General features: G+C 46.5%; 3 protein-coding genes across 3 annotated transcripts; all 3 read right to left on the bottom strand.

Moving 5' to 3' along the window:
* Window positions 1-18,258: 18,258 nt before the first annotated feature.
* On the bottom strand, window positions 18,259-26,898 carry LOC142717122 (lymphocyte antigen 6E-like). Its single transcript, XM_075848728.1, has 3 exons — window positions 26,669-26,898; window positions 22,335-22,454; window positions 18,259-18,479 (listed from the first exon to the last, which is right to left on the bottom strand). The coding sequence occupies exons 1-3, from the start codon at window positions 26,718-26,720 to the stop codon at window positions 18,271-18,273; spliced, it is 381 nt and encodes a 126-aa protein (XP_075704843.1). The 5' UTR covers window positions 26,721-26,898; the 3' UTR covers window positions 18,259-18,270.
* A 16,819-nt stretch (window positions 26,899-43,717) lies between these two features.
* LOC142717125 (lymphocyte antigen 6E-like) lies at window positions 43,718-64,473 on the bottom strand. The gene is made up of 3 exons (XM_075848730.1): window positions 64,284-64,473; window positions 51,631-51,750; window positions 43,718-43,985 (listed from the first exon to the last, which is right to left on the bottom strand). Exons 1-3 carry the CDS (start codon window positions 64,471-64,473, stop codon window positions 43,777-43,779), a joined length of 519 nt encoding a protein of 172 aa, XP_075704845.1. The 3' UTR covers window positions 43,718-43,776.
* A 12,402-nt stretch (window positions 64,474-76,875) lies between these two features.
* On the bottom strand, window positions 76,876-105,914 carry LOC142717123 (lymphocyte antigen 6E-like). The gene is made up of 3 exons (XM_075848729.1): window positions 105,807-105,914; window positions 104,782-104,901; window positions 76,876-77,132 (listed from the first exon to the last, which is right to left on the bottom strand). The coding sequence occupies exons 1-3, from the start codon at window positions 105,856-105,858 to the stop codon at window positions 76,924-76,926; spliced, it is 381 nt and encodes a 126-aa protein (XP_075704844.1). The 5' UTR covers window positions 105,859-105,914; the 3' UTR covers window positions 76,876-76,923.
* Window positions 105,915-107,499: the final 1,585 nt, after the last annotated feature.

Genomic DNA, 107,499 nt, shown 5'->3' with positions numbered 1-107,499 from the left:
ATCACCTGTATATACAGGCATAAACCCAGCCTGATCACCACACCTGACATGTTCACATTCATCACCTGTATATACAGCATAGACCCAGCACTGATTCACTACACCTGGACATGTCACATCATCACCCTGTATATACCAGTATAGACCCAGCGAGTGCGTATCACCTGTATATACAGCATAGACCCAGCACTGATCACCACACCTGACATGTCACATCATCACCTGTATATACAGCATAGACCCAGCACTGATCACTACACCTGACATGTCACATCATCACCTGTATATACAGTATAGACCCAGCACTGATCACAACACCTGACATGTCACATCATCACCTGTATATACAGCATAGACCCAGCACTGATCACACACCTGACATGTCACATCATTACCTGTATATACAGTATAAACCCAGCACTGATCACTACACCTGACATGTCACATCATCACCTGTATATACAGCATAGACCCAGCACTGATCACCTACACCTGACATGTCACATCATCACCTGTATATACAGTATAGACCCAGCACTGATCACCACACCTGACATGTCACATCATTACCTGTATATACAGTATAGACCCAGCACTGATCACTACACCTGACATGTCACATCATCACCTGTATATACAGCATAGACCCAGCACTGATCACCACACCTGACATGTCACATCATCACCTGTATATACAGCATAGACCCAGCACTGATCACCACACCTGACATGTCACATCATCACCTGTATATACAGCATAGACCCAGCACTGATCACCACACCTGACATGTCACATCATCACCTGTATATACAGCATAGACCCAGCACTGATCACCTCACCTGACATGTCACATCATCACCTGTATATACAGCATAGACCCAGCACTGATCACTACACCTGACATGTCACATCATCACCTGTATATACAGCATAGACCCAGCACTGATCACCTCACCAGACATGTCACATCATCACCTGTATATACAGCATAGACCCAGCACTGATCACCACACCTGACATGTCACATCATCATCTGTATATACAGCATAGACCCAGCACTGATCACCACACCTGACATGTCACATCATCACCTGTATATACAGCATAGACCCAGCACTGATCACCACACCTGACATGTCACATCATCACCTGTATATACAGCATAGACTCAGCACTGATCACTACACCTGACATGTCACATCATCACCTGTATATACAGCATAGACCCAGCACTGATCACCACACCTGACATGTCACATCATCACCTGTATATACAGCATAGACCCAACACTGATCACCACACCTGACATGTCACATCATCTGTATATACAGTATAGACCCAGCACTGATCACCACACCTGACATGTCACATCATCACCTGTATATACAGCATAGACCCAGCACTGATCACCACACCTGACATGTCACATCATCACCCGTATATACAGCATAGACCCAGCACTGATCACTACACCTGACATGTCACATCATCACCTGTATATACAGCATAGACCCAGCACTGATCACTACACCTGACATGTCACATCATCACCTGTATATACAGTATAGACCCAGCACTGATCACCACACCTGACATGTCACATCATCACCCGTATATACAGCATAGACCCAGCACTGATCACTACACCTGACATGTCACATCATCACCTGTATATACAGCATAGACCCAGCACTGATCACTACACCTGACATGTCACATCATCACCTGTATATACAGCATAGACCCAGCACTGATCACTACACCTGACATGTCACATCATCACCTGTATATACAGTATAGACCCAGCACTGATCACCACACATGACATGTCACATCATCACCTGTATATACAGTATAGACCCAGCACTGATCACTACACCTGACATGTCACATCATCACCTGTATATACAGTATAGACCCAGCACTGATCACTACACCTGACATGTCACATCATCACCTGTATATACAGTATAGACCCAGCACTGATCACTACACCTGACATGTCACATCATCACCTGTATATACAGCATAGACCCAGCACTGATCACCACACCTGACATGTCACATCATCACCCGTATATACAGCATAGACCCAGCACTGATCACCACACCTGACATGTCACATCATCACCCGTATATACAGCATAGACCCAGCACTGATCACCACACCTGACATGTCACATCATCACCCGTATATACAGCATAGACCCAGCACTGATCACCACACCTGACATGTCACATCATCACCCGTATATACAGCATAGACCCAGCACTGATCACCACACCTGACATGTCACATCATCACCTGTATATACAGCATAGATCCAGCACTGATCACCACACCTGACATGTCACATCATCACCTGTATATACAGTATAGACCCAGCACTGATCACTACACCTGACATGTCACATCATCACCTGTATATACAGCATAGACCCAGCACTGATCACCACACCTGACATGTCACATCATCACCTGTATATACAGCATAGACCCAGCACTGATCACTACACCTGACATGTCACATCATCACCTGTATATACAGCATAGACCCAGCACTGATCACTACACCTGACATGTCACATCATCACCTGTATATACAGTATAGACCCAGCACTGATCACTACACCAGACATGTCACATCATCACCTGTATATACAGCATAGACCCAGCACTGATCACTACACCTGACATGTCACATCATCACCTGTATATACAGTATAGACCCAGCACTGATCACCACACCTGACATGTCACATCATCACCTGTATATACAGCATAGACCCAGCACTGATCACCACACCTGACATGTCACATCATCACCTGTATATACAGCATAGACCCAGCACTGATCACCACACCTCACATGTCACATCATCACCCGTATATACAGCATAGACCCAGCACTGATCACCACACCTGACATGTCACATCATCACCTGTATATACAGCATAGACCCAGCACTGATCACCTCACCTGACATGTCACATCATCACCTGTATATACAGCATAGACCCAGCACTGATCACCACACCTGACATGTCACATCATCACCTGTATATACAGTATAGACCCAGCACTGATCACCGCACCTGACATGTCACATCATCACCTGTATATACAGCATAGACCCAGCACTGATCACTACACCAGACATGTCACATCATCACCTGTATATACAGCATAGACCCAGCACTGATCACTACACCTGACATGTCACATCATCACCTGTATATACAGTATAGACCCAGCACTGATCACCACACCTGACATGTCACATCATCACCTGTATATACAGCATAGACCCAGCACTGATCACCACACCTGACATGTCACATCATCACCTGTATATACAGCATAGACCCAGCACTGATCACCACACCTGACATGTCACATCATCACCTGTATATACAGCATAGACCCAGCACTGATCACCACACCTGACATGTCACATCATCACCTGTATATACAGCATAGACCCAGCACTGATCACCGCACCTTGACAGTTTTGCAGCCATTATATTGAAGTGAGATTTGTCTTGGAGAGTCGCCATTGTTTCAGTTTTCGCAGCATAAGTGACACGACCTGCGCCTTTATTTACCCGACAAACACGATCACATCCTCACCCGCTGTTTCTCTGTTATCTGCCATTTCCTGCAAACAACCGCAGCGACCACAACTTATCATGTAACTGATATATACCTGCCGGTAACAGTAATACCTGTGTATGCTGTTTACTGAGGCTGGGAACTGAGCGCTCACAGATACAGCAGATAATCACAGGGTTAATATCATCCCATGCCGTTCATCTGGGAGCCCTTAGATTTCCGTTTGAGGAATAGAATGTCAGAAGTGCAGTATAGACTGACACATAAGCAAAGCATTAAAGTAAGGAAGCAAGTGGATTGTATGCCATTATGGAAAGCTGTACTGACGGATATTCAGGTGAGCAGCCATCCTCACGCATCGGTTTGGCCCCATGCATACGACCGGAATTTTTATCTGCAATTACAGATCTGTAATTGCGGATCAGAACACGGATACATTAATCTATATGGTTCACGGACACATTCCCGTATATTTATAGGAAGGTGTCCGGGCTGTAGAAATGACCCGCAAAAAATCGGACATGTCCTATTTTTTGAATTTGCGGACCGTGCTCCCAAACTTTATAATGGGCAGTGGCGTAACTACCACGGTAGCAGCCGTAGCGGCTGCTATGGGGCCCGTGGCTTGAGGGGGCCCGTGCCGCCAGCCGACACGCCCCCCAATATGCCTGGTGGCGCCGCTAGCAGCCGTTACTACAGCAGTATTGCCGTTACTATGGGGCCAGCACCGCCGAGTCTCCAAAAAGTATAGGCCGGGCGACACTGGCCCTCTCATGCCCGTAGGCGTCGCTAGCACCGGAGGGGGCCCCGGTGCTAGCGACAGCCAAATACATGCATTAGCGCTGAATGGCTGGAACATGCCCGACCATTCAGTGCCTTACAATGACGCTGATTGGCTGGCGGCGTGATGATGTAATCGCGCCGCTTCCGTGCTTGAAAGGCGCTGATTGACGGGGCAAGTCATTCTGCCCCGCCAATTAGCGTCATTGAACGATGCGTCGTTCAGCTCCTGCAGACCCGCACAGAAGAGAGCAGATCTGCATCGCCAGCCAACAGCGTGGGTTTTTGTTTTTTTTCTCATAAAACTGTGAGTGGCATTATCTATAGTGGGAGCTCTATCTACAGGGGAGGGGTGGGTTGTCTATATGTGGGCCACTATATACAGCGGGGTCTATATGTGTGGTTGTGGGGCACTATATACAGGGGGGTCTATATGTGGGGATGTGGGGCACTATATACAGCGGGGTCTATATGTGGGGCACTATATACAGGGGGGTCTATATGTGTGGATGTGGGGCACTATATACAGGGGGGTCTATATGTGGGGATGTGGGGCACTATATACAGCGGGGTCTATATGTGTGGATGTGGGGCACTATATACAGCGGGTCTATATGTGGGGATGTGGGGCACTATATACAGCGGGGTCTATATGTGGGGATGTGGGGCACTATATACAGGGGGGGTCTATATGTGGGGATGTGGGGCACTATATACAGCGGGGTCTATATGTGGGGCACTATATACAGGGGGGTCTATATGTGTGGATGTGGGGCACTATATACAGGGGGGTCTATATGTGGGGATGTGGGGCACTATATACAGCGGGTCTATATGTGGGGATGTGGGGCACTATATACAGCGGGGTCTATATGTGGGGATGTGGGGCACTATATACAGGGGGGTCTATATGTGGGGATGTGGGGCACTATATACAGCGGGGTCTATATGTGGGGATGTGGGGCACTATACACAGGGGGGTCTATATGTGGGGATGTGGGGCACTGTATACAGGGGGGTCTATATGTGGGGATGTGGGGCACTATATACAGCGGGGTCTATATGTGTGGATGTGGGGCACTATATACAGCGGGGTCTATATGTGGGGCACTATATACAGCGGGGTCTATATGTGGGGATGTGGGGCACTATATACAGGGGGGTCTATATGTGGGGATGTGGGGCACTATATACAGCGGAGTCTATATGTGGGGATGTGGGGCACTATACACAGGGGGGTCTATATGTGGGGATGTGGGGCACTGTATACAGGGGGGTCTATATGTGGGGATGTGGGGCACTATATACAGCGGGGTCTATATGTGGGGATGTGGGGCACTATATACAGGGGGGTCAATATGTGGGGATGTGGGGCACTATATACAGCGGGGTCTATATGTGGGGATGTGGGGCACTATACACAGGGGGGTCTATATGTGGGGATGTGGGGCACTATATACAGCGGGGTCTATATGTGGGGATGTGGGGCACTATATACAGGGGGGTCTATATTTGGGCCACTATTTACAAGTGTGGTCTATATGTGGGCCACTATATACAGGGGGGGGTCTATATGTGGGGATGTGGGCCGCTATATACAGGGGGGTCTATATGTGGGCCACTGTCTACAGGGGGGTCTTTATGTGTGTATGTGGGGCACTATATACAGGGGGGTCTATATGTTGTGCACTATATACAGCGGGGTTTATATGTGGGGATGTGGGGCACTATATACAGGGGGGTCTATATGTTGTGCACTATATACAGCGGGGTCTATATGTGGGGATGTGGGGCACTATATACAGCAGGGTCTATATGTGGGGATGTGGGGCACTATATACAGGGGGGTCTATATGTGGGCCACTATATACAGGGGGGTCTATATGTGGGGATGTGGGGCACTATATACAGCGGGGTCTATATGTGGGGATGTGGGGCACTATATACAGCGGGGTCTATATGTGGGGATGTGGGGCACTATATACAGTGGGGTCTATATTTGGGCCACTATTTACAAGTGTGGTCTATATGTGGGCCACTATATACAGGGGGGTCTATATGTGGGGATGTGGGCCGCTATATACAGGGGGGTCTATATGTGGGCCACTGTCTACAGGGGGGTCTTTATGTGGGGATGTGGGGCACTATCTACAGGGGGGTCTATATGCGGGGTACCTTATACAGGGGGAGCTATATGTGAGACTATACAGGGTGGGCTATATGTAGAGCACTATCTATAGGGGAGCTATTTTTAAGGCACTTTCTATAGGGGTGGGCTATATGTGGAACACTATATACAGGGGGAGCTATATGTGAGACTATCTACAGAGGTGGGCTATACGTGGAGCAATGTCTATAGGGGAAGCTATATGTAGGGCAGCACGGTGGCTCAGTGGTTAGCACTATTGCCTTGCAAGCTCTGGAGTGCATATGTGGGACACTATCTACAGGTGCTTCTATGTAGGTCACTATCTACAGAGGCTCTATGGGTGTCATTATCTACAGGGGGCACGGTGTGTGTGTGTGTGTGTGTGTGTGTGTGTGTGACAGTGTATGGTACGATTATTATCAGGGTCAGTGTATGGTGCTATTATAATTAGAGGTGCAGTGTATGGCGCTTTATTATATTTAGAGGTGTTGAGAATTTTAACTTTGTTTATTGGTGCAGAAATGTTTTAAATGTGAGAAGCTGAAGACATCTGAGCGGAAAACTGCAGAAATGGGTCGCGGCCGTTAGAAAGCCATCATAGAGGTCTGGACCGGAGGGAGAAGAAAAGAACTAGAATCTGAGACGTCACCGGTGAGTCACTTAATGTAAATGTTTATTCTGCCACAAATCAGTAATGTAGTTACTGTATGATCTGCAGCGAGATGATGGGTGGTATGATATTTTTTTTGGGTGAAACAGACACTCCCAGCATTGTTCAGGCCATACTGGGAGCTGTAGTTTTACGCCGTACACGCCTATACGGCAGGGGTTGCCCTAAATTGAGCTGTATTGGTTCTGGTGCTGTATTTATGTACTGAGCTTGGTTCTGGAGCTGTATATACGTATGAGATTGGTTTTGGTGCTGTATATACAGTATGTACTGAGCTTGGTTCTGTTACTGTATTTATGTACTGAGCTTGGTTCTGGTACTGTATATATGTCAGACCTTTGTTCTGATGTTGTATATATGTACTGAGCTTTGTTCTGATGTATATATGTACTGAGCTTTGTTCTGGTGCTGTATATATGTACTGATCTTGGTTGTGGTGCTGTATATATGTACTTAGCTTTGTTCTAGTGCTGTATTTATGTACTGAGCTTGGTTGTGGTACTGTATATATGTCAGAGCTTAGTTATAGTGCTGTATATATGTCAGAGCTTAGTTATAGTGCTGTATATATGTCAGAGCTTAGTTATAGTATTATATATATGTCAGAGCTTAGTTATAGTGCTGTATATATGTCAGAGCTTAGTTATAGTGCTGTATATATGTCAGAGCTTGGTTATAGTACTGTATATATGTCAGAGGTTAGTTATAGTATTGTATATATGTCAGAGCTTGGTTATAGTGCGGTATATATGTCAGAGCTTAGTTATAGTGCTGTATATATGTCAGAGCTTGGTTATAGTACTGTATATATGTCAGAGGTTAGTTATAGTACTGTATATATGTCAGAGCTTAGTTATAGTACTGTATATATGTCAGAGCTTAGTTATAGTGCTGTATATATGTCAGAGCTTAGTTATAGTGCTGTATATATGTCAGAGCTTAGTTATAGTGCTGTATATATGTCAGAGCTTAGTTATAGTGCTGTATATATGTCAGAGCTTAGTTATAGTGCTGTATATATGTCAGAGCTTAGTTATAGTGCTGTATATATGTCAGAGCTTAGTTATAGTACTGTATATATGTCAGAGGTTAGTTATAGTACTGTATATATGTCAGAGCTTAGTTATAGTGCTGTATATATGTCAGAGCTTAGTTATAGTGCTGTATATATGTCAGAGGTTAGTTATAGTGCTGTATATATGTCAGAGCTTAGTTATAGTGCTGTATATATGTCAGAGCTTAGTTATAGTGCTGTATATATGTCAGAGCTTAGTTATAGTGCTGTATATATGTCAGAGCTTAGTTATAGTGCTGTATATATGTCAGAGCTTAGTTATAGTGCTGTATATATGTCAGAGCTTAGTTATAGTGCTGTATATATGTCAGAGCTTAGTTATAGTGCTGTATATATGTCAGAGCTTAGTTATAGTGCTGTATATATGTCAGAGCTTAGTTATAGTGCTGTATATATGTCAGAGCTTAGTTATAGTACTGTATATATGTCAGAGCTTAGTTATAGTGCTGTATATATGTCAGAGGTTAGTTATAGTGCTGTATATATGTCAGAGCTTAGTTATAGTGCTGTATATATGTCAGAGCTTAGTTATAGTACTGTATATATGTCAGAGCTTAGTTATAGTGCTGTATATATGTCAGAGCTTAGTTATAGTGCTGTATATATGTCAGAGCTTAGTTATAGTGCTGTATATATGTCAGAGTTAGTTATAGTGCTGTATATATGTCAGAGGTAAGTTATAGTGCTGTATATATGTCAGAGCTTAGTTATAGTGCTGTATATATGTCAGAGCTTAGTTATAGTACTGTATATATGTCAGAGCTTAGTTATAGTGCTGTATATATGTCAGAGCTTAGTTATAGTACTGTATATATGTCAGAGCTTAGTTATAGTACTGTATATATGTCAGAGCTTAGTTATAGTGCTGTATATATGTCAGAGCTTAGTTATAGTGCTGTATATATGTCAGAGCTTAGTTATAGTGCTGTATATATGTCAGAGGTTAGTTATAGTGCTGTATATATGTCAGAGGTTAGTTATAGTACTGTATATATGTCAGAGCTTAGTTATAGTACTGTATATATGTCAGAGCTTAGTTATAGTGCTGTATATATGTCAGAGCTTAGTTATAGTGCTGTATATATGTCAGAGCTTAGTTATAGTGCTGTATATATGTCAGAGCTTAGTTATAGTGCTGTATATATGTCAGAGGTTAGTTATAGTGCTGTATATATGTCAGAGCTTAGTTATAGTGCTGTATATATGTCAGAGCTTAGTTATAGTGCTGTATATATGTCAGAGGTTAGTTATAGTGCTGTATATATGTCAGAGGTTAGTTATAGTGCTGTATATATGTCAGAGCTTAGTTATAGTGCTGTATATATGTCAGAGCTTAGTTATGGTGCTGTATATATGTCAGAGCTTAGTTATAGTGCTGTATATATGTCAGAGCTTAGTTATAGTGCTGTATATATGTCAGAGCTTAGTTATAGTGCTGTATATATGTCAGAGGTTAGTTATAGTACTGTATATATGTCAGAGCTTAGTTATAGTGCTGTATATATGTCAGAGCTTAGTTATAGTGCTGTATATATGTCAGAGCTTAGTTATAGTACTGTATATATGTCAGAGCTTAGTTATAGTGCTGTATATATGTCAGAGCTTAGTTATAGTGCTGTATATATGTCAGAGCTTAGTTATAGTGCTGTATATATGTCAGAGCTTAGTTATAGTGATGTATATATGTCAGAGCTTAGTTATAGTGCTGTATATATGTCAGAGCTTAGTTATAGTACTGTATATATGTCAGAGGTTAGTTATAGTGCTGTATATATGTCAGAGCTTAGTTATAGTGCTGTATATATGTCAGAGCTTAGTTATAGTGCTGTATATATGTCAGAGCTTAGTTATAGTGCTGTATATATGTCAGAGCTTAGTTATAGTGCTGTATATATGTCAGAGCTTAGTTATAGTGCTGTATATATGTCAGAGCTTGGTTATAGTGCTGTATATATGTCAGAGCTTAGTTATAGTGCTGTATATATGTCAGAGCTTAGTTATAGTGCTGTATATATGTCAGAGCTTAGTTATAGTGCTGTATATATGTCAGAGCTTAGTTATAGTGCTGTATATATGTCAGAGCTTAGTTATAGTGCTGTATATATGTCAGAGCTTAGTTATAGTGCTGTATATATGTCAGAGCTTAGTTATAGTGCTGTATATATGTCAGAGCTTAGTTATAGTGCTGTATATATGTCAGAGCTTAGTTATAGTACTGTATATATGTCAGAGCTTAGTTATAGTGCTGTATATATGTCAGAGCTTAGTTATAGTGCTGTATATATGTCAGAGCTTAGTTATAGTGCTGTATATATGTCAGAGCTTAGTTATAGTGCTGTATATATGTCAGAGCTTAGTTATAGTGCTGTATATATGTCAGAGCTTAGTTATAGTGCTGTATATATGTCAGAGCTTAGTTATAGTGCTGTATATATGTCAGAGCTTAGTTATAGTGCTGTATATATGTCAGAGCTTAGTTATAGTGCTGTATATATGTCAGAGCTTAGTTATAGTGCTGTATATATGTCAGAGCTTAGTTATAGTGCTGTATATATGTCAGAGCTTAGTTATAGTGCTGTATATATGTCAGAGCTTAGTTATAGTGCTGTATATATGTCAGAGCTTAGTTATAGTGCTGTATATATGTCAGAGCTTAGTTATAGTGCTGTATATATGTCAGAGCTTAGTTATAGTGCTGTATATATGTCAGAGCTTAGTTATAGTACTGTATATATGTCAGAGCTTAGTTATAGTACTGTATATATGTCAGAGCTTGGTTCTGGAGCTGTAATTATATAGGATATATTTATAATAACAAAATTGCAGGGCAGATGAAATTTTATATTTAATAGGAATCTGTCAGATAGTTTTAACCCCTTGAACCGCCTCCATGCGGTAATACATGACCTGAAAATATTTCCAAACATTCCCTGTATGTTTTTTTCAGATGCAGCAAAATCCTTAAAATCCTCTTTTAAAACGACGCACACTTTATGCTAATTACTCATTAGAGGGTCATGGGGCGGTGCCGCTATCCTGAAGAGTCACATAGTCCGGCCTCCAACCCCACTCTTCCATGTTTGGGTGACATCTCCCTGGCTGATACAACTTTCTCGGATGCGTCATTGCCTTGTGGCACTACACACAAGGGGGGGGGGCTGTGTGGCACTATACACAAGGGGGGGGCTGTGTGGCACTATACACAAGGGGGGGGGCTGTGTGGCACTATACACAAGGGGGGGGGGGCTGTGTGGCACTATACAAAAAGGGGGGCTGTGTGGCAGTATACACAAGGGAGGGGGGCTGTGTGGCAGTATACACAAGGGAGGGGGGCTGTATGGCACATTCTACAGGGGGCAGTATTTATAAGGGGGGCTGCTTGTGGCACCCGGGGGGGGGGGGGGCCCTGGTTAAGAGATTGCTATGGGGCCCAGTCTTTCCTAGTTACGCCCCTGATAATGGGGGTGACTGTCCACGGCCGTCCGTGCCTGTACTTACCGGCGGTGTGCCGGGGGCCTTATACGGTTACATGAATTTTACATTATATATATTTCGGGACGGTTCACGGGAGCTGGACTTTTTTTAAGTATGATGGTTTTTTTAACAATTTATATCCATAAATGCCAGTGAAATTTATGCAGAACCCCACAAGCGGACCCCGTAGATGCAGCGGAGATGGTCACATTTTGGGGCCTTGTATTGAACATGAAATTATGGAAGAAGTCGAGCATTACATTCTGCTGGAGTCCGGACATATTGTATGTCTGTGACGGTCGGGACGTTACGTGTTTTCCATCTGAAGGCTACAGCTGATGTGGCAGATATTAAAATATGACATATTACAATTTGGAATTATTTGGGAATAACATCAATCCCAAGCCGTAGTCACCCAAGTTCCGTAGGATGATATTTTGAGTTGTAATCGCTAACTGATTGCCAAAAGGTTAATAATAAAGGACATTCCCAAAATATGTGAAGTACGGATCCCAAAGGGTTACAACCTCTCCAACATTGGGGCGATGCATCACTATATATTCTGGAAAGTTTATATGGAGTGAGATTCCATCTATAGAATATTCTATAATATAATTCTTGATGATTAGTGTAAATTGGCCGTTCAGATCTCTCGGCCATTTCGATTTATGTGTTTGATTTTCAAATGTAAGTGATTGGGAACCAGTCTGATAACACGCGGTGATTCCTTTAATTGGTTATTTAAGTACGTAGAAGCCGGCACAGGTAGGGAGAGTCATGGCTTTGGAATTTCTCTTATAATCGTTCTTATTTGTCGAAATTTGTAGAATTTAGTTTTATCTCGTTTGTATCGGAATGATAAGTCAGAGAAGCAACAGCGATTATTCTCCGCACATAGATCATCTATATGTGTTAACCCTGCGTTTATCCGGCTGTTTATGTCTAGATCTGGAAGAAAGTCATTCAAGATTAGGAATGGGATTCTCTCTATTTTGGTGGCAAGATTTAGTAAAATTGTTCCAAATTTGTAAAGTAGCGCGTACTGTAATTGTGGAGCCGTGTTCCGGCCTATATTTCATGGCTTTTGTGTACAGTATATTTTTGAAGTTATCTACTCCTAGGGCAGCTTTGGGAGCCGCCATTCTCTGAGTTGGTCTAGTATGGCAGCATGGTGATATAACTTCAGATTCGGAACTGTAAAGGATCTGCCTGACACAGCTTCTGTGTCGATGCCCGTGGTTACTCACTCTACACCTGCTCCTAAGTCTGGTCGAGTGACCCCTTCTTCCACCAATCAGTCGGGGAGGCTGAGGAGTGGGAGAGCCTATCACAGCCTGGCCAGACGGAGCTAGCTCCCGCCCTCTGTCTATTTATACCTTCACTTCCTGCTCCTCCTTTGCCTGTGATTCTTTCAGTCTGTTTCCTGGCTCTACTGCTGCTGCTTACTACTTGTCTTCTGCTTCATATTGACCCTGGCTTGACTGACTATTCTCCTGCTCTGCGTTTGGTACCTTGTACACTCCTGGTTTGACTCGGCTCGTTCACTATTCTTGTTGCTCACGGGGTTGCCGTGGGCAACAGCCCCATTTCCCTTATCTTCTGTGTACCCTTGTCTGTTTGTCTGTCGTGCACTTAGTGAGCGTAGGGACCATCGCCCAGTTGTACCCCGTCGCTTAGGACGGGCCGTTGCAAGTAGGCAGGGACTGAGTGGCGGGTAGATTAGGGCTCACCTGTCTGTCTCCCTACCCCGCCATTACAGGAACACTAAAACCTCCATCAGATTTATGTTGTGACATCGTTTTTAAAGCTATCCTTTTTTGTCCGACCAGATAAAGTTAGACATTTGTTTATGTGGTTGGTTTATTATATGGAGGGGGATAAGAATGGGAATTGTTCGTAATTTATATAGTATAACAGGTAAGGTCGTCATTTTATATAACGCAATTCTACCACGCCAGGAGGGTTCAGATTTACTCATATGATCGAAATCTTTCTGAATTTGAACAATTAGAGGCTTAAAGTTCTTATCAATCAAGGCCTTGATTGACGAGGTTAGTTCTATACCGAGATATGGGATCGATTGATCGTGCCATTTACATGGAGAGGAATGGGTTATAATGTCCTTCATTTGCGGTTGTAAGTTTAACCCTAGAAGTGATGATTTATTATCATTGACCTTGTAGTAAGAGATGGAGATAAAGATCTTGATTGTTTCTGATACAGTTTGGAGGGAAGATCATGGATTTCTCAGGGCTATTATAATGTCATCGGCAAATAAGCCAATTTTATGAGAAGAATTATTGATTTGTGCACCTTGTATTTGAGTGTGTGATCTTATGAGTTCTATTACGGATACAAATGTTAAAGGGGAAAGAGGCCATCCTTGGCTTGTGCCATTGGATATGTCAAATATCCCTCGCTGAGGGGTTAGGGTATAGTGCTTTGATTGCTTGTAAGATCAGGCCATGAAACCCAAACCTTTCTAGAGTCTGAAAAGTAGATGTCCAGTTTATTCTATCAAACGCCTTCTCTGCATCTAAAGATAAGAGCAGGGAGGGCGATCAATTCCCCTCCACCCGATCTATTATGTCAATACATCGTCTTGTAGCATCAGATGCTTGTCTCTTTTTAAGGGCATGTTCAGACGTGGCGGAGTTTTTCCGCTGCAAATGTTGGTGCAGATTTGGGGCAATTACGCAACGAATCTGCACCACCATTTGCATATTTGATAGGTAATTCAGACGTTGCAGATATCACAGCGGACGCGCCACAGAATTCAGTTTTTGCATTGCACAGACCGAAATCCGCAGTGAAATTCTGCTTCTTCTCCACAACAGACCGTGCATGCTGGGAGGGAAAATTACGCACCGCAGCCTATGGTCCGCAGCCTATGGTCCGCAGCCTATGGTCCGCAGCCTATGGTCCGCAGCCTATAGTCCGCAGCGGAGTTTTCCGCAACGTCTGCACTAACTTGCCTAAAAATTTATTGAAACAAATGTAAAAAACGGCCGCTGGAGAATTCCCCTGCAATTCCGCCACGTATGAACCTGCCTTAATGAAGCCCACTTGGTCCGGGTTTATCAGACCAGCCAGTATAGTTTCCAATCTACGTGATAGAGTTTTTGCATAGAGTTCAATGTCTCCATTTAGCAGAGATGGGTCTATAATTGGTGATTAAAGTCGGCTCTTTATTAGGTTTCGGGACGGTTGTAATTGGAGCTAGAAGCAGTTCTTTAGGAGATGATCCTGACGGCATTGCTTCATTAAACAAGGTTTCCATGCGAGGGGAAAGTTTGTCTTTGAAGGTCGTATCGTATCCATTTGTACGGCCATCTGGGCCTGGGGCGTTAGATCTTTTGAGTGTTGTGACAGCGCTGAGAATTTCTAGGTTTGTGATTGGTTGTTTAGGTTATTCAGTTGATCGTTGGATAAAGTAGGAAGATTGACTTTGTCAAGAAATTGTTGAATATTTTCAGTAGTTGGTTGTGAAATTGTAGGGTCGGATGTTAAGTTATATAACGATGAGTAATAATCCAAAATCATCTGCTATTTATTAAGGATTAAGAATTTTGTTAGATGTGATCGGTGAGATCAATGGGCAATTTTAGTTTTCATCTGTTTATTTGAACTCTTTTGGCCATGAAGGCGTTGGCTTTATTGTTTAGGCCGTGGTATTTCATGTTATGTTCATGTTTGTATAGTAGTAATGATCTGAGTTTGTCTCTTTATTTTTGGTGGGTAAGAAATGATGGGTTACTTTTTTGTTGCGTTTCTAGACTTCTCAGTTCTGTGGAAATGTCATCCAATTGTTTTTTCCTTTTTTTACTGTGGAATGCTGATATTTTAATAAAAATACCCGGTAGTTACGCCTTATGAGCGTTCCAGAGAGTAAATGCACTGATTTCAGGTGTGGCATTGAGTGCGAAGAAGTCCTTGATCTCTTTCTGAATGAGTTTCTGGGTTTCTGTATGGGCTAGTAGAAAGTTGTTGAGTCTCCAAACATTCTCTATTTGTGGAATATGAGGTTCATTCATTTTTATAACTAAAGGTGAATGATCAGACCGAGTAACGTCACCTATCTTGACCTCAGCGTGTAACGTCCTAGGTCGCTGACCACGAACTCCTTCCACCCAGTTAATGCCCTTCTCTCAAGAGATGTCTGCACATACGGACGTCCTGCTCCACAGTGACCACCAGGGTGCGCTCACGAGCTCAGTCCAGACTTGAGAAGCCAGGGCGCACGCATGTTGGTAGTTGAGCTGATTGCTTCAGAGCACCCTGGGCTATACGAAGGTTCCAGCCCCATCCTCCCACACCGGAGCTTTGTTGTGTATTCCTTGTACCTGTTCCTGTTCCTTGCATTCCATACCTTCCTGGTCGAGGACTGAGCTGTGCCAAAGTCGTGTCGTGCTGCATCCACGTCTGACCTGCTTCACCTTGCCTGACGTCTGCCTGCTGCTGTCTGAGCTGCCACAGGTACCTATACGAACTATAGACTCTCACCTGCGCCCTGTTGGCCAGCTGCCTTACCGCCAAGGTGGTACGGCCCAGTGGGTCCACAGACCCCTCGTGACCTCAGGGCATAGCTGTAGAGAATTTTTATCTGTGAGACAATAGTCTATTCTTGTGTATGTTCTATGTGGAGAAGAATAATACGTGTCGTCCTTTTCGTTGGCATGAAGACATCGCCAAGTATCAGAAAGGATCTGCCAGACACAGCTTCTGTGTCGACGCCCGTGGTTAGTCAGTCTGCACCTGCTCCTAAGTCTGATAGAGTGACTCCTTCTTCTACCACTCAGGTTGGGAGGCTGAGGAGTGGGAGAACCTATCACAGCCTGGCTAGACGGAGCTAGCGCCCGCCCTCTGTCTATTTATACCTTCATTTCCTGCTCCTCCTTTGCCTGTGATTCTGCTTGTTTCCTGGCTCTGCTGCTGCTGCTTGTACTATTTGTCCTCTGCTTCATTTTGACCCTGGCTTTACTGACTACTCTCTTGCTCTGCGTTTGGTACCTCGTACACTCCTGATTTGACTCGGCTCGTTCACTACTCTTATAGCTCACGGTGTTGCCGTGGGCATCTGCCCCTTTTCCCTTAGCTTCTTTGTACCCTTGTCTGTCTGTCTGTCGTGCACATAGTGAGAGTAGGGACCGTCGCCCAGTTGTACGCCGTCGCCTAGGACGGGCCATTGCAAGTAGGCAGGGACTGAGTGGCGGGTAGATTAGGGCTCACCTGTCTGTCTCCCCACCCCGTCATTACATTGTTACTATGTAACATGACAATAATGTTGAGGACGGTCTCTCGTGCTTCGCTGTTGTATGCATTAATGGATCTGAAATTAGATTAAATCGCCGCATAGCATGAAACTGCCTTTTTGTATTTTTTTTTATTTTCCTAAGTACTTTATTAAGACAATTGATTTGCTTGCTGTTCGGAGCATATGCATTGCGAATCGTGTATATTCGGTTATTTCGTTTGCATACCGGCACAAGGAACCTCTCTTTTGGGTCAAATACATATAATTCTTCAAATATTAAAGTATGTTTAAAATCAATGAATACTCCTGCCTTTTTCTGTAAGGTTTGGGCATGGTATATATGTGGGAAATTAATATTCTGATTGATGAGTCGGCATCGGATTTGACCAATAGGATTCCATGTTGTATTGAGATGTGATGTTTGATTGATAGTTGGATGGAATCATCTACATTGATTTCAATGGGGAAAACCCACAACGGAAAATCAATGAAAACGCAGTATAAATTGACATGGAATTAAATTCCGCACCGCAGGTCAATTTATTAACGTTTTTTTTTCCGCATCGCGGGCAGGAGATTCTTTAAATCTCATCCATTTTGCTGCTACTGTAAATGCTGCGGAATTTACGCACAGAATTCCGTTGCGAATATTCTGCAGCGTTTACGCTACGTGGGAACCCGGCCTGAATGCGGTTTTAAATACGTTGAGGGGTGCAGTTTTCAAAATGGGGTGATTTGAGGGGTTTCTAATATATATAGGCCACTTAAAGCCACTTCAAAACGGAATTGGTGCCTATAAAAAGAGGTTTTGTAAATTTTGAAATGGAAAAATTGCTACTGAACTAATTAAATTAAAAAACCCTGAGACCTACACAAAGGAGACATAAAGTAAACCGTATATATTTACTCATTTGTGTTGTATTGTAAATTATTTCAAAAGAAAAGGATTTCAAACTGCAAATTTTTTCACATTTTCTTGAAATGTCTTATTTCTTTTTTTCATAATTGAAGAGTAAATGTATCGAAGAGATTTCCTACCAAATTTATGTACAATGTGTCACGTTGAAACAATCTCAGAATCACTTGGATAAGATATTACCACTTAAAGTGACACATCAAGATTAAAAAATTGGGGCTTCGTCCTGAAGTCTGAATTAGACGGCGTCCTTAATGGGTTAACAGAAGAGTAAAGAATCGTCCGACACTGGAGTTATAATCCCTTTATTTCTATGTTCTTCGCTGGCGTCACATGTTACAGCATTAAGCCCTTCAGGATTGTCAGGATGGATCCCAGTGCCAGGATGATGGCGGCATAGCTGGACTTGATGCTGGCGCCGCCGCTGGTGTTACACAGATCGCTGCTGCAGCAGGAGACGGAGGAGGAGGCCACTGAGAAGCTGGTGCTGGTCGCAGTGCAGGAGATCGCACACATCTTAGTGATGGAGACGACTGAGAAACCAACTACAGCGGAGAAAACCGAAATATCACCAAAAGGAAGCCCCTAATAATACACAGACTAATGTCATTTTACAAATGCGAGTAAAAGGGGTGGGGCTTTGACAACCGGTCAGTCACTACCATGCACAATATCATTATATATATATACATACAGTACTGTGCAAAAGTTTTAGGCAGCTGTGAATGCTGCACAGTGAGAATGTTTCCAAAAATAGAAGTGTTAATAGTTTTTTTTTTTTTTTAAATCAATTAATAAAATAGAAAGTGAATGAACAGAAGAGAAATCTAAATCACATTAATATTTAGTGTGACCCCCCTTTGCCTTCAGTACAGCATCCATTCTTCTAGGTACTTGCACAGTTTTTGCAGGAACTCGGCCGGGAGGTTGTTCCACATCTTGGAGAACTAATCACAGATCTTCTGTGGATGTCGCTGCCTCACATCCTCTTCATGTGATCCCAGACATAAAGATCAGGGCTCTGGGGGCCACATCATCACTTCCAGGGCTCCGTGTTCTTCTTTACACTGTAGATAGTTCTTAATGACATTTGTTGGATGTTGGGGGTCGTTGTACTGCTGTAGAATACATTTGGAGCCAATCAGACGCCTCCCTGATGGTATCACATGATGGATAAGTATCTGTCTGTATTTCTCAGCATTGAGGGCACCAATAATCCAGACCAAATCCCCAACTCCATTTGCTGAAATGCAGCCCCCAAACTTGCCAGGACCCTCCACCATCTTCACTGCTGCCTGCAGACCCTCATTATTGTCCCACTCTCCAGGACCACCCACCATGATTCACTGCTGCCTGCAGACCCTCATTATTGTACCACTCTCCAGGACCCTCCACCATCTTCACTGCTGCCTGCAGACCCTCATTATTGTACCGCTCTCCAGGACCCTCCACCATCTTCACTGCTGCCTGCAGACCCTCATTATTGTACCACTCTCCAGGACCCTCCACCATCTTCACTGCTGCCTGCAGACCCTCATTATTGTACCGCTCTCCAGGACCCTCCACCATCTTCACTGCTGCCTGCAGACCCTCATTATTGTACCGCTCTCCAGGACCCTCCACCATCTTCACTGCTGTCTGCGGACCCTCATTATTGTACCGCTCTCCAGGACCCTCCACCATCTTCACTGCTGCCTGCAGACCCTCATTATTGTACCGCTCTCCAGGACCCTCCACCATCTTCACTGCTGTCTGCGGACCCTCATTATTGTACCGCTCTCCAGGACCCTCCACCATCTTCACTGCTGCCTGCAGACCCTCATGATTGTACCGCTCTCCAGGACCCTCCACCATGCTTCACTGCTGCCTGCAGACCCTCATTATTGTCCCACTCTCCAGGACCCTCCACCATCTTCACTGCTGCCTGCAGACCCTCATTATTGTACCACTCTCCAGGACCCTCCACCATGCTTCACTGCTGCCTGCAGACCCTCATTATTGTACCGCTCTCCTGGACCCTCCCCATGCTTCACTGCAGCCTGCAGACCCTCATGATTGTACCGCTCTCCAGGACCCTCCACCATGTTTCACTGCAGCCTGCAGACCCTCATTATTGTACCGCTCTCCAGGACCCTCCACCATACTTCACTGCTGCCTGCAGACCCTCATTATTGTACCGCTCTCCAGGACCCTCCGCCATGCTTCACTGCTGCCTGCAGACGCTCATTATTGTACCGCCCTCCAGGACCCACCACCATCTTCACTGCTGCCTGCAGACCCTCATTATTGTACCGCTCTCCAGGACCCACCACCATCTTCACTGCTGCCTGCAAATCCTCATTATTGTCCCACTCTCCAGGACCCTCCACCATCTTCACTGCTGCCTGCAGACCCTCATTATTGTACCGCTCTCCAGGACCCTCCACCATCTTCACTGCTGTCTGCGGACCCTCATTATTGTACCGCTCTCCAGGACCCTCCACCATCTTCACTGCTGCCTGCAGACCCTCATGATTGTACCGCTCTCCAGGACCCTCCACCATGCTTCACTGCTGCCTGCAGACCCTCATTATTGTCCCACTCTCCAGGACCCTCCACCATCTTCACTGCTGCCTGCAGACCCTCATTATTGTACCGCTCTCCAGGACCCTCCACCATCTTCACTGCTGTCTGCGGACCCTCATTATTGTACCGCTCTCCAGGACCCTCCACCATCTTCACTGCTGCCTGCAGACCCTCATGATTGTACCGCTCTCCAGGACCCTCCACCATGCTTCACTGCTGCCTGCAGACCCTCATTATTGTCCCACTCTCCAGGACCCTCCACCATCTTCACTGCTGCCTGCAGACCCTCATTATTGTACCACTCTCCAGGACCCTCCACCATGCTTCACTGCTGCCTGCAGACCCTCATTATTGTACCGCTCTCCTGGACCCTCCCCATGCTTCACTGCAGCCTGCAGACCCTCATGATTGTACCGCTCTCCAGGACCCTCCACCATACTTCACTGCTGCCTGCAGACCCTCATTATTGTACCGCTCTCCAGGACCCTCCGCCATGCTTCACTGCTGCCTGCAGACGCTCATTATTGTACCGCCCTCCAGGACCCACCACCATCTTCACTGCTGCCTGCAGACCCTCATTATTGTACCGCGCTCCAGGACCCACCACCATCTTCACTGCTGCCTGCAGACCCTCATTATTGTCCCACTCTCCAGGACCCTCCACCATCTTCACTGCTGCCTGCAGACCCTCATTATTGTACCGCTATCCAGGACCCTCCCCATGCTTCACTGCTGACTGCAGACTCTCATTATTGTACCGCTCTCCAGGACCCTCCACCATGCTTCACTGCTGCCTGCAGACCCTCATTATTGTCCCACTCTCCAGGACCCTCCACCATCTTCACTGCTGCCTGCAGACCCTCATTATTGTACCGCTCTCCAGGACCCTCCACCATGCTTCACTGCTGCCTGCAGACCCTCATTATTGTCCCACTCTCCAGGACCCTCCACCATCTTCACTGCTGCCTGCAGACCCTCATTATTGTACCGCTCTCCTGGACCCTCCCAATGCTTCACTGCTGCCTGCAGACCCTCATTATTGTACCACTCTCCAGGACCCTCCACCATGAACAAACTGCCTTCTGTAACACCAAATATTTCACATAGTGACTCCTCTGTCCAGAGCACCTGCTACCATTTTTCTGCACCCCAGTCCCTATATTTTTTGCATAGTTGAATCGTTTGGCCTTGTTTCCACGTGGAAGGTTTGGCTTTTTGGCCGCAATTCTTCCATGAAGGCCACTTCTGGCCAGATTTCTCCGAAAAGTAACGCCGGTCTTTGCCTGGGAGAGACCTTGTTGATGCCGTATAACTACCTTGTGTCTTGTTGCTGTGCTTAGTCTTGCCATGGTGGACCTGTGACATGAAACATTCTTCCACAACCTCAACTTTGTAGCAGAGTTTGGCTGTTCTTCACTCAGGTTTAAGCCTTATACACAGCTGTTTCTGTTACAGATAATGACTGTGTTTCCATCTACATATGAAAATTATCATTATCACCTGTTTGGTAGAATTGGTTACTCATACTCCTGACTATAACCCTACAAAATCCAGGACTGTGTGCAAGTGTACCTAGAAGAATTCATGCTGTTTTGAAGGTAAAGGGTGGTCACATTAAATATTGTTGTGACTTAGATTTCTCTTGTATTTTTGAAAGCATTCTTACTTTGCAGCATTTTTCCATTTTCCACAACTGCCTAAAGCTTTTGCACAGTACTGTGTATATATATATATATATATACATACATGTACAGTCACTGTGGTTCAATGCCCGGCTGTAGCTGTATGAAGGTAACACTGATTCCATGAACAAAAAACCGACATGATGAACTCACCGGCTCCAGCTGATGTCACCGTCGTCTTACAATAGGTTTCACCGCTAGTGCAGTTTTCCGCTGTCATGCAGTTGGCGTTGTTAGATTGTATGTAACAAGTGTAGCATTTCAGAGAGAAAGCTGCGAGCACAAGGGGAGAGTGAACAGATTACACTGAGCTGTGTATCTAATCCTATCATGTGTGATACTGTCTGCTGAGCTGTGTATCTAATCCTATCATGTGTGATACTGTCTGCTGAGCTGCTGTATCTAATCCTAACATGTGTGATATTGTCTGCTGAGCTGTGTATCTAATCCTATCATGTGTGATACTGTCTGCTGAGCTGTGTATCTAATCCTATCATGTGTGATACTGTCTGCTGAGCTGTGTATCTAAGGGTATGTTCACACGGCGGGGGTCCGTAACGGCTGAAATTACGGGGATGTTTCAGCCTGAAAACATCCCCGTAATTTCAGCCGTACCGGCATGTGCAGGCGCTTGAACGCCGCGTCAATTACGGCCGTAATTAGCGCTGCTATTCATTGGAGTCAATGAATAACGGCTCTAATTACGGCCAAAGAAGTGACAGGTCACTTCTTTGACGCGGGCGTCTATTTACGCGCCGTTATTTGACAGCGGCGCGTAAATTTACGCCTCGTGTGAACAGACAAACGTCTGCCCATTGCTTTCAATGGGCAGATGTTTGTCAGCGCTATTGAGGCGCTATTTTCGGACGTAATTCGGGGCAAAAACGCCCGAATTACGTCCGTAAATAGTGCGTGTGAACATACCCTGCGCCTATCATGTGTGATACTGTCTGCTGAGCCCTGTATCTAATCCTATCATGTGTGATACTGTCGGCTGAGCTGTGTATCTAAGCCTATCATGTGTGATACTGTCTACTGAGCTGTGTATCTAAGCCTATTATGTGTGATACTGTCTCCTGAGCAGTGTATCTAAGCCTATTATGTGTGATACTGTCTGCTGAGCCCTGTATCTAATCCTATCATGTGTGATACTGTCTGCTGAGCCCTGTATCTAATCCTATCACGTGTGATACTGTCTGCTGAGCTGTGTATCTAAGCCTATCATGTGTGATACTGTCTCCTGAGCAGTGTATCTAAGCCTATTATGTGTGATACTGTCTGCTGAGCCCTGTATCTAATCCTATCATGTGTGATACTGTCTGCTGAGCCCTGTATCTAATCCTATCACGTGTGATACTGTCTGCTGAGCTGTGTATCTAATCCTATCACGTGTGATACTGTCTGCTGAGCTGTGTATCTAATCCTATCATGTGTGATACTGTCTGCTGAGCTGTGTATCTAATCCTATCATGTGTGATACTGTCTGCTGAGCCTCTGTATCTAATCCGATCATGTATGATACTCTCTGCTGAGCGATGTATCTAATCCTATCATGTGTGATACAGTCTGCTGAGCAGTGTATCTAATCCTATCATGTGTGATACTGTCTGCTGAGCTGTGTATCTAAGCCTATCATGTGTGATACTGTCTACTGAGCTGTGTATCTAATCCTATCATGTGTGATACTGTCTGCTGAGCTGTGAATCTAATCCTATCATGTGTGATACTGTCTGCTGAGCTGTGTATCTAAGCCTATCATGTGTGATACTGTCTGCTGAAGTGTGTATCTAAGCCTATCATGTGTGATACTGTCTGCTGAGCCTCTGTATCTAATACGATCATGTATGATACTCTCTGCTGAGCGATGTATCTAATCCTATCATGTGTGATACTGTCTGCTGAGCTGTGTATCTAAGCCTATCATGTGTGATACTGTCTGCTGAGCCCTGTATCTAATCCTATCATGTGTGGTACTGTCTGCTGAGCTGTGTATCTAATCCTATCATGTGTGATACTGTCTGCTGAGCTGTGTATCTAAGCCTATCATGTGTGATACTGTCTACTGAGCTGTGTATCTAATCCTATCATGTGTGATATTGTCTGCTGAGCTGTGTATCTAATCCTATCATGTGTGATACTGTCTGCTGAGCTGTGTATCTAATCCTATCATGTGTGATACTGTCTGCTGAGCGATGTATCTAATCCTATCATGTGTGATACTGTCTGCTGAGCCTCTGTATCTAATCCTATCATGTGTGATACTGTCTGCTGAGCTGTGTATCTAAGCCTATCATGTGTGATACTGTCTGCTGAGCCCTGTATCTAATCCTATCATGTGTGGTACTGTCTGCTGAGCTGTGTATCTAATCCTATCATGTGTGATACTGTCTGCTGAGCTGTGAATCTAATCCTATCATGTGTGATACTGTCTGCTGAGCTGTGTATCTAAGCCTATCATGTGTGATACTGTCTGCTGAAGTGTGTATCTAAGCCTATCATGTGTGATACTGTCTGCTGAGCTCTGTATCTAATCCTATCATGTGTGATACTGTCTGCTGAGCCCTGTATCGAATCCTATCATGTGTGGTACTGTCTGCTGAGCTGTGTATCTAGTCCTATCATGTGTGATACTGTCTGCTGAGCTGTGTATCTAATCCTATCATGTGTGATACTGTCTACTGAGCTGTGTATCTAATCCTATCATGTGTGATATTGTCTGCTGAGCTGTGTATCTAATCCTATCATGTGTGATACTGTCTGCTGAGCTGTGTATCTAATCCTATCATGTGTGATACTGTCTGCTGAGCGATGTATCTAATCCTATCATGTGTGATACTGTCTGCTGAGCCTCTGTATCTAATACGATCATGTATGATACTCTCTGCTGAGCGATGTATCTAATCCTATCATGTGTGATACTGTCTGCTGAGCTGTGTATCTAAGCCTATCATGTGTGATACTGTCTGCTGAGCCCTGTATCTAATCCTATCATGTGTGGTACTGTCTGCTGAGCTGTGTATCTAATCCTATCATGTGTGATACTGTCTGCTGAGCTGTGTATCTAAGCCTATCATGTGTGATACTGTCTACTGAGCTGTGTATCTAAGCCTATTATGTGTGATACTGTCTGCTGAGCCCTGTATCTAATCCTATCATGTGTGATACTGTCTGCTGAGCCCTGTATCTAATCCTATCACGTGTGATACTGTCTGCTGAGCTGTGTATCTAATCCTATCATGTGTGATACTGTCTGCTGAGCTGTGTATCTAATCCTATCACGTGTGATACTGTCTGCTGAAGTGTGTATCTAAGCCTATCATGTGTGATACTGTCTGCTGAGCCCTGTATCTAATCCTATCACGTGTGATACTGTCTGCTGAGCTGTGTATCTAATCCTATCATGTGTGATACTGTCTGCTGAGCCTCTGTATCTAATCCGATCATGTATGATACTCTCTGCTGAGCGATGTATCTAATCCTATCATGTGTGATACTGTCTGCTGAGCAGTGTATCTAATCCTATCATGTGTGATACTGTCTGCTGAGCTGTGTATCTAATCCTATCATGTGTGATACTGTCTGCTGAGCAGTGTATCTAATCCTATCATGTGTGATACTGTCTGCTGAGCTGTGAATCTAATCCTATCATGTGTGATACTGTCTGCTGAGCTGTGCATCTAAGCCTATCATGTGTGATACTGTATGCTGAAGTGTGTATCTAAACCTATCATGTGTGATACTGTCTGCTGAGCCCTGTATCTAATCCTATCATGTGTGGTATTGTCTGCAGAGCTGTGTATCTAATCCTATCATGTGTGATACTGTCTGCTGAGCTGTGTATCTAAGCCTATCATGTGTGATACTGTCTACTGAGCTGTGTATCTAATCCTATCATGTGTGATACTGTCTGCTGAGCTGTGTATCTAAGCCTATCATGTGTGATACTGTCTGCTGAGCTATGTATCTAATCCTATCATGTGTGATACTGTCTGCTGAGCTGTGTATCTAAGCCTATCATGTGTGATACTGTCTGCTGAGCTGTGTATCTAAGCCTATCATGTGTGATACTGTCTGCTGAGCTGTGTATCTAATCCTATCATGTGTGATACTGTCTACTGAGCTGTGTATCTAAGCCTATTATGTGTGATACTGTCTACTGAGCTGTGTATCTAAGCCTATTATGTGTGATACTGTCTGCTGAGCCCTGTATCTAATCCTATCACGTGTGATACTGTCTGCTGAGCTGTGTATCTAATCCTATCATGTGTGATACTGTCTGCTGAGCTGTGTATCTAATCCTATCATGTGTGATACTGTCTGCTGAGCTGTGTATCTAATCCTATCATGTGTGATACTGTCTGCTGAGCTGTGTATCTAATCCTATCATGTGTGATACAATCTCAGTCTACTCCTCACAGCACTACACCCCCCATCATTGCAGTACAGAGTGTGTATTATATATATATCAGTAGCGGTGTCCGTCTTACCTGTCCCCGCACAGAGGGCGATCATCAGGAGGATCCTCGTGTACGCTGCCATTGTGAGTTGTGATTGGACGGCTCGTTCTCTATACTTATATACAGGTCTTTGTGTGTTTATAAAGATGTTTCCATGAATACCTCCATTTTCCTCCTCCCTCTAAAGCAACGATGTAAATATAAAAACTGGCAAGAAGCACAACACACGAGCGTCGTCTGACAACCTTTACCTGTGCGGACAATAGATTCAATATTCCCATTATGTGACTGCTGCACCTCATGACACGCAAGACCCCAATATATCATTACATGGAGGAAAGTAAAGCACTGTCAAAACTGTATGTGACACCCCCAAATAACAGGACTGCTTGTGACACCCCCAAATTACAGGACTGTATGTGACACCCCGCAAATAACAGAACTGTATGTGACAACCCCAAATAACAAGACTGTATGTGACCCCCAAAATAACAGGACTGCATGTGACACCCCCAAATTACAGGACTGTATGTGACACCCCCAAATAACAGAACTGTATGTGACACCCCAAAACAACAGGACTGTATGTAACCCCGCAAATAACAGAACTGTATGTGACACCCCCAAATAACAACTGTATGTGACACCCCCAAATAACAGGAATGTATGTGACCCCCAAAATAACAGGACTGCATGTGACACCCCCAAATTACAGAACTGTATGTGACACCCCAAAACAGGACTGTATGTAACCCCGCAAATAACAGGACTGTATGTAACCCCACAAATAACAGAACTGTATGTGACACCCCCAAACAACAGGACTGTATGTGACACCCCCAAACAACAGGACTGTATGTGACACCCCCAAATAACAGGATTGTATTTGACACCCCCAAACAACAGGACTGTATGTGACACCCCCAAATAACAGGACTGTATGTGACACCCCAAAACAACAGGACTGTATGTAACCCCACAAATGACAGCACTGTATGTAACCCCCAATAACAGGATTGTATGTGACACCCCCAAATAATAGTACTGTATGTGACACCCCCAAATAGCAGGACTGTATGTGACACCCCCAAATAGCAGGACTGTATGTGACACCCCCAAATAACAGGACTGTATGTGACGCCTCCAAATAGAACTGAATGTGACACCCCCAAATAACAGGACTTTATATGACACACCAAATAACAGGACTGCATGTGACACCCCCCAAATAACAGGACTATATGACACCCCCAAATAACAGGATTGTATGTGACACCCCCAAATATCAGAACTGTATATGACACCCCAAATAACATCACTGTATGTGATACCCCCAAATAACAGGACTGTGTGACTCCCCCAAAGTAAAAAGTGTATGTGACACCCCCAAATAAAAGGACTGTGTATGACACCCCCTAATAACAGAACTGTATGTGACACCCCCAAATAACAGAACTGCATGTGACACCCCCAAATAACAGAACTGCATGTGACACCCCCAAATAACAGAACTGCATGTGACACCCCCAAATAACAGGACTGTATATGACACCCCAAATAACAGAACTGTAAATGACACCCCTAAACAGGACTGTATGTGACACCCCCAAAGAACAGAACTCTATGTGACACCCCCAAATAACAGGACTGTATGGGACACCCCCAAATAACAGAACACTATATGAAACCCATAAATAACAGAACTGCATGTGACACCCCAAATAACAGGACTGCATGTGACACTCCCAAATAACAGGACTGTATATAAGACCCCCAAAAACCAGAACTGCATGTGACACCCCAAATAACTGAACTGTAAATGACACCCCAAATAACAGAACTGTATGTGACACCCCCAAATAACAGGACTGTATATGACACCCCCAAATAACAGGACTGTATGTGACACCCCCAAATAAAAGAACTGTATGTGACACCCCAAAACAATAGGACTGTATGTAACCCCACAAATAACAGAACTGTATGTAACCCCCAAATAACAGGACTGTATGTGACACCCCCAAATAACAGGACTGTATATGACACCCCCAAAGAACAGAACTGTATGTGACACCCCCAAATAACAGGACTGTATGTGACACCCCCAAATAACAGGACTGTATGTGACACCCCCAAATAACAAGACTGTATGTGACACCCCCAAATAACAGGACTGTATGTGACACCCCCAAATAACAGGACTGTATGTGACACCCCCAAATAACAGGACTGTATGTGACGCCTCCAAACAGAACTGAATGTGACACCCGCAAATAACAGGACTTTATATGACAGACAAAATAACAGGACTGTATGTGACACCCCCAAATAACAGGACTATATGACACCCCCAAATAACAGGATTGTATGTGACTCCCGCAAATATCAGAACTGTATATGACACCCCCAAATAACAGGACTGTATGTGATACCCCCAAATAACAGGACTGTGTGACACCCCCAAAGAAAAAAGTGTATGTGACACCCCCAAATGATAGAATTGTATATGACACCCCCAAATAACAGGACTGTGCATGACACCCCCAAATAACAGAACTGTATGTTACACCCCCAAATAACAGAACGGCATGTGACACCCCCAAATAACAGGACTGTATATGACAACCCAAATAACAGAACTGTATATGACACCCCTAAACAGGACTGTATGTGACACCCCCAAATAACAGGACTATATATGACACCCCCAAAGAACAGAACTGTATGTGACACCCCCAAATAACAGGACTGTATAGGACACCCTCAAATAACAGAACTCTATATGATACCCCTAAATAACAGGACCGTATATAACACCCCAGAATAACAGGACCGTATATATTACCCCAGAATGACAGGACTGTATATAACACCCCAGAATAACAGGACTGTATATAACACCCCAGAATAACAGGACCGTATATAACACCCCAGAATAACAGGATTGTATATAACACCCCAGAATAACAGGACTATATATAACACCCCAGAATAACAGGACTATATATAACACCCCAGAATAACAGGACTGTATATAACACCCCAGAATAACAGGACTATATATAACACCCCAAATAACAGGACTATATATAACACCCCAAATAACAGGACTGTATATAACACCCCAGAATAACAGGACCGTATATAACACCCCAGAATAACAGGACTGTATATAACACCCCAGAATAACAGGACCGTGTATAACACCCCAGAATAACAGGATTGTATATAACACCCCAGAATAACAGGACTATATATAACACCCCAGAATAACAGGACTGTATATAACACCCCAGAATAACAGGACTGTATATAACACGCCAGAATAACAGGACCGTATATAACACCCCAAATAACAGGACTATATATAACACCCCAAATAACAGGACTGTATATAACACCCCAGAATAACAGGACTGTATATAACACCCCAGAATAACAGGACTGTATATAATACCCCAGAATAACAGGACTGTATATAACACCCCAGAATAACAGGACTGTATATAACACCCCAGAATAACAGGACCGTATATAACACCCCAGAATAACAGGACCGTATATAACACCCCAGAATAACAGGACTGTATATAACACCCCAGAATAACAGGACCGTGTATAACACCCCAGAATAACAGGATTGTATATAACACCCCAGAATAACAGGACTATATATAACACCCCAGAATAACAGGACTGTATATAACACCCCAGAATAACAGGACTGTATATAACACGCCAGAATAACAGGACCGTATATAACACCCCAAATAACAGGACTATATATAACACCCCAAATAACAGGACTGTATATAACACCCCAGAATAACAGGACTGTATATAACACCCCAGAATAACAGGACTGTATATAATACCCCAGAATAACAGGACTGTATATAACACCCCAGAATAACAGGACTGTATATAACACCCCAGAATAACAGGACTGTATATAACACCCCAGAATAACAGGACCGTATATAACACCCCAGAATAACAGGACTGTATATAACACCCCAGAATAACAGGACCGTATATAACACCCCAGAATAACAGGACTGTATATAACACCCCAGAATAACAGGACTGTATATAATACCCCAGAATAATAGGACTGTATATAACACCCCAGAATAACAGGACTGTATATAACACCCCAGAATAACAGAGGAATCTGCAATAAAACAAAAAACACTCAGCAGAAGACGAGTCTTCAAAATGTGTGACACTCAGGGTATGTTCACACGGCGGGGGTCCGTAACGGCTGAAATTACGGGGATGTTTCAGCCTGAAAACATCCCCGTAATTTCAGCCGTACCGGCATGTGCAGGCGCTTGAACGCCGCGTCAATTACGGCCGTAATTAGCGCTGCTATTCATTGGAGTCAATGAATAGCGGCTCCAATTACGGCCAAAGAAGTGACAGGTCACTTCTTTGACGCGGGCGTCTATTTACGCGCCGTCATTTGACAGCGGCGCGTAAATATATGCCTCGTGTGAACAGACAAACGTCTGCCCATTGCTTTCAATGGGCAGATGTTTGTCAGCGCTATTGAGGCGCTATTTTCGGGCGTAATTCGGGGCAAAAACGCCCGATTTACGTCCGTAAATAGGCCGTGTGAACATACCCTGAGGGTATGTTCACACGTAGTCAACCAAAACATCTGAAAATCCAGAGCTGTTTTCAAGGGAAAACAGACCCTGCTTTTCAGACGTTTTTTTACCAACTCGCATTTTTCGCGGCGTTTTCGCGGCGTTTTTTACGTCCGTTTTTGGAGCTGTTTTCATTGGAGTCTATGAGAAAACAGCTCCAAAAACGTCCAAAGAAGTGTCCTGCACTTCTTTTTACGAGGCGTAATTTTACGCGTCGTAATTGCCGTACGACGCGTAAAATTACGCGTCGTGTGGACAATACAGCGTTATACCCATAGAAAGTAATGGGCAGATGTTTGATGACGTATTTCAGACGTATTTCCAGACGTAAAACGAGGCATAATACGCCTCGTATACGTCTGAAATTTGGCCGTGTGAACATACCCTAAAAATGAGCAGTAATAAAATAATAAAAAGAACTGATAGTGAAGGACAGACGAGTGGGGGGCTATTGAGGTCAAACCTTAGAGGGGTTTTCCCATAATCAATATGTGTCCCCCATCCACAGTATAGGTGATAAATATCTGATCGGTTGGGGTCTGACAACTGGGACCCCACACTGATCCGGAGAACGAGCTTACCTGGCGGTCCCTGTGCGCCCCATATGAGGGGAGTGGTACTGCGCATGCTCGGTCACCGCGCCATAGATGTTCTATGGGGCTACCGGGGATAGCCGAGCGGTAGCCCCATAAAAGAAGAGAATGGAGCAGTGGCTGAGCATGCGCAGTACCGTTCCTATTCTAGGGGGCGCACAGGGGCGGCCAGGTAACCCCGCTCCCAGGATCAAGCCCCCACCGATCAGATATTTATCACCTACCCCTTGAATAGGGGATAAATATTTATTATTGGATAACGATATTACTGCTTACTGGTGACCATAGAATGGGGGACCTGATCCGGGGTGCGGCCGCTGATGTATTATAGTATATTATCAATTATAATCTGTGCATTATAAGATGCCAGGATCACCGGACATAATTTCTGGTCTCTCTTTTTCATCTATTTTGATGAGATAAATATAAATGTATGTTTTTATACGATCTGATGAGTGCCGTGGTTTTGTTTCTCCCTTCCCCCACCTTTCCCTCTTTTCTTCGTTTCTCGACTATTCGTAAAATCGTGGCGCCGTACTTACTGGGATATATTGAGATCATCTATCTTTCTTTTCCAATATATCTATCTTCTATCTTTCTTTATTTTCCAATATGTCCAAGGTCTCTGCTTCCTGTCAGTGAATGGGAACATTCTTGTTTACATCCAGAGGCTGAAAACCCATCCTGACCGAGGGTATGTGCACACGACCTATTTGCAGGCGTAATTCAGGCGTTTTATGCCTCAAATTACGTCTGAAAAGACGGCTCCAATACGTTGGCAAACATCTGCCTATTGCCTGCAATGGGTCTTACGATGTTCTGTGCAGACGACCTGTCATTTTACGCGTCGCTGTCAGAAGACGGCGCGTAAAATGACGCCCGCTTGAAAGAAGTGCAGGACACTTCTTGGGACGTAATTGGAGCCGTTTTTCATTGACTCAAATGAAGAATAGCTCCAAATTACGTCCGTAAATGACGCCGCGAAAAACGCCAGTACATGCAAAAACGTCTGAAATTCAGGAGCTGTTTTCTCCTGAAAACAGCTCCGTAATTTGAGACGTATTTGGCGTTGTCGTGTGCACATACCCTTAGGCGATGTTCACACGCAGAGTCAAAAACGTCTCATAATACGGAGCTGTTTTCTAGAGAAAACAGCTCCTGATTTTCAGAGTTTTTTGTGCCACTCGCGTTTTTTGCGGCGTTTTCTGAATAGCCCTGTTTAATTTCATAGGTTCGTATGGTGACGTGAAATACGCTCGTGTGTATTAGGTCTTAACGTGTCCAGCGCCGCACTGTGATTTATCACCTGACACCAATTGCGCTCAATAATTACAGATACATTAACGTACAATAGTTAAAATTGACGGTATCCGGTTGTCGGCAGAAATAGCGATTACTGTTACGCGGTCTCATGATCGGCCGCCATGACTAATGTCTGGTGATGGAATGAATATTCACTTCTCGTCACCAGACTTTCCATGAGCTTTGGGTGTGACTGGAGGAGATGGCGTAAGAGCTGGGGCTTTGGTGACCGTGTTTGCTATGGACACCGTCCGTTGTTGTCCTCTGGTTGCAGCACTTTTCAGCTTTGTTTTACTTTCTAAACATGAGAAAACATTTGTCTTGGACAGAAAAGAATAGAGCGTAATAATCACCGGATCACATGACCAGGGCGCCATTATAATTACCCGCCTGCTCCGTGGTATTCAGATGGCGAGTCCCAGTAATTACACAAATAACAAAAGGGGCAAAGGCACCAGACAACGACCTCTTGGGGTGGCTGGGGGGAAATCTGTGCCAAGATGCCCCTCACCCACACAACCTGAATCTTTGCTTTGTGCTAGTCACTATTCCAGCTTCCGAAGGAGCGGTCACCCAGCTTTCCCAGTCTCTGAAGATCAAATCTGCCCAGTCATGCAGCCACACATCCCCTGCTGATATTATTGTATGACCAGGCAGATTTACCATTCAGGGACCTGGGAAAGCTGGGTAACGACCACAGTGGAAGCAGTAATGGTCCTCATGTTGGTTACCCAGCTTTTGCAGAAACTCCATTGTCAGATTGTGATATGGAATCAATGGGAGGCATTTTCAGGCGGTTTTTGAGGAGTTTTCAAAAAACTCAGTGTGAACAGGGCCTTATAGTCCTACTTCTTAAATTTTTTTATTGCCAAATCCTTGGCTGCTGAAAGAAGAGAAATTAGCTTGACACAGTTTTCTATTTGGTAACATTGCTTTGGGATGCTGAATGGCTCCTGTTATGTTTTTATTTCTGGTTTTCAAAGACCGAGATTTATGACTGAGAATAAGTATAAGTCGGGCGATCCACAAATCTACAGCAACAATGGCGCCAGCCAGCAGCGTAGCTATAGGGGTCCCCCCCCCCCGTTGCCACGCAGCGCGCTAGTACAAAGTTAGTATGTGCCGTGATGCCGACACTTCCTGGTTACGGGCATGGTTTGTTTAGACATCAGTCACATGGTACACTCAGTATACCATGTGACCGTGACGTCATGAGAGGGGGCGTTCCAGCCACTGTGGAAGAGCCGATGCGGAAGAGCATGGAAGACTGGAGGTGAGAGGGGCCCGTAATGTATGTGTGTAGTATTGTATTGTGTTGTATTGTGTTGTATTGTATTGTACTGTCTGTTGTATTGTATTGTCTTGTATTGTACTGTCTGTTGTGTTGTATTGTATTGCACTGTCTGTTGTATTGTATTGTATTGTATTGTATTGTATTGTCTGTTGTATTGTCTTGTATTGTACTGTCTGTGGTATTGTATTGTCTTGTATTGTACTGTCTGTTGTATTGTCTTGTATTGCACTGTCTGTTGTATTGTATTGTATTGTATTGTATTGTACTGTCTGTTGTATTGTATTGTATTGTACTGTCTGTTGTATTGTCTTGTATTGTACTGTCTGTTGTATTGTATTGTATTGTACTGTCTGTTGTATTGTATTGTATTGCACTGTCTGTTGTATTGTATTGTATTGTATTGTACTGTCTGTTGTATTGTATTGTATTGTACTGTCTGTTGTATTGTATTGTATTGTATTGTACTGTCTGTGGTTGCGATGGAGAGAGGGGCTTTAAATGACAGGCCACCCTCTCCTCTCTCCACCGCAAACACAAACTGCACGACACAATACATTACAAACTGTGGGTCGCACTCCCCCTGGGGGGTTGTGTGAAGACCTCCGGGGGGTCGCAAACCACTCACCGAGGTCCTGCTTCCAACTGTATTTGCGTCTTCAGGATGTAGATCCAGTTGAATCTAATCCTGTACTGAACCTGAGTTACATCCTGTGTTATACTCCAGAGCTGCACTCACTATTCTGCTGGTGGAGTTACTGTGTACATACATTATATTACTTATCCTGCACTGATCCTGAGTTACATCCTGTATTATACTCCAGAGCTGAACTCACTATTCTGCTGGTGGTGTCACTGTGTACATACATTGCATTACTTATCCTGCACTGATCCTGAGTTACATCCTGTATTATACTCCAGAGCTGCACTCACTATTCTGCTGGTGGAGTCACTGTGTACATACATTACATTACTTATCCTGTACTGATCCTGAGTTACATCCTGTATTATACTCCAGAGCTGCACTCACTATTCTGCTGGTGGAGTCACTGTGTACATACATTACATTACTTATCCTGTACTGATCCTGAGTTACATCCTTTATTATACTCCAGAGCTGCACTCACTATTCTGCTGGAGGAGTCACTGTGTACATACATTACATTACTTATCCTGTGCTGATCCTGAGTTACATCCTGTATTATACTCCAGAGCTGCACTCACTATTCTGCTGGTGGAGTCACTGTGTACATACATTACATAACTTATCCTGTACTGATCCTGAGTTACATCCTGTATTATACTCCAGAGCTGCACTCACTATTCTGCTGGTGGAGTCACTGTGTACATACATTACATTACTCATCCTGTACTGATCCTGAGTTACATCCTGTATTATACTCCAGAGCTGCACTCACTATTCTGCTGGTGGAGTCACTGTGTACATACATTACTTATACTGTACTGATCCTGAGTTACATCCTGTATTATACTCCAGAGCTGTACTCACTATTCTGCTGGTGGAGTCACTGTGTACATACATTACATTACTTATCCTGTACTGATCCTGAGTTACATCCTGTATCTCTTTATTTTATATAAATTTACAAAACATAAACTGAAAAACAAATACATAACTAATTCCATATAACCAAAAAGTCACAACCCAATTCTTATAAACAAATTTTCTTATATACATTTCTGTATATGAGAAGAGAAAACCATACCAGACCCGGCCACATACACCCCACTCTTATATACTTACATCTACACTTCATCCGAAACTAAACAATAACTAGAATATATACAAACATCATATAAACGTAATCAAAAGTACCAACAGAAAATCCCCCGACCCGCGTCAACCAAGGGCCTAAAGAAACAACATAATAATGATAACAAATAAAATAATAATAATAACAAAAACAATCCAAAATATAATAATACTAATCCCAATTTTTTTTTTTTTTTTTTATTTTTTTTTTTTTAATCACACTATACACATCCTGACTTTCCTTAACCTTACCCTTCTTACCTAAACTCCACCACCCCAGCCAGCATCTCGCCTCATGTCCTCTCACGTCCGCATAGTCCAGATGCTGGCCCCCACCACCACACCCAACACCCCAGCCCAGCCCCCCGCCCCATGTCCTCCCATGTCCGCATAGTCCGGGGCTGGGTCAGGCAAACCCCCCCCCCCGACCCCTCCCAACCTATCTATTAACCCCCTTAAGTCTATCCCTATTCTAACAACATTTTTACAATATAATACAATACACATCACCAACTTGTCCAAATACCAAACCATATACAAAATACACCGTACCCGAAAGCACCAAGTTCGGTCGCTTGTAAACCTTTTTCCTGCCATTTCAATCCTAAACAAAACAAAAATCTTCCTGTGCTTACCTAGCCCATCACCAGATAGAGAGAAGGGAAAGCCCCCCCCCAGCACCCCCCAGAGGCCAAGGTACCACGTCCACCGCTGCACCCTCCCTATCGCTTGCCCTATCTCCTTACCCTATTACTAGCCCTTTCTTGACCCTATTGAAAGCTGACCCTCACCTTTCCCTTATTCCGAGCCCTATCGCTATATTTTTTTTTCGGTGCCTCAGCGGAACGCAGACCCCCACCTCCAGTTGAGCACCGGTGACGACCCCCCCCCCTCCCTCATGAAGGCAGACACATTAAGGCACCCTAAAGGAAAAGCCCCTCCAAAGACGAGAGGCTTTGGATGCTCCCAATCTGCCAACCTCCAAAGAATGCACCTTCACCAGGTCACCCATGATATTGCTAACAACCTCATCCACTAGGAGGATTTTCTTCTGGGTAGAAACTAGACATTGTGCATTCCACATAAAGTGCCTGACCACTATACTGACTAGAAACAAGGTGTAATGGTCCCTACCACCGAGGTCTCCGAACACTCCATAGGCCCACCCAGCATAGGAGAGGCTGGTTAGGCCTGGCCAACCAATGGAGGCTCCCACCCTTTTGTATACCTCTGTATTGAAAGAGCAATGAAGCAGGAAATGCTCCATGCTTTCCAGAACTCCGCCGCACTCCTCCCGGGGGCAATCCCGATCATCAGAGCTTCTGCACTTTAGATTGCCCCTCACATACAGTCTCCCATGGAAGCAACGCCAAGCCAGATCCCAAAACTTCTGGGGAATCCTCGCTGAATTTAAAAGTTTTAATCCCACCCCGAGGTCACTACTTGGGCAGTCTTTGAGCGCCAGGGGCTTCTGGAAGTGGGTCATCAGGACCCTCCTGTCAAGAAATTTTCTCGACATGGTCCTGATCTCCCACACCTCCAGACCCCACCGGCGAACAATCTTCAGCGCCAGGGTGGCATAAGCCGGGAGATGTCCGTGAGGTGTACGCAGGTCTTTCACTTGCCCTCCTCTCTCCCATTCCTGGAAGAAAGGCCGAAACCACCCCCTGCAGGAGGATATCCACCAAGGAGCCCTCTCTTGCCAGAGGTTTGCCAGGTTGATCTTAACAAAGGTGTTCACTAGGAACACCACCGGGTTAACCATACCTAACCCGCCTAGTGTCCTTGGTAGGTAAGTAACCTCCCTCTTGATTAGGTTGAGCCTGTTCCCCCATAACAGCTGGAAGAACAGGCTATAGACCCGAGTCCAGAGAGGTTCTGGCAAGATGCACACACTGCCCAGGTAAAGCAACATGGGCACCAGGTAGGCCTTGGCCAAGTGAACCCTTTCCCTCAGGGTTAAGGACCAACCCTTCCATTGGTCGACCTTCTGGGCAACTAGATTCAGCCTATCCTCCCAGTTCTTCTTGGGGTAATCACCCGGGCCAAATTCGACTCCTAAGATCTTAGCAGACCCCTGAGGCTCTGGAAGGGTGTCCGGGAGATCAAAACCAGGATCTCCTCCTCCCAGCCAGAGACTTTTGCACTTATCCCGGTTGATCTTGGACCCAGATGCCAATGAGTAACGCTCCACTTCCGACATCACCCACTCTGCCTCCCCTCTCGAGGAGACAAAAATGGAGACGTCGTCTGCGTACGCAACCACCCTCTGAGTGGCCTCCGGCCCCTCCAGGCCGGCCCCGACTCCCGCCAATGGCCCACGATCGATCCTTTTAAGAAAAGGATCAATTGCGAACGCATATAGCAAAAGGCTCAAGGTACAACCCTGGCGGACACCAGACCCAACCTAAAAGGGGGTTCCAACCCAACCGTTCACCAGCGCAAAAGTCTCAGCCCCAGTGTATAAGGTCTGTAGCCAATTGACAAACCCCCCCGGTAGGCCGTACCTCAGAAGGACCGACCAGAGGTACTCGTGGTCCACCCGGTCAAAAGCCTTGGCCTGGTCCAAGGACAGGATGTACCCCTCCCACCGACCAGAATTTCCCTGCTCCACTGCCTCTCTGACACTGAGGACAGCACTAAATGTGCTGCGGCCTGGAACAGAGCAATGCTGGACCGGCGAAAGGAGCCGGGATGCAAACTTCACCAGCCGATTAAACAGCACCTTTGCGAGAACCTTTCTGTCCGTATTGAGCAGCGCTATGGGACGCCAATTCTCAATACGGGTCGAGTCTTTACCCTTCGATAAAACGATCAAGGCCGACCTCCTCATTGACATTGGCAAAGTACCCGAGGAAAGGCACTCATTAAACACCTCAGTCAAGAGGGGAACTAGGGTTCCTTTAAAAGTCTTATAAAACTCGGATGTTAAGCCATCCGGCCCTGGCGATTTTTTGAGGGCAAGCCCATCAATCGCCAATCCCACTTCCTCTTCCTTGATCGAGTCTATCAAAACACCGAGAGAGGGGTCTACCCCTGGCTCAGGGATGGTTTCAGCCAGGAAAGCCGACATCTCGTCTCGGTTTGGATCTTGCTTCCCCAAGAGGTGCGAGTAGAAGGATCTGACGACCTCCAAGATCCCTGATTTGGATCTCTTCAGAGATCCTGTACTATCAATCAGTCCTGTCACAACCTTACGACTCACTGACATCTTACAGTTCCTGTAGGGGTCGGGCGAGCGGTACCTCCCGAAATCCCTTTCAAGAACTAAAGATGTGTGCCTATCATACTGACACCTCCTGAGCAAAGCTTTCACCACGGAGATCTCCTCCCCACTACCCCCGGTTGAGACCAGATGTTCGAGTTTCCTCCTCAGTTCCTGATATAGGCGGTACCTACTCATGGACCTGAGGCTCGAGAGCCTGCGGAAAAATCCTGCCACCCGGACTTTAAACAACTCCCACCACTCAGACTTAGTACCACTGAGATCCAACAAAGGTACCTGGCTCTGAAGAAAATCCTCAAAGGCCTGTCTTATCTCCGCTTCTTCCAAGAGAGTAGAATTCAGCCTCCATATACCTCTTCCCATCTGGAGGGACTCTGCAATGTTCAAAGAAAAAATTATCATACAGTGATCGGAGAACTCCACCTCAACAACGGACACTGGTGAAGAGATGGCTTCCTCCTTCAAAAAAAACCTGTCTATCCTAGACCTACAACTACCTCTACGATAGGTGAAACCCGAGTGGCCTGGGGTATGCCTGATGTGGATATCCACCAGGCGAGCATCGCTAACTATACTTTTTAATGCTACACTATCATAGGTCAATTTTTTATCTCCGGAACCTCCTCTATCTCGGGGCCTCACGACAGTATTGAAGTCCCCTCCAAAGATAACTTGACGGCCTGAAAAAAGGAAAGGTTTAATCCTCATGAAGAGACTTTTACGGTCCCATTTGCTCTGGGGTCCGTATATATTGATTAATCTTAATTCCTGTCCCCTCATGAGGACATCTAAGATCAAGCACCTCCCCATTTCTAACTCAATCATCCGTCGGCATGTTACCGGTGCGGTGAAAAGGACCGCCACTCCGCTATAGGGCTCAGCCGCAAGAGACCAGTAGGAGGGCCCGCGTCGCCACTCCCTCCTAGATTTAACGACGTCTGCCAAAAGTGACAGCCTGGTCTCCTGCAAAAACAAAATGTCGGCTTCAACTCGGCCAAGAAAATCAAAGGCTGCAAATCTCTCCCTATCTGACTTAATGCTGGCAACGTTAATTGATGCCAGCGTCAACGGAGTGGGTGCCGCCATCATGGATGTTTGAGTTAGACGGCTTTCTTCTTCCCACCCCCCCTCTATCTGATGAGGACCCCCCTTCTTTGCCTCGCTTCTTGCAAACTGAGGAGTCCATACTCACCACCCTATTCCCATCTTCATCCCCAAGTTCCGGGTCAACCTCCCCCTCTGGGGGCAACGGCCCCTGCAGCAGAAGAGGCTCAACGACTCTAGGGTGCCCTACCATGCCCTCCCTCTTAGTATGAGAGCATGGTATCGATCAGTATAGCGCACCAGGGGGGTACAGGATTTACCTTGCTGGGCCAGGGCGGGGCCAGATGTATTTGGCTCTTGGGTTTTGCCCGGTGTCCCTTTTGCTGTAGGCTGAGTCCTCTCTTCCTCTCCCACACTTTCATAGTGGGAGGACTGAGAGTCCCCAGCCCTCTGCTCCCTTTGGATCCTCCTCATCTCCTCGTTCAATTCGGCCTCCCCAGGGGCATCAGCTTCAGGGGTTGGCATCCAGATCCGAATCAGGTCATCCCAGTTTCCTGGAGTACCCTCCGCTCCCTCTCCTTCCTTCGCTTCTCCACCCTTCTCTGGCGAGAAGGGGGACCCTTCTTTGCATTCTTCCCTTGCCCCTGTGCCCCATCGTCCCTTCCCGCACCCTCACCCACGGAGGCCTCCCTCCTTTCATTCTCCGCAGGTTTGGAACAAGCATTGACAACAGAGCGAGGACACCGACTGAACGGGTGACCTAAGTCACCACACAGGTTGCAGTGAATCTGGTCACACGATGCGGCTAGATGACCAATCCCCCCACAATGAGCACACTTCTGCACCTTGCAGCCTGCACTCAAATGTGAGGGGTCGCCACACCGGTGACACAACTTCGGCTGCCCTGGTAGAAGTCAAGGATCCGATCTCTTCCCAGGAAAGCAGACGATGGTATGTGGGACACCGTCTGTCCCAGACGCTTTAGTTTAACCATGAACGTCCAGGCCCCTGACCAGTTGCCAAACTCGTCTAAGTTCTTCCGTGGCATCTCTACTAGCTCTCCGTACCTTCCCAACCAGGTCATGATATCAATACAAGAGAGTGACTCGTTACGGGTAAGAACGATCACTCCCTTGGGACCACTTTGGTGAGAAATTGCTTGTGCAGCAAAGTCTCGCCAGCCAGGCTCGTCCTTCACCAGCTCGTAGTTCCCCCAGAAGACCTCAAGGCCCCCTGGGTGAACAAAGCTGATGTCGAACTTGACCGAGCCACGAGGATGTATCAAGGCAAAGCTGTCACTCGCCTTGAAGCCCATCCCCAGCAGCAGCTCCACCACCCTCTTTCTGGGAGGGCACGCATCATTGCCACGCCACCGTAGACGGACCACATTCCTCCTGGCTACAGCCTGCCCGGCTGTTGGGAGCGACCACATCTCTCTATCCAGAGGAAATGTTATTTTTCCAGTGCTGCCTCGAGTCCGAAAAGGTTGGGAAACTCTGTACTAGGCTTCAGGGTCCCGTCATGGAGCAGCTCAGTTCGTCATGGGAACGGGGCCCAGGTGAGTACAATTTTTGTTTTTGTTTGGGGGCACTGTCTACAAGGGCGAGGTGCGGGGACTGTATGGCACGATCTACAAGGTGGAGGTGCGGGGACTTGATGGCACTGTCTACAGGGGAGAGGTGTGGGACTGTATGGCACTGTCTCCAAGGGGGAGGTGTGGGACTGTATGGCACTGTCTCCAAGGGGGAGGTGGGGGACTGAGTGGCACTGTCTCCAAGGGGGAGGTGGGGGACTGTATGGCACTGTCTACAAGGGGGAGGTGGAGGACTGTATGGCACTGTCTACAAGGGGGAGGTGGAGGACTGTATGGCACTGTCTATAAGGGGGAGGTGGGGGACTGTATGGCACTGTCTATAAGGGGGAGGTGGGGGACTGTATGGCACTGTCTATAAGGGGGAGGTGGGGGGCTGTATGGCACTGTCTACAAGGGGGAGGTGGGAGACTGTATGGCACTGTTTACAAGGGGGAGGTGGGGGACTGTATGGCGCTGTTTACAAAAAGGAAGTGGGGGATTATGGCATTGTCTACAGGGAGGCTGTATGGCAAAATCTTCAGGGGGGCACTATACTGTGTGGGGGCCACTAAGCGGACATTATACTGTGTAAGGGCACTACAGATGGCATAATACTGTGGGCACAATTATTACATATTATTATTCTACTGTATGGAGGCACTAAAGGGGCATTATAATTTTTTTATGGGGCATTTTTTTTTAATGATGGGGTGGGGCACCGAAAGATCATTTCGCACAGGGCGCCATCTATCCTAAGGCCGGCCCTGGATGTGAAATGTGTGTGATGTAACGTGTGTGATGTGTGATATGTGTGATGTGACGTGTGTGATGTGAGATGTGACATGTGTGTGATGTGACATGTGTGTGATGTGTGATGTGACGTGTGTGATGTGTGATGTGACGTGTGTGATGTGTGATGTGACGTGTGTGATGTGTGATGTGACGTGTGTGTTGTGTGATGTGACATGTGTGTGATGTGTGATGTGACATGTGTGTGATGTGACATGTGTGTGATGTGTGATGTTACATTTGTGTGATGTGTGATGTGACATTTGTGTGATGTGACATGTGTGTGATGTGTGATGTTACATTTGTGTGATGTGTGATGTGACATTTGTGTGATGTGACGCGTGCAGTGTGTATCGATGAAAAGTGTGAAGAGCAGACTAGGAGAAGCTTATACATTGAGCAGGTTTTGGAGGGATTGATGAGACCCGCGGCCGCAGTACAGCACTGCTATTACATCGATATTGCTGTACTCTGTAAAATTTGTGTATTAATTATTTGATCAATAAACCTCAGAGGAGTATTTTAGACATACAAGCAGCGTATGTGTGTCTTACTTCCCTCCGATATATCGATATTACCTATGATCTGGATCCGGATACATCACCGGGCGGGTATCGGTGGACAAGTCCATTACTAATTTCAGTCTAATATATTTTGAGCCATGATTGCAACAACAGGGCGTCCCAATAAACCGGGTCATGCAGATTGCAGAGTGAAAATATGTTTCAAAATTGTCTTTTCCTCGTCACTGCTGTACATCCCCCGTACCCCAGATTCATGTGTAGTTCCCCTATAAATCCCCCCCCCCCACATGACAAACACATGACAACTCCACTACACCCGTCACGCATTTTATTGCAGTCTGTATTTTGGGATTCACATATAATCTGGTGGTTACAGAGAGGAGCTTTTCAGGAGAAACCCGATGACTCCCAGCGCCACGGCGAGGACGGTGTAGGTGGACTTCACGCTGGCGGCTCCGCTGGTGTTACACAGGTCGGTGCTGCAGCAGGACACACTAGTTGAGACTATGACGATGTTACTTCCCGATGCCGTGCAATTTGCGGAGCAAGTCTTAGTGATGCTGGAATATGAAAGGCTTCCTGCAGGTGGAGTAGAAAAGACGGAGAGAAGATGAGCAAACTGCTGTACTGTAAGAGCAGTCACACTATGGAACCTCTACTGTAAGAGCAGTCACACTATGGAGCCTCTACTGTAAGAGCAGTCACACTATGGACCCTCTACTGTAAGAGCAGTCACACTATGGAACCTCTACTGTAAGAGCAGTCACACTATGGAACCTCTACTGTAAGAGCAGTCACACTATGGAAACTCTGCTGTAAGAGCAGTCACACTATGGAACCTCTACTGTAAGAGAAGTCACACTATGGAACTCTCTACTGTAAGAGAAGTCACACTATGGAACCTCTACTGTAAGAGCAGTCACACTATGGAACCTCTACTGTAAGAGCAGTCACACTATGGAACCTCTACTGTAAGAGCAGTCACACTATGGAGCCTCTACTGTAAGAACAGTCGCACTATGGAACCTCTACTGTAAGAGCAGTCACACTATGGAACCTCTACTGTAAGAGCAGTCACACTATGGAACCTCTACTGTAAGAGCAGTCACACTATGGAGCCTCTACTGTAAGAGCAGTCACACTATGGACCCTCTACTGTAAGAGCAGTCACACTATGGAACCTCTACTGTAAGAGCAGTCACACTATGGAACCTCTACTGTAAGAGCAGTCACACTATGGAAACTCTGCTGTAAGAGCAGTCACACTATGGAACCTCTACTGTAAGAGAAGTCACACTATGGAACTCTCTACTGTAAGAGAAGTCACACTATGGAACCTCTACTGTAAGAGCAGTCACACTATGGAACCTCTACTGTAAGAGCAGTCACACTATGGAACCTCTACTGTAAGAGCAGTCACACTATGGAGCCTCTACTGTAAGAACAGTCGCACTATGGAACCTCTACTGTAAGAGCAGTCACACTATGGAACCTCTACTGTAAGAGCAGTCACACTATGGAGCCTCTACTGTAAGATCAGTCACACTATGGAACCTCTACTGTAAGAACAGTCGCACTATGGAACCTCTACTGTAAGAGCAGTCACACTATGGAACCTCTACTGTAAGAGCAGTCACACTATGGAGCCTCTACTGTAAGATCAGTCACACTATGGAACCTCTACTGTAAGAGCAGTCACACTATGGAACCTCTACTGTAAGAGCGGTCACACTATGGAACCTCTACTGTAAGACCAGTCACACTATGGAACCTCTACTGTAAGACCAGTCACACTATGGAACCTCTACTGTAAGAGCAGTCACACTATGGAACCCCTACTGTAAGAGCAGTCACACTATGGAACCTCTACTGTAAGAGCAGTCACACTATGGAACCTCTACTGTAAGAGCAGTCACACTATGGAACCTCTACTGTAAGAGCAGTCACACTATGGAACCTCTACTGTAAGAGCAGTCACACTATGAAACGATCTACTGTAAGAACAGTCGCACTATGGAACTCTCTACTGTAAGAGCAGTCACACTATGGACCCTCTACTGTAAGAGCAGTCACACTATGGACCCTCTACTGTAAGAGCAGTCACACTATGGACCCTCTACTGTAAGAGCAGTCACACTATGGAGCCTCTACTGTAAGAGCAGTCACACTATGGAACTCTACTGTAAGAGCAGTCACACGATGGAGCCTCTACTGTAAGAGCAGTCACACTATCGAACCTCTACTGTAAGAGCAGTCACACTATGGAACCTCTACTGTAAGAGCAGTCACACTATGGAACCTCTACTGTAAGATCAGTCACACTATGCACCCTCTACTGTAAGATCAGTCACACTATGGAACCTCTACTGTAAGATCAGTCACACTATGGAACCTCTACTGTAAGATCGGTCACACTATGGACCCTCTACTGTAAGATCAGTCACACTATGCACCCTCTACTGTAAGAGCAGTCACACTATCGAACCTCTACTGTAAGAGCAGTCACACTACGGAACCTCTACTGTAAGATCAGTCACACTATGCACCCTCTACTGTAAGATCAGTCACACTATGGAACCTCTACTGTAAGATCGGTCACACTATGGACCCTCTACTGTAAGATCAGTCACACTATGCACCCTCTACTGTAAGATCAGTCACACTATGGAACCTCTACTGTAAGATCAGTCACACTATGGAACCTCTACTGTAAGATCAATCACACTATGGAACCTCTACTGTAAGATCAGTCACACTATGGAACTCTACTGTAAGATCAGTCACACTATGGAACCTCTACTGTAAGAGCAGTCACACTATGGAACCTCTACTGTAAGATCGGTCACACTATGGACCCTCTACTGTAAGATCAGTCACACTATGCACCCTCTACTGTAAGATCAGTCACACTATGGAACCTCTACTGTAAGATCAGTCACACTATGGAACCTCTACTGTAAGAGCAGTCACACTATGGAACCTCTACTGTAAGATCAATCACACTATGGAACCTCTACTGTAAGATCAGTCACACTATGGAACTCTACTGTAAGAGCAGTCACACTATGGACCCTCTACTGTAAGATCAGTCACACTATGGAACCTCTACTGTAAGAGCAGTCACACTATGGAGCCTCTACTGTAAGAGCAGTAACACTATGAAACCTCTACTGTAAGAGCAGTCACACTATGGGACCTCTACTGTAAGAGCAGTCACACTATGGAACTTTACTGTAAGAGCAGTCACACTATGGAACTCTACTGTAAGAGCAGTCACACTATGGAACCTCTACTGTAAGAGCAGTCACACTATGGAACCTCTACTGTAAGAGCAGTCACACTATGGAGCCTCTACTGTAAGAGCAGTAACACTATGAAACCTCTACTGTAAGAGCAGTCACACTATGGAACCTCTACTGTAAGATCAGTCACACTATGGAACCTCTACTGTAAGAGCAGTCACAGTATGGAACCTCTACTGTAAGATCAGTCACACTATGGAACCTCTACTGTAAGAGCAGTCACACTATGGAACCTCTACTGTAAGAGCAGTCACACTATGGAACCTCTACTGTAAGATCAGTCACACTATGGAACCTCTACTGTAAGAGCAGTCACACTATGGAACCTCTACTGTAAGAGCAGTCACACTATGGAGCCTCTACTGTAAGATCAGTCACACTATGGAACTCTACTGTAAGAACAGTCACACTATGGAACCTCTACTGTAAGAGCAGTCACACTATGGACCCTCTACTGTAAGAGCAGTCACACTATGGAACCTCTACTGTAAGATCAGTCACACTATGGAACCTCTACTGTAAGAGCAGTCACACTATGGAACCTCTACTGTAAGAGCAGTCACACTATGGAACCTCTACTGTAAGAGCAGTCACACTATGGAGCCTCTACTGTAAGAGCAGTCACACTATGGAACCTCTACTGTAAGAGCAGTCACACTATGGAACCTCTACTGTAAGAGCAGTCACACTATGGAACCTCTACTGTAAGAGCAGCCACACTATGGAACCTCTACTGTAAGAGCAGTCACACTATGGAGCCTCTACTGTAAGAGCAGTCACACTATGGAACCTCTACTGTAAGAGCAGTCACACTATGGAGCCTCTACTGTAAGAGCAGTAACACTATGAAACCTCTACTGTAAGAGCAGTCACACTATGGAACCTCTACTGTAAGATCAGTCACACTATGGAACCTCTACTGTAAGAGCAGTCACACTATGGAACCTCTACTATAAGAGCAGTCACACTATGGAACCTCTACTGTAAGATCAGTCACACTATGGAACCTCTACTGTAAGAGCAGTCACACTATGGAACCTCTACTGTAAGAGCAGTCACACTATGGAGCCTCTACTGTAAGATCAGTCACACTATGGAACTCTACTGTAAGAACAGTCACACTATGGAACCTCTACTGTAAGATATGTCACACTATGGAACCTCTACTGCAAGAGCAGTCACACTATGGACCCTCTACTGTAAGAGCAGTCACACTATGGAACCTCTACTGTAAGATCAGTCACACTATGGAACCTCTACTGTAAGAGCAGTCACACTATGGAACCTCTACTGTAAGAGCAGTCACACTATGGAACCTCTACTGTAAGATCAGTCACACTATGGAACCTCTACTGTAAGATATGTCACACTATGGAACCTCTACTGCAAGAGCAGTCACACTATGGACCCTCTACTGTAAGAGCAGTCACACTATGGAACCTCTACTGTAAGATCAGTCACACTATGGAACCTCTACTGTAAGAGCAGTCACACTATGGAACCTCTACTGTAAGAGCAGCCACACTATGGAACCTCTACTGTAAGAGCAGTCACACTATGGAGCCTCTACTGCAAGAGCAGTCACACTATGGAACCTCTACTGTAAGATCAGTCACACTATGGAGCCTCTACTGTAAGAGCAGTCACACTATGGAACCTCTACTGTAAGAGCAGTCACACTATGGAACCTCTACTGTAAGAGCAGTCACACTATGGAGCCTCTACTGTAAGATCAGTCACACTATGGAACCTCTACTGTAAGAGCAGTCACACTATGGAACCTCTACTGTAAGAGCAGTCACACTATGGAACCTCTACTGTAAGATCAGTCACACTATGGAACCTCTACTGTAAGATATGTCACACTATGGAACCTCTACTGCAAGAGCAGTCACACTATGGACCCTCTACTGTAAGAGCAGTCACACTATGGAACCTCTACTGTAAGATCAGTCACACTATGGAACCTCTACTGTAAGAGCAGTCACACTATGGAACCTCTACTGTAAGAGCAGCCACACTATGGAACCTCTACTGTAAGAGCAGTCACACTATGGAGCCTCTACTGCAAGAGCAGTCACACTATGGAACCTCTACTGTAAGATCAGTCACACTATGGAGCCTCTACTGTAAGAGCAGTCACACTATGGAACCTCTACTGTAAGAGCAGTCACACTATGGAACCTCTACTGTAAGAGCAGTCACACTATGGAACCTCTACTGTAAGAGCAGTCACACTATGGAACCTCTACTGTAAGAGCAGTCACACTATGGAACCTCTACTGTAAGAGCAGCCACACTATGGAACCTCTACTGTAAGAGCAGTCACACTATGGACCCTCTACTGTAAGAGCGGTCACACTATGGACCCTCTACTGTAAGAGCGGTCACACTATGGAACCTCTAATGTAAGAGCGGTCATACTATGGAACCTCTACTGTAAGAGCAGTCACACTATGGACCCTCTACTGTAAGAGCAGTCACACTATGGAACCTCTACTGTAAGAGCAGTCACACTATGGAACCTCTACTGTAAGATCAGTCACACCATGGAACCTCTACTGTAAGAGCAGTCACACTATAGAGCCTCTACTGTAAGAGCAGTCACACTATGGAACCTCTACTGTAAGAGCAGTCACACTATGGAACCTCTACTGTAAGAGCGGTCACACTATGGAACCTCTACTTACTGTAAGAGCAGTCACACTATGGAACCTCTACTGTAAGAGCAGTCACACTATGGAACCTCTACTGTAAGAGCAGCCACACTATGGAACCTCTACTGTAAGAGCAGTCACACTATGGAACCTCTACTGTAAGAGCAGTCACACTATGGAACCTCTACTGTAAGAGCAGTCACACTATGGACCCTCTACTGTAAGAGCAGTCACACCATGGAACCTCTGCTGTAAGATCAGTCACACTATGGAACCTCTACTGTAAGAGCAGCCACACTATGGAACCTCTACTGTAAGAGCAGTCACACTATGGAACCTCTACTGTAAGAGCAGTCACACTATGGACCCTCTACTGTAAGAGCAGTCACACTATGGACCCTCTACTGTAAGAGCAGTCACACCATGGAACCTCTACTGTAAGAGCAGTCACACTATGGAGCCTCTACTGTAAGATCAGTCACACTATGGAACCTCTACTGTAAGAGCAGTCACACTATGGAACCTTTACTGTATGATCAGTCACACTATGGAACCTCTACTGTAAGAGCAGTCACACTATGGAACCTCTACTGTAAGAGCAGCCACACTATGGAACCTCTACTGTAAGAGCAGTCACACTATGGATCCTCTACAGTAAGAGCAGTCACACTATGGAACCTCTACTGTAAGAGCAGTCACACTATGGAACCTCTACTGTAAGAGCAGTCACACTATGGAACCTCTACTGTAAGAGCAGCCACACTATGGAACCTCTACTGTAAGAGCAGTCACACTGTGGATCCTCTACTGTAAGAGCAGTCACACTATGGACCCTCTACTGTAAGATCAGTCACACTATGGAACCTTTACTGTATGATCAGTCACACTATGGAACCTCTACTGTAAGAGCAGTCACACTATGGAACCTCTACTGTAAGAGCAGCCACACTATGGAACCTCTACTGTAAGAGCAGTCACACTATGGATCCTCTACAGTAAGAGCAGTCACACTATGGAACCTCTACTGTATGATCAGTCACACTATGGAACCTCTACTGTAAGAGCAGTCACACTATGGAACCTCTACTGTAAGAGCAGTCACACTATGGAACCTCTACTGTAAGAGCAGTCACACTATGGAGCCTCTACTGTAAGAGCAGTCACACTATGGAACCTCTACTGTAAGAGCAGTCACACTATGGAACCTCTACTTTAAGTGCAGTCACAATATTCAACCTCTACCGTAAGATCCGTCACACCATGGAACCTCTACTGTAAGAGCAGTCACACTATGGAGCCTCTACTGTAAGAGCAGTCACACTATGGAACCTCTACTGTAAGAGCAGTCACACTATGGAACCTCTACTGTAAGAGCAGTCATAATATGGAACCTCTACTGTAAGAGCAGTCACACTATGGAACCTCTACTGTAAGAGCAGTCACACTATGGAACCTCTACTGTAAGAGCAGTCACACTATGGAACCTCTACTGTAAGAGCAGTCACACTATGGAGCCTCTACTGTAAGAGCAGTCACACTATGGAACCTCTACTGTAAGAGCAGTCACACTATGGAACCTCTAATGTAAGATCAGTCACACTATGGATCCTCTACTATAAGAGCAGTCACACTATGGAACCTCTACTGTAAGAGCAGTCACACGATGGAGCCTCTACTGTAAGAGCAGTCACACTATGGAACCTCTACTGTAAGAGCAGTCACACCATGGAACCTCTACTGTAAGAGCAGTCACACTATGGAGCCTCTACTGTAAGAGCAGTCACACTATGGAACCTCTACTGTAAGAGCAGTCACACTATGGAACCTCTACTGTAAGAGCAGTCACACTATGGACCCTCTACTGTAAGAGCAGTCACACTATGGAACCTCTACTGTAAGAGCAGTCACACTATGGAACCTCTACTGTAAGAGCAGTTACACTATGGTACCTCTACTGTAAGATCAGTCACACTATGGAACCTCTACTGTAAGAGCAGTCACACTATGGAACCTCTACTGTAAGAGCGGTCACACTATGGAACCTCTACTGTAAGAGCAGTCACACTATGGAACCTCTACTGTAAGAGCAGTCACACTATGGAACCTCTACTGTAAGAGCAGTCACACTATGGAGCCTCTACTGTAAGAGCGGTCACACTATGGAGCCTCTACTGTAAGAGCGGTCACACTATGGAGCCTCTGTATTCTCCGGTCACAGCCTCTCCTGGAGGTTTTATGAGCTGGATTATAGACTGTGCCACTCACCGATTCCGCCGGACACCACGGAGGTCATACAGGACGTGGCGGTAGCGGAGCAGTTGGTCGCGGTCATGCAGTTGGTGTTGCTGCTCTGAGATGTGCATGTGTAGCAGCTTAAGGTGTAAACTGAAAGAAACAAAACAAATAATCATCAAATAAAATGTACAGAGACCAGGTTTTTGTGGGACTACAAGGCCCAGCATTGCCTCCCAACCAGAGCTCAGGCATTAGGAGAATGACTGCGGCATCAGGGGCCCTGCTGGGTATAGGAATGGCATCAACAAAAACGATATACAGTCTGGCTAAATAAATGGAAATATTTCCTATATTTCTATGAGAGACAGTGGCGAGCTGCACATAAGCTGTGGGGGATCCTGTCTATGTAACGACATGTCATACCACATCATCCCTGCAGAGGGAGCCGGCTGTGCGACGACACAGCCCCTTTAAGACTTAAAGAGGCTGTCACCACATTATAAGTGCCCTATATTGTACATGATGTGGTCGGCGCTGTAATGTAGATAAAAGCAGTGTTTTTTATTTAGAAAAACAATCAATTTTGACTAAGTTATGAGCAATTTTAGTTAATGATTTATGTTAATGAGTTTCTTAATGAACAACTGGGCGTGTTTTACTATATGACCAAGTGGGCGTTGTGGAGAAGAGTGTGTGACGCTGACCAATCAGTGACCAATCAGTGACCAATCAGTGACCAATCAGCGACCAATCAGTGACCAATCAGCGACCAATCAGTTACCAATCAGCGACTAATCAGTGACCAATCAGTGACCAATCAGTGACCAATCAGTGACCAATCAGTGTCATACACTTCTCCCCATTCATGTAATCAGACATCATGATCTCGCGAGATCTCGCTGTGCTGTCACTTTCTCCCACTTTAACGTTACTGAAGTGCCTTGAGAGTTAATAGACATCACCTCCAGCCAGGACGCGATGTCTATTCACAATCCCGACAATTCGGTAACATTTGTTTGGGTCTTAATGACAGCACAGCGAGATCTCGCGAGATCACGATGTCTGATTGCATGAATGGGGAGAAGGGTATGACGGTGATTGGTCTGATTGGTCGCTGATTGGTCAGCGTCATACACTTCTCTCCACAACGCCCAGTTGGTAAAAAGTAAAAACACGCCCAGTTGGGCATTAAGAAACTCATCAGCATAAATCTAAAATTGTTCATAACTCCGTCAAAATTGATCGTTTTTCTAAATAAAAAACACTGTTGTAATCTACATTACAGCGCCGATCACATCATGTACAATATAGGCCACTTATAATGTGGTGACAGCCTCTTTAAGTCTTAAAGGGGCTGTGTCATCGCACAGCCGACTTCCTCTGCAGGGATGATGTGGTATGACATGTCGTTACACAGACAGAATCCCCCACAGCTTGTGCGCAGCTCGCCACTGTCTCTCATAGACTGGTGTCCTGAGCAGGGGCCCCCCTATGACACCATGTGCTCTAATAGGGAACATTGGTAACAGTGTGGTGGGAATTTCCCAAAAATCAGCCCTACAAACGGCGCAGTTCCATTTTGAAAAAGGTGTGAAATTGGTTCCTTAGTGTCGCATGGCAGGGAAACACTCTATGAACTTGAAAGTACTTTATTAAAATGGATGGAAAAAAACGACGCGTTTCGGAGCCGGATCAGGCGAAATCACAGAGATAAAGGAACTCAACAGGAGGCACAAACATTTATACAGAAAAAAACGGGAAAACGACAATGAGGAAAGGTCAAAGGTCCATTGTATAATGATACAGTATGTGCAGCAGATGGAAAGATGTAATGACTGTAGAAGCGCCGTGTACGTGGAGTCAGGGCCGCCATCAGTAATTTCAGGGCCCCCTACAGCTACATTTTCTGGGCCCCCCTACCGTGGCACCGCCTGTTAACGGTACTCCGTCCAGCACTATATCATGGTACCCAGGGCCGCCATCAGGGGGGGTATTATGGGTACTGATGTGAGAGGCCCGGCCAAACCTAATTGAAAGGGGGGCCCGGCAAACTGCCGCGACTTGCCTTTGGTAGAAAAAAAACAGGCCCCTGCAATGGGGCCCGTTTTTTTCACCAAAAGAATGTCATGAGCTGCGGGCCCCCCTTTCAATTAGGTTTGGCCGGGCCTCTCACATCAGTACCCCTAATACCCCCCCTGATGGCGGCCCTGGGTAGCATGGGGGCCGTCAAACACCGCCGCCCGTGCGACCGATCACGCGCACCCGCAAACTCCCGCGCATGCGCACCGGCGACCGCCTGGAACCGCGCACCGAATTTTGAGGCAGATTTTGACCTGCCCACACTATCTTGCCGCGTTTTTTGCCTGCGGCGATTGAGGACAGCAGACAGAAAACGCAGCGAAAAATGCATTTTCTGCCTCCCATTGATTTCGATGGCAGGTCAGAGGCAGAACCGCGACAAGAAAGGACGTGCTGCTTTTTCTTTTTTCCGCGACTGGCTCCCATTGATTTCGATGATTTCAGATTAAATCAATGGGAGGCGGTTTTGGAAGTTGTTTGGTGCTGATTCTGACGCAGTGTCCGAGTCAATATCAAGGCCCAAAAACTCTGTGAACTGGGTCTTATTGTTAGGGCTTATTCAGACGAACGTGTAATACATCCGTGCAACGTGTGTGATTTTCACGCGCCTCGCACGGACCTGTGTTACTCTATGGGGTTGTTCAGACTGTCAGTGATTTTCACGCAGCGTGTGTCCGTGTGTCCGCTGCGTAAAACTCACGACATGTCCTATATTTGTGCATTGTTCGCGCATCACGCACCCATTGAAGTCAATGGGTGCGTGAAAATCACGCCCAGCGCTTCCGCAGCCGTATAAACTATGAATGAAAACAGAAAAGCACCACGTGCTACAAACATACAAACAGAGTGTCATAATGATGGCGGCTGCGCGAAAATCACAGCCGCGCATCATACGCTGCTGACACACGGAGCTGTTATGGACCTTTTGCAAACGCAAAACGCCACGTTTTTGCGCGCGCAAAAAGCACACGCTCGTGTAAATCCGGCCTCAGGGTAGGAACACACTAGGCATGAGCACTGCGGATTTTATGCAACACATTTTATTGTGGATAATCCGCAGCGTATTACAGTCGCAGCAGAGTGGGTCAGATATGAACAAATCTCATCCACACGCTGCAAAAATAATGGACCTGCCGTGTGGCTTTTTGGCTTTTTAAGCCGCAGCGTGTCAATGTATTCTGTGGAATCGCCGCTCCTCTGTTGCGGAAATGCTGCGGTTCTGCCGCAAAAATCACACATGAGAAAAAAAAAAAAAGGCACTTTTTTAAATTTATAAAAAAGTTTAGACTTGCCCCGGCCGTAGTCATGGTGACGCGATCCTCTATTCTTAGCGCAGCCCCGCCTCCTGTCATGACGTTTCATCCCATGTGACTGCTGCAGCGGTCACATGGTCTACAGCGTCATCCCAGGAGGCGGGGCTACGTTCAGAAGAGAGAGATGCGTCACCAGGACTACGGCCGGGGTAAGTCTAAACTTTTTTTTCCCTGCAGGATTCCCGCAGCGGACGCGCCTCACCAAACCTGAGCCACTATTTGGTGCGGTTTTGCTGGCGGAATTCCCTGCGGCTCCCGGGGCGGATAAGCTGTGGAGTTTTACTCAGCATATCCGCCTAGTGTGTCCCTTATGATGTCGCTCCTGGAGCTGCTGCCGGTCTCTAAATAGGCAGTTGGTCCAGTAGAATTTGGAATTATTTTTTTTTGTGAACCAGCTTAAAAAAATACAAAACTTTTGTGTTAGGGCCTGTTCACATCACCGTTCGCTTCCGCTCCGGGGTTCCTTCTGAGGTTTCTGTCGGGTGAACCCCGCAACGGAAAGTGAAAGTGACAGCACAGCTTCCGTTTCCATCACCATTAGCGCAGTCGACTGCGCTATTGATTCCGTCCGAAAACCAGCCGGAATGGTGACGAACGGAAGCCATTAGCGATGTTTCCGTCACCATTGAGATTAATGGTGACTGAAACGGAAGCTGTGCTGTCACTTTCACTTTCCGTTGCGGGGTTCACCCGACAGAAACCTCAGAAGGAACCCCGGAGCGGAAGTGAACGGTGATGTGAACAGGCCCTAACACAAAAGTTTTGTGTTTTTTTAAGCTGGTTCACAAAAAAAAATAATTCCAAATTCTACTGGACCAACTGCCTATTTAGAGAGCGGCAGCAGCTCCAGGAGCGACATCATAAGGGACACACTAGGCGGATATGCTGAGTAAAACTACACAGCTTATCCCGGGAGCCGCAGGGAATTCTGCCAGCAAAACCGCACCAAATAGTGGCGCAGGTTTGGTGAGGCGTGTCCGCTGCGGGAATCCTGCAGGGAAAAAAAAGTTTAGACTTACCCCGGCCGTAGTTTAAGTGACGCATCTCTCTCTTCTGAACGTAGCCCCGCCTCCTGGGATGACGCTGTAGACCATGTGACCGCTGCAGCAGTCACATGGGATGAAACGTCATGACAGGAGGCGGGGCTGCGCTAAGAATAGAGGATCGCGTCACCAGGACTACGGCCGGGGCAAGTCTAAACTTTATCAATTTAAAAAAGTACCTTTTTTTTCTTCTCTTGTGTGATTTTTGCGGCAGAACCGCAGCATTTCCGCAACAGAGGAGCAGCGATCCCACAGAATACATTGACACGCTGCGGCTTAAAAAGCCAAAAGCCACACGGCAGGTCCATTTTTTTTGCAGCGTGTGGATGAGATTTGTTCATATCTGACCCTCTCTGCTGCGACTGTGATACGCTGCGGATTATCCACAATAAAATGTGTTGCATAAAATCCGCAGTGTTCATGCCGAGTGTGTTCCTACCCTGAGGCCGGATTTACACAAGCGTGTGCTTTTTGCACGCGCAAAAAACGTGGCGTTTTGCGCATGCAAAAGGTCCATAACAGCTCCGTGTGTCAGCAGCGTATGATGCGTGGCTGCGTGATTTTCGAGCAGCCGCCATCATTATGACACTCTGTTTGTATGTTTGTAGCACGTGGTGCTTTTCTGTTTTCATTCATAGTTTATACGGCTGCGGAAGTGCTGGGCGTGATTTTCACCCACCCATTGACTTCAATGGGTGCGTGATGCGCGAACAATGCACAAATATCGGACATGTCGTGAGTTTTACGCAGCGGACACACGGACACACGCTGCATGAAACTCACGGACAGTCTGCACGGCCCCATAGAGTAACATAGGTCCGTGCCAGGCGCGTGAAAATCACTGACAGTCTGCACGGCCCCATAGAGTAACATAGGTCCGTGCCAGGCGCGTGAAAATCACTGACAGTCTGCACGGCCCCATAGAGTAACATAGGTCCGTGCGAGGTGAAAATCACACACGTTGCACGGATGTATTACACGTTCGTCTGAATAAGCCCTAACAATAAGGCCCAGTTCACAGAGTTTTTGGCCCTTGATATTGACTCGGACGCTGCCTCAGAATCAGCACCAAACAACTTCCAAAACCGCCTCCCATTGATTTAATCTGAAATCAATGGGAGCCAGTCGCGGAAAAAAGAAAAAGCAGCACGTCCTTTCTTGCCGCGGTTCCGCCTCTGACCTCCCATCTAAATCAATGGGAGGCAGAAAATGCATTTTTCGCTGCGTTTTTTGTCTGCTGTCCTCAATCGCCGCGAGCAAAAAACGCAGCAAAAAAAACGCGGCAAGATAGTGTGGGCAGGTCAAAATCTGCCTCAAAATTCTTTAAGCAATTTTGAGGCAGATTTTTTTTTGCCTGCAAAATACTGTGTGAACAGGGCCATACATAAACAACACTTTGAGATAATTTACTCACTGTGTCAGAAGAGCTGCTCCCACTCCAGTCCTCTTCCGGCGATGTCTTCCAGGGGAGGTCTTCGGTCCAGACGTCCAGTCCTTCACCTCCAGCCAGGCTCCAGGTAAGTTTTGTCCATGTGTGTCCGCGGCTGCGCGCGCTTCGTTCGTGGGTGCGCGCGCGGCCGCTCGCGGGTGCGCGCGCGGGCGGTCTCCAGTGCGGGCGTTCGTGGATGCGCGCACGCGCGGGAGTTTCCTTGTGCGTGCGATCGGGTGCGCGCACGGGCGGACGGTTTGACGGCCCCCCATGACGAGGGGAGGGGGCCCGCAGCAGCAGCAGCAGCAGCTCACGACATTCTTTTGGTGAAAAAAACGGGCCCCATTGCAGGGGCCCGTTTTTTCCTACCAAAAGAATGTTGAGGCAGTTGCCGGGCCCCCCTTTCAATTAGGTTTGGCCGGGCCCCTCACACCACTACCCCTAATACCCCCCTGATGGCGGCCCTGCGTGGAGTGACAGAGAGCGGCTACGTGGACGGGTCACATGCTGGAACGGGGCCGGATTTATTCGCTGAAAGTATCCAAAGGGGGGGGGGAATGTTTGGGAAGGGGAAAGTATTTTGATAAAGGAGAGGACCGTAGAGCAGTCGACTCCGCTATTGATTCCGTCGTTAAAACGGAAACCTGCCGGAATGGTGACGAACGGAAACCATTAGCGATGTTTCCGTCAGCATTGATATCAATGGTGACGGAAACAGAAGCTGTGGTTTCAGTTTGACTTTCCGTTGCGGGGTTCACCCGATGGAAACCTCCGACGGAACCCCGGAACGGAAAGTCAACGGTGATGTGAACAGACCCGAAGCCGGAAGCAATAGCGCAGTCGACTACGGTTTCCTTCTGGTTTCCGTCAATGACAGTTCGTGTCTGTTCAGGGTCCCGTTCTGACGGAAAGCTCAGACGGAACGTCAGAACGGGACCCCAACGCAGATGTGAACGAGGCCTTACACAAGTATTGACTCCTCGGGGCTGTGGGGATACGGTTACGTAGACATTTTGTTGATACCAAGTTGCACGTCTTACATGTGTGAGCGTATAGTTCAGGGTGCCGGTATATTGAAGCAAAATAAATAATTGAGGCGTTGGTGGATGACAGGCAGGCGCACATACATGATAAATATCAGGGTGTGTTCACACGGAGTGTTTTCAGGCGTATTTCGGGACATTTATGCCTCGAAAAATACTTGAAACAACGGAAGCAGAACGCCTCCAAACATCTGCCCATTGATTTCAATGGGGAATACGGCGTTCTGTTCCGACGGGGCGTTTTTTACGACTCGTTTTCCAAAAACGGCACATAAAAAGACGCCCGCGAAAAAGAAGTGCATGTCACTTCATGGGATGTTTTTGGAGGCGTTTTTCATTGAGTCTATAGAAAAACAGCTCCAAAAACTGCCGTAAAAAACGCCACGAAAAACGCGAGTTGCTAAAAAAAGGCTGAAAATCAGGAGCTGTTTTCCCTTGATATCAGCTCCGTATTTTCAGATGTTTTTGGTCACTGCGTGTGAACATTCCCTATTCAAGACGAGGTGAAGAACAATAAGGCGATGTTCACACGCTTAGCAAAAAGTCTGAAAATACGGAGGTGATATCTAGGGAAAACAGTTCCTGATTTTCAGCCGTTTTTTTAGCAACTCGCGTTTTTTGCTGCGTTTTTACGTCCGTTATTGGAGCTGTTTTTCTATAGACTCCATGAAAAACGGCTCCAAAAACGTCTCAAGAAGTGACCTGCACTTCTTTTTCGTGGCTGTTTTTTTACGCGGCCATTCTTCAAAACGGCCGCGTAAAAAGACGGCCCGTCAGAACAGAACGCCGTTTTTCCCATTGAAATCAATGGGCAGATGTTTGGAGGCGTTCTGCTTCAGATCCATTGGCCGTTTTTTGTCCATTTACGGCCCGAAAAACGTCCGAAAATAAGCCGTGTGATCATACCCTAACAGACACCATAGTACAAATACTCGCGTGTATAACTACACAAACACAAAGGGGCGGATGTGCTCCTCCAACATCCATGGAAAAACACGATAACCAACAGAATTACAAGTTGAAGATTCAAGGAGAAAACAGCGGCACAACAATATAGAGCGATAACGGCTGATCCGAGGAAGTAAAATGAAGAAATAATATGATAAAAGAAAAGAAAAGCCCTAGAAATAGGATAGCCGCAGATCATATCAATGGTGAAGTGGCTCACTGCTTGGGTCGTTGGGTCGCTGGGTCGTTGCGTTGATGGGTCGCTGGGACGTTGGATTGTTGAGTCGGTGGGTCGCTGGGTCGTTGAGTCGGTGGGTCGTTGGGTCGCTGGGACGTTGGATTGTTGGGTCGGTCGGTCGTTCGGTCGCTGGGTCTCTGGGACGTTGGATTGTTGGGTCAGTGGGTCGTTGGGTCGTTAGGTCGCTGGGTCATTGGGTCGTTGGGTCGCTGGGTCGGTGGGTCGCTGGGGCGTTGGATTGTAGGGTCGTTGGGTCGGTGGGTCGTTGGGTTCCCTGTTGGTGTTTGAACTTCCCACCACACTGCTAACATTTCTGGAAACCGGGCAAAGAATTTTGTATCCGGCACAACCCATGACCTGCTGTTCCCTGGATAATCCACGTATCAAAGTCCTAATCTCCAGGTGTGTCGTGCTCCAGGTGAGCATGTCACTACAACACCTTCCACTCCACATTGTTTGTGGGTAATGCCCTTTGAGACATTTTTTTCCTTCCAGCTTTACTAATAGGGAATATTGACATAGAGATCTATCTTGTACCTGACCATAAAAGAGAATCTTAAAGGGGCAGCGCACTTACCTGTGCCCATACAGAGCGCAGCGACCAGGAGGAGCCTTGTGTAGGCGGCCATGGCTGTGAGTAGGTGGAGGGCTGAGATACACTGCGGATACTCAGCTGCTCCTTATATAAATACACGGCCGACCATTGTTTTGGCTACACCTGTAATTAGAGGTCACAGTAGATGGGTCAGGGCTGTGTTGTAGTAACTATCGCTGCGTCAGCTTTGTATCTGCCACTTAAAACCAATATTTGTGGTCTCCTGACGATTTTGTGAAGATGGGGGGTCCTTTAGATGTAGTCGTGCCAGATCCGTTGTCCAACAGATCCAAACCGTGCTGACGCACCCCATTTACTTGTGATGAGGTCATGAAGTCACTACGACGGGGGTTTATAACTCACCCGGTGCCGAGGCAACCGGTCAAATCTACACAGCATGCGGTGCGGGCCGCTCGCCAGCATTTTATAATCGCCATGATATCAGTAGAGCGACTGCTGAGAATAATCACAAGGACCCCTGAGGCGTTTGGCTGCGTGGACGGCGCCGTCCCGTGAACGGGCAGCAGGATGATGGGGTAATAGAAGCACCGCTCACACGCTGTCTCTGGGGCAGATAGACGGAGTTATCGCCTCTCACCACCAGGGGTCGTTGTGGTCCCCAGTAGCCCTGAGAAGGAAGCACAGATGCCACGTGGCCAAGGGTGAAGCTTTAGAGGGCGCAGGGGAAGCAATGATAACCCGGCCCTGGTGTCTGACGAGGCCCCAACACCCCTCTGCCACATAAGGAGACCAGTATTAGAAATGGCACCCGATCGGTGGGGGACTGTGATGGGGGCACTGAGTCACTGGGAAATGTAGGCACTAATCATCTGAGCAAAGTCCGGTGCTCTCTTGTCACTTTGGCGAGGCACTGTTGGGCTGTGTATGACTATGTGGCAAAGTATGGCACTTCGGGGAATATATATGGCACCAGGTCCGTACAGTCTGGTACTGGTTACGGTTTGGCACTATATAGAGCTATATGTCAGCACTATATGGGCACTGTATTACACTCAGGGCACAGTGCAGCATTTTATGGTCCTCTGTGGGCAAATAATGGCACTTTGTGACCACTGTGGGCGCTCCGGGCACATTTTGGCACAATGTGGGCATCGTTGACTGTGTGTGGGTAAAATATTAGTTTCTAATGGAGAAAAAAGCGGGACATAGGGCGCCACATCGTACAATAAATCCAACAGGTTTATAGATGAGAGATTAAGGATTATAAGCGCTCACCTGTCTGGTTCTACATGTCAGGTACAGCACAGGTAAGTTGTCAGCTGCTGCTACCCCCGACCGGTGGTTCTCAGGCTCATATGTGGGATTTACATGATATGAAGTCAATGATGTTGTACAATACAGAAGCTAATCACAGTTGTCACGTTTTCGGACATCGGGTGTAGGAACGCTCTGCAATAGGAAGGGATGTCCTGCAGCTTTATGTACCGCGCCCTATTGAGGTGTGAAAACCGCCAAGCACCATGAAATAAAGAACTTATTGTATAAAACGTATATGTATCCAACCACAGAGGCTGTGCTGCTGCTTCTGACATGGATCCGACAGCACGCTGCTCCGGGGCTGATGTCATCTATCTGTTGTACTGAAAATATATGTCCAGCATGTAAACTATATGGCCAAAACTATGTGCCCCCAATGCTAATTATTGGGTTCAAGTGTTTCAGCCACGCAAATTGCAAAAAGGGGCATAAAATCAAGCACACAGGCATGTCACCTTCATAGACAAACATTTCTAGTAGTATGGGTCATACTGAAGAGCTCGGTGAGTCCTAGGATGCCACAACTACCACAAGGTTGTTCATGAAATCTCTCCACTGCTAGATCAGCCCCGGTCACCTGTAAGTGTTATAATTATCTGCTAGATTTGCCCCGGTCACCTGTAAGTGTTATTATTATTTGCTAGATCTGCCTCGGTCACCTGTAAGTGTTATGATTATCTGATAAATCTGCTCCAGTCACCTGCAAGTGTTATAATTATCTGCTAAATCTGCTCCAGTCACCCGTAAGTGTTATTATCTGCTAGATCTTCTCTGGTCACCTGTAAGTGTTATTATCATCTGCTAGATCTGCCCCGGTCACCTGCAAGTGTTATTATCTGCTAGATCTTCTCTGGTCACCTGTAAGTGTTATTATTATCTGTTAGATCTGCCCGGTCACCTGTAAGTGTTTATTATTACCTGGTAGATCTTCCCCAGTCACCTGTAAGTGTTATTATTATCTTCAAGATCTGCCCCAGTCACCTGTAAGTGTTATTATCTGCTAGATCTGCCCGGTCAACTGTAAGTATTATTATTACCTGGTAGATCTGCCCTGGTCACCTGTAAGTGTTATGATTAACTGGTAGATCTGCCCCGGTCACCTGTAAGTGTTATTATTATCTGCTAGATTTGCCCCGGTCACAAGTAAGTGTTATTATTATCTGCTAGATCTGCCCCGGTCACCTGTAAATGTTATGATTAACTGGTAGATCTGCCCCGGTCACCTGTAAGTGTTATTATTATCTGCTAGATTTGCACCGGTCACAAGAAAGTGTTATTATTATCTGCTAGATCTGCCCCGGTCACCTGTAAGTGTTGTTATTATCTGGTAGATCTGCCCTGGTTACCTGTAAGTGTTATTATCTGCTAGATCTGCCCTGGTCACCTGTAAGTGTTGTTATTATCTGGTAGATCTGCCCTGGTCACCTGTAAGTATTTTTATTATCTGCTAATCTTTTTTTTATTAAAAATTTGAATAACATATCATACAGAGCCATATACTGGCAAAATACACCTCATATATAAATAACACAAATAACAACGTAACATGAGCATGATGCTCTCCATTTGCGCTTCCCTGCCCCAACCACCATTCTCTCTTTCATCCATTCTTACTACCACTTCCATGCACTCTACATTTATACCTTTCTCATGCCCAATATCTTACTCCATCCACACCTATGTCATACTCCATCCACACCTATGTCATACTCCATCCACACCTATGTCATACTCCATCCACACCTATGTCATACTCCATCCACACCTATGTCATACTCCATCCACACCTATGTCATACTCCATCCACACCTATGTCATACTCCATCCACACCTATGTCATACTCCATCCACACCTATGTCATACTCCATCCACACCTATGTCATGCTCCATCCACACCTATGTCATGCTCCATCCACACCTATGTCATGCTCCATCCACACCTATGTCATGCTCCATCCACACCTATGTCATGCTCCATCCACACCTATGTCATGCTCCATCCACACCTATGTCATACTCCATCCACACCTATGTCATGCTCCGTCCACACCTATGTCATACTCCATCCACACCTATGTCATGCTCCGTCCACACCTATGTCATACTCCATCCACACCTATGTCATACTCCATCCACACCTATGTCATACTCCATCCACACCTATGTCATACTCCATCCACACCTATGTCATACTCCATCCACACCCATCCATGACCTTTGACTTCTACTTTCTTCTATATGCTCTGATCCAGCCATTCCTCCCACTCTCACCTAACTCCAACCCAGTGGCGTAACTACCGCCGTAGCGGCTGCTACGGGGCCCGCGGCATGAGGGGGCCCGTGTCGCCCGCCGGCACGGGCCCCCACCATGGCCGGAGGCTCCACTAGCTGCCGCTATGGCTGCTACAGCGGGACGCCACTGAACACTACGGCAGAGCAGGGAGGTATCTCCCCGCTCTGCCATTAACTGGTTCCCGACCGCTGGCTGTATTTTTACGGCCAGCGGTCAGGGACGGGTCCTTAAAACCCGAGCCATAGACTTTCTGGAAGAACAAACCATAGACCCTGGTCCAGAGAGATTCTGGTAAGATGCACACGCTGCCTACATAACTTAAGATAGGAATCAGGGATGTTTTGATCAGGTTGACCCATTCCCTGAGGCTTCAAGACCAACCTTTCCACTGAGCTACCTTCTGAGCGGCAATCTTAAACCTACCTTCCCAATTTAGGATTGGATAATCTCCAAAGCAAAATTCGATGCCTAGAATTTTTGCCACCTCTGTGGGCACTGGGAGGGTGTCCAGGAGACCAAAAGTCGGATCTCCATCCCCCAACCAGAGACTGACACACTTGTCCTGATTGATACTGGACCCAGATGCATCTGAGTAGCAGGCAACTTCCGACATCACGCAGTCCGCCTCCCCTCTCGAGGAGACGAAGAGAGTGACGTCGTCCGCATATGCCACCATCATCAGAGCAGACCCCGGTGCCGCCAGGCCAAAACCGACCCCAACCAATGGTCCGCGGCCGACCCTCCTAAGAAAAGGGTCGACCGCGAACACATATAGAAGGGGACTCAGAGGACAGCCCTGGTGAACCCCAGAGCCCACCCCAAAAGGACGGCCCAACCATTAACAAGCGGGAAGGTCTCAGCCCCTACATATAAAATTTTAAGCCAATCGACAAACCTCCCCGGCAGACCATACCTCAAAAGGATAACCCAGAGGTACTCGTGGTCGACCTGATCAAATGCTTTTGCCTGATCCAAAGACAGCACATACCCCTCCCAAATGCCAGCCCTGCCTTGCTCCACGGCTTCCCGGACACCGAGAACAGCACTAAACGTACTGCACCCTGGAACGGAGCAGTGTTGGGGCCCCGAGAGGAGCCGGGGCGCAAATTGGACCAACCAATTGAACAGTATCTTTGCTAGAATCTTCCTATCCGTATTGAGAAGTGCTATGGGTCTCCAATTCTCAATGCACGACGGATCCTTCCCCTTTGATAGAACAATCAAGGCCGACCTTCTCATTGACCTGGGCAGACCGCCCGAGGAAAGACCATGGTCAAGAGAGGAGTCAAACTCTCCTTAACGGTCTTATAATACTCGGACATTAAGCAACCCGGACCTGGGGATTTTTTGGGGGCTAGCCCCTCAATCTCCAGTCTTACTTCCTCTTCCTTGATTGGCTATAACAAAACGTCAAAGGAGGAGTCTACTCCTGGCTCAGAAATGGCTTCAGCCAGGAAAGCCGCCATCTTGTCTCGATCCTGCTCCTTTCTACCCAAGAGCTGAGAGAAAAAGGATCTGACCACCTCCAGGATCCCTGATCTGGATCTTTTTAGGGACCCTGTACTATCAATCATTCATGTTACTATTTACTAACATCTTGCAGTTCTTGTAGGAGTCGGGCGAGCGGTACCTCCCGAAATCCCTCTAAAAAACCAAGGATGCCTACCTATTATACTGACAGCTCTTGGGCAGGCATTTCACACTGGAGATGTCCTCGCGGCTACCCACAGTCGAGACTAGATGTTAGAGTTTCCTCCTCAGGCCGCGATCCAAGCAATCCCTGTTCTGGCTTCTGAGGCTCGAGAGCTGGTGGAAGATTCTCGCAACCGTTTTTTAAGTATATCCCACCACTCCGACTCGCTGTTACACAGATCCAGCAGGAGCACTTGGCTCTGCAGGAAATCCTCAAAGGATTGTCTTACCTCCACGTCCTCCAGAAGAGACGAATTGAGCTTCCAATGGCCTCTACCCATCGGAAAACTCCACCTCAACAACAGATACTGCTGAAGAGACAGCGTTGTCCTTCAGAAAGAACCGATCTATCCTAGACCTACAACTTCCCCTATGAAAGGTGAATCCACCGTGACCTGGGGTGTGTTTGATGTGAACATCCACCAGGCGAGCATCGCTAGCTATCCTGTTTAGCTCGACGCTGGTCCCTGCGACCTCCTCTCGGGACCTCGCGATAGTATTGAAATCCCCTCCAAGGACCACCTGCCGACTTGTGAAGAGATATGGCTTGATCCTCATAAAGAGACACTTCCTGTCCCACTTAGCCTGAGGACCGTAAACATTGATCAGGCGGAGTTCCTGTTTCTTCATGAGGACGTCAAGAATCGAACACCTTCCCATTTCCAATTCAATAACCCGCCAGCATACTACTGGTGCGGTAAAAAGAACCGCCACCCCACTATACGGCTCGGCCGTAAGAGACCAGTACTAGGGCTCAGATCTCCATTCCCTCTTGGCTTTAAATATTGCTGTCAGATCTGACAGTCGGGTCTCTTGCAAAAATAAAATGTCAGCCTTAAATCGGCTGAGAAAATCAAAGGGCGTGAATCTAGCCGTATCCGACTTAATGCTAGCCACATTGATGGACGCTAACGTCAATGGGGAGAGTACAGCCATCATTGGTGATTGGATTGGACGGCATTCTTCTTCTCCCTCCTATCCCCATCAGCCTCTGAGGAAGAGGACGCCATGCTTCGTTTGAGAGATTTTTGCGTTATATCCATCCCCCTTACCACGTCCCACTCACCACTCTCCTGAGCATCCCTTTCGTCTCTGGTCTCCGGGCCGATCTCCCCTCCAGTGAACCAGAATCCCTGTGAAGACTTATTGCATTTCCGCCCCTTCTTCCTCCGGCCCAGGGCCTCCTGCCTCTCCCACCTGTGAGAAGGCCGGGATGTCCTCCAAAGCCCTGAACCAGTTGGAAAGATCAAAAAGAGGGGAGACGGCTTTGCTTTCCACCGGCACTTGGTCTGGCGAGAGGGAAGATCTTACATTCCCTTGAGCTTTCTTCTTTTTCCACAGTTTCCGTTGTTGTTCTAGGCACTCCCTCCCGCCCTCATCCACACTGTCCTGATGAGAGCGATCTGAGGATGGGGCGTCTGTGTTTATCCTCCTGACCTCCTCATCCAGCTCGCTGTGCTCAGGGGCCTCAGCTGCTAGGTGGGCAGGGACAGGGTTCACCACAGATTCCTGGGGATTCCCCTGCTCCCTTTCCATCCTCCGCTTTTCAGTTCTTCTCAGCTGGACAGATGTTTTGGACCTTGGCCCCTCCCCTCCGCCAGTCCCCTCCCCAGCGGGGTCAGCCTCACTGCTAACCCAATGCGCTAGGGCTGAAACTGCGTTGGAAAAGGACCGAGGACACCGGCTGAATGGGTGACCGAAGTCACCACACAGGTGGCAGTGAATCCGCGCACAAGATGCGGCGAGATGGCCTATTTCCCCACACAGCGTGCACTTCTGCACATTGCAGTTGGCACTGAAGTGTGTGGGGTCACCGCACCTGTGACAAAGCTTTGGCTAACCCTGGTAGAAGGCCAAGATTCTGTCCCTTCCCAGGAAGGCCGAGGAAGGGATGTGGGAAACTCAGTGACCTGAACGTTTTAGTTTGACCATAAACGTCCAGGCCCAAATCCAAATGCTGTGGTCATCCCGGTTCTTTTTGGGCATCTCCATGACCTCGCCAAAGCGCCCGAGCCAGGTCATGATGTCAAAGCAAGAGAGTGACTCATTTCTGGTCATCACCGTCCCCCTCTTGACCTCGCTTTGGCGGTTCATAGCCTTAACAGCAAAGTCTTTCAATCCAGGCCCGTTCTTTACTAGCTCATAGTTCCCCAAAAAGAGCTCAAACCCCTCTGGGCGAGCAAAGCTAATATCGAACTCAGGGGTCCCGTAGGTGTGGATCAGGACAAAGATGTAATTTGCCCTGAACCCCATCCCAAGGAGAAGCTCCCCAACCCTAGATCTTGTTGGGCATGCATCCTTACCCCTCCACTTGAGACAGGCAACCTTCCTACGGGTCCCCTGCCAGGCTGTCGGGAGGGACCATAAGGTTTCTCCTCCCCTTTCCTCTTAGAAAGACCCAAGACCATGTTTTTCGATCCAGAAGCCCAAGTCCACCTATCTACCCTCTACTATTATTGATCTCTCCCCTTTTTTTAAGGCCTCTAGGAGACGCCGCTGTAATGTCCGTGGCTGCGGGCTGTCAGCTCCGTTCCCCTGCTGACAGCTGAAGCCACAAATCGGCAAGCGCTGGCCCCAGCCTCCTCCTCAGGATACACCAGCGCTCGTGTCCACTCACCTCAGCCGGATCCTCAGCGGATCCTCAGCACGCGCACCGGACCTCTTGACGAACTTTGACCCGTGAGTACCCTGGACTACAAGAGGGGTCCAGCCCCCTGCTTCTATGCCTGAGCGTTGTTGTTGTTCCCTAGTTTGTCTATGTGATGGGCTCCTAGTGTATTACCTGTTACAGTTCCTGTTCCTAGCAATCCATACATTCCTGGTCTAGCACTGAGCTGTGCCAAAGTCGTGTCTTGCTGTATCCACGTCTGACCTGCTTCACCTCGCCTGACGTCCGCATGTTACCTAGTTCCAGCCGAGCCTGCCCTGCTGCTGTCTGAGCTGCTACAGGTACCTATAGAACTATAGACATTCACCTGCGCCCTGTTGGCCAGCTGCCTTACCGCAAAGGCGGTACGGCCCAGTGGGTCCACACATCCTTCGTGACAGCCGCTGCAATTGCAATGGATTTGCCAGACACAGTTTCTGTGTCGACGCCCGGGGTTAATCAGCCTTCATCTGTTCCTAGGTCTGCTGGAGTGACGCGATCTGTTACCACTCAGGCTGGTAGGCTGAGGAGAGGGAGAACCTTTCTCAGCCTGGCCTGACGGTTCTGCTCCCGCCCTTGGTCTATTTATACCCTCACTTGCAGTTGCTCCTTGCCTGTAATTGTCTTGTTTCCTGGCTCTGCGATTCCTGCTATTTACATTATTGACCGCTGTTACAATTTGACCCTGGCTTGACTGACTCTTCTCCTGCTCTGATTTTGCTACTATGTACTCTCCTGGTTTGACTCGGCTCGTTCACCTCTGCCTGTTGCTCACGGTGTTCCGTGGGCAACTGCCCCTACTTCCCCCTTTGCTTCTGTGTGCCCTTGTCTTGTGTTGTCTGTCTTTCACTTATTGAGCGTAGGGACCGTCGACCAGTTGTACGCCGTCACTTAGGATGGGCCATGCAAGTAGGCAGGGACTTAGTTGCGGGTAGATTAGGGCTCACCGGTCCGTCTCCCTACCCCGATTTGTTACAGCAATAGGCCGTCCCCAGAGCCCAGTGACAAAAGGGGTGCCCCTGGCCCTCTTGCTACGCTGGCGTAGTTCCTCGTGCCAGCCTCAACTCCCGCCGTAACTGGTGCAGTATGGAGAGTGGTTGTGCCTGCCAGACCAGTCTCCCGTTCCACCCCACCACCTACACATGCCTATCACCTACCTCCTCCACCGCCCCTTGCACCTCTATTTCCATACCTGGCTCCCCCGCACCTTCCCCACTGCCCACATTTAGCCCCCCATTTATATCACCACACCGGGCTGGGCTAGGCTAGGGGTTTTAAGGGCTACCATATTTTTATTTTTATATTTCCCCCCACTGCCTCATTGAGTGACGGCAGATGCATTCTTCCTTGGGATACGGGTAAAATCATACCCTCATTAGGAGACTTGTCACCCTGCCCTCTGCCACTCTCAGCTTCACTGAGGGGTTTTTCTCCTTCAGTGTCCTTTATTTCTTTTGTGTAGGGCCTTCCACAAAGTCCATTCTTTCCGTTTCTTCAACCCCTGTAATTTGAATTTTCCCTTCTTTGTTTATACGTCCGGTACCCCCGCCACTGCCACAGACTTCTAGGACAGTAACCGGAAGTGCCGGGGCGGGTGCTTCTTCCTCTTCACTCCGGCCGCTCCTTTCACCCAGGGAGCAGCTCTGGGCTCCCGGCTCCCCACAGACACCTTCCTCCCTGGCTGAGCCCACCTCACCACGGGCCTTCCCGGCACCGCTGCCGACCTGGACCTTCTTTCCAGCAGCCGGGGATGTCAGCGCCACAGGTTTTGCTCTGCCCGGGGACCGACCATCATTTGTCGGTGATTCCCTCCCGGCTCTGGGAATCACTTCTTCCACCCTGTCTGGCCTCTCGGCCGCTCCCTTACTGCCTCTTCTGCTACTACAAGCAGGGTCAGCACCTTATTCCTTGGTTTAATTTCCCCGAACTCCTGCTCCGTGCACACATCAGTGCAGCTCCTCAGCCATAGCCGCCGACAGGGGGCAATATACCAGCCTCACCTCCTCGGCCGGTTCTGTGTTTCCCCCTTTGGTTAGGACCCTCACATCAGGTCCAAGGTCCTCTCCAAACGAGAAGCCCTGGAAGTCCTGGTGTAAAGGATCTGCCAGACACAACTTCTGTGTCGACGCCCATAGGTAATCAGTCTGCACCTGCTTCTATGTCTGTGAGACTGACTCCATCTTCCACCACCCAGGATGGCAGGCTTAGGAGTGGGAGAGCCTATCTCAGCCTGGCCAGACGGAGCTAGCTCCCGCCCTCTGTCTATTTATACCTGCCTTTCCTGTTCCTCCTTTGCCTGTGATTCTTCTCTGTTGGTTTCCTGGCCCTGCTGCAGCTTCTTGAACTACTGACCCTCTGCTTGTTTTTGACCTTGGCTTTTCTGACCACTCTTCTGCTCTGCATTTTTGTACCTCGCTCATCTCCTGGTTTGACTCGGCTCGTTCACTTCGCTTGTAGCTCACGGTGTTCCCGTGGGCAACTTCCCCATTTCCCTGGCTTCTTTGTACCCTTGTCTGTTTATCTGTCGTGCACCTATTGAGTGTAGGGACCGTCGCCCAGTTGTACCCCGTCGCCTAGGGCGGGTCGTTGCAAGTAGGCAGGGACTGAGTGGCGGGTAGATTAGGGCCCACTTGTCTGTTTCCCTATCCCTGTCATTACATAATCACAAGCCCATATACCTAGTCTACCCTGGTCCCTCACAGTACTATGGACCCTCTTGAGAGCCTGGCTCAGCAAATGCAGGGCCTCTCCCTACAGGTCCAGGCCCTGGCTCAGAGGGACAACCAGCCTGATGCTACCCTGGTAGTGCCCCTCACCTCACCTCTTGAACCCCACCTCAAGTTGCCTGACCGGTTCTCAGGGGACCGGAAGACTTTTTTCTCCTTTTGGGAGAGTTGTAGGCTCTATTTTCGCTTAAAGCCCCACTCCTCTGGTTCTGAGAGCCAGCGGGTGGGTATAATTATGTCCCGGCTCCAGGACGGGCCCCAAGAATGGGCTTTCTCCTTGGCTCCTGACGCCCCTGAACTTTCCTCCGTTGATCTTTTCTTTTCTGCTTTCGGGCTCATTTATGACGAGACTGACCCTGCCTTAAGGTGCCAGTTTAGGTTGGGTCTGTCGAACGCCCTGAAAGACCTGCTAGTTAGCTATCCCTCTTCTGACTCCCTAGATCAGGTTATGGCTTTAGCGATACGACTTGACCGACGTCTCAACGAACGACGACGAACGTTTTTGTGCCTTCTCCTCTGGCTCCCCTATGATGCCTCCCGAGGTTCCGTTGCTTCGTTCTTCCACGGAAGACTCTGAGGTACCTATGCAACTCGGGGCCTCCGTGTCCCCCCAACAACGTAGAGAGCTCCGCAGGAAGAATGGTCTCTGCTTCTATTGTGGGGATGACAAGCATCAAGTGAACACCTGTCCTAGGCGTAAGAATAAGAAGCCGGAAAACTTCCGCACCTAAGTGATCATCGGGGAGGTCACTTGGGCGCACAGGTATTTCCCGTAAATATGAAACGTAATAAAATCTTGCTTCGCTTTCAGGTCTCTTTTGGTGGTAGGTCTGCTACCGGCAGTGCCTTCGTGGATTCAGGGTCTTCTGCTAATATTATGTCTGTGGAATTTGCTATGTCTCTAGCTATGCCATTGATTGATTTGCCTAAACCTGTCCCGGTAGTGGGTATCGACTCCACTCCTCTTGCTAATGGTTATTTTACACAGCATACCCCTGTTTTTGAACTCCTTGTTGGCTCCATGCATTTGGAGCAGTGCTCTGTACTGTTGATGCAGGGATTATCGTCCGATTTGGTTTTAGGCCTTCCCTGGTTGCAGTTGCATAATCCCACGTTTGACTGGAATACTGGGGATCTTACCATATGGGGTAATGAATGCATGACGTCATGTTTTTCTGTTAATTCTATTTCTCCCCCTGAGGAGGTGAACACGCTACCTGAGTTTGTATAGGACTTCGCTGATGTTTTCTCTAAAGAGGCCTCCGAAGTGTTACCTCCTCATAGAGAATACAATTGCGCAATCGATTTGGTACCAGGAGCTAAGCTTCCTAAGGGTAGGATATTTAATCTCTCTTGTCCCGAACGTGAAGCCATGAGAGAGTATATCCAGGAATGCCTGGCCAAGGGTTACATTCGCCTCTCTACTTCTCCGGTAGGTGCTGGCTTCTTCTTCGTAGGGAAGAAGGATGGTGGTCTTAAGCCATGCATTGACTACCGTAACCTGAATAAGGTCACTGTAAGGAACCAGTATCCCTTTCCTTTGATTCCTGATCACTTCAATCAGGTTCAGGAGGCCCAATGGTTCTCTAAGTTTGATCTACGGGGGGCGTATAACCTTATCCGCATCAAAGAGGGGGATGAGTGGAAGACTGCGTTTAACACGCCTGAAGGTCATTTCGAATACCTCATCATGCCCTTTGGGTTGTGTAATGCTCCCGCGGTCTTCCAGAATTTCAGAAATGAGGTCTTAAGAGATTACCTGGCGGTATTTCTTGTAGTGTACCTTGATGACATACTGGTGTTTTCCAAGGACTGGTCCTCCCAAATTGAGCATGTCAGGAAGGTTCTCAAGGCCCTTCGGGAAAACAAACTGTTTGCTAAGACCGAAAAATGTGTGTTTGGGGTGCAGGAGATACCGTTTTTGGGTCAAATCCTCACTCCTCATGAATTCCGCATAGACCCCACCAAGGTCCAGGCTGTGGCTGAATGGGTCCAACCTGCCTCCCTGAAGGCGTTACAGTGTTTCCTGGGGTTCGCTAATTATTACAGGAGATTAATTGCTAACTTCTCGGTCATCGCTAAGCCTCTTACGGATCTCACTCACAAAGGTGCTGATCTCCTCCCCTGGCCTCCTGAGGCTGTCCAGGATTTTGAGGTCCTTAAGAAGTGCTTTATCTCGGCCCCAGTGCTGGTTCAGCCCAACCAAATGGAGCCATTTATCGTGGAGGTTGACGCATCCGAGGTGGGAGTGGGGGCTGTCTTGTCCCAGGGTACCAGGTCCCTAACCAATCTCCGCCCCTGTGCCTACTTCTCGAGGAAGTTTTCGCCCACTGAGAGTAACTATGATATTGGCAACCGCGAACTCTTAGCCATTAAATGGGCATTTGAAGAGTGGCGCCACTTCCTGGAGGGGGCTAGGCACCAGGTAACGGTCCTTACCGACCACAAGATTCTGGTTTTCCTAGAATCTGCCCGGATGCTAAACCCAAGACAAGCTCGATGGGCGTTATTTTTTACCAGATTCAACTTTTTGGTCACCTATAGGGCTGGGTCTAAAAATATTAAGGCTGATGCACTGTCGCGTAGCTTCATGGCCAGCCCTCCTTCGGAGGAAGATCCTGCTTGTGTTTTGCCTCCAGGTATAATCATTTCCTCTATTGATTCTGATTTAGTCTCTGAAATTGCTGCTGATCAAGGTTCAGCTCCCTGGAACCTTCCTGAGAACAAGCTGTTTGTTCCCCTGCAATTCCGGCTAAGGGTACTTAGGGAAAATCATGACTCCGCACTATCTGTCATCCAGGCATCCTGGGTACCAAGCACCTCATTGCCAGAAACTATTGGTGGCCTGGGTTGCCTAAAGACGTTAAGGCCTACGTCGCCACTTGTGAAGTTTGTGCTAGGTCCAAGACTCCCAGGTCCCGACCAGCGGGCTTACTATGTTCTTTGCCCATTCCCCAGAGACCTTGGACCCATATCTCCATGGATTTTATCACCGATTTGCCTCCATCTCAAGACAAGTCGGTGGTGTGGGTTGTAGTAGACCGTTCAGTAAGATGTGCCACTTTGTGCCCCTCAAGAAATTACCCAATGCTAAGACGTTAGCTACCTTGTTTGTCAAACACATTCTGCGTCTCCATGGGGTCCCTGTCAATATTGTTTCGGACAGAGGGGTATAATTTGTTTCATTGTTTTGGAGAGCCTTCTGTAAAAAGTTGGAGATTGATCTGTCCTTCTCCTCGGCCTTCCATCCTGAAACTAATGGCCAAACCGAGAGGACTAATCAGTCTCTAGAACAATATTTAAGGTGTTTTATCTCTGACTGTCAATATGATTGGGTCTCATTCATTCCCCTCGCCGAATTTTCCCTTAATAACCGGGTCAGTAACTCGTCAGGGGTCTCCCCCTTTTTCTGTAATTTTGGGTTTAATCCACGGTTCTCCTCCGTTTCACCTGGTAGTTCCAACAATCCCGAGGTAGAGGTCGTTCATCGGGAACTGTGCACTGTCTGGGCCCAGGTTCAGAAGAACCTAGAGGCGTCCCAGAGCATACAAAAGACTCAGGCAGATAGAAGACGTTCTGCTAACCCCTTGTTTGTGGTCGGGGATCTGGTGTGGCTATCGTCAAAAAATTTGCGCCTTAAAGTCCCGTCCAAGAAGTTTGCTCCCCGGTTTATAGGGCCAAACAAGGTCATTGAAGTCCTTAACCCTGTCTCCTTTCGACTGGAGTTGCCCCCATCTTTTCGAATACACGACGTGTTTCATGCCTCCCTCCTGAAACGCTGCTCCCCGTCCTTGGCTCCTTCGAGGAAACCTCCGGTCCCTGTTCTCACCCCTGAGGGGGTAGAATTCGAGGTGGCCAAGATTGTGGACAGCAGGATGGTCCAAGGCTCCCTCCAGTACCTGGTCCATTGGAGGGGATACGGGCCTGAGGAGAGGACTTGGGTACCCGCCCGGGATGTTCACGCTGGGGTATTGGTCAGGAGGTTCCACCTTCGTTTCCCCAATAAACCAGGTCCACCTAGAAAGGGTCCGGTGGCCCCTCATAAAAGTGGGGGTACTGTAAAGGATCTGCCAGACACAACTTCTGTGTCAACGCCCATAGGTCAGTCTGCACCTGCTTCTATGTCTGTGAGACTGACCTCATCTTCCACCACTCAGGATGGCAGGCTTAGGAGTGGGAGAGGCTATCACAGCCTGGCCAGACGGAGCTAGCTCCCGCCCTTTGTCTATTTATACCTGCCTTTCCTGTTCCTCCTTTGCTTGTGATTCTTCTCTGCTGGTTTCCTGGCCCTGCTGCAGCTTCTTGAACTACTGACCCTCTGCTTGTGATTGACCTTGGCTTTTCTGACCACTCTTCTGCTCTGCGTTTTTGCACCTCGCTCATCTCCTGGTTTGACTCGGCTCGTTCACCTCGCTTGTTGCTCACGGTGTTCCCGTGGGCAACTTCCCCATTTCCCTGGCTTCTTTGTACCCTTGTCTGTTTGTCTGTCGTGCACCTATTAAGTGTAGGGACCGTCGCCCAGTTGTACCCCGTCGCCTAGGGCGGGTCATTGCAAGTAGGCAGGGACTGAGTGGCGGGTAGATTAGGGCCCACTTGTCTGTTTCCCTACCCCGACATTACACCTGGGCTGGCGACTCTATTTGGCGGATGACCTCCGTCAGCGGCCCTCCTTGCCCGCTGTCCGCCAGCCTCCGGCCCTCATCTCCTGATGACCCCGTGGATCAAGTACTCGGTGGCAGCGCCACTTGTTCTGCCGGGATCCCGCTGTGCTGTGTGGTTGAGAGTTGGCTGTCCTCCGGGGTCAGGATCGAGGTATTAGCTTCCTCTTCGTTCCCCTGTCCCTGACTCTTTTCCTCCAAGTTTCTCCCTGAAAGGCCCACCGCCCTCCAGTAGTTCCTGGCGCCGCTTTCCAGCAAGCTAATGTCCTCTTTTAGTACCACAATCTGGGCAGTTATCGCCGCTATGCGTCCCCGGCTTGTGACATTAGCTTTGGCTCTCTGTCCCCTCAGCTCCTCCCGGACCCCACACAGTTTCTTCGACGCGTCCTCGTATCTGAGGAGGCAGCTGGCGATACGCGACCAAAAGACCGCAAGTGGCTCCTCCGGCTTCTGCACTCCCCAAACTTCCCGGCGCGGCTACACTTTATGGGCATTGCTTCTTCTCTGGGCCTCGCGGCCCCGTATTACCTTCTTCGGATCGGAGGTAGGTGACGGAGTTGCCTCCCTGGAACTGCTGTATGCCACAGGCCGATTGCTGGTTTCCGCTGCCTCCCCCCGACCTGGTCCGGGAAGCAGGGTCCTGGGGCATCCCAGGCTGGCTCATCCTTGGACCCGGCTCTCTCCCTGGCAAGGAAGAGGTGGATCGCCTGGCTCTCTGATGTTGGGTGTGGTCCTCACTGCAGCTCACACAAATCACTCCTCTCTCCACCACTGCCCACACAGAGTGTTATTATCTGCTAGATCACCTGTAAGTATTATTATTATCTGTAAGATCTGCCCAGTCACCTGTAAGTGTTATTATTATCTGTAAGATCTGCCCAGTCACCTGTAAGTGTTATTATTAACTGCTAGATCTGCCCGGTCACATGTAAGTGTTATTATTATCTGTAAGATCTGCCCAGTCACCTGTAAGTGTTATTATTATCTGTAATATCTGCCCCGGTCACCTGTAAGTGTTATTATTAACTGCTAGATCTGCCTCGGTCACCTGTAAGTGTTATTATTATCTGCTAGATCTGCCCGGTCACCTGTAAGTGTTATTATTATCTGCTAGATCTGCCCGGTCACCTGTAATTGTTATTATTATTTTTTTTGTAATAATTATTATACACTATCGACATCTTTCCTGGTCACTGTTGTACACCTCCCATACCCCAGATTCATGTGTAGTTTCCATATAAATCCCCCCCCCCCCACATGACAAACACCTGACAACTCCACTACATCCATCACGCATTTTATTGCAGTCTGTATTTTGGGATTCACATATAATCTGGTGGTTACAGCGAGGAGCTTTTCAGGAGAAACCCGATGACTCCCAGCGCCACGGCGAGGACGGTGTAGGTGGACTTCACACTGGCGGCTCCGCTGGTGTTACACAGGTCGGTGCTGCAGCAGGACACACTCGTTGAGACTATGACGATGTTACTTCCCGATGCCGTGCAATTTGCGGAGCAAGTCTTAGTGATGCTGGAATATGAAAGGCTTCCTGCAGGTGGAGTAGAAAAGACGGAGAGAAGATGAGCAAACTGCTGTACTGTAAGAGCAGTCACACTATGGAACCTCTACTGTAAGAGCAGTCATACTATGGAACTCTACTGTAAGAGCAGTCACACTATGAAACCTCTACTGTAAGATCAGTCACACTATGGAACCTCTACTGTAAGATCAGTCACACTATGGAGCCTCTACTGTAAGATCAGTCACACTATGGAACCTGTACTGTAAGATCAGTCACACTATGGAACCTCTACTGTAAGATCAGTCACACTATGGAACCTCTACTGTAAGAGCAGTCACACTATGGAGCCTCTACTGTAAGAGCAGTCACACTATGGAGCCTCTACTGTAAGATCAGTCACACTATGGAACCTCTACTGTAAGAGCAGTCACACTATGGAACCTCTACTGTAAGATCAGTCACACTATGGAGCCTCTACTGTAAGATCAGTCACACTATGAAACCTTTACTGTAAGAGCAGTCACACTATGGAACCTCTACTGTAGGAGCAGTCACACTATGGAACCTCTACTGTAAGAGCAGTCACACTATAGAACCTCTACTGTAAGATCAGTTACACTATGGAACCTCTACTGTAAGAGCAGTCACACTATGGAACCTCAACTGTAAGAGCAGTCACACTATGGAGCCTCTACTGTAAGAGCAGTCACACTATGGAACCTCTACTGTAAGAGCAGTCACACTATGGAACCTCTACTGTAAGAGCAGTCACACTATGGAGCCTCTACTGTAAGAGCAGTCACACTATAGAACCTCTACTGTAAGATCAGTCACACTATGGACCCTCTACTGTAAGAGCAGTCACACTACGGAACCTCTACTGTAAGAGCAGTCACACTATGGAGCCTCTACTGTAAGAGCAGTCACACTATGGAGCCTCTGCTGTAAGAGCAGTCACACTATGGAACCTCTACTGTAAGAGCAGTCACACTATGGAGCCTCTACTGTAAGAGCGGTCACACTATGGAGCCTCTACTGTAAGATCAGTCACACTATGGAACCTCTACTGTAAGATCAGTCACACTATAGAACCTCTACTGTAAGAGCAGTCACACTATGGAACCTCTACTATAAGATCAGTCACACTATATAACCTCTACTGTAAGAGCAGTCACACTATGGAACCTCTACTGTAAGAGCAGTCACACTATGAAGCCTCTACTGTAAGATCAGTCACACTATGGAACCTCTACTGTAAGAGAAGACACACTATGGAACCTCTGCTGTAAGATCAGTCACACTATGGAACCTCTACTGTAAGAGCAGTCACACTATGGAACCTCTACTGTAAGAGCAGTCACACTATGGAGCCTCTACTCTAAGAGCGGTCACATTATGGAACCTCTACTGTAAGAACAGTCACACTATGGAGCCTCTACTGTAAGAGCAGTCACACTATGGAACCTCTATTGTAAGAGCAGTCACACTATGGAACCTCTATTGTAAGAGCAGTCACACTATGAAACCTCTACTGTAAGAGCAGTCACACTATGGAACCTCTACTGTAAGAACAGTCACACTATGGAGCCTCTACTGTAAGAGCAGTCACACTATGGAACCTCTATTGTAAGAGCAGTCACACTATGGAACCTCTACTGTAAGAGCAGTCACAATATGGAGCCTCTACTGTAAGATCAGTCACACTATGGAACCTCTACTGTAAGATCAGTCACACTATAGAACCTCTACTGTAAGAGCAGTCACACTATAGAACCTCTACTGTAAGAGCAGTCACACTACGGAACCTCTACTGTAAGAGCAGTCACACTATGGAACCTCTACTGTAAGAGCAGTCACACTATGGAACCTCTACTGTAAGATCAGTCACACTATGGACCCTCTACTGTAAGAGCAGTCACACTATGGAACCTCTACTGTAAGAGCAGTCACACTATAGAACCTCTACTGTAAGAGCAGTCACACTACGGAACCTCTACTGTAAGAGCAGTCACACTATGAAACCTCTGCTGTAAGATCAGTCACACTATGGAACCTCTACTGTAAGAGCAGTCACACTATGGAGCCTCTACTGTAAGAGCAGTCACACTATGGAGCCTCTACTGTAAGATCAGTCACACTATGGAACCTCTACTGTAAGAGCAGTCACATTATGGAACCTCTACTGTAAGAGCAGTCACACTATGGAACCTCTACTGTAAGAGCAGTCACACTATGGAACCTCTACTGTAAGAGCAGTCACACTATGGAACCTCTACTGTAAGAGCAGTCACACTATGGAGCCTCTACTGTAAGAGCAGTCACACTATGGAACCTCTACTGTAAGAGAAGACACACTATGGAACCTCTACTGTAAGAGCAGTCACACTATGGAGCCTCTACTGTAAGAGCAGTCACACTATGGAACCTCTGCTGTAAGAGCAGTCACACTATGGAACCTCTACTGTAAGAACAGTCACACTATGGAGCCTCTACTGTAAGAGCAGTCACACTATGGAACCTCTACTGTAAGAGCAGTCACACTATGGAACCTCTACTGTAAGAGCAGTCACACTATGGAACCTCTACTGTAAGAGCAGTCACACTATGGAACATCTACTGTAAGAGCAGTCACACTATAGAACCTCTACTGTAAGAGCAGTCACACTATGGAACCTCTACTGTAAGAGCAGTCACACTATGGAACCTCTACTGTAAGAGCAGTCACACTATGGAACCTCTACTGTAAGATCAGTCACACTATGGACCCTCTACTGTAAGAGCAGTCACACTATGGAACCTCTACTGTAAGAGCAGTCACACTATAGAACCTCTACTGTAAGAGCAGTCACACTACGGAACCTCTACTGTAAGAGCAGTCACACTATGAAACCTCTGCTGTAAGATCAGTCACACTATGGAACCTCTACTGTAAGAGCAGTCACACTATGGAGCCTCTACTGTAAGAGCAGTCACACTATGGAGCCTCTACTGTAAGATCAGTCACACTATGGAACCTCTACTGTAAGAGCAGTCACATTATGGAACCTCTACTGTAAGAGCAGTCACACTATGGAACCTCTACTGTAAGAGCAGTCACACTATGGAACCTCTACTGTAAGAGCAGTCACACTATGGAACCTCTACTGTAAGAGCAGTCACACTATGGAGCCTCTACTGTAAGAGCAGTCACACTATGGAACCTCTACTGTAAGAGAAGACACACTATGGAACCTCTACTGTAAGAGCGGTCACATTATGGAACCTCTACTGTAAGAACAGTCACACTATGGAGCCTCTACTGTAAGAGCAGTCACACTATGGAACCTCTACTGTAAGAGCAGTCACACTATGGAACCTCTACTGTAAGAGCAGTCACACTATGGAACCTCTACTGTAAGAGCAGTCACACTATGGAACATCTACTGTAAGAGCAGTCACACTATAGAACCTCTACTGTAAGAGCAGTCACACTATGGAACCTCTACTGTAAGAGCAGTCACACTATGGACCCTCTACTGTAAGAGCAGTCACACTATGAAACCTCTACTGTAAGAGCAGTCACACTATAAAACCTCTACAGTAAGAGCAGTCACACTATGAACCTCTACTGTAAGAGCAGTCACACTATGGAACCTCTACTGTAAGAGCAGTCACACTATGGACCCTCTACTGTAAGAGCAGTCACACTATGAAACCTCTACTGTAAGAGCAGTCACACTATAAAACCTCTACTGTAAGAGCAGTCACACTATGAACCTCTACTGTAAGAGCAGTCACACTATGGAACCTCTACTGTAAGAGCAGTCACACTATGGAACCTCTACAGTAAGAGCAGTCACACTATGGAACCTCTACAGTAAGAGTAGTCACACTATGGAACCTCTACTGTAAGATCGGTCACACTATGGAACCTCTACTGTAAGAGCAGTCACACTATGGAACCTCTACTGTAAGAGCAGTCACACTATGGCACCTCTACTGTAAGAGCAGTCACACTATGGAACCTCTACAGTAAGAGCAGTCACACTATGGAACCTCTACTGTAAGAGCAGTCACACTATGGAACCTCTACTGTAAGAGCAGTCACACTATGGACCCTCTACTGTAAGAGCAGTCACACTATGGAACCTCTACTGTATGATCAGTCACACTATGGAACCTCTACTGTAAGATCAGTCACACTATGGACCCTCTACTGTAAGATCAGTCACACTATGGAACCTCTACTGTAAGAGCAGTCACACTATGGAACCTCTACTGTAAGAGCAGTCACACTATGGAACCTCTACTGTAAGAGCAGCCACACTATGGAACCTCTACTGTAAGAGCAGTCACACTATGGAGCCTCTACTGTAAGAGCAGTCACACTATAGAACCTCTACTGTAAGATCAGTCACACTATGGAGCCTCTACTGTAAGAGCATTCACACTATAGAACCTCTACTGTAAGAGCAGTCACACTATGGAGCCTCTACTGTAAGAGCAGTCACACTATGGACCCTCTACTGTAAGAGCAGTCACACTATGGAACCTGTACTGTAAGAGCAGTCACACTATGGAGCCTCTACTGTAAGATCAGTCACACCATGGAAACTCTACTGTAAGATCGGTCACACTATGGAACCTCTACTGTAAGAGCAGTCACACTATGGAACCTCTACTGTAAGAGCAGTCACACTATGGAACCTCTACTGTAAGAGCAGTCACACTATAGAACCTCTACTGTAAGAGCAGTCACACTATGGACCCTCTACTGTAAGAACAGTCACACTATGGAACCTCTACTGTAAGAGCAGTCACACTATGCAACCTCTACTGTAAGAGCAGTCACACTATGGAACCTCTACTGTAAGAGCAGTCACACTATGGAACCTCTACTGTAAGATCAGTCACACTATGGAACCTCTACTGTAAGAGCAGTCACACTATGGAGCCTCTACTGTAAGAGCAGTCACACTATGGAAAATTCTACTGTAAGAGCAGTCACACTATGGAACCTCTACTGTAAGAGCAGTCACACTATGAAGCCTCTACTGTAAGATCAGTCACACTATGGAACCTCTACTGTAAGAGAAGACACACTATGGAACCTCTGCTGTAAGATCAGTCACACTATGGAACCTCTACTGTAAGAGCAGTCACACTATGGAACCTCTACTGTAAGAGCAGTCACACTATGGAGCCTCTACTCTAAGAGCGGTCACATTATGGAACCTCTACTGTAAGAACAGTCACACTATGGAGCCTCTACTGTAAGAGCAGTCACACTATGGAACCTCTATTGTAAGAGCAGTCACACTATGGAACCTCTATTGTAAGAGCAGTCACACTATGAAACCTCTACTGTAAGAGCAGTCACACTATGGAACCTCTACTGTAAGAACAGTCACACTATGGAGCCTCTACTGTAAGAGCAGTCACACTATGGAACCTCTATTGTAAGAGCAGTCACACTATGGAACCTCTACTGTAAGAGCAGTCACAATATGGAGCCTCTACTGTAAGATCAGTCACACTATGGAACCTCTACTGTAAGATCAGTCACACTATAGAACCTCTACTGTAAGAGCAGTCACACTATAGAACCTCTACTGTAAGAGCAGTCACACTACGGAACCTCTACTGTAAGAGCAGTCACACTATGGAACCTCTACTGTAAGAGCAGTCACACTATGGAACCTCTACTGTAAGATCAGTCACACTATGGACCCTCTACTGTAAGAGCAGTCACACTATGGAACCTCTACTGTAAGAGCAGTCACACTATAGAACCTCTACTGTAAGAGCAGTCACACTACGGAACCTCTACTGTAAGAGCAGTCACACTATGAAACCTCTGCTGTAAGATCAGTCACACTATGGAACCTCTACTGTAAGAGCAGTCACACTATGGAGCCTCTACTGTAAGAGCAGTCACACTATGGAGCCTCTACTGTAAGATCAGTCACACTATGGAACCTCTACTGTAAGAGCAGTCACATTATGGAACCTCTACTGTAAGAGCAGTCACACTATGGAACCTCTACTGTAAGAGCAGTCACACTATGGAACCTCTACTGTAAGAGCAGTCACACTATGGAACCTCTACTGTAAGAGCAGTCACACTATGGAGCCTCTACTGTAAGAGCAGTCACACTATGGAACCTCTACTGTAAGAGAAGACACACTATGGAACCTCTACTGTAAGAGCAGTCACACTATGGAGCCTCTACTGTAAGAGCAGTCACACTATGGAACCTCTGCTGTAAGAGCAGTCACACTATGGAACCTCTACTGTAAGAACAGTAACACTATGGAGCCTCTACTGTAAGAGCAGTCACACTATGGAACCTCTACTGTAAGAGCAGTCACACTATGGAACCTCTACTGTAAGAGCAGTCACACTATGGAACCTCTACTGTAAGAGCAGTCACACTATGGAACATCTACTGTAAGAGCAGTCACACTATAGAACCTCTACTGTAAGAGCAGTCACACTATGGAACCTCTACTGTAAGAGCAGTCACACTATGGAACCTCTACTGTAAGAGCAGTCACACTATGGAACCTCTACTGTAAGATCAGTCACACTATGGACCCTCTACTGTAAGAGCAGTCACACTATGGAACCTCTACTGTAAGAGCAGTCACACTATAGAACCTCTACTGTAAGAGCAGTCACACTACGGAACCTCTACTGTAAGAGCAGTCACACTATGAAACCTCTGCTGTAAGATCAGTCACACTATGGAACCTCTACTGTAAGAGCAGTCACACTATGGAGCCTCTACTGTAAGAGCAGTCACACTATGGAGCCTCTACTGTAAGATCAGTCACACTATGGAACCTCTACTGTAAGAGCAGTCACATTATGGAACCTCTACTGTAAGAGCAGTCACACTATGGAACCTCTACTGTAAGAGCAGTCACACTATGGAACCTCTACTGTAAGAGCAGTCACACTATGGAACCTCTACTGTAAGAGCAGTCACACTATGGAGCCTCTACTGTAAGAGCAGTCACACTATGGAACCTCTACTGTAAGAGAAGACACACTATGGAACCTCTACTGTAAGAGCGGTCACATTATGGAACCTCTACTGTAAGAACAGTCACACTATGGAGCCTCTACTGTAAGAGCAGTCACACTATGGAACCTCTACTGTAAGAGCAGTCACACTATGGAACCTCTACTGTAAGAGCAGTCACACTATGGAACCTCTACTGTAAGAGCAGTCACACTATGGAACATCTACTGTAAGAGCAGTCACACTATAGAACCTCTACTGTAAGAGCAGTCACACTATGGAACCTCTACTGTAAGAGCAGTCACACTATGGACCCTCTACTGTAAGAGCAGTCACACTATGAAACCTCTACTGTAAGAGCAGTCACACTATAAAACCTCTACAGTAAGAGCAGTCACACTATGAACCTCTACTGTAAGAGCAGTCACACTATGGAACCTCTACTGTAAGAGCAGTCACACTATGGACCCTCTACTGTAAGAGCAGTCACACTATGAAACCTCTACTGTAAGAGCAGTCACACTATAAAACCTCTACTGTAAGAGCAGTCACACTATGAACCTCTACTGTAAGAGCAGTCACACTATGGAACCTCTACTGTAAGAGCAGTCACACTATGGAACCTCTACAGTAAGAGCAGTCACACTATGGAACCTCTACAGTAAGAGTAGTCACACTATGGAACCTCTACTGTAAGATCGGTCACACTATGGAACCTCTACTGTAAGAGCAGTCACACTATGGAACCTCTACTGTAAGAGCAGTCACACTATGGCACCTCTACTGTAAGAGCAGTCACACTATGGAACCTCTACAGTAAGAGCAGTCACACTATGGAACCTCTACTGTAAGAGCAGTCACACTATGGAACCTCTACTGTAAGAGCAGTCACACTATGGACCCTCTACTGTAAGAGCAGTCACACTATGGAACCTCTACTGTATGATCAGTCACACTATGGAACCTCTACTGTAAGATCAGTCACACTATGGACCCTCTACTGTAAGATCAGTCACACTATGGAACCTCTACTGTAAGAGCAGTCACACTATGGAACCTCTACTGTAAGAGCAGTCACACTATGGAACCTCTACTGTAAGAGCAGCCACACTATGGAACCTCTACTGTAAGAGCAGTCACACTATGGAGCCTCTACTGTAAGAGCAGTCACACTATAGAACCTCTACTGTAAGATCAGTCACACTATGGAGCCTCTACTGTAAGAGCATTCACACTATAGAACCTCTACTGTAAGAGCAGTCACACTATGGAGCCTCTACTGTAAGAGCAGTCACACTATGGACCCTCTACTGTAAGAGCAGTCACACTATGGAACCTGTACTGTAAGAGCAGTCACACTATGGAGCCTCTACTGTAAGATCAGTCACACCATGGAAACTCTACTGTAAGATCGGTCACACTATGGAACCTCTACTGTAAGAGCAGTCACACTATGGAACCTCTACTGTAAGAGCAGTCACACTATGGAACCTCTACTGTAAGAGCAGTCACACTATAGAACCTCTACTGTAAGAGCAGTCACACTATGGACCCTCTACTGTAAGAACAGTCACACTATGGAACCTCTACTGTAAGAGCAGTCACACTATGCAACCTCTACTGTAAGAGCAGTCACACTATGGAACCTCTACTGTAAGAGCAGTCACACTATGGAACCTCTACTGTAAGATCAGTCACACTATGGAACCTCTACTGTAAGAGCAGTCACACTATGGAGCCTCTACTGTAAGAGCAGTCACACTATGGAAAATTCTACTGTAAGAGCAGTCACACTATGGAACCTCTACTGTAAGAGCAGTCACACTATGGAACCTCTACTGTAAGAGCAGTCACACTATGGACCCTCTACTGTAAGAGCAGTCACACTATGGACCCTCTACTGTAAGAGCAGTCACACTATGGAACCTCTACTGTAAGATCTGTCACACTATGGACCCTCTACTGTAAGATCAGTCACACTATGGAGCCTCTACTGTAAGAGCAGTCACACTATGGAACCTCTACTGTAAGAGCAGTCACACTATGGACCCTCTACTGTAAGAACAGTCACACTATGGAACCTCTACTGTAAGAGCAGTCACACTATGCAACCTCTACTGTAAGAGCAGTCACACTATGGAACCTCTACTGTAAGATCAGTCACACTATGGAACCTCTACTGTAAGAGCGGTCACACTATGGACCCTCTACTGTAAGAGCAGTCACACTATGGAAAATTCTACTGTAAGAGCAGTCACACTATGGAACCTCTACTGTAAGAGCAGTCACACTATGGACCCTCTACTGTAAGAGCAGTAACACTATGGACCCTCTACTGTAAGAGCAGTCACACTATGGAAAATTTTACTGTAAGACCAGTCACACTATGGAACCTCTACTGTAAGAGCAGTCACACTATGGAGCCTCTACTGTAAGAACAGTCACACTATGGAACCTCTACTGTAAGAGCAGTCACACTATGGAACCTCTACTGTAAGATCAGTCACACTATGGAACCTCTACTGTAAGAGCAGTCACACTATGGAACCTCTACTGTAAGATCAGTCACACTATGGAGCCTCTACTGTAAGAACAGTCACACTATGGAACCTCTACTGTAAGAGCAGTCACACTATGCAACCTCTACTGTAAGAGCAGTCACACTATGGAACCTCTACTGTAAGATCAGTCACACTATGGAACCTCTACTGTAAGAGCGGTCACACTATGGACCCTCTACTGTAAGAGCAGTCACACTATGGAAAATTCTACTGTAAGAGCAGTCACACTATGGAACCTCTACTGTAAGAGCAGTCACACTATGGACCCTCTACTGTAAGAGCGGTCACACTATGGAACCTCTACTGTAAGATCAGTCACACTATGGAACCTCTAGTGTAAGAGCGGTCACACTATGGAACCTCTACTGTAAGAGCGGTCACACTATGGAACCTCTACTGTAAGAACAGTCACACTATGGAGCCTCTACTGTAAGAGCAGTCACACTATGAAACCTCTACTGTAAGAGCAGTCACACTATGGAACCTCTACTGTAAGAACAGTCACACTATGGAGCCTCTACTGTAAGAGCAGTCACACTATGGAACCTCTATTGTAAGAGCAGTCACACTATGGAACCTCTACTGTAAGAGCAGTCACACTATGGAACCTCTACTGTAAGATCAGTCACACTATGGACCCTCTACTGTAAGAGCAGTCACACTACGGAACCTCTACTGTAAGAGCAGTCACACTATGGAGCCTCTACTGTAAGAGCAGTCACACTATGGAGCCTCTGCTGTAAGAGCAGTCACACTATGGAACCTCTACTGTAAGAGCAGTCACACTATGGAGCCTCTACTGTAAGAGCGGTCACACTATGGAGCCTCTACTGTAAGATCAGTCACACTATGGAACCTCTACTGTAAGATCAGTCACACTATAGAACCTCTACTGTAAGAGCAGTCACACTATGGAACCTCTACTGTAAGATCAGTCACACTATATAACCTCTACTGTAAGAGCAGTCACACTATGGAACCTCTACTGTAAGAGCAGTCACACTATGGAACCTCTACTGTAAGAGCAGTCACACTATGGAACCTCTACTGTAAGATCAGTCACACTATGGACCCTCTACTGTAAGAGCAGTCACACTACGGAACCTCTACTGTAAGAGCAGTCACACTATGGAGCCTCTACTGTAAGAGCAGTCACACTATGGAGCCTCTGCTGTAAGAGCAGTCACACTATGGAACCTCTACTGTAAGAGCAGTCACACTATGGAGCCTCTACTGTAAGAGCGGTCACACTATGGAGCCTCTACTGTAAGATCAGTCACACTATGGAACCTCTACTGTAAGAGCAGTCACACTATGAAACCTCTGCTGTAAGATCAGTCACACTATGGAACCTCTACTGTAAGAGCAGTCACACTATAAAACCTCTACTGTAAGAGCAGTCACACTATGGAGCCTCTACTGTAAGAGCAGTCACACTATGGACCCTCTACTGTAAGAGCAGTCACACTATAGAACCTCTACTGTAAGATCAATCACACTATGGAGCCTCTACTGTAAGAGCATTCACACTATAGAACCTCTACTGTAAGAGCAGTCACACTATGGAGCCTCTACTGTAAGAGCAGTCACACTATGGACCCTCTACTGTAAGAGCAGTCACACTATGGAACCTCTACTGTAAGAGCAGTCACACTATGGACCCTCTACTGTAAGAACAGTCACACTATGGAGCCTCTACTGTAAGAGCAGTCACACTATGGAACCTCTACTGTAAGATCAGTCACACTATGGCACCTCTACTGTAAGAGCAGTCACACTATGGAACCTCTACAGTAAGAGCAGTCACACGATGGAACCTCTACTGTAAGAGCAGTCACACTATGGAACCTCTACTGTAAGAGCAGTCACACTATGGTCCCTCTACTGTAAGAGCAGTCACACTATAGAACCTCTACTGTAAGATCAGTCACACTATGGAGCCTCTACTGTAAGAGCATTCACACTATAGAACCTCTACTGTAAGAGCAGTCACACTATGGAGCCTCTACTGTAAGAGCAGTCACACTATGGACCCTCTACTGTAAGAGCAGTCACACTATGGAACCTCTACTGTAAGAGCAGTCACACTATGGACCCTCTACTGTAAGAACAGTCACACTATGGAGCCTCTACTGTAAGAGCAGTCACACTATGGAACCTCTACTGTAAGAGCAGTCACACTATGGACCCTCTACTGTAAGAGCAGTCACACTATGCAACCTCTACTGTAAGAGCAGTCACACTATGGAACCTCTACTGTAAGAGCAGTCACACTATGGAACCTCTACTGTAAGATCAGTCACACTATGGAACCTCTACTGTAAGAGCAGTCACACTATGGACCCTCTACTGTAAGAGCAGTCACACTATGGAAAATTCTACTGTAAGAGCAGTCACACTATGGAACCTCTACTGTAAGAGCAGTCACACTATGGACCCTCTACAGTAAGAGCAGTCACACTATGGACCCTCTACTGTAAGAGCAGTCACACTATGGAACCTCTACTGTAAGAGCAGTCACACTATGGAACCTCTACTGTAAGAGCAGTCACACTATGGACCCTCTACTGTAAGAGCAGTCACACTATGGACCCTCTACTGTAAGAGCAGTCACACTATGGAACCTCTACTGTAAGATCAGTCACACTATGGACCCTCTACTGTAAGAACAGTCACACTATGGAGCCTCTACTGTAAGAGCAGTCACACTATGGAACCTCTACTGTAAGAGCAGTCACACTATGGACCCTCTACTGTAAGAACAGTCACACTATGTAACCTCTACTGTAAGAGCAGTCACACTATGCAACCTCTACTGTAAGAGCAGTCACACTATGGAACCTCTACTGTAAGAGCAGTCACACTATGGAACCTCTACTGTAAGAGCAGTCACACTATGGACCCTCTACTGTAAGAGCAGTCACACTATGGAAAATTCTACTGTAAGAGCAGTCACATTATGGAACCTCTACTGTAAGAGCAGTCACACTATGGACCCTCTACTGTAAGAGCAGTCACACTATGGACCCTCTACTGTAAGAGCAGTCACACTATGGAAAATTCTACTGTAAGACCAGTCACACTATGGAACCTCTACTGTAAGAGCAGTCACACTATGGAACCTCTACTGTAAGAGCAGTCACACTATGGACCCTCTACTGTAAGAGCAGTCACACTATGGACCCTCTACTGTAAGAGCAGTCACACTATGGAACCTCTACTGTAAGATCAGTCACACTATGGAACCTCTAGTGTAAGAGCGGTCACACTATGGAACCTCTACTGTAAGAGCGGTCACACTATGGAACCTCTACTGTAAGAACAGTCACACTATGGAGCCTCTACTGTAAGAGCAGTCACACTATGAAACCTCTACTGTAAGAGCAGTCACACTATGGAACCTCTACTGTAAGAACAGTCACACTATGGAGCCTCTACTGTAAGAGCAGTCACACTATGGAACCTCTATTGTAAGAGCAGTCACACTATGGAGCCTCTACTGTAAGATCAGTCACACTATGGAACCTCTACTGTAAGATCAGTCACACTATAGAACCTCTACTGTAAGAGCAGTCACACTATGGAACCTCTACTGTAAGATCAGTCACACTATAGAACCTCTACTGTAAGAGCAGTCACACTATGGAACCTCTACTGTAAGAGCAGTCACACTATGGAACCTCTACTGTAAGAGCAGTCACACTATGGAACCTCTACTGTAAGATCAGTCACACTATGGACCCTCTACTGTAAGAGCAGTCACACTACGGAACCTCTACTGTAAGAGCAGTCACACTATGGAGCCTCTACTGTAAGAGCAGTCACACTATGGAGCCTCTGCTGTAAGAGCAGTCACACTATGGAACCTCTACTGTAAGAGCAGTCACACTATGGAGCCTCTACTGTAAGAGCGGTCACACTATGGAGCCTCTACTGTAAGATCAGTCACACTATGGAACCTCTACTGTAAGAGCAGTCACACTATGAAACCTCTGCTGTAAGATCAGTCACACTATGGAACCTCTACTGTAAGAGCAGTCACACTATGGAACCTCTACTGTAAGAGCAGTCACACTATGAAACCTCTGCTGTAAGATCAGTCACACTATGGAACCTCTACTGTAAGAGCAGTCACACTATGGAGCCTCTACTGTAAGAGCAGTCACACTATGGAGCCTCTACTGTAAGATCAGTCACACTATGGAACCTCTACTGTAAGAGCAGTCACATTATGGAACCTCTACTGTAAGAGCAGTCACACTATGGAACCTCTACTGTAAGAGCAGTCACACTATGGAACCTCTACTGTAAGAGCAGTCACACTATGGAACCTCTACTGTAAGAGCAGTCACACTATGGAGCCTCTACTGTAAGAGCAGTCACACTATGGAACCTCTACTGTAAGAGAAGACACACTATGGAACCTCTACTGTAAGAGCGGTCACATTATGGAACCTCTACTGTAAGAACAGTCACACTATGGAGCCTCTACTGTAAGAGCAGTCACACTATGGAACCTCTACTGTAAGAGCAGTCACACTATGGAACCTCTACTGTAAGAGCAGTCACACTATGGAACCTCTACTGTAAGAGCAGTCACACTATGGAACATCTACTGTAAGAGCAGTCACACTATAGAACCTCTACTGTAAGAGCAGTCACACTATGGAACCTCTACTGTAAGAGCAGTCACACTATGGACCCTCTACTGTAAGAGCAGTCACACTATGAAACCTCTACTGTAAGAGCAGTCACACTATAAAACCTCTACTGTAAGAGCAGTCACACTATGAACCTCTACTGTAAGAGCAGTCACACTATGGAACCTCTACTGTAAGAGCAGTCACACTATGGACCCTCTACTGTAAGAGCAGTCACACTATGAAACCTCTACTGTAAGAGCAGTCACACTATAAAACCTCTACTGTAAGAGCAGTCACACTATGAACCTCTACTGTAAGAGCAGTCACACTATGGAACCTCTACTGTAAGAGCAGTCACACTATGGAACCTCTACAGTAAGAGCAGTCACACTATGGAACCTCTACAGTAAGAGTAGTCACACTATGGAACCTCTACTGTAAGATCGGTCACACTATGGAACCTCTACTGTAAGAGCAGTCACACTATGGAACCTCTACTGTAAGAGCAGTCACACTATGGCACCTCTACTGTAAGAGCAGTCACACTATGGAACCTCTACAGTAAGAGCAGTCACACTATGGAACCTCTACTGTAAGAGCAGTCACACTATGGAACCTCTACTGTAAGAGCAGTCACACTATGGACCCTCTACTGTAAGAGCAGTCACACTATGGAACCTCTACTGTATGATCAGTCACACTATGGAACCTCTACTGTAAGATCAGTCACACTATGGACCCTCTACTGTAAGATCAGTCACACTATGGAACCTCTACTGTAAGAGCAGTCACACTATGGAACCTCTACTGTAAGAGCAGTCACACTATGGAACCTCTACTGTAAGAGCAGCCACACTATGGAACCTCTACTGTAAGAGCAGTCACACTATGGAGCCTCTACTGTAAGAGCAGTCACACTATAGAACCTCTACTGTAAGATCAGTCACACTATGGAGCCTCTACTGTAAGAGCATTCACACTATAGAACCTCTACTGTAAGAGCAGTCACACTATGGAGCCTCTACTGTAAGAGCAGTCACACTATGGACCCTCTACTGTAAGAGCAGTCACACTATGGAACCTGTACTGTAAGAGCAGTCACACTATGGAGCCTCTACTGTAAGAGCAGTCACACTATGGAACCTCTACTGTAAGAGCAGTCACACTATGGACCCTCTACTGTAAGAACAGTCACACTATGGAACCTCTACTGTAAGAGCAGTCACACTATGCAACCTCTACTGTAAGAGCAGTCACACTATGGAACCTCTACTGTAAGAGCAGTCACACTATGGAACCTCTACTGTAAGATCAGTCACACTATGGAACCTCTACTGTAAGAGCAGTCACACTATGGACCCTCTACTGTAAGAGCAGTCACACTATGGAAAATTCTACTGTAAGAGCAGTCACACTATGGAACCTCTACTGTAAGAGCAGTCACACTATGGAACCTCTACTGTAAGAGCAGTCACACTATGGACCCTCTACTGTAAGAGCAGTCACACTATGGACCCTCTACTGTAAGAGCAGTCACACTATGGAACCTCTACTGTAAGATCAGTCACACTATGGACCCTCTACTGTAAGAACAGTCACACTATGGAGCCTCTACTGTAAGAGCAGTCACACTATGGAACCTCTACTGTAAGAGCAGTCACACTATGGACCCTCTACTGTAAGAACAGTCACACTATGGAACCTCTACTGTAAGAGCAGTCACACTATGCAACCTCTACTGTAAGAGCAGTCACACTATGGAGCCTCTACTGTAAGATCAGTCACACTATGGAACCTCTACTGTAAGAGCGGTCACACTATGGACCCTCTACTGTAAGAGCAGTCACACTATGGAAAATTCTACTGTAAGAGCAGTCACACTATGGAACCTCTACTGTAAGAGCAGTCACACTATGGACCCTCTACTGTAAGAGCAGTCACACTATGGACCCTCTACTGTAAGAGCAGTCACACTATGGAAAATTTTACTGTAAGACCAGTCACACTATGGAACCTCTACTGTAAGAGCAGTCACACTATGGAGCCTCTACTGTAAGAACAGTCACACTATGGAACCTCTACTGTAAGAGCAGTCACACTATGGAACCTCTACTGTAAGATCAGTCACACTATGGAACCTCTACTGTAAGAGCAGTCACACTATGGAACCTCTACTGTAAGATCAGTCACACTATGGAGCCTCTACTGTAAGAGCAGTCACACTACGGAACCTCTACTGTAAGAGCAGTCACACTATGGAACCTCTACTGTAAGAGCAGTCACACTATGGAACCTCTACTGTAAGATCAGTCACACTATGGACCCTCTACTGTAAGAGCAGTCACACTACGGAACCTCTACTGTAAGAGCAGTCACACTATGGAGCCTCTACTGTAAGAGCAGTCACACTATGGAACCTCTACTGTAAGAGCAGTCACACTATGGAACCTCTACTGTAAGAGCAGTCACACTATGGAACCTCTACTGTAAGAGCAGTCACACTATGGAGCCTCTACTGTAAGAGCAGTAACACTATGGAACCTCTACTGTAAGATCAGTCACACTATGGAACCTCTACTGTAAGAGAAGACACACTATGGAACCTCTGCTGTAAGATCAGTCACACTATGGAACCTCTACTGTAAGAGCAGTCACACTATGGAACCTCTACTGTAAGAGCAGTCACACTATGGAGCCTCTACTCTAAGAGCGGTCACATTATGGAACCTCTACTGTAAGAACAGTCACACTATGGAGCCTCTACTGTAAGAGCAGTCACACTATGGAACCTCTATTGTAAGAGCAGTCACACTATGAAGCCTCTACTGTAAGATCAGTCACACTATGGAACCTCTACTGTAAGAGAAGACACACTATGGAACCTCTGCTGTAAGATCAGTCACACTATGGAACCTCTACTGTAAGAGCAGTCACACTATGGAACCTCTACTGTAAGAGCAGTCACACTATGGAGCCTCTACTCTAAGAGCGGTCACATTATGGAACCTCTACTGTAAGAACAGTCACACTATGGAGCCTCTACTGTAAGAGCAGTCACACTATGGAACCTCTATTGTAAGAGCAGTCACACTATGGAACCTCTATTGTAAGAGCAGTCACACTATGAAACCTCTACTGTAAGAGCAGTCACACTATGGAACCTCTACTGTAAGAACAGTCACACTATGGAGCCTCTACTGTAAGAGCAGTCACACTATGGAACCTCTATTGTAAGAGCAGTCACACTATGGAACCTCTACTGTAAGAGCAGTCACAATATGGAGCCTCTACTGTAAGATCAGTCACACTATGGAACCTCTACTGTAAGATCAGTCACACTATAGAACCTCTACTGTAAGAGCAGTCACACTATAGAACCTCTACTGTAATAGCAGTCACACTATGGAACCTCTACTGTAAGAGCAGTCACACTACGGAACCTCTACTGTAAGAGCAGTCACACTATGGAACCTCTACTGTAAGAGCAGTCACACTATGGAACCTCTACTGTAAGATCAGTCACACTATGGACCCTCTACTGTAAGAGCAGTCACACTATGGAACCTCTACTGTAAGAGCAGTCACACTATAGAACCTCTACTGTAAGAGCAGTCACACTACGGAACCTCTACTGTAAGAGCAGTCACACTATGAAACCTCTGCTGTAAGATCAGTCACACTATGGAACCTCTACTGTAAGAGCAGTCACACTATGGAGCCTCTACTGTAAGAGCAGTCACACTATGGAGCCTCTACTGTAAGATCAGTCACACTATGGAACCTCTACTGTAAGAGCAGTCACATTATGGAACCTCTACTGTAAGAGCAGTCACACTATGGAACCTCTACTGTAAGAGCAGTCACACTATGGAGCCTCTACTGTAAGAGCAGTCACACTATGGAACCTCTACTGTAAGAGCAGTCACACTATGGAACCTCTACTGTAAGAGCAGTCACACTATGGAACCTCTACTGTAAGAGCAGTCACACTATGGAACATCTACTGTAAGAGCAGTCACACTATAGAACCTCTACTGTAAGAGCAGTCACACTATGGAACCTCTACTGTAAGAGCAGTCACACTATGGACCCTCTACTGTAAGAGCAGTCACACTATGAAACCTCTACTGTAAGAGCAGTCACACTATAAAACCTCTACTGTAAGAGCAGTCACACTATGAACCTCTACTGTAAGAGCAGTCACACTATGGAACCTCTACTGTAAGAGCAGTCACACTATGGACCCTCTACTGTAAGAGCAGTCACACTATGAAACCTCTACTGTAAGAGCAGTCACACTATAAAACCTCTACTGTAAGAGCAGTCACACTATGAACCTCTACTGTAAGAGCAGTCACACTATGGAACCTCTACTGTAAGAGCAGTCACACTATGGAACCTCTACAGTAAGAGCAGTCACACTATGGAACCTCTACAGTAAGAGTAGTCACACTATGGAACCTCTACTGTAAGATCGGTCACACTATGGAACCTCTACTGTAAGAGCAGTCACACTATGGAACCTCTACTGTAAGAGCAGTCACACTATGGCACCTCTACTGTAAGAGCAGTCACACTATGGAACCTCTACAGTAAGAGCAGTCACACTATGGAACCTCTACTGTAAGAGCAGTCACACTATGGAACCTCTACTGTAAGAGCAGTCACACTATGGACCCTCTAATGTAAGAGCAGTCACACTATGGAACCTCTACTGTATGATCAGTCACACTATGGAACCTCTACTGTAAGATCAGTCACACTATGGACCCTCTACTGTAAGATCAGTCACACTATGGAACCTCTACTGTAAGAGCAGTCACACTATGGAACCTCTACTGTAAGAGCAGTCACACTATGGAACCTCTACTGTAAGAGCAGCCACACTATGGAACCTCTACTGTAAGAGCAGTCACACTATGGAGCCTCTACTGTAAGAGCAGTCACACTATAGAACCTCTACTGTAAGATCAGTCACACTATGGAGCCTCTACTGTAAGAGCATTCACACTATAGAACCTCTACTGTAAGAGCAGTCACACTATGGAGCCTCTACTGTAAGAGCAGTCACACTATGGACCCTCTACTGTAAGAGCAGTCACACTATGGAACCTGTACTGTAAGAGCAGTCACACTATGGAGCCTCTACTGTAAGAGCAGTCACACTATGGAACCTCTACTGTAAGAGCAGTCACACTATGGACCCTCTACTGTAAGAACAGTCACACTATGGAACCTCTACTGTAAGAGCAGTCACACTATGCAACCTCTACTGTAAGAGCAGTCACACTATGGAACCTCTACTGTAAGAGCAGTCACACTATGGAACCTCTACTGTAAGATCAGTCACACTATGGAACCTCTACTGTAAGAGCAGTCACACTATGGACCCTCTACTGTAAGAGCAGTCACACTATGGAAAATTCTACTGTAAGAGCAGTCACACTATGGAACCTCTACTGTAAGAGCAGTCACACTATGGAACCTCTACTGTAAGAGCAGTCACACTATGGACCCTCTACTGTAAGAGCAGTCACACTATGGACCCTCTACTGTAAGAGCAGTCACACTATGGAACCTCTACTGTAAGATCAGTCACACTATGGACCCTCTACTGTAAGAACAGTCACACTATGGAGCCTCTACTGTAAGAGCAGTCACACTATGGAACCTCTACTGTAAGAGCAGTCACACTATGGACCCTCTACTGTAAGAACAGTCACACTATGGAACCTCTACTGTAAGAGCAGTCACACTATGCAACCTCTACTGTAAGAGCAGTCACACTATGGAGCCTCTACTGTAAGATCAGTCACACTATGGAACCTCTACTGTAAGAGCGGTCACACTATGGACCCTCTACTGTAAGAGCAGTCACACTATGGAAAATTCTACTGTAAGAGCAGTCACACTATGGAACCTCTACTGTAAGAGCAGTCACACTATGGACCCTCTACTGTAAGAGCAGTCACACTATGGACCCTCTACTGTAAGAGCAGTCACACTATGGAAAATTTTACTGTAAGACCAGTCACACTATGGAACCTCTACTGTAAGAGCAGTCACACTATGGAGCCTCTACTGTAAGAACAGTCACACTATGGAACCTCTACTGTAAGAGCAGTCACACTATGGAACCTCTACTGTAAGATCAGTCACACTATGGAACCTCTACTGTAAGAGCAGTCACACTATGGAACCTCTACTGTAAGATCAGTCACACTATGGAGCCTCTACTGTAAGAGCAGTCACACTACGGAACCTCTACTGTAAGAGCAGTCACACTATGGAACCTCTACTGTAAGAGCAGTCACACTATGGAACCTCTACTGTAAGATCAGTCACACTATGGACCCTCTACTGTAAGAGCAGTCACACTACGGAACCTCTACTGTAAGAGCAGTCACACTATGGAGCCTCTACTGTAAGAGCAGTCACACTATGGAACCTCTACTGTAAGAGCAGTCACACTATGGAACCTCTACTGTAAGAGCAGTCACACTATGGAACCTCTACTGTAAGAGCAGTCACACTATGAAGCCTCTACTGTAAGATCAGTCACACTATGGAACCTCTACTGTAAGAGAAGACACACTATGGAACCTCTGCTGTAAGATCAGTCACACTATGGAACCTCTACTGTAAGAGCAGTCACACTATGGAACCTCTACTGTAAGAGCAGTCACACTATGGAGCCTCTACTCTAAGAGCGGTCACATTATGGAACCTCTACTGTAAGAACAGTCACACTATGGAGCCTCTACTGTAAGAGCAGTCACACTATGGAACCTCTATTGTAAGAGCAGTCACACTATGGAACCTCTATTGTAAGAGCAGTCACACTATGAAACCTCTACTGTAAGAGCAGTCACACTATGGAACCTCTACTGTAAGAACAGTCACACTATGGAGCCTCTACTGTAAGAGCAGTCACACTATGGAACCTCTATTGTAAGAGCAGTCACACTATGGAACCTCTACTGTAAGAGCAGTCACAATATGGAGCCTCTACTGTAAGATCAGTCACACTATGGAACCTCTACTGTAAGATCAGTCACACTATAGAACCTCTACTGTAAGAGCAGTCACACTATAGAACCTCTACTGTAAGAGCAGTCACACTACGGAACCTCTACTGTAAGAGCAGTCACACTATGGAACCTCTACTGTAAGAGCAGTCACACTATGGAACCTCTACTGTAAGATCAGTCACACTATGGACCCTCTACTGTAAGAGCAGTCACACTATGGAACCTCTACTGTAAGAGCAGTCACACTATAGAACCTCTACTGTAAGAGCAGTCACACTACGGAACCTCTACTGTAAGAGCAGTCACACTATGAAACCTCTGCTGTAAGATCAGTCACACTATGGAACCTCTACTGTAAGAGCAGTCACACTATGGAGCCTCTACTGTAAGAGCAGTCACACTATGGAGCCTCTACTGTAAGATCAGTCACACTATGGAACCTCTACTGTAAGAGCAGTCACATTATGGAACCTCTACTGTAAGAGCAGTCACACTATGGAACCTCTACTGTAAGAGCAGTCACACTATGGAACCTCTACTGTAAGAGCAGTCACACTATGGAACCTCTACTGTAAGAGCAGTCACACTATGGAGCCTCTACTGTAAGAGCAGTCACACTATGGAACCTCTACTGTAAGAGAAGACACACTATGGAACCTCTACTGTAAGAGCAGTCACACTATGGAGCCTCTACTGTAAGAGCAGTCACACTATGGAACCTCTGCTGTAAGAGCAGTCACACTATGGAACCTCTACTGTAAGAACAGTCACACTATGGAGCCTCTACTGTAAGAGCAGTCACACTATGGAACCTCTACTGTAAGAGCAGTCACACTATGGAACCTCTACTGTAAGAGCAGTCACACTATGGAACCTCTACTGTAAGAGCAGTCACGCTATGGAACATCTACTGTAAGAGCAGTCACACTATAGAACCTCTACTGTAAGAGCAGTCACACTATGGAACCTCTACTGTAAGAGCAGTCACACTATGGAACCTCTACTGTAAGAGCAGTCACACTATGGAACCTCTACTGTAAGATCAGTCACACTATGGACCCTCTACTGTAAGAGCAGTCACACTATGGAACCTCTACTGTAAGAGCAGTCACACTATAGAACCTCTACTGTAAGAGCAGTCACACTACGGAACCTCTACTGTAAGAGCAGTCACACTATGAAACCTCTGCTGTAAGATCAGTCACACTATGGAACCTCTACTGTAAGAGCAGTCACACTATGGAGCCTCTACTGTAAGAGCAGTCACACTATGGAGCCTCTACTGTAAGATCAGTCACACTATGGAACCTCTACTGTAAGAGCAGTCACATTATGGAACCTCTACTGTAAGAGCAGTCACACTATGGAACCTCTACTGTAAGAGCAGTCACACTATGGAACCTCTACTGTAAGAGCAGTCACACTATGGAACCTCTACTGTAAGAGCAGTCACACTATGGAGCCTCTACTGTAAGAGCAGTCACACTATGGAACCTCTACTGTAAGAGAAGACACACTATGGAACCTCTACTGTAAGAGCGGTCACATTATGGAACCTCTACTGTAAGAACAGTCACACTATGGAGCCTCTACTGTAAGAGCAGTCACACTATGGAACCTCTACTGTAAGAGCAGTCACACTATGGAACCTCTACTGTAAGAGCAGTCACACTATGGAACCTCTACTGTAAGAGCAGTCACACTATGGAACATCTACTGTAAGAGCAGTCACACTATAGAACCTCTACTGTAAGAGCAGTCACACTATGGAACCTCTACTGTAAGAGCAGTCACACTATGGACCCTCTACTGTAAGAGCAGTCACACTATGAAACCTCTACTGTAAGAGCAGTCACACTATAAAACCTCTACAGTAAGAGCAGTCACACTATGAACCTCTACTGTAAGAGCAGTCACACTATGGAACCTCTACTGTAAGAGCAGTCACACTATGGACCCTCTACTGTAAGAGCAGTCACACTATGAAACCTCTACTGTAAGAGCAGTCACACTATAAAACCTCTACTGTAAGAGCAGTCACACTATGAACCTCTACTGTAAGAGCAGTCACACTATGGAACCTCTACTGTAAGAGCAGTCACACTATGGAACCTCTACAGTAAGAGCAGTCACACTATGGAACCTCTACAGTAAGAGTAGTCACACTATGGAACCTCTACTGTAAGATCGGTCACACTATGGAACCTCTACTGTAAGAGCAGTCACACTATGGAACCTCTACTGTAAGAGCAGTCACACTATGGCACCTCTACTGTAAGAGCAGTCACACTATGGAACCTCTACAGTAAGAGCAGTCACACTATGGAACCTCTACTGTAAGAGCAGTCACACTATGGAACCTCTACTGTAAGAGCAGTCACACTATGGACCCTCTACTGTAAGAGCAGTCACACTATGGAACCTCTACTGTATGATCAGTCACACTATGGAACCTCTACTGTAAGATCAGTCACACTATGGACCCTCTACTGTAAGATCAGTCACACTATGGAACCTCTACTGTAAGAGCAGTCACACTATGGAACCTCTACTGTAAGAGCAGTCACACTATGGAACCTCTACTGTAAGAGCAGCCACACTATGGAACCTCTACTGTAAGAGCAGTCACACTATGGAGCCTCTACTGTAAGAGCAGTCACACTATAGAACCTCTACTGTAAGATCAGTCACACTATGGAGCCTCTACTGTAAGAGCATTCACACTATAGAACCTCTACTGTAAGAGCAGTCACACTATGGAGCCTCTACTGTAAGAGCAGTCACACTATGGACCCTCTACTGTAAGAGCAGTCACACTATGGAACCTGTACTGTAAGAGCAGTCACACTATGGAGCCTCTACTGTAAGAGCAGTCACACTATGGAACCTCTACTGTAAGAGCAGTCACACTATGGACCCTCTACTGTAAGAACAGTCACACTATGGAACCTCTACTGTAAGAGCAGTCACACTATGCAACCTCTACTGTAAGAGCAGTCACACTATGGAACCTCTACTGTAAGAGCAGTCACACTATGGAACCTCTACTGTAAGATCAGTCACACTATGGAACCTCTACTGTAAGAGCAGTCACACTATGGAGCCTCTACTGTAAGAGCAGTCACACTATGGAAAATTCTACTGTAAGAGCAGTCACACTATGGAACCTCTACTGTAAGAGCAGTCACACTATGGAACCTCTACTGTAAGAGCAGTCACACTATGGACCCTCTACTGTAAGAGCAGTCACACTATGGACCCTCTACTGTAAGAGCAGTCACACTATGGAACCTCTACTGTAAGATCTGTCACACTATGGACCCTCTACTGTAAGATCAGTCACACTATGGAGCCTCTACTGTAAGAGCAGTCACACTATGGAACCTCTACTGTAAGAGCAGTCACACTATGGACCCTCTACTGTAAGAACAGTCACACTATGGAACCTCTACTGTAAGAGCAGTCACACTATGCAACCTCTACTGTAAGAGCAGTCACACTATGGAACCTCTACTGTAAGATCAGTCACACTATGGAACCTCTACTGTAAGAGCGGTCACACTATGGACCCTCTACTGTAAGAGCAGTCACACTATGGAAAATTCTACTGTAAGAGCAGTCACACTATGGAACCTCTACTGTAAGAGCAGTCACACTATGGACCCTCTACTGTAAGAGCAGTCACACTATGGACCCTCTACTGTAAGAGCAGTCACACTATGGAAAATTTTACTGTAAGACCAGTCACACTATGGAACCTCTACTGTAAGAGCAGTCACACTATGGAGCCTCTACTGTAAGAACAGTCACACTATGGAACCTCTACTGTAAGAGCAGTCACACTATGGAACCTCTACTGTAAGATCAGTCACACTATGGAACCTCTACTGTAAGAGCAGTCACACTATGGAACCTCTACTGTAAGATCAGTCACACTATGGAGCCTCTACTGTAAGAACAGTCACACTATGGAACCTCTACTGTAAGAGCAGTCACACTATGCAACCTCTACTGTAAGAGCAGTCACACTATGGAACCTCTACTGTAAGATCAGTCACACTATGGAACCTCTACTGTAAGAGCGGTCACACTATGGACCCTCTACTGTAAGAGCAGTCACACTATGGAAAATTCTACTGTAAGAGCAGTCACACTATGGAACCTCTACTGTAAGAGCAGTCACACTATGGACCCTCTACTGTAAGAGCGGTCACACTATGGAACCTCTACTGTAAGATCAGTCACACTATGGAACCTCTACTGTAAGAGCGGTCACACTATGGAACCTCTACTGTAAGAACAGTCACACTATGGAGCCTCTACTGTAAGAGCAGTCACACTATGAAACCTCTACTGTAAGAGCAGTCACACTATGGAACCTCTACTGTAAGAACAGTCACACTATGGAGCCTCTACTGTAAGAGCAGTCACACTATGGAACCTCTATTGTAAGAGCAGTCACACTATGGAACCTCTACTGTAAGAGCAGTCACACTATGGAACCTCTACTGTAAGATCAGTCACACTATGGACCCTCTACTGTAAGAGCAGTCACACTACGGAACCTCTACTGTAAGAGCAGTCACACTATGGAGCCTCTACTGTAAGAGCAGTCACACTATGGAGCCTCTGCTGTAAGAGCAGTCACACTATGGAACCTCTACTGTAAGAGCAGTCACACTATGGAGCCTCTACTGTAAGAGCGGTCACACTATGGAGCCTCTACTGTAAGATCAGTCACACTATGGAACCTCTACTGTAAGATCAGTCACACTATAGAACCTCTACTGTAAGAGCAGTCACACTATGGAACCTCTACTGTAAGATCAGTCACACTATATAACCTCTACTGTAAGAGCAGTCACACTATGGAACCTCTACTGTAAGAGCAGTCACACTATGGAACCTCTACTGTAAGAGCAGTCACACTATGGAACCTCTACTGTAAGATCAGTCACACTATGGTCCCTCTACTGTAAGAGCAGTCACACTACGGAACCTCTACTGTAAGAGCAGTCACACTATGGAGCCTCTACTGTAAGAGCAGTCACACTATGGAGCCTCTGCTGTAAGAGCAGTCACACTATGGAACCTCTACTGTAAGAGCAGTCACACTATGGAGCCTCTACTGTAAGAGCGGTCACACTATGGAGCCTCTACTGTAAGATCAGTCACACTATGGAACCTCTACTGTAAGAGCAGTCACACTATGAAACCTCTGCTGTAAGATCAGTCACACTATGGAACCTCTACTGTAAGAGCAGTCACACTATGGAACCTCTACTGTAAGAGCAGTCACACTATGAAACCTCTGCTGTAAGATCAGTCACACTATGGAACCTCTACTGTAAGAGCAGTCACACTATGGAGCCTCTACTGTAAGAGCAGTCACACTATGGAGCCTCTACTGTAAGATCAGTCACACTATGGAACCTCTACTGTAAGAGCAGTCACATTATGGAACCTCTACTGTAAGAGCAGTCACACTATGGAACCTCTACTGTAAGAGCAGTCACACTATGGAACCTCTACTGTAAGAGCAGTCACACTATGGTACCTCTACTGTAAGAGCAGTCACAATATGGACCCTCTACTGTAAGATCAGTCACACTATGGAACCTCTGCTGTAAGATCAGTCACACTATGGAACCTCTGCTGTAAGATCAGTCACACTATGGAACCTCTACTGTAAGAGCCGTCACACTATGGAACCTCTACTGTAAGAGCAGTCACACTATGGAGCCTCTACTGTAAGAGCAGTCACACTATGGAACCTCTACTGTAAGAGCAGTCACACTATGGAGCCTCTACTGTAAGAGCAGTCACACTATGGAACTCTACTGTAAGAGCAGTCACATTATGGAACCTCTACTGTAAGAGCAGTCACACTATGGAACCTCTACTGTAAGAGCAGTCACACTATGGAGCCTCTACTGTAAGATCAGTCACACCATGGAACCTCTACTGTAAGATCAGTCACACCATGGAACCTCTACTGTAAGAGCAGTCACACTATGGAACCTCTACTGTAAGAGCAGTCACACTATGGAACCTCTACTGTAAGAGCAGTCACACTATGAAACCTCTACTGTAAGAGCAGTCACACTATGGAACCTCTACTGTAAGAGCAGTCACACTATGGAGCCTCTACTGTAAGATCAGTCACACTATGGAACCTCTACTGTAAGAGCAGTCACACTATGGAGCCTCTACTGTAAGATCAGTCACACTATGGAACCTCTACTGTAAGAGCAGTCACACTATGGAGCCTCTACTGTAAGATCAGTCACAATATGGACCCTCTACTGTAAGATCAGTCACACTATGGAACCTCTACTGTAAGAGCAGTCACACTATGGAACCTCTACTGTAAGAGCAGTCACACTATTTAATCTCTACAGTAAGAGCAGTCACACTATGATTGTGCCACTCACCGATTGCGCCGGACACCACGGAGGTCATACAGGACGTGGCGGTGGCGGAGCAGTTGGCCGCGGTCATGCAGTTGGTGTTGCTGTTCTGAGACGTGCAGGTGTAGCAGCTTAAGGTGTAAACTGAAAGAAACAAAACAAATAATCATCCAATAAATAGACCAGGAAAATGTGGGCCTACAATCCCCAGCATTGCCTCCCAACCGGAGCTCAGGCCTTATAACGCCCGGAATGGCCACGGCCCCACTGACAAAAAGGAATGACATCAATAAAAATGATCCTTATGTCTGAAGAGCGCAATTGAGACGTTTCTTGGATCTGTTTCTGGGAAGGCTGGGTGACATTAATATGACCCTTATAGGGGTTGTCATCCAGCTTTCCCAGACTCCTGAATGATGTCATTTCTAACCTTGTATCACAATGTAAAGTTGTCTTTCAGCACTCTAAGAAAGCTGAGTAAAATATCACGTAATCTTTGTTGTATCCCATCGTTTTAGCAATATTCGTCTTCTGAGCAGTTTAAACTTTTTGCCGCTCCTTCTATTGCGCATTTTACCCGATAGTGAAAAAGAAAATTGGCACATATCGGACACATTTTACAACCGCAGATCACCAACGATGGCTGCTCGCTATCATCACCTTGGCGTTTCTTTGACCACGCCATTTAAACCTGGGGAGAAGATGTGAACGCTGTGCAGATTCGTACCCAGGACTCTGGTGTGCAGTGTGATAGATGAGATAATATAGAGAGACTTTATTGATCCCCGGAGGGAAATGAATAACAGTCATTTCATTGCTCCAAAGTAACAATAAAAACAATAACATTAGAACATTTCATAAACTAATAAGACATAAATAACAATACAATAAAATTCCCATCTCTGACCCAAACACTGATTCTAAACAACCATGACATACAAATATAGCCGTTGGCGAGAAAGTCTTCCTATATCTGTCTTTTCTGCACTTCAATTGAATGTTTCCTTTACTGAAGATACAATAATAGAGATTACAGCCCAGAAACGTACCTGTGCCCGTACAGAGCGCAGCGACCAGGAGGAGGATTGTGTAGGCGGCCATGGCTGTACGTCAGTGGAGGGCTGAGATACACGGCGGATATTCTTCAGATCCTTACCTGTAATTAGAGGTCACTATCAGCAGCAAATAGCAGCGTACTAAGGCCCCATTCACACCACCAGATTTTATCCCTCCCGTAAATACGAGTCCTTTGTCACACGTTTTTAACCCGTATTTACAGACCCGTAAAAAAAGGGGGGCTGGAAATGATGTCACAATCATGTCCAAACCCCTTAAAAGGGTCATATGATCGCTCAGACGCCATTTTCTCCGCTTCTCTTCATTCAAAAATTTCAATTCTTCTATGTGCCTGCCCGTGCCGTAATTACGGATCAAAATATGACATGTTCTATATTTTTCAATGGCCCGGGCACCTTCCCGTACGCAAGCAGGAAGGTACCCGTGGCCAATAGAATTCTATGGGCACGCAATTACGGGCCTTAATTACGGCCCGTCATTACGGGCATTTTTATGGTCGTGTGCATGTGGCCTATCATAGTAAAATAGTAACAGTAAAATAGTAACATAGTATGTCAAGCTGAAAAAAGACACATCCATCAAGTTCAGTCTAAAATCCTGCAATGTTGATCTAGAGCAGGGATCTCAAGCACGCGGCCCGCGGGCCGCATGCGGCCCCTGGGGCTGTCATCTGCGGCCCGCGGGACACAGAGCCGCTAGTATCGGCTCTGCTCTGAGACTCTGGAATTCCCTGACATCGCTGTCCACATATGAACAGCGATGTCTGGGGCTTCCCCAGAGCCGGAGTCCCGAGCAGAGCGCTAGTACAGGCTCTGCTCCGGGACTCTGTGGAATTCCCTGACATCGCTGCCCATATGTGGACAGTGTGTCAGGGTCTTCCCCAGAGCGGAGTCCTGGGAAAAGCGCTATTATCGGCTCTGCTCCGGGACTCTGGGGAAGCCTCTGACATCGCTGTCCATACATCGACAATGATGTCAGGGGCTTCCCCAGAGCAGGAGTCCCAGTGATGTCAGGAACACAGCTGGAGTCCCAGGAAGAGCCTACTATCGATCTGCCTGGGACTCCAGCTCTGGGGTTGCCCCTGACATCTCTGTCCATATATGGACAGTGATGTCAGGAGCAGAGCTGGAATCCCAGGCAGAGTGCCAGAAGCGGCTCTGCTCCGAGACTCCAGCTCTGGACAAGCCCCTGACATCACTGTGGTAGCATCTGCGGAGGGCACTGTGACAGCATCTACGGAGAGCACTGTGGCAGAATGTACAGAGGGTACTGTGGCAGCCTCTACAGAGGGCACTGTAGCAGCCTCTACAGAGGGCACTGTGGCAGCCTCTACAGAGGGCACTGTAGCAGCCTCTACAGAGGGCACTGTGGCAGCCTCTACAGAGGGCACTGTGGCAGCCTCTACAGAGGGCAGTGTGGCATTATCTACAAGTGGGTGTGTGGCAGTATCTGAAGAGGACACTGGCATTATCTAAGGGTGTGTTGCATTATCTACAGAGGGCACTGTGGCCTTATCTAGGGGTGTGTTGCATTATCTACAGAGGGCACTGCGGCAGCATCTACAGAGGGCACTGCGGCAGCATCCACAGAGGGCACAGCGGCAGCATCCACAGAGGGCACTGCGGCAGCATCCACAGAGGGCACAGCGGCAGCATCCACAGAGGG

The sequence above is a fragment of the Rhinoderma darwinii genome, unplaced genomic scaffold (genome assembly GCF_050947455.1).
Source record: "Rhinoderma darwinii isolate aRhiDar2 unplaced genomic scaffold, aRhiDar2.hap1 Scaffold_4544, whole genome shotgun sequence".
In the NCBI taxonomy this organism is placed as follows: domain Eukaryota; kingdom Metazoa; phylum Chordata; class Amphibia; order Anura; family Rhinodermatidae; genus Rhinoderma; species Rhinoderma darwinii.
This window is presented reverse-complemented; position numbering and strand designations above follow the sequence as displayed.

Coding starts and splice junctions, on each gene's coding strand:
- LOC142717123 (XM_075848729.1), bottom strand. CDS start 105,858: ATGGCCGCCTACACAATCCTCCTCCTGGTCGCTGCGCTCTGTACGGGC. Junction 104,902..105,806: donor TGCGCTCTGTACGGGCACAG/GTACGTTTCTGG, acceptor TGTTTCTTTCAG/TTTACACCTTAAGCTGCTAC. Junction 77,133..104,781: donor CGTGGTGTCCGGCGCAATCG/GTGAGTGGCACA, acceptor CTCCACCTGCAG/GAAGCCTTTCATATTCCAGC.
- LOC142717125 (XM_075848730.1), bottom strand. CDS start 64,473: ATGTCGGAAGTTGCCTGCTACTCAGATGCATCTGGGTCCAGTATCAAT. Junction 51,751..64,283: donor TCCAATCCTAAATTGGGAAG/GTAGGTTTAAGA, acceptor TGTTTCTTTCAG/TTTACACCTTAAGCTGCTAC. Junction 43,986..51,630: donor CGTGGTGTCCGGCGGAATCG/GTGAGTGGCACA, acceptor CTCCACCTGCAG/GAAGCCTTTCATATTCCAGC.
- LOC142717122 (XM_075848728.1), bottom strand. CDS start 26,720: ATGGCAGCGTACACGAGGATCCTCCTGATGATCGCCCTCTGTGCGGGG. Junction 22,455..26,668: donor CGCCCTCTGTGCGGGGACAG/GTAAGACGGACA, acceptor TTGTGCTCGCAG/CTTTCTCTCTGAAATGCTAC. Junction 18,480..22,334: donor GGTGACATCAGCTGGAGCCG/GTGAGTTCATCA, acceptor TCTCCGCTGTAG/TTGGTTTCTCAGTCGTCTCC.